This window comes from Mesoplodon mirus (assembly GCF_964341445.2).
Source record: "Mesoplodon mirus genome assembly, chromosome: 3".
Classification (NCBI taxonomy): Eukaryota; Metazoa; Chordata; class Mammalia; order Artiodactyla; family Ziphiidae; genus Mesoplodon; species Mesoplodon mirus.
Window position 1 is genome coordinate 6,787,138 of NC_138978.1, and position 143,580 is coordinate 6,930,717.

Here is a 143,580-nt window from a genome sequence, read left to right on the forward strand (position 1 = left end):
GTACTGTCATTGCGGGTAGAATCGTGGTGGTCTCCAGGGTCCTCTCCAATGAATTCCTGGGCTGGATGAGCCACGTGCTCTCTGCAGCCTCCCTGGGCCACCAGCAGATTCAGACATTGCTCTGGGGAGACACACAACTCCAAGTACAAGGTGTGAGGCTGGTGGAGGCTTTGGGATGAGCTAGGCAGGAATCGGACTCAGCACTGACCCAGCTTCTAGGGACATTTTAATTACATAAAATTAAAACTCACTCACATTTATGTTGTGCTTCAAAAATTACCAAAAGTGGGGCTTACCTGGTGGCGCAGTGGTTGAGAATCTGCCTGCTAATGCAGGGAACACAGGTTCGAGCCCTGGTCTGGGAAGATCCCACATGCCACGGAGCAACTAGGCCCGTGAGCCACAACTACTGAGCCTGCGCGTCTGGAGCCTGTGCTCCACAACAAGAGAGGCCGTGATAGTGAGAGGCCCGCGCACCGCAATGAAGAGTGGCCCCCGCTTGCCACAACTGGAGAAAGCCTTCGCACAGAAATGAAGACCCAACACAGCCAAAAATAAATAAATAAATAAATAAATAATAAATAAGCCAAGCATTTGGGGAAAAAAAAAAAATCCTTATTGCACCTCTTTAAAAAAAAAAAAAAAAAATTACCAAAAGTTCCCACAGACCTTATTGAAAGGCTGAAAAGGAAAGTTTTTATAACTTTTATAGAAACTATAAATACTACTGTTTAATTGTATGATTACTTACTGTTAATTTATGATGCTAACTTTTCATTATTACAAATGACACAAGTAGGAATTTGACTGAATTTGGTTTAAAAACTAAAAAACACAACTAAAACAACAAAAACAACAAACCCCCCCAAAACACCAAACACCCAAAAGGAAAAAGAACAAAATGGCTTCAGGTGGTATTAATTTGGGGCTCATGTTATTTCTCTAGATTGTCATTGTGAACACTTTTTTTTTTTTTTTAATAAATTTTATTTATTTATTTATTCATTTATTTATGGCTGTGTTGGCTCCTCGTTTCCGTGTGAGGGCCTTCTCTAGTTACGGCAAGCGGGGGCCACTCCTCATCGCGGTACGCGGGCCTCTCACTATCGCGGCCTCCTGTTGCGGAGCACAGGCTCCAGACGCGCAGGCTCAGTATTTGTGGCTCACGGGGCCAGCTGCTCCGCGGCATGCGGGATCTTCCCAGACCAGGGCTCGAACCCCTGTCCCCTGCATCGGCAGGCAGACTCTCAACCACTGCGCCACCAGGGAAGCCCCTGAACACTTTTTAAACTAAATTGCTGTCAACTTTGTTTTCCAAAAGTTTTCTCCTGGGAGCCGCTGAGGATGGAGGGCACATCCTCTCTCAGTGAAAGAAGAATCCGCTCTTTAAACAGCCTTAAAAACAGCTGCTGGTTGTCAGTGGGAAGAAAGTCACCTGGCCGACTGCTCCCCTCAAGGGAAAGGCTGGGTCCCCCAGGAGCAGAAGCTGGGAAGACCACCCCCCTGAGCAGGCCCTGGGATTTCAGAATTCCAAAACTGGTTTCGGTGAGTTTGTGGTTCTCGAGAAAAGTTTTGAGAAACAAAATATCCCTTAGAAACAGCCCCTTAGCTGTTCCATGGTGTTCTCAGCTGATGTTCCTCTCTCACCAGTGCCAGAAATTTCCCCAAATGCCTTCTGTGTTGGTGCCATTTTGTGAAAAACTAAAGCAAAGGTGTTTGCTTGTGGAGGACGGGTTAGAGGGCTGAGAGGACGGGCTGCGTTTGCAGGGAAGCTGCTGCCCTCCAGTGGCCATTCTGAGTATGGCGAGGTCCGTGCCCAGGGGACCTTGGCTATCCCGTCCACCCCTCCCATCTTTCTTATTGGTAAACTGGGATACACAGGACCCTTAAAGGTCTCCTGTAAGTTACAGGCATATCAGGGACAAACAACACAATGCGTGTTCCTGAACTGCCATCCTTTCTCACACAATAAGACATAGGATTGCACTGGGCTATGGTCCCTCTTGCCTCTATGTCCTGCTTTTAGAATTTCAAAGCACTGTCACCCTGGATGACAGATACCCAACCGTTCCCACCTACCCTCTTGTCACCTGAGAGGCCGCCTCCCCTGCCCCCCGCTGAATGGACAAGGCTGGCCACTCAGATGCCCCCTCTCAGGCCTGAGTTAGCAACTTGAGGCCCAGCTGACATGAGGCCGTGCAGAGGGGCCCAGGACTGGCACCTGGTAACCCCACACCTCACATAAGTGGATGTTGGAGGAGCAGACACCCTGCCCTCCCAGGGGCAGCTGTGTCCAGAGAGGAGGAGGCAGGTGCTGGAGAGCAGCAGAGAAGGACCTCCAGGCCTCAGAGAGGGGGTCAGTGTGGCTGAGGTGGGGGGTGATGATGACCTGCTGGTGACCACTGGTATGGGCTGTACTTCCTGCCCTTGGAAATCCCACACCCCCTCCCCCCAGGTCTTGACTGAGCAGGTATGATTGCATTTTTCCTCCACAAACACACAATCCCCAACTAAGACACAACACGTCTTATTTTGTTGGAGCCTCAGAAGCAACCAGGGATGCCAGAGGGCCTGGTTTGATCATCTCCAGTTGAAGAAACTGGGACAAGAGAGTGTGCTCTGACACACAGCCTCAGGGAAGCGGGAACTTGAAGTCCTGGGCTGCAATAAATTTCTCGTTGGCCCGTTGGACTGTTGGAACTGACTTAGGGAACAAGTCAGGAAGAGGCATGGTGTTCATTTTCCGGGGTGCAGCTCAGCAGCCTCAGCTCCACCAAGGAAGACCCCTAGGCTGAGTTTTAGGGTGTCAGGACCCCAGCATCTCCCAGAAACATAGTAAATGTCCCTTTGGCCCCTGCTCCAGAGTTCCCCACCCCATCACTGATAGCATAACAGGCTCCTGGGGGTGGAAGCTGAGAGAGAGAGAGGCCCCCCCACTGCTCCAGGGTGAGCTGCTCAAGCACTGGCCCCTCTTTCAGGGGGGACGTGGGAAAAACCTGCTGATCACATCTTTCTTAGAGGCAGACACACATGGGCAAACAGAGCCACCATTAGGTCCTGGATCAAAAATACCAGATGGGACCACTAGCCTTTGTCAAGAATGAAAGGACCCATCATCCATGGAAGGGTCCCCTGAGGCAGTGCCCCCTCCTCACGTACAACAAGGACGTGTCATATGTGCTTCTCACTCTGTCACCCCCTCTCCACCTGGTGAGCTCCACTTCACCCTTCAGGATGCAGTATCCTTACCCACGAGATAGGGCACCCATATCATGCACGTTTAAGAGCAAGGAACAGAGGTGAGGAGGTTAAGCAATTTGCTCCATGTGCCTCGGGTACCAAATGGCAGAGATAGATCTAGAACCAGGTCTCCTGTTTCTTAGGTTAGTTATCTTTCTACTCATTTCCCATTTGAGGAGAACCACAGGGCTCCTGTCAGAAGTTTATACCATAAGAGATTAAAAATCCTTTGTCGTCAACATGCTTCTCTTTGAATCCCAAAATGTGCTATTGAGCACTTGAAATGTGGCTAGTGCAAACTGAGATGTCCTGGGATTTCACTGACTTAGCATAAAAAATGTCAAATATCTCATTAATAATTATTTTTATGTTGGTTACATGTTGAAATAATGTTTTAGATATGTTGGATTAAACCTAGAATATCATTAAGACTAAAAAAAAACCCACAAGCTTCTCTTTGAAAATGAAAACGCTACAAGGAGTTCATAGATCAGGCTGTTACCAGTTATTTAAATCTCAGTGTGAATTAAATGGCACAGCTCAAGCCCAGGAAATATTTGCAAGGTGAAGGACGGTGATACTTTTCCTTTGGGTTTAGAATGGTGGTTTTGATGAGGAGGAAGAGGTAGGAGTAATTTGGAGTGTCACAGGCTGCTGGAGGGCTAGGATTGATTGCTGAGGGCCTGAGGGTGTTGGCTTGAGGGTTCATGGATACAGTGATGAAAGAGGGTCTGGAAGGTGAGAAGGCGCTGGAAACTATTTTCTCTGTGGTGACCCATGGTCTATTGGCCAAGCCAAGGGTTTAGAGGGCTTCAGAACTGAGCCAAAGGAAACTCCACCTGAGCCTGGTGGGCCGTGAGGCCACCGTACTGAGCCTCATCTCCTTACTGGGCTCTGGGTCTGAATCTAGGAACCTCTGGGGCCACAGAAGAAGGTTTACTAGGGCATCAGTGGGGCTGTTCCTGGAAGGATGGTGGCGGTAGGGGAGGTACAGAGTGAAATGGATATGAAGACACAGCCAAGGTCAGACAATTCAGGGGCCAGGCTCTGTGGGCAGAGGCAGGGCTGCCTGTGGCTGAGGGGGCATGGCCTGGGACCTCTGAGAGCCCTGAGTGCATGGATAAACCTGTGGATCCCACCCTCCATCACAGGAAGAAGGAACCACACCTGGGCTTTTGAGCACCTATATGGGCCTCAGGGGCTCTGTGGGCATTGTTAGTAAAATAAAATTATGATGTAAGTCTTCCAAATGTGTATATAAAAATAAGCAAAGTTAATCAATATAGCAAAAGAATAGAAATTGAAAAAAGAAAATAGCAAGAACGTATAAGAAGCAAAATATAAAATAAGATGCCAAAGAGCAAAACGTTGATTATAACAAATATAAATGGATTAAACTCTGATATTCAAGGGCAAAGACTCTCAGATTAGATCAAAGAACAAAAAAATCTAGAGCATGTCTAAAACATAAGACACAGAGAGGTTAAAAATACAAGGGTGAGCGCTTACATACCAGGCAAATGCAAACAAAAAGCAAGTCTTGGTTGCTTGAATGTAGAATTCAAGACTAAAAAGTATGAAATATAAGTTGAAAGAGTAGCTATAGCATATATTTGAGATGTTGTGGTGTGGTCAAGTTGGTGTTTCAATAGCACTGTCTTCCAAGAAGACAATTTCAAGAGGTTTATTGTACTCACCATTTTTTCAATTCCTGGCCAGGAATACCCAATCCTGACCCAGAGCCCCCTTCCTTAGAGGTCTCTGTGAGGAGCAGCTAATTCTCTTCTTCCTCCCCAACAATCAGTCCATGTGCTTTGGGTGGGGTGGTCAGTCAGTGTGCTCCATCCTGCTGGCCACAAGGATTGTTTTCAGGGATACAGTGTTCCAAGTGGTCCAATCAAAGCCAATCCCAGAATTTGGGGGAACTCAACCACAACATGCACAAAACTAAACTCAGGGTTTTCCTCCATAAAACCCAGTATTCTTCTTGTGACCCCAAAGTCTAAATGGTAGCACAATCCATCCAATGAACGATGTAAAACAAAACCAAAACAAAACAGCAAACCATTTAAACATCTCCCTCTTCCTCACCCACCATCCAATCCACTCCTAAGTCCCATTGATCTTATCTCCTAAATATCTCTTAACTCTCTCCGGTTACCTCTATTTTCCATTGACCCCTCTCAAGTCCATCATCCCTTCCCTGGGCTACTAAAGGAGCCTTCTCATTAGTCTCCTTGTTTCCACACTTGGTTGCTCAATTCCAATCCAGCTGCTGTCAAAACAACCTTTCTAAAATGGAACTCTGACAGGGTCCCAGGGTGAGACTTGAGTGAGGGCCTTGTGTTAGGTTAGGATCATCGGGAAGACTTGTTAAAACACAGATTCCTGGGCTCCACTCCAGAGTTTCTGATTCAGGGGGTCTGGGGGTGGGGGGTAGAATCTGTATTTGTAACAGGCTCCCAGGTCATGCTGACGTAGCACTTGAGAATTGCTAGCGTCGCTTACCTAGTTTACCAGAAGTCTGCACTGGGGTGTGGGTCTAAATCTCCAGTGACCCGTGAAGAATTTCTCTGACTTGCTTTGTTCCTTAAGAAGCTATTTCATTCAGGACTTTTGTTTTCAGAGACAGAAAACCCAAATCGAGCAGGTTTCAGCAACAAAGGAAATCTATTGGTTCACTGAACTGAAAAATTCAGGTGAAGCACAAAAAAATTCGAGCTCAGTGGGATCCCAGCTCACACCATGTCGTCAGAGCTAAGTTCATCCTCCCTCAGCCCTGCCCTCCTCCCTCTGGCCTTGCTCTCACCTAAGTGGTCCCTCACAGGGGGCGCCAGAAGCTCCAGGACTCTGTCCTCGGGGCTCAGCAACCAAGATGGAGAAGTTCCCAAGATGGAGAACTGGAATAGGGACCCCTATCTAAAGTGGGACCCTGGGGAGAATACCTTCAGCAAAAGGGAGAGCGGGACAGGAGTCCACCCAATAAAGGGAGACAGCGTCCAGGTCTCAGATCTAGGCGGAGGGTGAGAAGGTGGGCCTTGAGCAAATAAGCATAAGCACCAGCTGGCCCTTCCCTGGCTTTAGGGTTCAAATTCATATTATCTGTTTGTTAAAAGGACTCAAAAATAAAAACAATAGAAAAACACATACACCCACCTAAACAAACAAACAAACAAAAAACTAGAAACTTCTGATGCCTGACAGGACCACACACAGAAATGTTTTCGGGACAATTGCAGATATTTGAACATGGCAGAAATATTAAATGATATGAAGGGCTTACTGATATCTAAAATTTTTTTATGTGAAATAAAAGTATTTAATAAAAATATGACCTTTTTGTTTTCGGTACGCGGGCCTCTCACTGTTGTGGCCTCTCCCGTTGCGGAGCACAGGCTCCAGATGTGCAGGCTCAGCGGCCATGGCTCACGGGCCCAGCCGCTTCGCGGCACGTGGGATCCTCCCGGACTGGGGCACGAACCTGCGTCCCCTGCATCGGCAGGCGGACTCCCAACCACTGCGCCACCAGGGAAGCCCGATGACTTTATTTTTAAAAGATCCGTAATGAGGTATTTAGGGATGAAATTCATAATGTCTGTAATTTACTTTAAAATATATCCACAAAGAAGGAGGAGAGGAAATATGGCAAATGTATAAGTGTTTTTTTAAAAAAATCATTACTGGGACGTATCTAGGGGTTTGAGGAGACTGGAGCCTTTCAAGACCTGACAATGAGGACTAGGGGATTGTGACAGGCAGAGCGGGGAATAAGGACTGGAGTCTGGGACCCTCTTAGTTGGTCACATTCTGTGCCCTCACAGGGAAGCAAAGACTCTAATTGCCAAGTCAGGAAAATCAACAGGAGCCCTGACCCCTGTCCACTCCTGTTTCCAACCTTGGCCAATGGTGTTGACCCGTGCCTCTCAGAAACCAAAGCACACAGATCCTCCCCCAGCTGGTGACCTAAGCACAGGACCAGGGCACCAGCACCCACCAGTCCGTGCACGTACAGACTGCCAGCAGGAAAAGTCTTTCAGCTCAAAGGCCTGGACCACTCTGAAGCTCCCATCAGGATGACGGGAATGATGGGGAAAATGTTCTTGATCAGCGGGGCTCCCTTTCTGGAGCAACGGCATGACCTAGGGTCAGACTCTGGGGACAGAAGGTGGTTGAGATGGTGGTATCTCTCTCTCTCTTTTTTTTTTTTTTTTCGGTACGCAGGCCTCTCACTGTCATGGCCTCTCCCGTTGCGGAGCACAGGCTCCGGACGTGCATGCCCAGCGGCCATGGCTCATGGGCCCAGTCGCTCCGCAGCATGTGGGATCTTCCCGGACCGGGGCACGAACCCGTGTCCCCTGCATCGGCAGGCGGACTCTCAACCACTGCGCCATGAGGGAAGCCCCTCTCTTTTTTATAAATGTATATATATATATATATATATATATATATATATATATATATATATGTATATATATATATATATATATATATATAATTTATTTATTTATTTAATGGCTGCACAGGGTCTTAGTTGCAGCATGCAGACTCTTAGCTGCGGCATGCATGCGGGATCTAGCTCCCCGACCAGGGATCGAACCTGGGCCCCCTGCATTGTAAGTGTGGAGTCTTACCCACTGGGCCACCAGGGAAGTCCCAGAGACGGTGGTATCTAACTTTGACATAAAAACATAACAAACTGAATGACAAGGGGGAATGTAATGGGTGAGCATCCTTACAGAGATGCCAGGAAGGTGTCTATGACAGGACAATGGACGGGACAAACACAGAAGTGAGGACCATGGGGCCCACCTGCAAGGAGGAAGGTTTGGGATCAATGTAGGAAGAGTGTTTTATGGCATAAAGCTGCTGACTTCAGTTGCTAACATGAATATGCACGCACTTCATACCGGCCACTATGCAAAGTGCTTTCAACATTGGGTTAGTTTGGGTTCCCCAGAAGCAGAGCCTGAGTCAAGGGCAAGTAGTTCATTTGGAAAGTGGAAGAAAACACGGCAAGGGAGTGGAGAAATGATCCTGGAAAGAGCAAGGAGCCCATGAAGGGTGTGTTATGGGGACGGCTACCAACAGGCATCTGTTGCTTTAATCCCAGAAGGTACATGAGGAAACATGTAGAACACACTCGGATTCACCTGGTGGGGGTTGTGGAAACCGGAGCATCTATACACCACCTCCATCAGCCAGCGGTGCAGGGCACCCACCACCCAGCTCTTCGGGCTCACCTGGGCTCAGAAAAATGCCTTCAGGTGAAGAGAAGGAAGGCAGACACGGACATACAGTGTCGGCCAGAGCACGCGGAGGGTGTCTGCCCCCCACACGCTGACACATATAATCCTCTCAACAATCCTACAAGGCAGGTGCGAATACTATTATTATTATTTTTTTTTTTTTAAAGAAGATGTTGGGGGTAGGAGTTTATTAATTAATTTATTTATTTTTGCTGTGTTGGCTCTTCGTTTCTATGCGAGGGCTTTCTCTAGTTGCGGCAAGCAGGGGCCACTCTTCATCGCGGTGCGCGGGCCTCTCACTATCGCAGCCTCTCTTGCTGCGGAGCACAGGCTCCAGACACGCAGGCTAAGTAGTTGTGGCTCACGGGCCTAGTTGCTCCGTGGCATGTGGGATCCTCCCAGACCAGGACTCGAACCCGCGTCCCCTGCACTAGCAGGCAGACTATCAACCACTGCGCCACCAGGAAAGCCCTGTGAATACTATTATCATCCCCATTTTTCTGATGGGAAAATGAGACAGAGAAGTAAAGTAACTTACCCAAGTGCAGAGCCCGGCAGTCTGCCTCCAGAGTCCATGCTGGAATGGGCTGTCTTTGGAGGTGGTGAACTGCCTGTCAATGAAGGCATTCAAGAAGAGGCCTGATAACAACTGCAGGGATGTTGAACGAGGGATTCCTACTGGGGACAGGGACTAAGAGACAGCTAAGGCCCCTTTCAGTGTTGAAATCCAAGATTTTATCAAGAGGCAGGGGGAGTACCTGAAAATCTGGTCCAGGCAGACAGCCTAGGAGGCTCTGATGCCAGAAGATGGGAGTAGGTGGGGGCGGCCTAGAAGAAATCTCTGCTGAGTGGGTTTTCTAGTGGCCACCTGGCTCCACATCTTGAGGAGAGAACCCGAGGGGACTGCTGGAGCCCAAACCTTGATAGCCATGCAAACAGCCGGCTCTTTCTGATGACCAGGAGCCGTGTTCGCCTCAGGCAAACTCCTATCCCACTAGCACAAGGTTGGCTCCACCCCCACCTCCTGGGCTCAGGGTCCACATCTGCAAAATGATGGAGGTGATGGGACCCATCTCTGGTTCCTCTACCACCGAAGTTCTGTGATTCTGGGTTCAGACAAGGAAGTGGAGGCCAAGCTTCTAGAACAGTCCAGGCACTCTTGGTATAGCTGAGAACAGCACAGTGTGAATTACAAAAAAGCCTGGATTATGGCATAATTGCAATATAGTGAATGTTTCCTTCATTCAAGTATACAAAGAATGGGAAATTAATTGTAATCAAGTATCTATAAGAAGAGGTCCTATGAGTCCTCCTTTAATACATAATTAATTTTCAATTGCCAATATTTTCTTTGTTTTTTTGTTTGTTTGTTTGGCTGAGCCTTGCCATTTGTGGGGTCTCAGTTCCCTGACCAGGGGTTGAACCCCGGCTCTCGGCAATGAGAGCTCAGGGTCCTAACCATTGGACCACCAGGGAATTCCCCAGTATTTTCCTTTATGCATGAAAACTGAACTGGTATGGTTCTTTTTTTTTTTTTTTCGGTACACGGGCCTCTCACTGTTGTGGCCTCTCCCGTTGCGGAGCACAGGCTCTGGACACGCAGGCTCAGCAGCCATGGCTCATGGGCCCAGCCGCTCCGTGGCATGTGGGATCTTCCTGGACCGGGGCACGAACCCATGTCTCCTGCATCGGCAGGCGGACTCTCAGCCACTACGCCACCAGGGAAGCCCCGGTATGGTTCTTTAAGAGCTAGTTTCCTTTAGAGGACTTCCCACTCCTCCCTACAAACTGCCGACCACGGCACATCAAGTCCAAGTGTAACTGTGGATTCCAAAGAGTAAGATCCGGCCAAATGGAATTCCGTGGGGCCTCACTCTGAGAACCTGGCTCACTCCCTTCCTTCCTGGGAGCCTTGACCTGGACGTCCATCCTTATCTGCAGAGTCACGTCTTGGCAGCAACTGGGCTTACGTGTAAAGATTAGTGAGTCTGTGTAAACCAAGCAAAGTACAAGAACTATTCTTCATTCTCAAACAACACACAAGTCAGGGGCACACGGACTGACTCAGTCTGAACCCCAAAGCTCAGAACGACGCGGGTGAGGCTGCACGGGGAGAGGCTGCAGCTGTTACAACTTGGAGCCATGGGTCTCCTGACCTCGAATTAAACCCAGTCAACAAGCATTTATTGAACACCTGCTAGGAGTGCTGAGTATGGTCAAGACTTTGCTCTCAAAGGCTGATCCATCTCCACGGGGTGGACAACAGAGGGGCTGCTGTTCCCATGCAGCTGACAAGGGGAAGAAATCCCAAGGAATTCAAGGACTTGCTTTAGCGTCAGGATGTCTATGGCAAAGTGGACTTTAGACCTCCTGATTTTCAAGGTTGCACAACTCCCCATCACATGCACAATCTCCAAGAGATAGCATGGTTTACTAACGTGAATTTTGAAAATGTTTTTATTAGCCATTTTATTTCTTATTTTAAATGCACAATTTGATGTTTTGACATCTGTACACATCCATGATATTATTGCCACAATGAAGATAGTGAGCATTTCCATCATTCCAAAATTTCTCCCAAGCAACCACTGATCTGTTTTGTCACTATAGATTAGTTTGCATTTCCTACAATTTTACATAATTGAAATAATATATACTTTTTTTGTCTGGCTTCTTTCATTCAGCAGAATTACTTTGAGATTCATGCATACTGTAGCATGTGTCCACAGTCATATCTTTTTATTGCTGCATAGTATTCGATTGTGTGGATATACCACAGTTTGTTTATCCATTCACCTAGGGATGCACTTTGATACTGTGTCCAGTTTTGGGCCATTACAAATAAACCTGCTATGCACATTTGTGTACAAGCCTTTGTATGGACATATGGACATATGCTTTAATTTCTTTGGGTAAATACCTAGGAGGGAATGCTGGATCATATGGTAGATGTATGTTTAACTTTGGAAGAGACTGGCAAACTGTCTTTGAAAGTACCTGTATCATTTGCATTCCTAACAGCAGTGTACCAGCAAGAGTTTCTCCACATCCCTGTGAATATTTGATGTAGTTGGTTGTTTTTTTTTTTTTTTTTTTTTTTTTTTGCGGTACGCGGGCCTCTCACTGTTGTGGCCTCTTCCATTGCAGAGCACAGGCTCCGGACGTGCAGGCTCAGCGGCCATGGCTCAGGGCCCAGCCGCTTCGTGGCATGTGGGATCTTCCCGGACCGGGGCACAAACCCGTGTCCCCTGCATCGGCAGGCGGACTCTCAACCACTGCGCCACCAGGGAAGCCCGATGTAGTCGGTCTTTTTAATTTTAGGCATTCTAAGAGGTAGGTGGAGGTATCTCATTGTGGTTTTAATTTGCATTTCCCTAATTACTAATAATTTAAGCATCTTTTCATGTGCTCACTTACCGTCACATGTCTTCTTTGGGAAAGTATTTATTCAAATCTTCTGCCCATTTAAAAAATGGAGTTGTTTGTTTTCTTCTTATTGAGTTTTGAGAGTTCTTTATACATTATACTTCTAGATACAAGTCTTTCTCAGAGATATGATTTGCAAATACTTTGTGCCAGTCTGTGGCTTGTCTCTTCATTTTCATAACAGTGCCTTACAAATAGCAGAAATTCTTAATTTTGTCCAAGTCCAATTTATCAACATTTTCTTGTATGGATTGTGCTTTGGGTGTTGTTTTGTGCAACTCAAGCTCACAAATATTTATCTCTTATGTTCTATTCTAGAAGTTTAATTTAGGCCTATCATCCATTTTGAGTTAATTTTTATATATGATGTGAAGTATGGATAAAAGTTCTTCTTCTTCTTCTTTTTTATTTTTTGCATGTGGATGTAGTTGCACCAGAACATTTGTTAGAAATACTATCCTGTCACCATTCAATTGCTTTGGTCAAAAATCAGTTGTCTATACCTAAATCTGTTTTGATTACTGTAGCTTTATAATAATTTTTTTTTTTTCTTTTTGCGGTATGCGGGCCTCTCACTGTTGTGGCCTCTCCCGTTGCGGAGCACAGGCTCCGGATGCGCAGGCCCAGCGGCCATGGCTCACGGGCTCAGCCGCTCCGCGGCATATGGGATCCTCCCAGACCGGGGCACGAACCCGTATCCCCTGCATCGGCAGGCGGACTCTCAACCACTGCGCCACCAGGGAGGCCCGCTTTATAATAATTTTGACATCAGGTAATATTAGTCCTCCAACTTCATCTTTCTCAAAGTTGTTTTGGTAATTCTAGCTTCTTTGCATTTCCACATAAACTGTAGAATCAGCTTGTCAGTTTCTATGCCCCCAAGACGTCCTGCTGGGATTTTGATTGGAATTGTGTTGAATCTATAGATCAACTTGGGGAGGATTAAGCCAACCTTGCATTCCTAAAATAAACTCCACCTGGACAGGATATATTATTGTCCTTATGACACTTTATTGTAGTCTATTTAAAGTTGGTTAATAATTTTCCTATCTATGTTTATGAGGGTGTTGGTCTATAGTTTTCTGTCTCTAGTTTGGTTTTGGTATCAGAGTATTGATAGTTCCTATAGTGATTTAAGAAGTATTCCTTCCTCTTAATTTTCTGGAAGAGTTTGTGTCACACTGGTATTATTTCTTCCTTAAAAGTTCGGTACAATTCACCAGTAAGTCCATCTGGGCCTGGAGTTTCCTTTGTGGGGAGGTTTTTAACTACGAGTTCAATTTCTTTAGTTGATGGAGGACTATACACGTTATCTGTTTCTTATTGCATGGTCTTTGGCACTTAGTAGCTTTTTTTTTTTTTTTTTGCTGTATGCGGGCCTCTCACTGTTGTGGCCTCTCCTGTTGCAGAGCACAGGCTCCGGACGCGCAGGCTCAGCGGCCATGGCTCACGGGCCCAGCCGCACCGCGGCATGTGGGATCTTCCCGGACTGGGGCACGAACCCGTGTCCCCTGAGTCGGCAGGTGGACTCTCAACCACTGTGCCACCAGGGAAGCCCAGCACTTAGTGTCTTTTGAGGAGCTTGTCTATTTCATCTAAGTTGCCAAATTATTGACATAAAACTGTTCATAATATTCCCTTCTTATCCCATCACCTTGCTGTATTCTATTGGGTAGAAGCGAGTCAGGTTTATCCAGGCTCAGACTATACGTCCACTCCCACCAATGACAAATGCACCAGACCGTCTTCTATTTTACTCCAGAGGCAGCTAATGTGTTTGGATGACCCTGGGCTCACTCGGCCAACGTTGTGGTGGGTGTCTCCTTTATTGTTTTGCTCTTGCACCACCAACTGGGCCCAGCACCATGAGACCTGGGCTTCCGCTTCAGGACAGGTTTATCTGTGGCTCATGGGAAAGGCTGGAGGAGAAGACCTCTAGATGGGGTATGTGATCTAGGAGGGAGGAATCATCATTCTGGGGGAGAATCCTGGTGAGCTCCTGGAATTCCTGTATGAAATACCCAGGTTGGATGAGCCACAGGACCTGCTGGGGCCACATCTTGAACCTCCTGAAGATTCAGTCACTGCCACAGGGCATTGGACACATCCTTGTAAAGAGAATGAGGCCTGCGGGGGGGGGGGTGCGTTCTGGGATGAGTGTGCTGCGGGGCTCAGCTATCAGATAGGTTATAACAGTAATCATAAAAATAACCCCTGACATTTGTAAAATGCTTCTTAACTTACCAAGCGTTTCCACCTGGTTTATATGAGGCAAGAATGATCAGCCTTAACTCAGGGATGCAGAAACTGAAGCTAAACAAGATTAACTTACTTGACGAAGGACCAGAATAGGCAAAAATGTTGGGGCTCCAAAAAAGATCTTAAGATGGTTTTAAACGAGTTCTGTAAATTTTTTGACATGCCTCTGTTCAAAAGTTGCAGTCTGATTCCACCCACCCTCAGTGTGGGCTGGAATTAGTGACTAGTTTCTAAAGAACAGAATGTGGCAGAACTGATGCTATCTATGTGATGCTCAAAGCTAGGGGTGTGAGTGTGTATACCATTTTGTTTCTCTCTCTCCTTCCCCCACACGCAGGAATCCAGCTACCAAGGTATGAGGAAGCCCAGATCATGCGTCAGTTTCAGCCAGCATCAACCATCAGAAATGCGAGTGAACAACTCCTGCAATCTGTAAACACTGACCAGGATTAGCCCTGCAACCTACAGCCACAGAGAGAGAGGAAGCCACCCCAGGAAGGCAATGGAATCCAGAGCCTTGGTTTCTAGTTCTTCGATTCTCTGACACTTTGATCAGGATTCAGCCTCCGTATCAAGTGCTGAACTTGAAAAATTTTACTTTAAAAAAGTGTGTCCATCCACCATTTGAGTTTTGATGCTGATGTAGAATCGGAGGATCTATTCTTGCCAATCAATACCCACGTGCCTTCCCGTCCTCCTAGGTCATTCCTCCCAGGGTTAGCGTTGGAAGCTAACTGCTTCTTAATTAAATCAGGGACCAAACTGATTTAGTTTGGCCACCGGGGGCACAGAAATCTCACAGCAGTCACCCTCCCTCGAGGCCTGGGGCAGGGAGACCCTTCCTCAGAGAAGGAAGCCTTAAATGTGCCACCTGGGGGATGTGTTGAGCCACTAAAAGGAAGTCTCCCTGGCAGGCAGAGACGGTATGTGAGGCCCAGCATCTGTGATTTCTTCTTTCTTCTCCAGAAACTCCACTCTGTTTCTCTGGGCAAAAATTCGCTTTATCTCCACAAATGTTCGGCCCTTGGTCACAAGAATGACCACGTAGATGTAAACAGCAGTGAGGAGGCAGATTCTGGCAAAGATAATGAAGCTGTAGGCACCACTGACCTCCTAGGCCAAGAGACAAGAAAACAGGGGGGGGGGACAGAGGAAGAAAGGAATGCCAGGGACAGCTCTGGGTGCGGCCTTTGTGAGTCACACAGGAGTTTCTCAGTGGCCAGTTCTACTTTACACCCAGAGGAGTGGAATAGCTAGACAATTGGGTCCTGCCCTCACATCAAAAAGGACTCAGCCTTTTAACAACAGGGACGGAATGTCCTCTAGACTTGATGGCACACCTTCAGAAACAGAGGAAGGAGGTGGACGTGGGGGAATCGTTCCCTCACCCTGGCTCTAGCTTGCTTTGCACTTGGCCGACCAGACCCCCTACATAATGAACGCGTCACCGCCCGAGTGCGGGACGTCCCTTCAGTGGTGGGAAACTGGCGTAGTTACAGTTTGGCTGAAGTGGCGCCACGTGTGTTTTATGGACCTTGGAGTGTCGCCCCCCCCTTGTCGAATTAGCAGATGTTCTGAGCAGAAGAGGCACCCCTGCCTATTTCCCGGAGCCCCTTCTGCTTGGGGCGGGGCGGGGGAGGCAAGGTGGAGCAGGAACTGGGGGCAAGGGGCCGCCCACCCACCCCACGCCGTGCTCCCCACCGCATGTCCCCACTCACCTGGATGGACGGGAACACGAAGCCCACGATGACGCCCCCGTCCCCTGCGAAGGCGGCCGGCCGCGAGGACTGCAGGAAGATCTCGGTCCTCACCACGGAGGGCACGGGACCTGGGGGCAGAGAGCGCAGGACCAGGGGAGGGGAGAGGGGCGCGGAGGGCCCTTTAGGGGCACAGTCTGTTCCGGATGGCCGAGGGAGGAAGCTCACATCTCTCCTCCTGGGTGCGCCCATAGCTGAGCTTCGAGCTGAGCCTCTGAGGGCCTCAAGGTCACACCAAGGCCGCTGTACCCCGTGGTGGTGTCATTTTGAAATTCGCAGACAAGAGGAGGGGGAGCAATGCTGAATGAGCGCTTGAGCCTGGGACGTGCTGCCCCCTGTGGTAGATCTGGGGAATGGCAGGCACCTTGCCTTGGGGCTGTTTCTCAACCTTTTTTCATTCAGGAGTCTTGTCTAAAATGTCTAAGGCCATTTTCCCCACTTAATCACCATCCCTCATGAAATTATAATACAACAGATATACTGTATATCCGTTTATATACAGTAGGTCTATCTATGACTTTATATATTAACATATTATCTATATTCTTTATTACAAAAATAAGATTCTGTCTCTCTCCTCCCAGTTAATTTCCGACCCTTGAAGATGGAGAGGAATTCAGAGCCCCGGAATGAGCTGCCCTTGGGACGTCAAATGGGAAACGCCTAGAACTGGCGAGGAGGGGGCCCCTTCCTCAGGGCTCTGTGCCCCAAAGGGGTAGCAGTGAGGAAGTTATCCACGCTGCCCTCCCTGGCCTCCTCCCTCCTGCCCCCTGGGGCCGGGCAGCCAAGCAGCCCTTTAGGAGTCGGCTCACATGTCAAATCAGTCCACCATCTGACCCCGCATCTGCTGGCACAGCTGATTACTCCTGGTCTTCCCGGAGGAGCCGGAGACCCAGAGAAGCACAGTGGTTTGCTTCGGGGACCGCACAGGCAGTAGGGGGCGGAATGGCCCGGAGCCCAGGTCTCCCGACACAAGCACCAGCAGTATCCCCACCAGGCCCTCCTGCCTCCGTATTGGAGGTGTGCCGGGGAGGCTTCCTGTCGAAAATCCCACTTACATATCCTTCAACACGACCGTGCCGGTCTGATTCACAGCTGCACCCCAGTGCCTGGCACAGCAGGTGTCCCATCAGCGTGTGTTCAGTGGACCAATACCTTTATTTTGGCTTATGGACAGCTCTTTCAAAACCAAGATTCTGCAGGGAATAGTCTAGTCTTAGGAGCCAGAGGGGTCTCTCCCCATGCAGTGGGAACTGCGTTAGATTCTCAGGAGGACACACAGGGGAGGGGAAGCCTGGAGTCTGGAGGCTGCCCCCAAGGAAGGTGGAAGTGAAGGGCCCAAGGTTGCCAGCACATGGACACGGGGATAAAGCAACACAGGACTGTAGCTGGAAGCCAGGGGACCAAAGACAATTGAGCCTCGGGTGGGCTGTGGGTTTGGAGGCTAAAGTGGGCTTGTAGAGGGTTTGGATGTGAACTGTGGGGCCCCCAGTGGGGTCTGGCTGGCAAGAGCTCCCTCTTTGCGGAGGCTCGTCTCCTTCTTGGGCACTGGAACTGAAGCTGGGCAACTCTGGGATCCACAGGAGATTGGGGGGCCCCAGCCTGGCCGTGGCACTGCTTGGCACTTAGTAAATGTTTGTTGAATGAATGAATGAATGAATGAATGTGAGCTGGAATGGCCTTTCAAGAAAAAGGTAAACTGAACTGAGAATTCCAGTGTGGGTGGGGCTTGTGTAGGAACAGGGGAAAAGGTGGAGAGAACATCCTGAGAATCACCAGTCAAGGGCATCCATTCATTCAGCAAATACCAGGTACCTCCTATGTGCTAGGCCCTGGAAGGCAGTGGGGCGTGCATGTACTCACTGGGCTCCATGGAATGTCCTGCGATGTAGGCGAAGACACAGGTGATGCCCAGGTAAGACAGCTCAGGGACCGTGCTCTGTGGGAAGAGGCAGGGCTGTCCGTGCCTGAGAGGCCCAGGCCTGGGACCTCTAAGAGCCTGAGGCCAAGAGCCCCACATGCAGACAAGCCCACATGCGGGCCTCACCTTCCTGCCACAGGAAGGAGCCACACCTGGATTTCTGAGCGCCTGCATGGGCCTCCAGGGCTCTGAGGGCAAGAGAGGGAAGATGAGACCAGGAGTGAACCTAGCATTCTAGTCAACGGGGGCCTCCAGGAGCCGTACCTGATTGAGAGAAACGAAACAGGAGGAATGCCGACCACTTATTTATTTTCTGCCCTTCACAGATGCTAACCCACCGAATCTTCTTGACACCCCTCTGAGGGAGGATGTTATTGTTTCAATCCTACAAATGTGGAATCAGAGCACAGAGAGCCTGAACACAGACAAAGAGGACACTGGGTCCCTCAGGCGTCAAGCAATGGCCCAAGTCAAATGATCAGGAGCGGTTGGAGCTGAGACCTGGATTCTGCACTCTGCTAGAATCCTTCTAGAAGGCATCAGACCAGGAGAGCTGGCACACCCCTATCTCTGCTCCCCACTACCAGGGCAACAGATGACACAAACTCAGGGTGAACAGACCTCAACCAAACTAAGTATGCAGGTAACTATTTCACTACAGTTATGAAAAACGCTGCGAAGGTGGGGTTCGTGCAGGGCTGGCGGTGGAGGTGGACCAAGAACGACTCCTTCAATGAAGTTGTCTCCAAGGGACAAGGTGAGAGATGAGCTGGGGGAGGGGCAGCCTCCTAGAATGGATGACTTGGGGATGAAGAGCCAGCCAGGCTGCTGAGCAGAGGCGTGACAAGCTCTGATTCACGCAGGCAGGCAGGGTGGGGTCCATTTCAATATTTGAAGCAAAAGAGGAGTTGGCTGCAGCTGGAAGGGATATCCTGGGTCTGGTGCCACCTGCGCAGCTGCTGGTTACGTTTTCAGGCAGAGCCAACAAGACTGGCCAATGGGTTGGAAGGAGAGAGTGAGAGAAAAAAAGTTGCCGGGGATGCCACCAAGGTCTCCAAAAGGCAACTGGCAACTATCTCTCTAGATAATGTCCAGTTTTATTTACTTCTTTTCACCTAAGTCCGTAAATGTTCTAAGAACTTAGATTATTTTCAAATGAGAAAATAAGGTCTTTAAAAAGGAAACTTTGATTAAACCAAAACAGGACTGTAACTAGCTTTTTAAAAAAAATCACTTCCTTTTTTTTTTGGTAAAGATTTATTTATCATTTATCTATTTATTTCGTTTATTTAATTAATTAATTTTTTTTTGCGGTACGCGGGCCTCTCACTGTTGTGGCCTCTCCCGTTGTGGAGCACAGGCTCCGGACGCGCAGGCTCAGTGGCCATGACTCACGGGCCCAGCCACTCTGCGGCATGTGGGATCTTCCCGGACTGGGGCACAAACCCGCGTCCCCTGCATCGGCGGGAGGACTCGCAACCACTGCGCCACCAGGGAAGCCCAATTTATTTAATTTATTTTTGACTCCGTCGAGTCTTAGTTGTAGCACACGGGATATTCGTTGTGGTGCACGAGCTTCCCTCTATCTGTGGCACGCGGATTCCAGAGCATGTGGGCTCTGTAGTTTGTGGCACCCTGGCTCTAGTCGAGGTGTGCGGGCTCAGTAGCCCCGCAGCATGTGGGATCTTAGTTCCCTGACCAGGGATCGAACCTGCATCCCCTGCATTGTAAGGCAGATTGTTTACCACTGGACCACCAGGGAAGTCCCTATAACTAGCATTTTCCTCGATAGCTGCATCATCACCCTCCACCTCGCCTGTTCCTCCACAGGCTCCCCTGCCCTGCTGTTCCCTGAACACAGCCACCTTCGTCCCCCTGAAGGTCCTTGCACTCACCCAGGAATTAAAAAGAAAGTCATGGGGCTTCCCTGGTGGCGCAGTGGTTGAGAGTCCGCCTGCTGATGCAGGGGACACGGCTTCGTGCCCAGGTCCAGGAAGATCCCACATGCCGCGGAGTGGCTGGGCCCGTGAGCCATGGCCGCTGAGCCTGCGCGTCCAGAGCCTGTGCTCTGCAACGGGAGAGGCCACAACAGTGAGAGGCCCGCATACCGCAAAATAAATAAATAAATAAATAAAATAAAATAAAATGAAAATAAAAGGAAGTCATGATGGAGAGGACAGCTTGGCAAAAAAGGCAAAGAATGAAGACATTGTCTCTGAATTATAAGAATAATCTCTTCGCACATTCTCATCCTCACATACGATTGTGTTTTCAACTACGGACGGTCCCCTGACTTAAGAAGGTCCAAAATTTTCAACTTTACCATGGTAGGAAAGTGATACACAGTCACTAGAAACTATACTTCAGGGACTTTCCTGGTGGTGCAGTCGTTAAGAATCTGCCTGCTAACGTAGGGGATGCAGGTTTGATCCCTGGTCCAGGAAGATCCCACAGGCCATGAATCGCCACAACTACTGAGCCTGCGCGCCTAGAGCTCGTACCCGAGCGTAGCAATGAAGACCCAACGCAGCCAAAAACAAATAAATTTATAAAAAAAAAAAAGAAACTGTACTTTGAATTTTGATCTTTTCCCCGGGCTATCAATAGGCAGTATGATCCTCTCTTGTGATGCCAGGCAGCTCCCCATCAGCCACGTGATCGTGAAGGTCAGTGACAATCACGCTGTTTTTCACTTTCTGTACAGTATTCAATAACTTACATGAGACGTTCAACACTTCATTATAAAATAGGCTTTGTGTTAAATGATTTTGCCCAACTGTAGACGAATGCACGTTTTCTAACCACATTAAAGGTAGGTTGGGCTAAGTGCTGATGTTTAGTAGGTTAGATGTATTAAATGCATTTTTTTTTTTTTTTGCGGTACGCGGGCCTCTCACTGTTGTGGCCTCTCCCGTTGCGGAGCACAGGCTCCGGACGCGCAGGCTCAGTGGCCATGGCTCACGGGCCCAGCCGCTCCGTGGCATGTGGATCTTCCCAGACTGGGGCACGAACCCGTGTCCCCTGCATCGGTAGGCGGACTTTCAACCACTGCGCCACCAGGGAAGCCCTAAATGCATTTTTGATTTACAATATTCCAGCTTACGATGGGTTTATTGGGGATGTAACCCCATTGTAAGTCAAGGAAGATCTGTATATAGTTTTTTTTTTAAAACAGGAGAAAATCAAACAAAGTTTAATAACATGAATATAAGGCAGAGACCCAGGAAAACTAACTATCTGTGTATAGTTTTTTTTTTTTTGGCCGTTCCACGTGGCATGTGGGATCTTAGTTTCCTAACCAGGGATCGAACCTGGCCCTCCTGCAGTGGAAGCACAGAGTCCTAACCACTGGACTGCTAGGGAAGTCCCACCTGTGTATAGTTTTAACTGTAAAGGCACAGTTACTGCAAAAGCAACAACAGGGCAGAAACAGCTGAGGATATACAAAATGCTGTCTGCTTTCAGAATATTTCATACTATGGCCATCCTATGTATTTTCAAAATTTTTGTAGAACACGTATAACAAAAATATGCTAAGAAAATGACAAATTAAAGTGATGTATTTCTTGCTTGGGCGGCCTTTTGTGTTTTAATCTTACTCTGATACTATTCCCAGTTACTCCATAGCCTCTCATTGCTTCTTTTCCTACTTCTTTCTGATCTGGGTTCCAAGGTATTTTTAATAGTAGAGACCGACATGCTTGTTGACACGTGTTAGGATTTCAAGATGAGAGCTCTACCCCATTTTATACTTGGGGCACGCATCAATCAGACCAAGCTCACCTGCCAGCACCTCACCTTCCTTCTTCACGTCCTCCATCCTAACCTTCTGATTGGCCTGTGAGTGGTGTTCCTACTTCAGTTAAGGTATCTTCCTCTTTGTCTTACCATATACGAATATGTTTGGTCCCTGGTCGTCACTTATCCTCACACTAGTGTAGTCTGCCGTCCACACGGACCTCTGTTCTCGTTTTCTTCTGCTTGTTGAATGGAATGACGTCCGATCTTCCGTCTCTTTATTCTACTCTAGATCATTATTGGTGGACATCTTCTAGTGCAGTGCGCTTAAGCATTTGCATATTGAAATATATGTTTTATGGAACTTCTTGTTTCTCCTTTACTTCATGGTTAGGGCATTCGATTTAATTATTTATTTGCATGTACATGGGTAGGTAATTGAAGTCACCCACGAACTCTACTTCAGGACGGGGCATTACATTGCACACGAAGGGGGCGTGGAGTTTGACACGCGGAGTTTGAGATCACTGGCTCTAGCGGTGTGCGTTCTATTACAGGGACCTCCCACCCCCCTGATCGTCCTCCTCTGCGTGCCCCGCCCCCAGTCCCACCCCTCTGCGTGCCCCCGCCCCGTCCCAACCGGGCAGGAGAGCGAGGTCCGACCTGGAAGCGCAGCGCCGAGACGCGGATGCCGTAGCCGACCAGCAGGAGGCGCCGCCTACCCAGCCGCTCGACGACGCCTGCCTGGAGGGGAAGGGCGGGCGGTGAGGAGCCTCGACGGCACCAGGCGGGGCACGCCCGGAATTCTTGGGCCTGGGCCCCCCACTACCTCCTCAGCCCCTCCTTAAGTGCCCGCTCGCCCCTGCTGCCTGCTCCGTGGAACTTAGGCCCTTATCCCGACGGGAACTTGACGTTTGTGCCGCAGACCCTGCACCACTACTCCTCCCTGTCTCAGGCATCTACAGACCCCGGGTCTCGGCTCCTTGACCACCTCCCCCCCCGTCCCCCCCCCCCGCACTGTAATAACTCCGTTTTCTAGTTTCTGCGTCTGATGCTTTGACATCTGGGGGCCTTCCTGACGCTGGAGGGACTGTCCCCCACACACCGTTAGCCGGTTTCTAGAGATAGCAGACAGCTCAGCTGTGCGTGCGCCTTTCGCATGGAACCCGCCCGGAGCCGCCCCCACCCCACCCCCTGCTCCATCAGGCTCTCACCTGCCCCCGCCGCCCCCAGCCAGCGTCCCCCTGCCTTATCGCCCAGGGCAGGTACCAGACAGCCAGGAACAGCCCGGCATCAGGGCCCCGGAACCGCCTGAAATCTTTCAAACTAGGCAGTCCTAAACCTGCTTACCTTGCCTTGCCTGTACCTTCCCACGGAAACCACGAGAAAGGCTCTTGCCCACGTACTGCTGCCCGCCCCTCCTCCCCCGAGATGCTTCTCTATGTGGCCTTGTGTGCACCTCTCTCCCTTGGGAACCGTGAGCAACGCTGTCTTTTCAGTGACAATCATCTCACACCCCCGAGATAATAATAATACCTACATTTTCACATAGCCCCCTCCCATTACCTGCTGCTTCAATTCACGTCGAGGCCGCCCAGAATCTGGCCTCACATCACTAGGGTCCCTTTCACCCCCAGGTACTTGCTTTTCCACTGCCAGGACACACACCTCCTGATCAGCTTTCTCGAATATTTCAAGCTTGGACAATGCTTCGTCCGACCAGCACGCCTGCCTGCCTTCTTGTTCTAACGCCCTTTTCATTCGACTCCATCCTCACCTGCAGCATCCACAACAGTGCCATCAGCAAGGCATCACCGTCACTCCATGCCAGGCCCTGGACGGTCCCTCTACACATGTCCCCTCCGTCCTCCCAACAACCCTACAGACGGGGATTATCACTGCCGTTCAGTGAGGGTCCAACAGGAGCAAAACGGCAATCCCAGGATTGTATAAACAAGGTAGAGGTAAGACCAACGTCTCCTTCTGTGCTTAATACCCAGACACGGCTCCTCAGGGAGAGGGAGGGAGGTGCCCCTGTCTCTCTGGCTTGGGTTTCTCCAGGTAGGATGACGGGGAAGAGGGTCCTAGTTATGACGATGTACCCTAGAGGAGGAGGGCTCTGAGGACAGAGGGTGGACCCTGCCGTAGGGGAAGGCGAGGGGCTACAGGAATCCGCTGGAGGAAGGGGTGCACAGACTCCACGGAGGGTGGAGAATTGGGCCTGGGGGCCTCCTAGCTCCTCCCATTTCCGGCTTGTTTCCGTCACTCGGCCCTCCCCACCATGCTGAATCCTCTGAAGTTTGATTGGGGCTTAAACTGTCTCTGGGGAAAATACAGATAAGTAATAAATAATTTCCTAAAACACCTTTAACCTCCAAGGTAACTCAAGAAACAGGAACCAGGGCTTCCCTGGTGGCGCAGTGGTTGAGAGTCCGCCTGCCGACGCAGGGGACACGGGTTCATGCCCCGGTCTGGGAGGATCCCACATGCCGCGGAGTGGCTGGGCCCGTGAGCCATGGCCGCAGAGCCTGAATGTCCGGAGCCTGTGCTCCACAACGAGAGACGCCACAACAGTGAGAGGCCCGCGTACCGCAAAAAAAAAAAAAAAAAAAAGAAACAGGAACCAAAATAATAGTGAGATAACTTGGAAAAGTTCTAGAGAAAGGACCATCATGGTCACTTGACCTTGTAAATGAGCACACCTCTGTCTATTCACTTTTTTTTTTTTTTTTTTTGTGGTACGCGGGCCTCTCACTGCTGTGGCCTCTCCCGCTGCGGAGCACAGGCTCCGGACACGCAGGCTCAGCGGCCATGGCTCACGGGCCCAGCCGCTCCGTGGCATGTGGGATATTCCCGGACCGGGGCACGAACCCGTGTCCCCTGCGTCGGCAGACGGACTCTCAACCACTGCGCCACCAGGGAAGCCCCCGTCTATTCACTTTTTTAACACAGGCATAAGTGGTTCAGGTTTTAAATATAAAACTCTGAAATAATAATTTTATGCCAACAGTAACAACATGTGCATCAGTATACTGGGTATTACAAGCACCATAACCATTGTACAAAGGAAGAAACTTGAATTTGAAGGTGTTTAAGTGGCCCGGTTAAGGTCACACAGTGGTAAGTATGGGCACATCCGAAAGTCTGTGTCCCTCCAGTCACCCCAGGACCAGTGCCACCAGCAGTGGACCCTGGGGGGCTCTTGTCTGCCTGCGGGGCACCGACTCAGAGATGCCCAATGGGAAGGACACTTTTGGGTGGCTCACCGAGATGACGGTCATCACTGTGTTGACCACGCTGGCACCCACTGTTACTGGGAATGAGCCGCCTCCATGCCAGCCGAGGGAGGTGTAGATCATGTCCGCATAGTAGTTGACCTAAAACAAAAGCACAAGGGCTGTGAGGAGAGGCCTGAAAGCCCAGGCCGCTGACAGCCTTCCTGACTCTATAACACACAGTCCTGAAAGCCTAGGGGACCCCTTGGACAGGAAGGAGGCAGTAGGTGGGAGAAAAGAGCCGTGACCTGAAGACTTGAGCCCTGGGATGGAGGCTGGCTCTGCCGGAGCCCGGGTTACAGCTCTTCCCCTCTCGGGGCCTTGAGTTCTGCATCTGTAAAATGGGACCCCGAGATGTTTCCCTCTGTCGCTTTGTTAGTCTATGATCTCAGGCCCCACAGAATGACCCCTCGCCTCTCATTCCAGGCCTAGGCAACCCCAAGCTCAGCTTCTCTCCTGGCCCAGCCCCAAGGATGTGGGCAATGCAGCACTTCCGAAAGCCACCATGCGCCCTGGCTCCTGCCTGGGCTGGGTACCACTCGACGTCTCCTGCTGAGCAACCGTGAGTCCCCGAGGGCCTGATGCCACCACTTCCTGACACTTTCCTTAAGCACCATATGGGTTACGCATCCAATCTCTGATGTTTCTGGAAGCAGCCTCCTAGCCCTGTTTTTGCAGATCTTCACCCTTCGCCTACACCATCAATAGATACAATCATAGGGCTTCCCTGGTGGTGCAGTGGTTGAGAGTCCGCCTGCCAATGCAGGGGACACGGGTTCATGCCCCGGTCCAGGAAGATCCTACATGTCGTGGAGCGGCTGGGCCCGTGAGCCATGGCCGCTGAGCCTGCGCGTCTAGAGGCTGTGCTCCGCAACGGGAGAGGCCACAACAGTGAGAGGCCCGCGCACTGCAAAAAAAATAGATACAATTATAGCAAAAGAACCGCGCATACCGCGCTGACCCTGGAGAGCTGCTGGCCGGCCATGGGCAAGACGATGGAGACCAGCTGCCAGCGGACAGGCGGAAACGTGAAGAGGCTGGGCACAGACAGGCGGCCCTCTGCCCTCTCGGCCTGGTCCTCCACACGGCACCTCTGTCCCGTCCCACTGGTGCCTGCGTCGTGGAGTGCATTTCCCCACCCTGCCCCCTGCCCGTTCTCTGCTTCGGGCACTAGGGAGGGATGTTTGACCGGCACGGGGAAGCGGCTGGGAAGTGAACATGGTGGGAGCGTCTTGACGGAGCAGCCTGTATCTCCAGTACCTTGTTGAACGTCTTCTTCATCTCTTTTCTGAGCCAGGGTGGACCTCGGGCTCTCGGGGAAGAAGGGCAGAGAGGGGAGCCAAAACAGTGCGGGGACCCCCATGAGCGCCAAGAGCACAGGCCAGCCTGGAGGGACCCGACACTGAGAACATGGACACCCAACACTGGGGAATCCCTGCCCTCCAGCCGACCTTCCGCATGTCCTGACTCTGTCCTGACTCTCTCCTCTTGCAAACTCACTCACCCACATTGTTCCAGCCCTCCTAGGTCCTGGTGAGAGCCAAGGACAGCAGGGACCGAGTCCTTGCCAAGATGTGACTGCCCAGAACCCACCCACAGCAGGGTTCCACATTTTAAAATAGAGAAAATAATTACAGTTTTCAAAAGATCTGCTGTTAACTCTTTCTGCAGGAAGAGTATTGCTTTTCTTAGGAACAGCAGATGATTTAAAAGTGTGAGCCTTGGAAAAAGTGAACCCATGTCTTGTTCCTAACTTTATGGCTGGAAATGGCATAATCTCTGCCTTGCTGGAGGCTGGGGTCGATGAGGGTGCTGGAACCAGCACTGTGGCTGTGTGAGCTCCTTCTGGAAGGTCTGGGTTAAGGAGGCGGCATTGAGATTCATCTAAGCCTTACTAGCTATGATGGAAACTGGAAGAGGTATTTTACTTCTCTAAGCCTCAGTTTTCTCATCAGTAAAATAAAGATGATGATGACGATGATGGTGATAAAGTGCCCCCTGAAGAGTGGTGAGGGGTGACAGGCATCGCACACTAGGCATCAGTACAAGGCAGCTGTTGGCAGCAACGGGCCCAGCCTGGCTTCCCCTTCAGCTGCACTGGGGTAGTTTGGGAATCGTTAAAACTAATGACCTTTCACTGAGCACGACTGGGTCCTGTGTCTCTTCAAGGTACTCTGGGGAATACAAAGTCATAAATCCACCCATTAAGGAATTCCTGTGGAATTTAGGTAATTTGAAAATGTTTACGAGGAAAAAATAAATAAATAAAGAAATCCCACTGTGTTCTTGTGGGCCTTTAATGCTGGCCTGCATTCAAGCCACACTCTTGGGGCCATTCTCTCGCCCACTCCCCCAGAGGACCATTTCCCCCTTTCTCCTCTGTCCTAGAGCTTCCCTCTCGCTTCCCCAACCTGCCCTCTCAGGCAATGGCCTGGCCACCTTTCACTTGGAAAGTAGAAGCAACCAGAAGAAAACGTCTAGTGGAGCCACATCCACCCACGTGACAGTGACCGTGGCTGTGTGCCTGCCCCTCCTGCATCGATTGCCCTCGCTGCAGGACCATTCGCACAGCGTCCCAGCTGAAAAAACAAAGCAAAACAAAAAACCCTTCTCTCCAGCCTGCTTCCCCTCCCAGCTACCCCCAACTTCTCTCCTTCCTTTACAGCAAAACTCCCGAGTCGTGTGTGCCCCTGGTCTCCGATCTCCTCCCGTCCCCATGCACAATTTGTCTCCACCGCTCACCCAAACTGCTCAAGGTCACCCGTCTCCAAACAAGCCACACATTGCCCAACCCAAAGGGCACCTCTTGGCCTCACCTGACTTGATCCGCCAGACACATGGGCACAGCCGAGCCCCATGTGTCCAGACCCCGCTCCCTCGGCCCCCCCATAGCTCCCACGCTCCCTCTCACCCTCCCCCCACCCCCCCGGACCTCGGTGAGCCACAGGTACCTGTAGGGTTGCCCAGGATGGCTTGCAGGCCGAAGATCTGTGCTAGGAAGATTCCCATGATGACAAACACCTCCGTCATTGTTCCCAGAGCACCTCTAAGTTTCGTGGGAGCTAACTCTTCCAGGTACACGGGAAGGGCACTGTAGGAGATGCCTGGATCTAGCAAAACAAAAACCAGGGGAGGAGAAAAGAAACAGTCCCAACCTCCTGGGGCCTGGAAACTTGAGATTTAATTCATCTCATAGTCCCCGAGTTTCTCTGTGGTGTCAGCACCACTGACAGGCAGCCTGTACCACCCCCACCACTCCCCGCCCCGCTTCCCCTCCATGGAGATGGAAATTGGCCACGTGGACTGTTTAGTTCGCACTAAGAAGGAAACCTTTCCAGAATCCTCAGACTCCCAGGGGACACGGCAGGATATCCTCTCCTTCCTAGCTGCGGAGCTGGGGCCACTTGTTACAGGCGAGGACTGTGTTCCTGGGATGTGGGACTGAAAGATAGGTCTTTGGCTTGGGATTATTTTCTGATTCTTCTGAAGCACAGGTTACTTGTATCATTTTTGTTTTTTTTAATAGAAAAAAACACCACAGTTAAGAAACCTCAGTCCCCTGCTGACAGAGTCCCCAAATCCTGTACTGTTTTGCTTGAATCTTCTCATCCTCAGTGTGAACTATACACCTTCCTTGGAAGATACCTTGTAAAGCCTTATCAGTTGTACTTCAAGGTAAAAGTGTGTTTTTAAAGATCTTCCCCTGATACATTTTGTTAAATAAGGGGAAGGGGAGAGAGAACATGAGGTTTTCGAGAGTCCGGGGATGGAGACAAGAGGATGCCCCCAAAGGGAAAAGAGCCATTCAGAACCAGGTGTGTCTGACTCAGACCCTTCCCCCCACTGCTGACCCTCAGCATGGGCTTGGGGCTTCAGACTCCCAGTGCCACTCGAGAAAAGATGATCAGCTCAGAAGCTTTGGTCACTTTGCTGACTCCCTTCGGGATGGCAGGGATGGCGAAGACATGGTTGATCAGCAGTGTTGCCTTTCTGCAAGGACAGCAGAGCCCAGACGGCATGGGGGGCTGAGGCCGCAGAAGCTCTCCTGACACCAACTCCTATTCTCCAGGGCAGCCGTTATAGAAGTGCCGGGAACGTGCCTGAGAAAGGCTGATGGCTGGGAAGCACAGAAAGCAAGGACCAAGGGGCAGAGGCCCCAGGAAAGGAGGTTTGGAGTCAGCAGGGGGGCGGTGAGGAGTGGGAGCGTGCTAACCATTGGAGCTGACTGAAGACAGTAGGGAAGGAGAAAGCAATGGGCCTGCCTCTGCAAGTAGGGAGCTTCCTGTCACTGGTGGTATTCAAGCAGAGAGTAGGCCGGATGAAGACTGTCAAGAATGGTGAACAGGGGAACGCCACAACAGGTGGGAGACAGAGCCGGATTAGATGATCACTAAGATTCCTCCCAAGGCTGAAAAACCATGAGACTATGAAGAGGAGGGAGGGAGTGTCTGAAAAAGAGAACTACGCTGGATGCCCCTGCCTGTCCCCCAGGATCCATACCTACCTTCCAGACTGTGTTCTGTGCCCCATGCTGACTGGCATCAGTGGCTCCCTTGCCCCCTCATCCCCACATGTGGCTTGGATTTTGCCAAAGGAGAAAACAGCAGCGGATCAGGAAGGAAGATGGTGACCCAGCTATAGGGTGGCTGCTGGCTGCACCACCCTTGGTGATCTCTCCACACGCTGCCCACATTCGAGGACCATCAGGACCCTGACTGACACAGGTGCATCATCTCTGATGCCAGGAGTGGAGGAGGGGGGATCTCTAAACAGACACCCAGACACCCCTCCTGGGGGGATAGTCCTAAGAGTTCTACAAAAGTCCCCTGCTAGGCAACACTGAGGACTCATCAGATACACAGACTGGTTTTCTCAGGCCACTTTTCTCTTCCTGGGGTGGTCATAGTTCTGAGAGAACTGCCATCAAAGCCCAAACTCAGAGCAGAGGATCAGCCAGCCCAGAGGCTGCAGGTCTGGAGAGAACAAACAGCCCACACGAGCCCCTTCCTGATGACCAGGAAGCCTTAGCTTAGCTCAGGGCTGGTCCCGACCCCACTAGGGCAAGGCCAGCTCCACCGCACCAGCTGGTCTCAGGGTCCTCATGTGCAAAATGAGGGCAATGATGAAACCACCTCTGAGGTCCCAAGTTCTGTGACTCTGGGTTCAGACAAGGAGGTGGGGGCCAAGCTTCTAGAACAGTCCAATCACTCTTGGTGTAGCTGAGAACAGCACAATCTGAATTACATAAAAGCCTGGATTATGGCATAATTGCAATATAGTGAACGTTTCCTTCATTCAAGTATACAACGAATGGCCAATTAAATGTTAATCAAGTATCTATGAGGAGAGGTCCTATGAGTCCTGCTGTAATACATAATTAATTTTCAATTGCCAATATTTTCTTTATTTTTTTGTTTGTTTTTGTTTGTATGTTTGGCTGAGCCTTGCCATTTGTGGGATCTTAGTTCCCTGACCAGGATTGAACCCCGGCTCTCAGCAATGAGAGCTCGGGGTCCTAACCACTGGACCACCAGGGAATGCCCCAGTATTTTCTTTTATGCATGAAAAGTGAACTGGTATGGTGCTTTAAGAGCTAGTTTCCTTTAGTGGACTTCCCACTCCTCCCTACAAACTGCCGACCACGGCACATCAAGTCCGAGTGTAACTGTGAATTCCAAAGAGTGAGATCCGGCCAAATGGAGTTCCGTGGGGCCTCACCCTGAGAACCTGGCTCACTCCCTTCCCTCCTGGGAGCCTTGACCTGGACGTCCGTCCTTATCTGCAGAGTCACGTCTTGGCAGCAACTGGGCTTACGTGTAAAGATTAGTGAGTCTGTGTAAACCAAGCAAAGTACAAGAACTATTCTTCATTCTCAAACAACACACAAGTCAGGGGCACACGGACTGACTCAGTCTGAACCCCAAAGCTCAGAACGACGCGGGTGAGGCTGCACGGGGAGAGGCTGCAGCTGTTACAACTTGGAGCCATGGGTCTCCTGACCTCGAATTAAACCCAGTCAACAAGCATTTATTGAACACCTGCTAGGAGTGCTGAGTATGGTCAAGACTTTGCTCTCAAAGGCTGATCCATCTCCACGGGGTGGACAACAGAGGGGCTGCTGTTCCCATGCAGCTGACAAGGGGAAGAAATCCCAAGGAATTCAAGGACTTGCTTTAGGGTCAGGATGTCTATGGCAAAGTGGACTTTAGACCTCCTGATTTTCAGGGTTGCACAACTCCCCATCACATGCACAATCTCCAAGAGACAGCATGGCTTACTAATGTGAATTTTGAAAATGTTTTTATTAGCCATTTTATTTCTTATTTAAAATGCACAGTTTGATGTTGTGACATCTGCACACATCCATGATATCATTGCCACAATGAAGACAGTGAGCATTTCCATCATTCCAAAATTTCTCCCAAGCAACCACTGATCTGTTTTCTGTCACTATAGATTAGTTTGCATTTCCTACAATTTTACATAATTGAAATAATATACTATATGCTTTTTTGTCTGGCTTCTTTCATTCAGCAGAATTGCTTTGAGATTCATGCATACTGTAGCTTGTGTCACAGTCATATCTTTTTATTGCTGCATAGTATTCGATTGTATGGATACACCACAGTTTGTTTATCCATTCAACTAGGGATGCACTTTGATACTGTGTCCAGTTTTGGGTCATTACAAATAAACCTGCTATACACATTTGTGTACAAGACTTTGTATGGACATATGCTTTAATTTCTTTGCTCTCAAAGGCTGATCCATCTCCATGGGGTGGACAACAGTGGGGCTGTTGTTCCCGTGCAGCTGACAAGAGGAAGAAATCCCAAGAAATTCAAGGACTTGCTTTAAGGTCATGATGTCTATGGCAAAGTGGGGGCTGGACTTCAGGCCTCCTGATTTTCACGGTTGCACGACTCCCCGCCACATGCACAAATGCCAAGAGACAACATGCTTTACTAATATGAATTTTGAGTGACAACAGCACCCTTCTTCTTTACCTGCCACATTTGTCAACCAGCAGGCCAATAAGCAGGGGCCCCACCAAGACGCCCAGAGGAGACACGGACATAGTGCAGGACCACAGCAGCAGCATGACTTTCTCGTCCATGAAGGCTCCGTGTCGCTCAAAGTAGGTTTCATTATAAAAGGACTTCAAGACCTGGAAGACATTGACCCATCCATTGACAATCAGGCAACTCATGAGAGACCAAGAGGTAATGTTCTCAGTTGCCTCAGGTCATTGTCATGAAGGATGTGTCTACCAACACCCTCAGGACACAATTGATTCTCTGTTGTTACCTGGAGATAAAAAAAAAAAGCCTACTGTATGATGGGGTGAGATGAGGAACTAGACTGCTCAAAATGTTAAAAATTCACTGTTGGGAGTTCCCTGGTGGTCCAGCAGTTAGGACTCCAAGCTTCTATGCCAGGGGGTGCAGGTTTGATCCCTGGTTGGGGAACTGAGAACCCACATGCCGAACGACATGGCAAAAAAAAAAAAAAATCACTTTGCAGAACCTTGCTGTGCAAGAGGCAACATAAGAAATATTGTTACTTCAAGACAGTATGGGGCTTCCCTGGTGGCGCAGTGGTTGGGAGTCCGTCTGCCGATGTAGGGTACATGGGTTCCTGCCCCAGTCCGGGAAGATCCCACATGCCATGGAGCGGCTGGGCCCATGAGCCATGGCCGTTGAGCCTGCGCGTCCGGAGCCTGTGCTCCGCAAGGGGAGAGGACACAACAGTGAGAGGCCCACATACCGCAAAAAAAAAAAAAAAAAAAAAAAAAAAGACAGTATGGTACTGGCACAAAAACAGAAATATAGATCAGTGGAACAGGATAGAAAGCCCAGAGATAATCCCACACACACATGATCACCTTATTTTTTTTTTTTTTTTTTTTTTTTTTTGCGGTACGCGGGCCTCTCAGTGTTGTGGCCTCTCCCGTTGTGGAGCACAGGCTCCGGACGCACAGGCTCAGAGGCCATGGCTCACGGGCCTAGCCACTCCGCGGCATGTGGGATCTTCCCAGACCGGGGCACGAACCCGTGTCCCCTGCATTGGCAGGCAGACTCTCAACCACTGCGCCACCAGGGAAGCCCATGATCACCTTATTTTTGATAAAGGAGTCAAGAATATACAATGGAGAAAAGACAGCCTCTTCAATAAGTGGTGCTGGGAAAACTGGACAGCTACATATAAAAGAATGAAATTAGAATATTCCCTAACACCATACACAAAAATAAACTCAAAATGGATTAAAGACCTAAATGTAAGGCCAGACACTATACAACTTTTAGAGGAAAACATAGGCACAACACCCTATGACATAAATCACAGCAAGATCCTTTTTGACCCACCTCCTACAGTAATGGAAATAAAAACAAAAATAAACAAGTGGGAGCTAATGAAATTTAAAAGCTTTTGCACAGCAAAGGAAACCATAAACAAGATGAAAAGACAACCCTCAGAATGGGAGAAAATATTTGCAAACGAAGCAACTGACAAAGGATTAATCTCCAAAATTTACAAGCAGCTCTTGCAGCTCAATATCAAAAAAGCAAACAACCCCATCCCAAAACGGGCAGAAGACCTACACAGACATTTCTCCACAGAAGATATACAGACTGCCAACAAACACATGAAAAGATGCTCAACGTCACTAATCATTAGAGAAATGCAAATCAAAACTACAATGAGGTATCCCTCACACCGGTCATAATGGCCAGCATCAAAAAGTCTACAAACAATAAATGCTGGAGAAGGAATGGAGAAAAGGGAACCCTCTTACACTGTTGGTGGGAATGTAAATTGATACAGCCACTATGGAGAACAGTATGGAGGTTCCTTAAAAAAAACTAAAAACAGAACAACCATACGACCCAGCAATCCCACTACTGGGCATATACCCTGAGAAAACCATAATTCAAAAAGAGTCATGTACCACAATGTTCATTGCAGCTCTATTTACAATAGCCAGGACATGGAAGCAACCTAAGTGTCCATTGACAGATGAATGGATAAAGAAGATATGGCACATATATACAATGGAATATTACTCAGCTATAAAAAAAAACCAAAATTGAGTTACTTGTAGTGAGGTGGATGGACCTAGAGTCTGTCATACAGAGTGAAGTAAGTCAGAAAGAGAAAAACAAATACTGTATGCTAACACATATATATGGAATCTAAAAAAAAAAAAGGTTCTGAAGAACCTTGGGGCAGGACAAGAATAAAGACGCAGATGTAGAGAATGGACTTGAGGACACGGAGAGGGGGAAGGGTAAGCTGGGACAAAGTGAGAGAGTGGCACTGACATATACATACTACCAAATGTAAAATAGATAGCTAGTAGGAAGCAGCCGCATAGCACAGGGAGATCAGCTCGGTGCTTTGTGTCCACCTAGATGGGTGGGATAGGGAGGGTGGGAGGGAGAAGCAAGAGGGAGGAGATATGGGGATATATGTATATGTATAGCTGATTCACTTTGTTATACAGCAGAAACTAACACACCATTGTAAAACAATTATACTCCAATAAAGATGCTAAATATATATATATATATAGTTACTAATTGTATGACTTTGGGCAAGCTACCTTACAGAGGTAGCTCTGTAAGTCTTAGTTTCCTCCTTGGTTATAGAAATAATATATATCCAGTAGAGAATTTAAGAGCTTCACTGTGATATATTGATGGTACATTGCTTGACTGAGAAAAAAATGTTCCTTCAATGGTAATAATGAGAAGTATATTAATATAAGCCATGAGCAACTACTGCAGTACCTCCTATAAAGCAGAATAAAGTGTAGCTATAAAGTAATGACAGTGATTTTTAAAAGTAGAGCAGGACTCGTACACCCAAATGAATGGGAACAGACACTGGGACCTGTCCTTGCCCTTTCAGGGACCTTCTTCCTGTAACTATTCCCTGTCTCTCCTGCATCACTGGTTCTTTTTTTTTTTTTTTTTTTTTTTGGTCACGCGGCATGGCTTGTGGGATTGAAGCTTGTGGACCCAGGTTCAATCCCTGACCTGGGCCCTTCACAGTGAAAGCACCAAGTCCTAACCACTGGACCACCAGAGAATTCCCAATACATCTTTCTTTATTGCATCCTTCTCCTCACAACACAAATATGACTCTTGCCCTATAAAACCCCAACACAACCCCCCTTCTCCCTTCACTAAGCTTCATTTTTTGTTCTCCTGTGCAGCAAAACTCCTTAAAAAGTTGTCTCTCCTCCACCCCTCCCATTCTCCCCAAACCCACTCCAATCAAGCTTTTGTCTCAACTCAGCTGGTCTTGTCAAGGTCACGCATGCACTCCATGAGGTCAAAGCTCTGCCTCCTAAGCCCCTCCCTCCTGACTCACGTGCTTTACTAGGCCTTTGGGATATTCTTTTTCCTTTGCTTCTCCTCCCCCCAATCCCAACCCCTAAGGGTTTAGTCCTTGACCCCATTCTCTTTGTCATCTGCAAGTGGCCTTCCCAGGGGGAAAGGCAGTGGGACTAAGGCCCAAAGCGACTGGGCAGGGAATCCAAGCCCATCCCCTCCCACCCCCTTCCCAGTGTGCCTGGAAAGGATGACATTGCGGGGCGGGGGGTGGGGGGGAGGGGGAGGGGAATAGCCCACAACCCTAGTCATTCCCTGGTCTGCAGAGGCCGGCCTCCCAAGAGTACTAGAGGAAGGCAGCTGCTTCCGGAAAAAAGCCGGTGGCTTCTGGAAGAAAGATGGCGGCCTCTACAGAGCAAGATGGCAGCCCTCTCCTGCCCACCCAGCTTGTGCGGTGTGTTAACCACAGCGATGTTGCAGCCGTATTGGAAGGCCGAGCCAAAGGCTGTGTTCAGCGTGGCCAGCAGCAGCGTGGGTTGGAGGCGCTGTGGGAGCGGAGGTTTACGGTCAGGGACTGGGAGGTTAGTCCTGGGAACTTCCGGAAGTGGGGCCGAGGCTGGGCTGGAAGTGGGGGTGGAGGACCCCAGGCCATGCCCAGGGGAGTGGGGAAGGTGCCGGAGGCTGGGGGGAGTGGATGGCATCATTTCCTGTTCCTTGAACGCATCCCCCTCCTTAAAGATATATCTGTGCGTCTCCTCTGGGCCTGGCCCTGGATGAAGTAGGGGAAGCTTCAGGAAAAAGGTCCAGCGTACTGTGCCCTTGAGGAGCTTACGTTCTAGTGAGGGGAGGCCAACAAAACAAAACAAAAACACAGACAAGTACGAGACCTCCAAATAACGATAATGCTGTGAGGACAATAAAACAGGTAATGGGATAGAAGCCAATGGGGGAGAGAGAAGGGGGCTCTCCGAGCAGGTGCTTTTAAGCTGAAACGTGAAAGGATGAGGGGGGCCTGTGAGCTGCTGGGGGAGGAGTTTTCAGACAGAGGAAGCAGCAAACAGAGGCATGGCTTGCCTTTTACTCCTGGACAGGCCCTGGGGAAAACCAAGGCAATCACGTTTCCATGGCTACCGCAGCACCCAGGGTAGCTCCCGGGAACTGGCCCCCGGGCCAAAGTCTGAGGAGGGGCCATCAGAACTGGGGCAGGGTCTGTGGCTGCCTGAGTCGGTGCCACCCAGGGCTCCGAGAAGCCAGCTGGTGCAGAACCATGGCCCCAGACCGTCCCCCGACCCCTCTGCTTGCCTGTTACCTGTACCTCTGACCCCCACCCCCACTATCTGCCTGACTGCCGACAGTCTCAGCCCTGTGCAGCCAGCAAACCAGCCAGGCAGACAAAAGCAGGATTTGGGCAACTTCAGAGGCTGGGGGAACAGGACGGGGACAGGGGTCTCCCACACTTCCCCAGAGCTGGACTCAACCCCTCCTCTCTCGTGTCTGAGCTGGGATGTGTGGGGAAGCGGCTTCTCCTCCACTGCTCTCCCAGGGCTGGCGGCTCCCCTGGAAAGCCAGGGGCAGTGTTGTCCTCTCCTTGCTAGAAGCATTTCAGGGGTCTTCCCCTCCCTCCACAGTCCCCTCACCTGGTGGCAAAGGGACAGTGGCCGTGACAGTTTCCTAGACTTGGCACGTACCCCTTCCCTGGGGGGGGAGGGGGGGTAGTGGAGTCCCCGCCTCTTTTGTTCTCGTCCTTGTTCAGCTGAGAAACAGGCGTGCCCTGCCTTCCAAGTGACACCTGGGTCCTGCTCTGTGTTGACAGCCTGGGGCCTGTGAGGCTTTATTACCCTTTTGGTCTCTGGACCCTGCTGACTTTCCCCAGGAGACTATTTTCCTTGGACGTGTTGATAAGATAAAGATTCAAACTCAGCGTGAATTTTGTCTTTGTCTCCATCAAGCTTCAAACCAGAAACTCTCTGGTTGCACCAAGGAGAAGAAAAACACCACCTGCCCTGGGTCCCTAGAAATAAGGTGTCTTGGAAACCAAGTCGGGCCTGATTGCCTGGATCCTTTATGCGTCTCCTGTGTTATCTCTCCATCTGTGCTTCCTCTTACGAATTTGGACTAATTGTCCATTTGGGGGAAAGAGCAAACTAAATACTTTTCAAGAGATACAACTTAGTTATTTCTACTTACACTTATTAGTATTAAATAAGTCAATAAAATATTGAACAAAAAAGTGCTTGTTTCAGAATTATCACTGTTAGAAAGAGAAATATCATATGATATCACTTATATGTGGAATCCAAAAAGAAAAGATACAAATGAACTTATTTACAAAAAAGAAACAGACTCAGAGACTTAGAGAATGAACTTATGGCTACCAGGGGGGAAGGGTGGGGGAAAGGGATATTTAGGGAGTTTGGGATTGACATGTACACACTATTATATTTAAAATGGATAACTGCTGATCTATATTTCTATTTTTGTGCCAATACCATACTGCCTTGATGAGCTTTGTAGTATAGTCTGAAGTCAGGGACAGATGAATGGATAAAGAAGATGTGGTATATGTATATAATGGAATATTACTCAGCCATAAAAAATGAAATTGGTCATTTGTAGAGATGTGGATGGACCTAGAGTCTGTCATATAGAGTGAAGTAAGTCAGAAAGAGAAACAAATTTCGTATATTAACACATATATGTGGAATCTAGAAAAATGGTGCAGATGAAGTTATTTGCAGGACAGGAATAGAAAGGCAGATGTAGAGAACGGATGAGTGGACATGGGGGAAGGGGAGGGTGGGATGAATTGGGAGATTAGGTTTGACATAAATCCACTACCATGTGGAAAACAGTTAGCTAGTGGGAACCTGCAGTATAGCACAGGGAGCTCAGCTCGGTGCTCTGTGATGGCCTAGTTGGATGGTACGGGGGGGAGGGAGGTCCAAGAGGGAGGGGATGTGTGTATGCATATGGCTGATTCACTTCGCTGTATGGCAGAAACAAACACAATATTGTAAAGCAATTATACTCCAATAATAAAAATAAAAATAAAATAAAATGGATAACCAACAAGGACCTACTGTATAGCACAGGGAACTCTGCTCAATGATACGTGGCAGACTGGATGGGAGGGGAGTTTGGGGGAAATGGATACATGTCCATGTATGGCTGAGTCCCTCTGCTATGTACCTGAAACTATCACAATATTGTTAATCGGCTATACTCCAATATAGAATAAAAAGTTAAAATAAAGTAAAAAAAAAAAGGAATTATCTATATTAGCAAAACAAAAAAGTAGGCAATAACTGGATAAATTATGACAAATCAACTGGAATGCCAGGCTGCCATTTCAAGGGATAATTATGAAAATTATGTAGGGACATGGAGACATGTTATGAACGTCATGTTAGGTGACTAAAGCAAAATACACTTGTGTGCCTGGGTAAAAACCTGTTGGCACATGGACAGCAGCATGACGACCACCGGGATAAGAGAACATGGGGGCCTTATTTCTCCTAACGGTCTGCTCATGACAAGTTAGGTACTCTCCCAAGTGCTACATGTTTTGTCTGCTGTGCCCCTCATCCCTTCTGAGGCCTTGCTAGCAGAGTGTTAACTCTTGGGAAAGGCCTGGGCCTGGGACACTTCCCTACCAAGACATGAAGAGCCCTCACAGCCTGTGCTGGGCTTTTCACCCTGGGAGGGACTATCTTTCCGTCTCAGGCTCTGTGTGCGCTCCAGGGTTCTGCTTAAAGCACATTCAGCAGTGGCCAAAGGCAGGCCCCCAGCTTCTGTATTTCAGCCCTCACGGGGTGTGTTGAGGGGAGACGGTGGGGTCCTCCCACGCAGCACAAAGTGGGGCATGTGCAGCCTCCAGGGCTGCGGATCCACTGGCTGTGGGGGACGCTTTGCCTGGAGCTGGATCTGGCACGTGCTCTCCTCTCCTGCAGTAAGTAGACGCTGTACCACTTGAGCATGGTGTGTGAGTGGTCTCTCCTCAGCAACCTTGAATCATGCACTCATCTCTCACTTCCCTGCCTTTTAACCTTGGCTGCACAGGCTGGTCCGCAGTGAGCAGTGAAATCTTAACATTTCTATTTCTACCACGTCTGTCCAAGGTCATCTAGGCTGTTTCTATCATGTCCCTGAAAGTTCTTCCAGCCTCTTCCCACTGCCAAAGCCACATCCATATTTTTAGGTATTTGTTACATCTTCCCCTGCTTCTCAGCACCAAGATCTGTATGAGTTTCCTGTGGCCACTGTAACAAATTACTACACATTTAGTGGATTAAAACCACACAGATGCGTTACCTGACAGTTCTGGAGGTCATAAGTCTGACAAGGGTCTCAGTGGGCTTAAATCAAGGTGTTGCCTTTCTAGAGGCTGTAAGGAAAGGCCATTTCTCTGCCTTTTCCAGCTTCTAGAAGGCTTCCTCCATCTTCAAGGCCAACAATATCAGACTGAGTCTTTCTGGTTCTTCCTGCCCCCTGTGATTACATTAGTCCCACTTGAATAATCCACAGCAGTCTCCCATCTCAGGGTTAGCAGACCACAGTTATCTCTCAGTTTGTTCCTAAAGACTCTCGAATGCTAGTCCACTCCATCTTCCCACTTTATCAGCCGAATTCAGTATCCTTTTGGCAGAAATCACAATACCTAGTCACAATGCTTACAGTCTAATAACATTGATTCAACATTGTAGGCCTCCCCTCCCTTCTCTGAGTCAAGGGCAGCAACAAAGTCAAGCTGATGGCAAAACCAAGCTCCTTCCTGCTGTTCCTTCTGCTTGAGACATTCCTCCCCCAGGTCTCAGGTCAAATGTCTCCTCCCTGGGGAGGTCCTCACTAGCACCACCCTTTTGGAAGTAACCCACACCCCTCACCCGGCACTCTCCACCGCTTTCCCCTGAGCACTATCTGAAATGACCTCCAGTATTTGCTTACTTGTATTTTTGTTTTGTTTTGTTTTGTTTTGTGGTACATGGGCCTCTCACTGTTGTGGCCTCTCCCGTTGTGGAGCACAGGCTCCGGACGTGCAGGCTCAGCGGCCATGGCTCACGGGCCCAGCCGCTCCGCGACATGTGGGATCTTCCCGGACTGGGGCACAAACCCGTGTCCCCTGCATCGGCAGGCGGACTGTCAACCACCGCACCACCAAGGAAGCCCCTACTTGTATTTTTGACCATTGGATCCATTACATCCACTGGCTGGCACATAGTAGGTGCTCAACAAATATCTGTTGAATGAATGAATGTCCTTGATGCATGATGCTCCCTCTCCCACTACCCTCCAAACACCTTATCCTCCCTTGCTATACAAATCTCACCCATTCTTAGAGGCTCAGCTCACCCCATTTTCCTTGAAGATGACTCCAGGTCACGTCCATTCAGTCAACGTTTACTAAGTGCCAACAAGCATCAAGCTCCCTGTCAGGCATTGGAGCTGCTCGGATGGTTAAGACAATGCTCACAGCAGACTCAAAACTAGATACAAGTCTTCTGTCAATTCTTATTGCCCCATAATTCCTTTTTGCATGTGGTTTGCCTCTTCCTGCCTAGACTGTAAATTCCTTGAAGACAGCAGATGCCATATAGGCAACTCTGCCGTGTCCCCGTGCTGAGCTGAATGTTGGGTGACTGGAGAGCCCTCAGCAGCACTTGATCAGCTGGTTAAGGAATAACGGGGGAGGGGAGGAAGAGGAACTATCCACGGGTAAGAGAACCAAATCACCACGCACTTTTACGACGAAACCCATGCAAGTGAGGGTCAGAATGGCAGCCACCTGCCGCCTCATTCTTCCTCTGGGAACTGAGGAACCAGCCCTCGAGGAAGCTGATTGCAGATGGCAAGACTCTGTGTCACTTTCATTCCAAAGTGGGACTTCAGACTCTGCCCTCCAGGCTCTTCCATAACAAACATCGCCAGGGTTGCTGCCCTCCCATTCCTGAAGTCTGTCTTCTGCTGGTTAAGTGACATCAGGACAGAGGGCAATGTAGTGAGGTTTCCATGAAGAAAAATCTATTCAATTTAAAGGACTGAAATTTGTTCTGTGGTCACATCCTCCCTATATAGTAAAATGCCCTTTTTTTTTTTTTTTTTTTTCTGTACGCGGGCCTCTCACTGTTGTGGCCTCTCCCGTCGCGGAGCACAGGCTCCGGACGCGCAGGCTCAGCGGCCATGGCTCACGGGCCCAGCCGCTCCGCGGCATGTGGGATCCCCCCGGACCGGGACACGAACCCGCGTCCCCTGCATTGGCAGGTGGACTCTCAACCACTGCACCACCAGGGAAGCCCGCCCTTTCTTTTAAGTAACCTACTTCTCATTATGATAGTAGTTGAGAGTTATTATTATTATTTTAGGTTTTGTTTTGTTTTGTTTTGGCCACACCACACAGTGTGGGATTTTAGTTCCCTGACCAGGGATTGAACCCACGCCCTCAGTAATGAAAGCACGGAGTCCTAACCACTGGACCACCAGGGAAGTCCCTATTTTAGGTTTTTACTTACAAGATAAAAAGTAGGCAGCCCAACGCTAGTTCACCCAGTTTTGGTCTGTGAAATCCAGAAGTGTGGAAACCACTGGTGAAAGCTACCTGCCTTGTCGGGTTATGAAAGTGTTGCCTTGGGGCTGGTAACTCCTCCAGTTATGCTCTCCCTACGTCAGCTCAGCCTCACGCTGCTCTGCTCTCGCTCTTAAAATCCTCCCGGCCAAGACTCATCGATTCAAAACAACACCCAGTGAGCCCTGCTGCGTGCTCTTGGCACTGTGGACACACAGCAGCGAACAAACAGGGTCTGTAGCCCCTCACCGCCATCTCTCTCACTTGCTAACTGCCCTGACCTTGACTGACCTTGATCAGCATCCACGGACCTCCCATCTCCTGACATTTTCTAATGGAGGGACTCTTTAAATTGCAAATCAGATCAGAATTGTCTGACTCACGTCAGCCAGTGACTTGCCCTCACGTTCAGAATAAAATCCCCAGTCCTCCCAGTGGCCGGCTGAGTCTCTGCCAGCTACCTCCTTCCTTTCCCTTTCTGCTCCAGCCGTTCCACCCACCTCGCGTCACTCCCGAGCTGCGGCCAGCCCTCCCTCACTTCAGGACGTTTGCACCAGGCCGGTGCTTGTGCAGATTCTCTCGTGGCTGCCCCCTCCCTCCCTCAGGGATGCCTTCCTCCCTCTCCCTGGAAAACAGCCGTTCTCCACCTGTCACCCTCCTGCTACCTGATCTTTCTTTATCTCACCTCTCGTTCAGTGACATGGTTTTCTTCACTGTTGCAGCCCCAGTGCCTGGAACACAGTAGATGCTTGATAAGTCCGTGTGTTTCCCCCAAATCTACATCCTTGCTCTTCTGGCTTCAGAGCCATACGGTCAACTTCCTTCTAGATGTCTGCCGTGTGTTCTGTGAGCTCCCCCATCTCACCAGGTCCAGAACTGTTAGTCTTCTCCCAAAACCTGCCACGCAGCTCCCCAAACCATTCGCCGTTGGCCCCTGTTAGAAACCTGGCACGTATGCCAGATGCCTCACCTACAGTGGCTGAGTGCCCCTAAATCCCACCAGGCTCTCTGACTTCCCCCTCACTTCTCGGCCTCACCACTGCTGGCTTTGCAGGGCCCTCGTTCTTGCTCCCCAATCGGTCTCCCTCCCCACGTCCTGCTTGGTCTTGGTACTGCGACCGCAGTCTCTGAAACTCAATGGTCACGGACCTCCAGGTTTCTCTTGTTTTTTTTTGGGCTGTGTTGGGTCTTCGTGGCTGCGCACGGGCTTTCTCTAGTTGCGGTGAGCGAGCAGGGAATACTCTTCGTTATTGTGCATGGGCTTCTCATTGTGGTGGCTTCTCTTGATACGGAGCATGGGCTCTAGGCGGGTGGGGTTCAGTAGTTGTGGCACATGGGCTCAGTAGTTGTGGCGCACGGGCTTAGTTGCTCCACCATGTAGGATCTTCCCGGACCTGGGATCGAACCTGTGTCCCCTGCATTGGCAGGCGGATTCTTTTTTTTTTTTTTTTTTTTGCGGTACGCCGTCCTCTCACTGCTGTGGCCTCTCCCGTTGCAGAGCACAGGCTCCAGACACGCAGGCTCAGAGGCCATGGCTCATGGGCCCAGCCGCTCCACGGCATGTGGGATCTTCCCGGACCGGGGCACGAACCCGTGTCCCCTGCATCGGCAGGCGGACTCTCAACCACTGTGCCACCAGGGAAGTCCCGCCACCTTTATCTTGAGGCCAAGGTTCAGGCTCAGTGTGGCTCACAGGGACCCACAGACAGGATCTAGTTTGGGCTTTCTGGCTTCACGTTCACACCAAGCTACCTGGCGTTCCCCCCAAACCCTCTCATCTCTCTGTGCTGTTCCTCGCCTGGAATGACCATTCTTCTCTTTCCTACTGCATTTTCTCCTGGAGAAATCCTTTTTGTGTTTCCTAATTCCCCATCTTCCTTCTGGGCAACCATAGCACCAGGCCCATCTCTTTCTCCTCCTGTTGTATTTTACCAACCCATGTAAATCCACATATCTATAAATATTTCTATGTGTAGCCACCTGTGTCTATATTCAGCTGAACAATATCTCCAACTGTAGTCTATTACCACATGGATTATTCTAGACTCTCTCTCTTGGCTTATCTGTAATTTCTCACTGCAACAGTGAGATGGTTCCCAGCATCTGCCATCCACTTACTTGTTTAATACCAGTATTCATGTATAGTGGGGTCTCTCACTGTATCTTACCTGTGTGTTTTTGTCTACAAGATCAACATTCACTCCCAAGCACTTAAAAATAACTAAGTGCTTAATACACACCAGGCACTGATCTAAAAGCTACAAGCATAGAATTTAATTCTCATAACCAACCATGTGAGGCATTTACTATGAGCTCAACCAAAAAGGAAACTGAGGTACAGAAAAACCAGATAAGTTGCCCATGTCACCCAATTACTAAGTAGCAGAACCATGGCTGGCCCCAGAGGATAGACCCACAGAATCATGAACTCCAGAGCCTCCCCTGGGTTAGGGGTGCTGCCCGCAACATGAGCTGAATTAATAATGCCACAGTCCCTTAATTCTGACATTCTGGCCTTACTGTTTCTCAGCACTGCACGCTGCCATCTATGGTTGTTTTCTGAGCCCCCTCACACCGTAGGTCCCTGTGGCAGAAGGTAAGGATGGTTCAACCACAGGATTGTGCTCTTTAATTTGTCTGGGCCTTCACTACATTTGTAAGTCATGGAATTCACCACCTGGGGAATCCCCATTCCACCCCCACGAAAGCCGCTCCCAACCCCACCACTGTCCCACCCCGCCCCTGGTCTCTGCCTCCCTAACTCCCAGGAGAAGATTTTACATCCTGTCAGAAGCCTTTCAGCAGGTGGTCCCTCCACTTCCTTTCCTACGCCTCAGTTTTCTCCACCTTTTTGTACACACCCTCTTCACACACACACACACACACACACACACACCTCTACGAAAGCCTCTAGCTCTGCTGTGTGTGTGTAGGGGGCCCCGCCTCCTTCTCCCGACACCCTTTCCTGTCCACCTTCAGGGCCCCTCAGTGTTTGCTATGCACCTGAACACATGCAGAGGCTTCCCCAACCTTAAATCTTAAAAATCACAACTTTGCGACCACCTCATCTCTCACTCCTCCCCTTCTTTCAGCAAATATCATCTGAGCGGCCTCCTCCATGACAGGTTCTTTTAGGCAGTGGGGATTCCGGGACTAACAAAACTGGCCAAACCCCTGCCCTTAAGGGGCTGACACTCCAGTGCAACCAAGCTGCTTGAAGGAGCAGGGAATGTGCCCCGCCCTCCACCGGCTCACAGAAAAGCAGCACATCTTGGTGAAAAGTGATCATATGTGTTTTATTGAGTATACAGAGGCAATTCTACTGTCCTCTAATAATATAATTTGGGAACAATAATCTCTGACTTGGTTAAAGTCTCCATAGGGACCTGCTTCCCAGATTCCTAGACATCGTTACTTGTGACATCATACTTTTCAAAACTCGTGTTTCTGGAGGTGGATCTCACAAGAGGACGGATTCCACCCTGAACATGTGCCCGTGGCCCCCGGAAGACTACGGGATTGGAGAAGAATTCGTTTTTTTGGCCACATTTGATTCCTTCCATCTCGACACCACGGTAATGGTTTTCATCATAAGAGCCGGTGTTGCCGGGAGCCACACAATGGCTGACCCAGCATGGTTGAGGGACAGCTGCCCGGCATGCCTTGGGGTTGGTGATGGGTCAACCTGGAAAGAGACAGCCTGGCTTTAAGAACTGCACAGAAGCCCTTACGACAGTCCCATCAGGGCCTGCCTTCCACACCGGACTTGTCCTAGTGGATTCATAGCCCAGGAGGGAAGCTCCACGCAGACCTGATTACCAGGCTCCTCCTCTCGAGTTACTGCCCCGCAGTAGAGGGCGGAAAGTCCTTTAGCTCCTCCTTTTCCAGGTGCACCTCTGACACTTTGTTCATCTTGGTGAAGATCTGATTGATTTCTATGAAGGTCTTGGACTTGGTCTCGGGGACAACCAGGAAGATGTAGGTGGTGGTGAGAAGACATATCACAGCAAAAATGATAAAGCTGTAAGCTCCGAGGCCCACCTGTGGGAGGGGAGAGGGTTCACGTGCTTGAAAATGTTCTCGATTTACTACTTGAGTATTTTGTGCCTCTGGGGCCCCTGGGTCGCACTTACTTGAATGAATGGGAAGATCAAGCCCACAGTGAAGTTGGAGAGCCAGTGGACGCTGCCCCCCACCATGTAGGCGGCCGGCCGGGAGGACTGCAGGAAGATCTCGGTGATGAGCAGTGCGGGGATAGGACCTGGGGAAGAAGAGGAAGAGCTGTCTTCCCTGCCGGCCGAGCAAGCCCACAAAGGGTCCTGGAGCCCCTGCCCGTGGAAGGTTCCAGAGGCATCCGGCCCAAGGCGGAGCAGTGTGTCTCCAGGACTCCTGGTCTCGTGGAGAAGCAGTGTGAGAAGGCACCTAGCAAGAGTCGGGCACAACAGGCGACCTCCTGTGATGTCCCTAAAGGGGGCCCATGACCACCTGTAAGACTCTCTGTGCCAACCACATGGGCACCACGGTCCAGCCTACACAGGCTGCTTTACTGTCCTCGCTCTAGTCGTGCTCCGCCCAAACCCCTCTGCCACAAGAACACAGGCAGAGAAGCCATTTGGGCCGAATTCGCCCCTTCCTGGAGCCTCTCTAAGGAGCTCAGGCCAGAAGTTTCTAGGGCTGGTGGTATAGGAGGGGGCAGTGAAACCACAGAACCAGCTCTGGGGTACATACTGGGCCCAAGGGCATGTCCTGTGACATAGGAGATGACGCAGGCGATGCTGACGTAGGGCATCCAGGATATTGTGTCCTGTGGGGAGAAAACAGAGTTGGATCACACGTGGCAAAGCGGAGACAACCAGGGACGGGAGCGTCAGGACTCTCGGGTGCCAGAGGGCCAGTAGCTCTGCCTGGGTTGGGAAGGCGGGCGCCTGGCACCTCCTTCCACAAGCAGCGCCACCTGGATGCCCCTGGAATACCGGCTGGAAGTGGGTAATGCGCTGCTGGGGTGGGGATCGGGGCTGCACGTGATCCCCAGGCAGCGGACTCGCGCATGCGCACGAGGGCTCAAGGCACCCCCGGCCCCACCTTCCTCACCTGCAGAGCCAGGGCGGCCGTCAGCACGCAGCAGGCGGTGAAGCAGATGGAGAAGCCCAGGAGGAGCAGGACTCTCCTCCCCAGGAGCTCCACCACGAAAACCTGGAGGGAAAGGGTGAGGAAAAGTGGGAGGCTCAGCAGGCCCTGGCTGCCCCCCTGCCCAGCAGGCCCACTGCCCCTGTGCGCCCACCTGCCCGTGTGTGTGTGTGTGTGTGTGTGTGTGTGTGTGTCCTTGAATGGCCAGCGGGCCTCCTCACTGTGCAGTCCAGGGGCCCCTTTTGCCACGTGGTGGCCCTGGCACAGGTAGTGGTCCCCAGTGTGAGACGTTGGAGAAGAGCCACCTCTCATGGCGGCAGCTTCCGGAGTGGACGGTGGGGACGGGTCTCCATCTTTGAGGCCCCAGGCTGCCGCCCCCCCCCGCCCCCAAGAGACAGGCTGTCATCTGAGGACAGCCCAGAGGCTAGAGAGGAGGGGATCTAGGGGCACGTCGCCACCGAGATCCGGGCTCCTTCCTGGGCCAAGACTCCCCACTCTCAAGGTGCCCTCCATCTTTGGTGGCAGGCAGGGACTCGGCTCCCGGGGGCACTCACGGCGCAGACGGTCATCAGCACGTTGACCGCGCCTGTGCCCGCCGTCACATACTGGACATCCTGTGCTCTCACCCCAGCGCTCAGGTAGATCTGGTCTGCGTAGTAGTAGATCTGGAAGGCCACCCCCGAGGCTGGTGAGGCCGGCCGGGCCCCCTCGGCGAATCCCTCCCCGCCCCCGCCCCCGCCCCCGTGCCTTCCCGCTGCCCCGGCCCCGGCTGCCCTGGTACCGCGTTCACTCCCGACAGCTGCTGGCCGCCCATGAGGACGACGATGGAGATGACCTGCCACCGCAGGGACCTCATTCTGAGCAGCTTCAGCACGGAGATGAAGCCCGCAGCCTTCTCGGCCTTGTCCTCCTCCCGGATCTCCTGTATCTCGGCGTCCACGTCGTCCCAGCCGCGCAGCACCCTCAGCGCTGGGGGAGGGAGCAGAGGGGGCGCTGGGGGAGGAATCACGCAACCCACCGCCGCCCCCCCCCCCCGCGAAGATGCCGCAACCTGCGTCGTTGCTCCTGGTCTCCTGGGAAAGCCTTACCGCTTTTGGCAGCCGCTTCATCCTTCCTCTGAACGAGCAGGTACCTGGGGCTCTCCGGGAAGAAGGGCAACAGGAGCAGCTGCAGAGCCGCGGGGATCCCGGTCACCCCGAGGAGGACGGGCCAGCCTGCAAGGAAACCAGCCTTCCGTGAGAGCCGGCGCCCCAGCCTCCTCTCCTGCTGCTCTCCGCCTCCAGCCCCACGGAGCCGCTCTGGCCCACTATCCTGGCTGGTTTTCTTTGGAGCCGGAACACAGGCTGGGGGCCGGGGGTGGGGGCGGGGCCTTTATCTTTCTCACTCTTCTGTCCGCAGCGCCTAGGATGGTGCCTTACCAAGAGCGGACACTCTAACTACTTAGAGAATGGATGCTGATGAAGAGCCACTATCCACCTGTCAGATGACCAAAGTGAAAAATTCTGACAACACCAAGCACTGACGAGAATGTGGGCAGATGGGACGTGTCCACAGCGCTGTGTGGACACGTGGCATCTTTAGGGGACAGTCTGGCAGGAGCTAGTGCTGCTGGACACCCACATGCTCTAACCCAGCAGTCCCGCTCGGGAACGCATGCTGGGCCCCCGGGACACCGGAAGGACGAGGACAGAGCAGCACTGATTGTAGAAACAAAACCCAGAAACAAGGCGAATGTCCACACGGTAGAACGGATGCATAAATCATGGTTCATTCATAAGATGGAATTTTTTTTTTTTTTTTTTTTTGCCGTACGCGGGCCTCTCACTGTTATGGCCTCTCCCGTTGCGGAGCACAGGCTCCGGATGCACAGGCTCAGCGGCCATGGCTCACGGGCCCAGCCGCTCCGCGGCATGTGGGATCTTCCCAGACCGGGGCACGAACCCGTGTCCCTGCATCGGTAGGCAGACTCTCAACCACTGCACCACCAGGGAGGCCCCAATAAGATGGAGTTTTATACTGTGGTGAAAATGAAGCAAGTCAGGACAGGAGCCAATCCCACCAATGTGATGTTGGCTGCAGTGTAATTCCACACAATGTGGTTCCATTGTATTAAGTCCGGAAACAGGGAAAATTCACTCTATCTTCTAGAAAAGTGGTGAAACTCTTCTAGGGAAGAGCAAGGATGCGATGATCATAAATGTTGGCACAGTGGCTCCCTTTGGGGGCGGGAAGGCCGTGATTGAGGGGCGCGCAGGGGGCCGGCGTGGCTCTACTTCTGGACCCTTATATATGTTACATCACTCAATAAAAATGGTTGAATAAGTGAATGAGTGGTTCAGGCTCCTTCTAGGAGCTGTGAATGCCCGACTCACCCCCTTTTCTCCTATGCAGGAGGTGATAACTGCAGACATCTGTGTGCCAGGCACTAGAGTCTCATGGCTTTTCACATGTAGCCCACTTCCCCATCATAGCCATGTCAGGAGGCAGGTACCAGCATCAACCCCATGTTACACGTGCAAACACTGAGGCATGGAGGGCATGTAGCTCCCTTGCCCGAGATCAGTCATTTAGGAGCAAAGCTGAGATTCGAACTCAGACACATTGAACCTTGAATCCCCATCCTCCCAACCTTCTCCCACCTCTTGGCTCTGAAGCCAGGGCCTAGCTGATCCGGGTCCCGCTTCTAGCACCCTTGCACAGACTACAGCGAGTATGGACGTGCCATCTGCACGTGCCATTGCCATCTGCCCTCTGGCCCCCACCCCACCCCCTACACTGAAACTTTTCCCATGAGAGCTCAGTGACCCCTAACTGCCAATTCCAGACACCCTGTTCCGATCTTGACCCCCATGACTTCTGTGCAGCCTTTATGCTGTGACTGCCCACTCACTTCCAAGGACTCTGACACTCTTCTCTCTGGCCTTCCTTCCTTCCTTCTTCACTGAGCACCTAGTATGTGCCATGAATTTTGCTGGAGATTCAAAGATGAGGAAGGCCAAGCCCTGCCCTCCACACTCTTGTCTAGAGGAGGGTACCGATGGCTGAATAGTCACCATAAAGGATGGAGGGACAAAGTGAGAGTCCACCACAACACCTGCAGCTCCCTGCATGCACAAGGAACTTTATGCTTCCATCCCCTATGCCCACATCTGGAATGCTGGTCCTACCCACCCCCCCAAGCCCAGGCTGTCTCTGAGACCCCCTCCCTGGGTGGAACCAGGGCTCCCTCCCACACACCACAGAGCACCTCGCAGGTGCCAGGGATCCGTGGCTGTTTCTGGGTGCAGCTGGTTGGTTACGTGCCATCAGCGGGGGATAGGCACCTAGCTCCTCCACTCCTGGTCCCAGATCTTTACAAGGGCGATTGAAAGGTGGGACAGATGGTAGTTAAGCTCGGACTCAGGCCTGCACTGCCTGCATTTGTGTCCTAAGGAGACATTGGACATGTGATCCAACTTCTCTATGCCTCAGGTTCTGCACCTGTAAAATGGCTATAGTAACAGTACATGCTTCATAGGTTGTTTGGAGGATTAAATGGATTATATAAAAGACTTCGTGTCTGGCCCATACGTTTTGACTGGTGCTTTGTTAGCGGTGATTTCCCTTTCAGAGGTTCGAGACCCAAGACAAAAAAAAGGGAGGTCATGCAAGAACACTGACAGTTATGAGTTGCTGTGCACCTACTATGTGCCAGGCCCCTGGCTCTGGGGTGTGGGGGGGTGCGGCTCCGAAGTCTGGGTCTGGTGTGGATACTGGCCCTGAGACTCACCACCTCACCCACGGAGGCTGGGTCTTGTGACCCTCTTTCCTGGTCTGTGATGGGATGATCACGGGCCCCTGGGCAGCTGCATTGCTGGGAGGCTCCAGGGCAATGGTGCCGGAGGCCTTAAGCACAGAGCCTGGCACCCTGGTGGCCATCATTACCATGCCCCGGGTGCCTGTGTGACAGCCACCAAGCAACCAAGAGAAAGATAGCAGCACCTCCTGCGCCCTCACAACTCCCTCATCCGTGTCCCAAGAGGGACTAGAGAACGTCAGTCTGTCTGTCCCCACCAACTTGTTCAGGCCCGCTCTGGGCAACCTCCAGCTCAGCACTGTGGGGTCAGGGCTATGCGGGGGCCCCGTCGTTTAGAGAGAAAAGACCAGCTCATAGGAACGGGCTGGGGGTCTGAGGTGTCCTGAGCTCACCTTCTTCGTTTGCGAGGAGACTCCGAAGACCCAAGATCTGGGCCGCAAGGATGCCGACGGTGATGAAGAGCTGGGGCACCACGCCCAGGGCCCCCCTCAGGTTCTTAGGGGCCAGCTCCCCTAAGTACATAGGGACGACATTGGAAGACAGACCTGGGAGAGAGGGTGAAATAAAGACACCATCAGGAAACATTAATCTGGCAGGGATGAGCTGTCTTCAAACACATTTATTCTTCCTCAGCAATCGCATTCATTGGGCTGAAACTGTCTCAAAACTGCAGGAGTAAGCAAACAACCCCTCTTGCAATTCTTAGGCCTTTTAACTTTAAGAGAAAATAGTCTGACCAAAGAAGTTATGGACAGTACGTTTGCTTCCAGACTGGTGTCACGTGGGGACACAGGCCACCGGACCTCAGGTCTTCCCTCCTGATTGGCTTGGTCTCGGGGAGGAAAAGCCCAGGTGTGGTTAGACTCTCTCTCCTCTCTTGCTCCTTGTGGGGGAAACCTGTTAATAAAAGTCCAAGGACCCCTGCCCACCAGCTTTACCTTCTGAGACTGTATATTACATAATAAGCTGATGCATAGACATTGAAGCACAAGCTTTATTTGTCAGTAAGCTTTGAAAAATTAAATATATATTGTAGACTAACTGCATTCTGGGATTTGTGTAATGACTGAACTACTTCTGAATCCTCAATATTTGAACTTGTTGGTTTTCCCGTTTTACTGACATCTGACCCCCTTATGAATAGGTGAAACTTAATTTTATAGGCTCTAAAGTATTTTCACAGATATTATCCCATTTAGTTCTCCTAAGAGTCCAGTGAGAGGTTGGGGGTCTGGGAGGAAGGTCAGATGGGTTGTTACTGGTCCAAGTATCGCACATGGAGCCAGAGGCAAGCTGATGCTCAGAAAGACGTGGGGTCTGAGAGGGAGGCTGTGGCCAAGGGCAGACCAAGGGAGACAGTGTGGGGTGAGGGGAGGCTGGAGCTGCTGGTGATGGGAGGGTATTTTATAGCACTGAGATAAGAGGAAACTGATGGCCAAGTTTTCAAGCTCTGAAATTCTGCCCAAGGACATCCCTGCTTAGTATTTTATTATTATTATTTTTTGGCTTTTTTTTTTGACATCTTTATTGGAGTATGATTGCTTTACAATGTTGTGTTAGTTTCTGCTGTAAACAAAGTGAATCAGCTATACATATACATATATCCCTATATCTCCTCCCTCTTGCATCTCCCTCCCACCCTCCCTATCCCACCCCTCTAGGTGGTTGAAAAGCACCAAGCTGATCTCCCTGTGCTATGTGACTGCTTCCCACTAGCTATTTTACATTTGGTAGTGTATATATGTCCATGCCACTCTCTCACTTCGTCCCAGCTTACCCTTCCCCCTCCCCGTGTCCTCAAGTCCATTCTCTACGTCTGCATCTTTATTCCTGTCCTGCCCCTAGGTTCTTCAGAACCTTTTTTTTTCTTTTTTTTTTAGATTCCATATATATGTGTTAGCATACGGTATTTGTTTTTCTCTTTCTGACTTACTTCACTCTGTATGACAGACTCTAGGTCCATCCACCTCACTACAAATAACTCAATTTTGTTTCTTTCTATGGCTGAGTAATATTCCATTGAATATATGTGCCACATCTTCTTTATCGATTCATCTGTCAATGGACACTTAGGCTGCTTCCATGTCCTGGCTATTGCAAATAGAGCTGCAGTGAACATTGCGGTACATGGCTCTTTTTGAATTATGGTTTTCTCAGGGTATATGCCCAGTAGTGGGATTCTGCTTAATATTTTAAAAGGGGCATCACAGTTCATTAATTAATACCAATTCTTTCTGATTTTCAGACAAAGAGGGACAGTATTTAGAGCAGCTCTTAGGTGTCTTGTGTGGTGGATGGGGGGGACCCTGCAGGCCCAGTGCCCAAAGGGCTATGGAGAAAGCGAGGCCCTCGTGTTGCCTGGTCACCATTCAGGCCCTGGGGGCCGCTTCTCAAGGCCAAGTGCTTCTGAACTTAGGTAAGAGCAACACTGGAGAGACAAACACCAGGAGGTTTGTGAAGAGATGGGATTCCCTTCATGTTGGTGAACAGTCTCATTCTGTCTTAAAAACAACTCCACGGGGCAACCCCCGGCCAGCCTGTTCTGACACCAAAATCAGAGAAGCAGCTTTTTTTTTTTTTTTTTTTTTTGCGGTACACGGGCCTCTCACTGCCATGGCCTCTCCCGCTGCGGAGCACAAGTTCCGGACACGCAGGCTCAGCGGCCATGGCTCATGGGCCCAGCCGCTCCGCGGCATGTGGGATCCTCCCAGACCCGGGCACGAACCTGCGTCCCCTGCATCAGCAGGCGGACTCTCAACCACTGCGCCACCAGGGAAGCCCGGAGAAGCAGCTTTTAAAGTTTAAATTCCATTAGTGAAAGTCTGAAGTGTTCTTATCAAAGATGTTGACTAACAGCAAACCAGCAAACTGAGCATCTGGGGGTCCAAGCTGCATTGACCCTGAACCCCCTTGGTCAGAGTGGCCGTTTACTTCGTTTTTAGGGTGTCTAAGTACCACGGGGCTTGATGACACCCTTTCCTGACTTTTCAGGAAATATGTGAAGGAATGAGCAGGAAATAGATTAGGCTTCTGCTGGAGTTCTTCAAGTATGACCTGAAGACACAGGGGATTCCTGATACCTTTCAGGGGGTCTGTGAGATCAAAACTGTTTTCAGAACCGTCCTGAGATGTTACTTGTCCTTTTCATTCTCGTTCCCCGACCAGTTTTCCAGAGATCACATGCCCTCTGACATCACACCAACATCACACATCAACCAAGCAGGTTTGAGAGTCTGGCTGTCTTCTGTTAAGCCAGACATTCAAGAGATTTGCAAAAATGTAAAGCAATACCACTAAATTTTTTTGTTTTAGAAAATAGAATTATTTTCATAAAGACATGTAATGGGCTTATTATTGCTATCTTAAAATGAATTAATACATTTCTTGGTTGCAATTTCTAACATGGTAAATATTGATCAGTATAACGCATACGAGCTCCTTAGAACCCTCAACAATTTTAAGAGTGTAAAGGGGTCCTGAGGCCAAAAAGTTTGAGAACTGTTGACCAGAAGTCATGCTTATTTAAAAGCAAAGGTAGGTTGGGAATTCCCTGGCGGTCCAGTGGTTAGGACTCCGTGCTTTCACTGCTGAGGGCCTGGGTTCAATCCCTGGTTGGGGAATTAAGATCCGGAAAGCTGTGTGGCATGGCCAAAAAAAAAAAAAAAAAAAACAAAGGTTGGGATGTTAAACTGTGATTTTTCTATTGGAGCCTAACATTTCTTTCTTGGAACCAACTCTGAATTGTTGGCTGTCAGTAGAAACATGACAGCACCTGCCCACTGCAGACAACTTCCAGGAATCGTCCATTTTTCATAAAGCTGAGCCTGGCTGCAGGGAAAAACTGCAGGAGCAGGGCCAGGCACCTCGGGACTCCTGGCCAGACGGTAGATAAATGTCCAGGTGCTCTCAGGGAAAGCTAGAATGAATGAAGTTTGCCAGGGGGCCCATCAGTCCCTCCTTGAGGTGACCTCTTCTGTCTTCGGGAATCTTGTTTTCCTCTTCATCTCCCCAGCCCTGCAATCCCTCGCCACTTTCCCCAATACCAGGCTCCTTGCTGTCTCCTCTGCTGTCAGTAAACTCCAGGGAAGGGGTTTGCTGACATCCGGCCAAATTATCCCTTCTTCATCCCCATCCCTGTGTTTGGAAGGAGAACGAGTCACTTGACAATGCCACAGCCTGGTGGGGGGCGAGTGAAGCGCCCAGGGTGCAGCATTTCCAGGGGCGCTTACCCTTGGGGGCCCACCCTGCAGTGCACGGCCCCAAGAGTGGGCACCTCGCTTGCCTCAATGGCCCTGGCCCTTCTGCCTACAGAGGAAGCCAACCTGGAGGAAGGCCACAGCATGGCTGAACCACGTCTCTTCAGTCTGAAGCCATCATGGGGGAATTTTCTATAACCAGGGAAACTCAGCCTGGGCAGAATGGCTTTGGAGAGGTTACTACCGTTAACTCTTTTCTGGGAGAGGGATTCATGCATTTGATAATTTCTCAAGCTTTTTTGACCACAACTCACGGTGCAAAATACAGAAATACATTTTACATCCAACTTGGTTCTCACATATGTATAAAGATGAAGAACTGAAACAACGTTTCAAAAGACAATCCTTATCTTTACTACATGTGACACAGTCTACCCTAGTTAAAAACAACAAAAAAGAAAATACTGTTTGCTAAACAGATGTCACTACCCACCAACTGATCCTGAGACAGGCTGGGATCTGGGACACTTTGCTGTAGTGTTTGCACCTGGACAAACATCTCCTTGAGCAACAAGCTACAGAGAAACTATAAGGGACTAAAAATAACTGTGTGCATGTGCAGTTGGGGCAAATAATGGACAAAAAGATACAAAAAGACCAAAGAAAACCCAACTGTCACCTCTGAAGAGCCAGGAGAAAACACTAGATGTCTTGAGCAAAAGCAGTGTACTGCGCATGCCCCCTGCACTCAACAGCATAAAGGGGTGGGCAAAACACCTAAGCCACCCCTCTGGCCTGATACCTGGACACACCTCTTCCCTCACCCCATCTAAGGAACGAGCTCGCCCCCCCCCCCACTCTGGGAGTGAGCAAGGGAACCTGTTACTTGTTTTTGCTCCCTCCTGCGGCCACAGGGGCCCCAACAAATCCTTGCCTGAATTTCTTGTCTGGCCTCTAGTCAATTTCTGTTGATTGGGGAAGGCCAAGAACCCTGGTCAGTATCAGTCCCGACCTGCAGTTTAGAAAATATTGAGATTAAGGACTGGTTGGAAGGACCAGTCCCGTCCTAAGATTCTGTATCTCAGTCTTTCAAAGAACAGCTTTCTTCACAGGAAACTCCACAGTGAAGATCTGCCCGCCGTCCACACACATCCCTATAACGCAGGGGCTTAAGCGTCTACCCATAGCAGAGGTGTAGGAACAGCTTGAACCTATATGCTTCAGAGACCCCAAATTGGTTCAGACCCCAGGTGCCTGTTCTCCCCCCTCTGACCATCCCGAATCACAGAATGGTTTACCTGCACATATTCCCACCAAAAGTCTGGCCACAATTATCATCTCAAATGACCTGGCAACTTCACTGCATCCCATTAAGATCGCAGGCACGATGGAAAAGATGTTGTTGAACAGCAAGGTTCCTTTTCTGCAGAGGACAAAATACCAGTTGGTTTGGTTTAAGGATTTGCCACTCCTTTAACAAATGTTTGCTGAGCATCTACTCAGTTACAGCAGTTGCTGTTGTGTTGTTTGATTTGCTGTTGACCTAAGATGGATACAGGTCCAGTGCATGGCCTGGTGTGGGAATATTCTCTGTGGGAGCAGATATAAATGACCCCAATGCAGAGGGCATCAGTAGTGGGGAACAGAGGGAAAGGCTCGCATATTACAATACAGTAAAGGGTTCTGCAACCATAAACTAACATGATTTTAGTGTAATCTTGAAACCCAGACTGGATGAGGACATTAAAGGAAAGGTTTAGGCCAATCTCACCTATCAACATAGATGTGAAAATCCTAAATGAAATATTAGCCAATTGAATTCAACAGCATATATAAGAATCTTTCAAGGTTAAAAACACCATATTAAAGATTGTACTGGGGAAAAATATAGGATTATCAATTGAAGTAGCAAAACAAGTCAATAAAATTTGATATCCATCATGATTTTAAAAAAAACCTTAACAGGGCTTCCCTGGTGGCGCAGTGGTTGAGAGTCCGTCTGCCGATGCAGGGGACATGGGTTCGTGCTCCGGTCCGGGAAAATCCCACATGCCGTGGAGTGGCTGGGCCCGTGAGCCATGGCTGCTGAGCCTGCGCATCTGGGGCCTGTGCTCCGCAATGGGAGAGGCCACAACAGTGAGAGGCCCGTGTACCGCAAAACAAACAAAAAAACAAAAAAAACCTTAACAAACTATAAAAATGAGGGAACTTATGTAAGCTGATAAAGGGTATCTCCTGAAAACCTATTAAAAAATCAAACTTAGTAAAACTTACAAAGCAGTCCAATTTAAGTCAAGACTGGAGTTGGATTTGGGCCCTGGAGAGCCAGACAAAGGCAAAGGGAAAGTTTCTCTGGAGAAGCCCCTCCCATTGGGCTCCCCAGGAGTCTACCAGCCAGGGACCCCCACCCCATGAGATGAAGCATCACCATTACAGGACACACAAGACAATCCACCACCTGCAAGAGGCTGCACATACAAACAGCACAGCTTCAGACAACAGGATTAGATAGAAGCCATAAAATATGTTTTAAATGAGTAGTGTCATAAAATAAGGAATCAAAAGGGTACTATAGAAAGAACAAGAACATACATAAAACAGAACTATCCAAAACAATAGCAAAAAAGATAGATTTTTTTTTTTTTTTTTTTTTTTTTTTGCAGTACGTGGGCCTCTCACTGTTGTGGCCTCTCCCCTTGCAGAGCACAGGCTCCGGACGTGCAGGCTCAGCGGCCATGGCTCACGGGCCCAGCCGCTCCGCGGCATGTGGGATCTTCCCGGACCGGGGCACGAACCCGTGTCCCCTGCATCAGCAGGCGGACTCTCAACCACTGCGCCACCAGGGAAGCCCAAAAAAGATAGATTTTAAAAGCAAATGAATAAAACTTAGAAATGAAAAATATAGTCATTGAAATAAAAATGTAGTAGGTGAATTGCAGCTAAGGAAAGAATTAATGAATAGGAAGGCATACCTGAGGAAGTTACATGGAAAGCAACACAGAGAGAGAGAGAGAAGATGGGAAGTATGACAGATTAAGTTAGGGAGGATTGTAACAGCACTAGTCACAGTGGCCAGACGGTGGAAGCGACCCAGACGTCCATCGACAGATGACTGGATAAGCTGAATGCAGTGCATGCATACAACAGAGTATTATTCAGCCTGAAAAAGGACAGAGATTCGGACATGTGCTACAATATGAATGCACCTTGAGGGCATTAGGCTAAGGGAGATAACCCAGTCACAAAAGGACAAATCTTGTAGGATTCATTCATATAAGGTCCTTAGAGTAGTCAAATGCACAGAGACAGAAAGTTGATTGGTGAGTTACAGGAAGACAAGAAAGGGGAGCTATTGTTTAATGGGTACATGGTGTCTGTTTTTTTTTTTTTTTTTTTTTGCGGTACACAGGCCTCTCACCGTTGTGGCCTCTCCCATTGCGGAGCACAGGCTCCGGACGCACAGGCTCAGCGGCCATGGCTCACAGGCCCAGCCGCTCCGCAGCATGTGGGATCCTCCCAGACCGGGGCATGGACCCTTGTCCCCTGCATCGGCAGGTGGACTGTCAACTGCTGCGCCACCAGGGAAGCCCCGGTGTCCGTTTATATGAGATGAAAAGTTATAGAGATGGGTGGTGGTGATGGTTGCACAACAGTGTGAATGTACTTAATGCCAAAAACCTGTACACTGGACTTCCCTGGTGGTGCAGTGGTTAAGAAGCCACCTGCCAATGCAGGGGACACGGGTTCGAGCCCTGGTCCGGGAAGATCCCACATGCCGCGGAGCAACTAAGCCCCTGCGCCACAACTTCTGAGCCTGCGCTTTAGAGCCCGTGAGCCACAACTACTGAGCCCGCATGCCACAACTACTGAAGCCCAGGTGCCTAGAGCCCGTGCTCCACAACAAGAGAAGCCACTACAGTGAGAAGCCCGCGCACCACAGCGAAGAGTAGCCCTCGCTCACCGCAACTAGAGAAAAGCCTGCACGCAGCAACAAAGACCCAATACAGCCAAATAAATAAATAAATAAATAAATAAATTAAAAAAAAAACCTGTACACTTAAAAGTTGGTTAAAATTGTAAATTTTATGTTATGTATGTTTACCACACTTTTATTTATTTATTTATTTATTTATTTTTAATTTTTTTTTTTTTTTGCGGTACGCGGGCCTCTTACTGTTGTGGCCTCTCCCGTTGCAGAGCACAGGCTCCGGACGCGCAGGCTCAGCAGCCATGGCTCACGGGCCCAGCCGCTCCGCAGCATGTGGGATCTTCCCGGACTGGGGCACGAACCCGTGTCCCCTGCATCGGCAGGCGGACTCTCAACCACTGCGCCACCAGGGAAGCCCCCACACTTTTATTTTTTGACGCACCGTGCCACTTGTGGGATCTTAGTTCCCTGACCACGGATCAAACCCGGGCCCTGGCAGTGAAAGCGTGGAGTCCTAACCACTGGACCGCCAGGGAATTCCCACCACAACTTTTGAAAAATAGCTTTTTAAAGAAGTCTTTTTACAGACAACAACAACAAGAACAAAGGCACGGAGGAACTTCCAGAAGAATATAGAAAATGGAGGAGAGAAAATATCTGTAGAAATGATGGCTGAAAACTTTCCAGAACTGATGACAAAGACATGAAACCTCAGACAAGGAACTGCCATGAGTTCTGGGATAAATAAATCAGCCATAGCTTGCTCACAAAAGGGAAGATTCAACAGTGTAAGGATGTTTAGTTTTTCCTCCAATTAAATGATAAATCCAAATCAATTCCAAGCAGAATCCTTTTTCAGGGATTTCGATAAGCTGATTTTTAAATTAACACAGAAGACTAAAGGAACATGAATAACTAAGATAAATTTGAAAGCAAGTGATTTTTTACATGGAAAAAAATTAAAATAAAATTGGCCTTCCCTCTCCACTCACCTACTAAATACAAAATAAAATTCCAGATCTATTTGGGAAAGACAAAATTGAAAAATTATTTTTTTAATTATAGAAGATTATCCTTATGACGCCTGGTAGGGAAGACTCTCTTAAGACACAAAAAGCAAAAATCATAGATGAGTTAAATGTGACCAGTTGAACATTTAAAGATTTTGTATCAAAAAGATACTACATGTACAATTAAAAATAAAGCAACAGGGCTTCCCTGGTGGCGCAGTGGTTAAGAATCCGCCTGCCAATTCAGGGGACACGGGTTCGATTCCTGGTCTGGGCAGATCCCACATGCCGTGGAGCAACTAAGCTCATGTGCCACAACTACTGAGCCTGCGCTCTAGAGCCTGCAGGCCACAACTACCGAACCCACGTGCCACAACTACTGAGCTCGCATGCCTAGAGCCCATGCTCCACAACAAGAGAAGCCACAGCAATGAGAAGCCTGCGCACCGCAACAAGAGTAGCCCCCACTCGCCGCAACTAGAGAAAGCCCGCGTGCAGTAATGAAGACCCAACAAGCCAAAAAAATAAATAAAATAAATAAATTTAAAATAATAAATAAATAAAGCAACGGATTGAGAAGACATGTGCCGGATACAACAGAGTACAGTGTGGACGTTACTTGGCACGATGTGCTCAGAAGTGAAATTTCCTCCCAGCACCGTCTGTGCCTCTTTTTCCCATGTGTGAAAAGGGAATGGGGCTTTTGTAAGGATTAGTGCAATTAATATCCCCTAAAAGCACTTCGGATAGAGCCCGGCAAGTAGGAACCCATCAATTAATTGTTAGCTGCTACTGATATTTAAAGAACATTGATAAATCTTTAAGAAAACCACAAACAACTGAATAGCATTTATCACATTTTCAGGTGGACTAGCAACTGTCAGCTCCATCTTCAGACCAGACGGCTAGTCCTTCACTCAAGGAGAAGCATCCTGCAGATCTGTGACTTGACTGATGTTCTGCCCACCGGTGGCCCACAGGGAGAACTGTGCGTTCAACACCAACCTCCCAGCAAGACTTCAGGCGCAGCTTGTATGTTTCTATTCTCAGATTCTTTTTGAAAAAGACTGGAGAAGGAACCAAGGTCTGGGGTCTGGCCTTGAGCTCACTAGATTTGTGGCTGAGAACGGGCACTTTACCTCAACCCGCCTCCGTGTGCCCATCCTCGAAGGGAGGGGGTTGGAGGGGAAGAACTCTTAAATACTGTTCATAACAAGGCTGCTGGCTCTCCCATGCCCATGGAATTTACCAGGGGGGTGGGAGGGCTTAAGGACCTTTCTTGGAATCAAATACAGAATCTCTAATGCTTCTAGAATTAGGGGCAAAGATTTAAGCTCTGCTTTTGCCATTGATGACACTCACAGTGAGGGTCTCCCTGGGACCACGCGGTCTCACACTGAAGGGCTTGACATTAATCTCAGCCATTTCAGAGTTTTACAGGAATTTAATTTGGGCTACGTTTTGCATATAACTGGATTCCAAGGTAAAAGAACAGAGCAGTTAGCTTGTGTTCATTTAGGAAGCAGAGTTCAGGAACATCAGTCTATGGTCTACATTGGGCCTGATGTCTTGGCCATGCCATCTGGCATTTGACTCTTCTAAAGGCCAAAAGGACGTTCTGGAAAGGACGATTTCAAGGCAAGAGAGGGTGAGAGCGGGAGTGAGTCCTGATCTCTGAAGCACTCTCTGCTCTCTCCATGGCCACCCCAGACCCTGAGACCCATCACCCCCACCCAACTCCAGCCCTGAGACCTTCGTTGCCTAAGTCCCCAAACACTTGGTCAATGTCTGATCTTCTTAACCACATTAGGAAACAAAAATCATCACAGCAATCATTACCTGGTTTTAGGATAATGATTTCTGCTTTAGGCCCAGGTTTTAAACTCTGATGGGGTCTATGAGTTTCAGGGAGTTGAACATTCACCTTCCCTTACCTGCCTAATTTATTCACCAAGGGGCCGACCATGAGGGAGCCGAGGAAGCCTCCGAAGGGAAACATGGACACAGAAACCGACCACAGCAAGGTCAAGGAAAATTCGCTTATGTATTCACTGATTCTGTCATAGTAGGTCTCGTTATAAAATGCTTTCATGAGCTGGAGAGCAAAGCAAAACAGAACACCAAAATAATTTGAGCTGGTTTTGCAGAAAGAACAGTGTACGTTGTTGGGCCACCCAATGGGATGATCTGGGCACATGAACATCAACCCGATTAAGTGGAGGAGAGTGAGTGAAGATTAACAGCAATTAGCAGGGGGCACCCACGCCGGGGTAGGCGGCTGGGAGGCCTCTGATGGGCAAGCTGCCAGGGATGTTTCTTTTTTTTTTCTTTAAAGAATTTGGTTGGTTCTCTTTATTGTTTATTTATTTATTTGGCCACGCCCCGCAGCATGTGGGATCTTAGTTTCCCGACAAGGGATCGAACCTGTGCCCCCTGCAGTGGACGCTTGGAGTCTTAACCACTGGACCACCAGGGGAGTCCCTGCCCAGGATGTTTCTAACCCCAGAAAGGAATGACTCCAGGCTTCCAATCATGGAATCAATGTTGGATGATCCTGGCCCCTCCAGACTCTGCTATGGATTACAAGGCTGCAGAAGATCAGAGTGCCCCCAAACTTACCCCCCACCCCTGGAGGCCAGCCCACCATGTGTCCAGCCAGGCCTGGCTCTCCACGAGAACCTGGTGTGTCCCCATGACCCTGTGCCTGCAAGTCCCTTGGGCTTGTGCTGTTTATTTCTTGGGTTCCCCCACCCTTCACTTGAGGTCCCACTGTGTGCCCTCAGCGTCTGTACAGTCCCACCCTAGTGGCCACCCGGGCACGGACTGCTCCAAACCCCCCTCCCTGTTCCTGGGGGGCTGCATCTCGCCCACCATAGCGACCTACCTTGGCAGGGGAGTTAATAGCAGCCACGTTGTACCCATACTGGAAGGATGACCCAAAGGCAGCTATCAGCGTCGCCAAAGCAAGCACTGGCGTCAGCCTCTGCAGGAGGAGAGATCACGGCTTTAGGTAAGGAAGCAACCCGGGGTTCCAGGGAGCTCCTGATTTACTCAGAGTCTTGCAGAAAGATGGATGTAATGGGATCTGAAGATCCGTGGTCTTTCAACCACTCCATGTCTGGAAACCTACCCTCCATGCACCTTGGGTGGAGCAGGTTTCGTTAACGGTAGCACTTAAGCCTGGATAATCCTTTGTTGGGGGAGGCTGTCCTGTGTGCACCGTAGAGACACCTCTCACCCCATCTGTGACAACCTAAATGTCTCCAGACATTGCTAAATGTCCCTGGGGGCAGGTGGGGAATCGCCCCTGGGTGAGAATCACTGGGTCTCAACAAAACCGAAGGGTCACCCCCTCCAACCCTCCACCTAATGTCTGAGCTGCTTCTGTGACATTCCTGCCGCGGGACTGCCTCTGCTGATTGCAGCAAATGCACTCAGGCACTGCCTCAAACACAAACCCCCCAAAAAATCAGAGAGAAAATGTGAAAATTTTTAATTATTTAGGGCCACTGACTAACTTCCTTTAGCCTCTGGACTGCTGCTCTAAGAGGCAGAAGGCACAGTGAAAGAAATATTTAAATATAGATTTCTGGGGACTCTTACACACATTCTGTGACGATATCCCCCTTGACACCTGGGTAACTGAACACTGATTTAAGACCATCTTTAATGACACGTGGGAATTCATTAGTAAAAGAATGAAAATTGGGAGAAAAATAAAAGTGGAAAGAGCTTTGCTCTTAGAATCTATGGATCTCAGTTTGAATTTGCTCACAGCCACTTTGTGGCTTAATTTCTGTGATCTTCAGTTTCCTCATCTTTAGGGTTAGGATAATAACACCTCTCGGAGTTATTGCAAGGATTAATTATGGAAGCGTCTAGCTGTGGAGGTGAATCCACTGACTGGAGTGGGCCTGGGCTCTCTGAACCCACCATTGACACCCTTCACCCTGTACTACAACCGAGGTCCCCATCACATGAGACTCAGCCCCTCTGGTGGCGAGCTGAGGTCCTCATGTCTCCCCTGGGCAGCATCCCTCCAATCTAAGGGGGAACCTCTTGAGAGAGGCAAGTAGGAGCAGGACAGGCAGAGAAACAGTGGGCACCTGGGCCTTGCCTCATGCCGGGGGGGACCGCTGAGCTAGTGACCCCCTCCCCGACCCCACAGAGCAGGTGCAGGACCCGCAGGAGTCCTGGTCAAGAGCAGAACCGCAAGTGAAACTTTGCCCGTCTCCTCTTCCACTAAATAACTAACAAATGCTTAATTCACAGGAAGTTTCTGGTAAAGATGATAAGAGCCACAGACAAGGCAGCCTATCAAGGAGCAGCGGGCTCTGGTTTCCAGTCTCTCCTCAGGCCCCACCACCCCCGCGGGCCAGGGGGGCAGCAGGTGACGGAAGTTGGGGGAGCAGGGGATGGTGCCCAGGAGGGGAGGCGGGTTCCAGGGCTGTTGCTACACCGTGTTTTCTAAAGTCAGGGGGTACGCAAGTAAGCATACCCACCCCACCCCCAAAACCCCACCCAGGAGGTAGCATAGGGCCAACCATGTCACACTTCACCTCCTGAAGCGCTCTGGGTGTTCATTCATTCATTCACACATTGAGCACCCACTGTGAGCCAGCCAAGGCTCTAGGTTCTAGCTACTAGGGATATAGTGGAGAAGAAAACAAAGATCCCTGCCCTGTAGCTGTCCTATTGCTTGATTCGGTGGAAGGAAAGAAGGAAGGAGGAGAGAGAGGGAGGGAGGGAGGGAGGAAGGAAAAAAAGGTTGATTAAGGGCTTCCCTGGCGGCGCAGTGGTTGAGAGTCCGCCTGCCGATGCAGGGGACACGGGTTCGTGCCCTGGTCAGGGAAGATCCCACATGCCGCGGAGCGGCTGGGCCCATGAGCCATGGCTGCTGAGCCTGCGCATCCGGAGCCTGTGCTCCGCAACGGGAGAGGCCACAACAGTGAGAGGCCCGCGTACCGCAAAAAAAAAAAAAAAGTTGATTAAAATTTCTCCGCTTCTAATTCCCTTCCCAGTAAATGATAAACTATAAATGCACCAGGCTTCATTCATACTGCAGGTGGAACTCCAACATTCTGCTTTGATGGGTCCTAAGGTTTGAAGTCCTTAGCAAAGCTCAGTGGGGGAGCTGGCTGGTGCCCCGGGGCTCATGACCCAGACGGGGGGCATCCTGCCAGGTACGTGGATAGACAGCTCTCTGACTGCTTTTATGGGATCCTAGCAAAAATTATCAGAGACCTCACGCTGTAGAGTGTCTAAGCCTAGAGCACATAATTCAACTTCTATTCCTTGGCTTTCTCCTTGAATTCGAGCCATAGGTACATTCTAAGGACCCGTAGGAATTAGGGCTCACACTTTGTGGAAATAGCAAAGACATTCTGGGTAAGTTCTCAAGTTCTCACCAACCTTGCTGGTCCAAATGCCTTCATTCTGATGAAACAAAATTATTTTTAAGGCAGGAAAAGAAAAATTTAACATAAAATTTTCTCTGCCATTTGAGCCACTAACCCCTCCCCTTTAGTGTGCCTTAAGCATATGCATTACACATTAACTAGATCCCCTTAGAAGACGCAGGAATGCCTACTCACAAAAAAAAAGAAAAGAAAAACAACAACAATAAACAATATCCTCCTGGCACCAGCAAGCTAAATCCTTAGGAGATAACATTCCTTTCCCAATCCTGTAAGGGGTCGCAATAACTCACTACTCACCTTGTTAGACTATGTAAACTGTCAATATGTTACTTTGATGTATAACACTTCGTCTCAAAAATTATATAACTGTGCTCTGACTTCTAACAGGAAGAACAGTCCTCAGAGCTTTCTGAAAGACTGTCTGCCACGTTATAATCCTCAGGTTGGCTCGAATAAAAATTTCATTTCTTTCTTAGATTGACTGTTGATTAATTTTTTTCATGGATGATGCAATAAACATTGCATTGCATATTTACTGACAGCTGTCTATGATCTGTGTACCATGCTATAGTCCAGTGAGCAAAACAGCTGCCCTCAAGAAGACTGTGGTCCAATGGGAAAGACAGACATTTTTTTAAAACTTCATAATAATTTAATAATGAAACTAGAACTGGAGTAAGTTTTATGAAGAAAATCCACAGAAGTGGTTAAAGACGGGAGTCAGGAAAGTGACTGAGAGAGGATGGGGGCCTGGGTAGGGGAGTGGCTGAGGCAGGGGAGCAAGAGGTACCAGCTTTGAGGACTATTTAGGAAGTAAAATCAAGGGATTTGGTACCCCTTGAGAAAAATGGAAATCAAAACCACAACGTGATACCACTTCTCACTCATTAGGATGGTTAAAACCAACAGGACAGGTAAATGTGTTTATGAGGATGCTGAGAAAATTGGAACCCTCTCACATTGCTTATGGGATTGTAAAATGGTGCAGCCACTTTGGAAAACAGTCTGGCCGTTCCTCAAAAAGTTAAACACAGAGTAAACATAGGACCCAGCAATTCCACTCCTAGGTATATAACCAAGAGAATGAAAACACATATTCATGCAAACTTGATCACAAATATTCATAGCAGCCTTTTCATCATAACCCAAAAGTGGAAACAACCCAAATGTCTATGAGCTGATGAACTGATAAGCAAAATGTGGGATATTCGTGCAATGGAATATTATTTGGTCATGAAAAGGAATGAAGCACTGATAACTCGCTACAAAGTGGATGAACCTTGAAAACAAGCTACGTGAAAGAAGCCAGTCACAGAAGACCACCTGGTTCCATCTATGTGAAATGTCCAGACTAGGCAGATCCACAGAGACAGAGATAAATCAGTGATTGCCCAGGGCTGGGGGAGAAGAGGAAGAGATGGGGGGAAATGCGGAGTGACTGTCCGTGGGTAGGGGGTTTCTTTTAGGGGTGATGAAAATGTTCTAAAGTGGATTGTGGTGATGCATATACAACTCTGTGAATATATATGGAATTATATACTTTAAAGGGGTGAATTGTATGGTCTGGGAGTTATATTCTCAATAAAGTTACTATATAAAAAAGGCATGTAAGAGAAATTCAGGGCTTAAGCTTTCTTTTTCTTTTCTCTTTCTTTCTCTTTTCCTTTTCTTTCCTTTCCAAGAGGGGAAAAAAGAGAATTTGGTACTGGGCTGGATTAGGGCATGAGGGAGAGGAAGAGGCTGAAGAGGATGTCCAGGTCTCCGAGCATCTTATTGAAAATGACAAATGGCTCAGTGGCCTCAAGACACGAGAGGGGACCCTCCTCAGAGGCCAAGGGAAGCCGGGACTATGAGCTGTGCTTTTGAGAAAAACTAGGAACCAAATCCCTCACGCCCACAGTAAACTGGCTTCCTGTTTTTCAAAATGCTGAGAACATTCTGAGACTTCAGTGAAACAACCACCTTCAGGGCTAGCCCTCTGAAAGGGTGTGATTCAAGCTCTCTGGGAAGAAAGCCCCACCCAAACCATTTCTCTCTTAGGAATTTGTCTCCAATTTCTCTTTCTACCACCAGAGAGACACTCTCAGTCTCAGACTTTTCTTTGTCAGGCGTCTCCAGTCAGAATGCAAATATGCCTGGAAAAGGGAGTCCCTATGAATTATTAACACCGTAAGTCACTTTATCACTCTATGGAATGAACCCAAAGTTTCACAAACATTCCTTGAGGTCCGAGTGACGAGGGGAGAGAGGGGAGACAAACGTCATAACATTTTAGAGCTGGAGGTGCCCGGTGTTGTCTCTGCGGGGGGTTTACAGCGTGGCCATTGCAGCCCAAGAGCAAGGGGTTGAAACTGCCTCTCCTGCTGCTGGCTGTGTGGCCTAGGGCTAGCTATTAACTTCTCTCTGTCTTGGCTACTTCATCTGTACAATGGGGACAATGATACTGCCTTCCTCGCAAGACTGATATGGGGAATTAATGAGTTCATATATGTGAAACAGGCCCCCAGCTGGCTCGTGGTGGTACACACTCCAAGCATTACACATTATATCACGGTTTGCTATCAATATTAATTATTAACAATGAGGACCCAGAGGGGAAGTTAGTAGCTCAACGACACTCAACTAGTTGGTGGTGGAGACACTCCACTAAAAATTCTGTTTTCACTTTCCAAAGCATTTTGGCATTTGTTTCTAATCATCTTATTTGTTTCTTTCAGGCCAAAAGTCCTTTTTCCTGGCGGAAAGTCCTTGATGCACACCAGATTCATGTCTTTTCTCTCTCTTTTTTTTTTTTTTTTTTGTGGTACGTGGCCCTCTCACTGCTGTGGCCTCTCCCGTTGCGGAGCACAGGCTCCGGACGCGCAGGCTCAGTAGCCATGGCTCACGGGCCCAGCCGCTCCGCATGTGGGATCCTCCCGGACCGGGGCACGAACCCGCGTCCCCTGCATCGGCAGGCAGACTCCCAACCACTGCGCCACCAGGGAAGCCCTCATGTCTTTTCTGAGGAACCCAAAGGCCAGTGATGCCGTGGTCACACAGCCACCAGGGGACAGACAACCAGGCCCTCCCCACCAGCCCTGAGCGGCCCCTGGCAGCCCAGCCTCTGTGGCCTGAGCTGGCCCCCCACTTCCACTCAGCTCCTAAATCCCTCATTGGCTTCACTTTGTGATTTGAAGGTTCTCACAGTCACCACTGGCATAGTTCTGTTTTGATGTCTCCTGGGACACCTAGCGCATATGTACCCAAAGGGCCAGGTCTGCCCTCAGGCACCTGGGAAGGGGCAGCCTGCATCCCCCTGGATGGATCCCTGGAGGAGGCCCCCTTCCTTGGGGGACTGCAGGAGCAGGTGGCTGTGATCAGCCCATATCTTTTGCATGTGACCGTTTAATCGTCTCCTTTCAAAATGTATCGTTCATTTTCAGGGACCACCACGCAGGGTGTTTCTGTTCTTTTGCAGCCCCACCTGGGGGCACAGCTGGGCGGTGCACTTCTTTTGAAGAGAAGGCACAGACCAGACCAGGGCCCCCCTGACCCCCAAATCCCTGAGTTCTTATTACCTCACAGCTCCTTTTCTATAAAATAGAGGCGATAACATTTGACCTAACACGTTCTTGTTGTCATGAAGTCGACAAGACAGTCCCTGTGAAATGACGCAGTAATCTCTAAAGCAGGCAATCTTGTGGGCGAGAGTGCTACTGGCATCTAGTGAACAGACACCAGGGATGCTGCTCAACATCCTACAACACCCAGGCCAGCCCCCCATGGCAAAGAACTATCCGGCCCCAATGTCAGTAGCGCTCTGCTCTGAAGGATGATCACAAAACAATAACACTTACGGGGGATCCACTCTGTGCCAGGTAATTTACACACATGATCTCATTTACTTGTTCCAGCATCCCTCTGAGGTGGTATGGTTATTATTCCCATTTTATAGGTGAGAAAACCAAGGCACAGAGCAGTTAAATAACTTGCCCAAGTTCCCACAGCTTGAATAGGATGGAGCAGGAATGAATCCCAGGTACTTCTACCTCTCAGACCTGTCCTTAATCTGTGAGCTACAGAGCATGGACCCAATCTGTCTATGGCAAGGCTCTCCTGTCCACGACTGAATAAATAATAATTTGCACAAATAAGTACCTCCCCCATCAATATAAACAGATGCTGTTTTGATGAATAAAATGCAAATTTCTTAAAAGTGTTAATAAATTTATGTTACCTTTCTGTCCTTATGCATTTTCCTCAATCAAAAGACTCTAGCACTTCCCTGGTGGTGCAGTGGTTAAGAATCCGCCTGCCAATTCAGGGGACGTGGGTTCGTGCCCTGGTCCGGGAAGATCCCACATGCCGCAGAGCTACTAAGCCCGTGTGCCACAACTACTGAGCCTGCATGCTGCAACTACTGAAGCCCACGTGCCTAGAGTCCGTGCTCTGCAACAAGAGAAGCCACCGCAATGAGAAGCCCGCGCACCACAACGAAGAGTAGCCCCCGCTCGCCGCAACTAGAGAAAGCCGGTGCGCAGCAACGAAGACCCAATGCAGCAAAAAAAAAAAAAAAAAAAAAAAATTAAAAATTTTATAAAAAAAAAAAAGGACCCTAAAAGTACAACGGCAATTATATGGAGGGCAAGGGTGGGTGGGAAGAGGTTCAGAAAAATCTTTCATCTCTAAAAGAAAAGGATTCTGATTATCTAAAAGGGAGGAAACCTCTGCTGCAGATCTGAGTTCAATTCAAATCCCGCAACATCTTTTCTACCTTCTCTTCGTGCTGGCTTAGCTCTTCACCTGCTGAAAAGGTTAGTGAAAATGCCCTGAAGCGAAAATCAAACAAAGCAAAAAACTCTCACAGGCCATGTGTAAGGATTTTGTTGCTGGTTTCCGAAGCCCTTCCCCTCAAGTTCTTACGGTGAGGGAAGTTGTGACAAACTCATCCTTTGAGTCTCATCATTTCGGTTCCAGCCCAAAGAACCTCTGAATCTCAATGTGTCTAAATGTCTCCTCTCTCTAGTCCCTGTAAAAGTCCAGCTGCTGGGTGAGCTCTGAGGGGCAGGTGCCCCAGTGGTCCTCGCCGTGCACAGAGCTCCGAAGAGCATCCCCAGCAATGCCGAACAGGCCCTGCCGTGGGGCTGCTGCTTGCTGTCTCGACAGCAAACTTACCCCTTCCCTCCTGACTGCATCCTGTTGCTCCATCTTTTCTCTGGAAACGCAGGGTTCTGCTTACTTCCTTTCAGCCAAAATAACAAATGCACTGAATGGCGAGAGAAGACATTCTGGCTGTACTTTGGCCAAGCCAGGTAACAGCCAATAGCATTTTTATAGGCGGGCTAAGGCAGAATAACCCTTTCGGGAACCCAGAGGTTTGTCTTGTTTTCGCTTCTTCTTTTAAGGGAGATGTCTGGGGTCTAGCTCAGCAAGTAGGCACCCCCCAGGGACTGCAGGCACAGTGCCTTCCAGATTGGGACAGTCTGCGGTATTTCCTTACTGCGAAAGTCAGGCTCGTGGTGAGTGACTGGAAGGGTTATTTCCGTCACAAGCACATGGAAAGCAGCAGGTGCCGGTGACCCTACAACACACCAGGTAACACGGGGGCCGGAGATGGGGTCATTAGAGGCTTCTCAGGAGTGGTCCCTGCCAGGAAGCCTGCAGCCAAATCTCTCCACTAGGAAGTCGGCTTTTGTCCAAAGAACCACGGAACACTTTTCTCAGAAAGTTTCTTATTTTCCTTTTTAAGGAACTCAGAGTCGCCTAGAGATGAGATTTTCTGTGTAATCATCACTATTGCAAAAGCAGTAACTATTTCAAGTCCCTTTATCTGCAGGGCAGGGAAAGTGAGTCACAGATGCTTGTCTGGGTCCTCCATGCGTGGCCAGGCCCCTGTCGGCCCCCTGTGCTCAGCGCGTGTTCGGCTGCCATGTGGCCACCACACCAGGTCAAGTGGCCAAAATCCAGGGCAGGCTCTCAAAGCCGATGGGCTTTCATCGTTACAGGGCATGTTCCCTGTTTTATTTGTTGTGGCACAAATCCAGTTAATGTAGTCACATCTTCCCCTGTTCACCTTCAAATGACAGTTAACTGGGGGTCCACTGTGTGTCGGGCAGTGGTCTTGGCATGAGTGGCAAACTCGGGAATTGTCATCAGGTGCCTCTGTGTGGGAGGCTGAGAGGAAGGTGACAGCGTGTGTGTGTGCGTGTTGGTCCCTGCTTCCCCATTCACGTGGGGGGTTTGGGGGGATAGGGAGGTGCTGGGAGCAGTGGGGGTCGGACTGACCATTTCCTTTCTCTAACTTCATTTCCTGTCCTTTTAATCCTGGGTCACAGCCCTAATACCATGATTTCCCGCTGAGGTTTGGCAAGACCAGAGGTTCCCAATTATTTCAGAGTTTTGAAAAATTCTCCAAAGAAAATGCACTTTAGTTGCGGGGCGGTGGGTGGGGGAGGGGTGGGGGGGGTGAAGGGGAGGGGACAGGCTGGGAAAGCAAAAAGAGCTGTCAGAAGTTTGCCACCATGGGTCATTGCCAGGCCCAGAGGAAATCAGGAGAGCCACTTCTAGGCCCAGAGCTTCCACTTCGCTCCCTGGGGAGCTGAAAGCTGAGAGATGGGGTGGTGTCGGGCGATGCAGACCCCCCCCCCCCCCCCCCCCCCCGCCTTGAACTCCCACCTGGAGTGGAGGTGGTGGGAGGAGCCGGCGGCCCGGCCTGGGCGGGAGGGGGCTCTCCTGGTGGGGGGAGGGGGAAGGGAGGGGGGGAGCCGCAGTACCTGGCTCGGCGGCGGCCCCGGGGCAGCGCAGGTACAGCCTTGGCGTCACCAACGCCTCAGCGGCGGGATCGAAGCGCAAGTGGAGAGAACGCGGCGGAGAGGCCGCCGGGATGCTGGGCCGTGGGGCGCTGTCCCCTCGCCCCTGCCCCGGGTTCCCCTCAGCCCTGCCCGCGGCCTCCTCAGCCCGGGACCCTCGAGCCCCGCGGCGGCCAGGAGACACCGAGGGAGGGCACCTGGGGGCCCCGGAGGGCCGGGAACGGTCGGGAGTGGGCCCAGAGCTCGGGGACTGTCCCCGCCCAGGTCCTCTGTGTCCCTTGCCCGGTCCTTCCAGGCCCCGGGACCTGGGCACAGCAGCCTCGGGGTCTCAGGCCGCCTTTAGGCCCTTGGGGGAAGGGGGTCCTCTGGGCGCCCAGGGATCTGGGGTCTCAGAATAGGGAGTGGCCCACTGGTCCGAGGCAGGGACTGTCCCTGCTGGGGTCTTGCAGGACCCTAGCGTCAGGGCGACCTGAGGTGTGTGGGCCGGGCTCGCCCACTGCAAGTGTCTTTTTGGTTTTGGGAACTTTCCATGTTTATTTATTACCTGCGGGAGCTGAAAACGGGGGCGGGGAGGAAGAGAGTGTCCCATCTCTGGCCCTCGCCCTCCCCACCCTGCCCTTGTCTCTGTCCTGCCTGCGCTAGGAAGGGGACCTGCCAGTTGAAACCTATTTTTGCCTTGGGGTTTAAAATGACAATAATAAACAACACTGATTAACCCAAGGATATTTTGGCTAATTGCACATAGCAGGCCAAGGTGTGTCACAGGAACACGTACTAATGTTTCCAAGAAACGGACCTGTGCTTGAAACTACCTCTGTTGAGAGACAAAGAATCACTTTTAAAGTAATAGGAAAGTGACCAGACCCGGGTTCTGCCAGGGCCTTCCTGACTTTCTCTTTCCCACCTTCCATATAGTTTGGTTCATTACAGGGAAATTATATTAGGATTTTATCATTGAGGGAGAAAAGGACCCAAAGCAAATTTTCCTCTTTCTTAGAGGGCTGTGTGTTAGGTCCACTCTAACCTGTCACAATGGGGAAAGTGCTTGCTAAGAATCCTTGCTTGTCAAGGATTCTGACATGAAGATTTGGGTCCCAGATCTCAATTCCCAAATCATTATTATTAACATATATTATTACTATTAAACGTTATTATTAACATAAAATATAAATATGTTAGCACAGGATTTTAGAAGACTTATCAGAATCTGAAAACAGTGGTTATTCTGGGATGTGAGATTAGGAATGATTTCAATCCTAGCATATATTTACATTTATATGTACTGAGTCTACTAGTGTCCTAGAGGGGGGTTACAACAGGGTGCAAAAAAAAAAAAAAAAGCCTTGTCCTCAAGCAGCTTAGACTCCAGTTAAGCAGAATTTAGTCAGATAAATACACTGATGAATTTATAACTATAAAAGGACTCTAAAGAAGGGGGTTGGGGGGCTGGTCAGCGAAGGCCTCCCTAAAAAAGTGAACTTGAGCTGAGATGGGAAGGAAGCATGAATAGAGCTTACCTAAGCAGAGGGGGGTGGGGTGGGGATGGGGTGGTGGAGAGAGCCTTCCAGGTAGGGAATAGTATGTGCCAAGGCCCTGTGGTACAAGAGAAATTGCAATCCGTGTAGCTGAAGAGCACAAAGTGGAAAGGAAGGCTGGATGGAGAAGGAGGCTGGGGAGGTAGGCAGGGCCAGACTATATTTAGCACTTATAGACCATGTGAAGGAGCTTCATTTTTGTTCTAGGAGCAGAAAGAAGGCATTAGAGGGTGGAGGGTGACCAGATTTGTGTTTTGAAAAGTTTACTGTGGCTGCCTAGAGGAGAACTGATGAGGGGACAAGAGACCAGTGGATTTGGGGAAGAGGAGAGGGAGCTGTTCTTTGCTGCAGAGCAAGTGAAATATGCCAGTGACTTGGACCTGCGTAGTGGCAGAGATTAGAGAAGCAAATGCATCTGAGAGATATTTAGGTTGTAAAACTGACAAAACTAGGTGATTGACACCAAGGGGAATTAAGAGGATTTTTGTATTACTTTTAAAATAAAACAAAAAATAAAAATGGTCTATCTGAAAATGAAGCTTTTCAGAATTAGAAAAAAAAGTTTGTATAGGAAAATTTAACCAGGATGTAAGCTGTTGAATTAGCATCACAAAGCAGGTCGGCAAATCCCCGGGCTGTTCTTGAAACCAAGCAGGACCCTGTGGTGCTCTTGGGCACGGAAGCCTTTCTGTGTCCCCCTTTTCTTGTTTGTAGGGAACAGACTCCAGCCTCCATGACCGTCCCTCAGTTCCAAAGGGCAGATTTGAACAGTTGCCAATCAGGGACTGGAGGGAATGCAGAGACAAGGGAGGAACAGCCAAGAAACAACAGTGCGGCCTTGGGGCAGGGTCCTGGTTTGCCTCGAGGGATACACATGACAATATCTTTAAGCTCTTTATGGAACTAAAACCCCCAACAAATGGAAGATGTCAGCATTCTTCAGTCCAGAGAAGCTTTTCAAGAAGACCACATGAGGCCAGATTAAAGGAACCACAGAAGCTCATCAGATTACCTGAGGCCAGATTAAAGGAGTACAGGCCCTGCACACACCCTAATCTTATCAGCACCCCCATCCTTGAACTATAGCTATAAAACTCCTCACCAAATCCTCCCGGGTTGGGACATATAGTTTGTGAGGGGCATGAGCCCACTGTGTCCCCCTTTGCCTGGCAAAGCAATAAAGCCATTCTTTTCTACTTCATCCAAAACTCTGTCTCCGAGATTTGGCACTGGCGCACACATACCGAGTTTTCGGCATCATTCTGAGACCAGACGATACCAGGACTTTAAGTCACTCTTGGTCTCATCTCTACTAGGAATGTTCTGGAATTTTAAAGTTTTGCCGTGGGCCTCTATTGTACAGACTGCTGTGGCTCCCCCAACCCACCCCCAAATCCATTTGCCCAGTCCTTCTAGTACTAGAATTTGGGGCAGGACCTGAGGTTGCCCAAAGGAAAGACTAGGTTTCCCATCACCCTTGTGGTTGGCAGGGACACATGACAAGTTCTCTCTAAAGCAACACATGCGAAGGTGTCATGTACTGGCTTGTGAGAACCTTTCTCTCTTCTTTGTTCCTTTTGCCACCCTGCTGCCTGGAATACGGGTGCCACCAGCTTGGACCACAGGTTGAGGCCACACAGGACAGAGCAAGAAGATGGAAGGAGCTTGGGTCCCTTCCCCTTTGAAGTGCTGCTCCAGCCCAGACCACTGCCTGGACTTTCCATGAAAGAAAAACACTCCTCTTTTTCATTTTCTGTCACTTGCGGCCAAACCCATTTCTTACTGATATAACCATCAAACATTTGCCTGAAAGTCTGTTAGGACAGAAAACGGGAAGGGACTCTTACCCTTGAAGAAGCTGTGAAGACATGTCTCTCTCTCTCTCTCTCTCTCTCTCTCTCTCTCTCTCTCTCTATATATATATATATATATATATATATATGTATGTATTTGTTTGTTTTGACTACAGCCTAAATCAGATTTTAAAATGTGATGACATGGGCTTCCCTGGTGGCGCAGTGGTTGAGAGTCTGCCTGCCGATGCAGGGGACGCGGGTTTGTGCCCTGGTCTGGGAAGATCCCACATGCCGCAGGGCGGCTGGGCCCGTGAGCCATGGCCGCTGAGCCTGTGCGTCCGGAGCCTGTGCTCCGCAACGGGAGAGGCCACAACAGTGAGAGGCCCGCATACCGCAAAAAAAAAAAAGTGATGACATGGCTCTCAACTGGAAGCGAATGGCCTAAGAACACTAATTTTAAAGGAGAAAGTGAGAACCCCCTAGCTGCTGGGTGCAAATGTCAGTGGAGATTTACCCAGGCTGCTGTTTTCATTAGGGCTGTATTTGTTTTTGCTTGTGTTCAGATTTTAAAATTGTGTGGTGGTCTGCCCCAACCCTATTTCCCCCTTAAATCCTGTTATTTATTTATGTGCCGTATGACAGAAAGTGGGGTCCTTTAAGAACATGTGCATTGCATTATAGCAGAAGTGCCTGCACGGGCCTCGGAGGGCACAAAACGAGGCTGCTACCAAGGTGCAGAGTGTGTGTGGATTGCTTGATTGGAGGGAGGGGTGGGAAGGCAGGAGACAGCCCTGGGTCATCCCCATTCCAGGTGTAGATAAGGAAGAAGTAATTAGCAGGTCCCGGCATGCATCCAGCTCTCTACACAGGCAGCACTCCTGTTGCAGGGGGCCGGGTAGGATAACACAAGACTTCCCAAGCCCGGTGCCCAGTGGGGCCAGCTACACCTCACCCAGGCCTGCCTGGATTCTGGCCATCAGAACCCAACTCTGCAACGTGGGTGGAAGGAAGAGGGAGAAATGCCTGATCCAAACTGTCTGGCTCCACAGTCCAAGATTTTATCAGATGCCCCCAAGGCAGAAAGGCTGTGGATCATGTTGACACACCTGGTGAGTAAACTTCAGAGACGATACAAGGTTCCTAAGTTTTCTTTCCAAGAATAGAATTTGACCTCACCTATCAGAGTGCCCATGCACTAAAGAGTGACCTTTGGGAATCATGGACAGAATGCATGAAAGCCAGGGGGTCACAAGGCTTCTCAGGGACCCGAGTGGCTTCATTGGTTACACATTACCTTGGGTAGACCACTCTTTTTTTTTTTCAAACTGTGGTAAAAATCTTATAACAAAAATTTGCTTTTTTAGGTGTACGGTTCAGTAGTGCTAAGTATATTCACTGTTGTACAACCAGTCTCCAGAAGTTTTTCATCTTGCTAAACTAAGGCTCTATATCCATTAAACAATAATTCCCCCCAGCTCTGGCAACCTCTGTTTTACTTTTTGTTTCTATGAACCTGACTACTTTAGTTGTTTCATATAAGTGGAATCGTCGAGTATTTGTCCTTTTGACTGTCTTATTTCACTTAGCATAATGTCATCCAGGCTCATCCATGTCATGAGCAAGGATGTGGAGAAACTGGAACCATTGTATGTTGCCAGTGGGAATGTAAAATGGTGCAACTGCTGTGCAAAGCAGTTTGGTGATTCCTTAAGAAGTTAAACAGAATTACCATATGATCAGCAATTCTACTCCTAGATATATTTTAATTCCAAAAGAATAAAAAAAGAAACTGGCACTCAAGCAAATATATGTATATGCATATTCATAACAACGCTATTCACAATAGCCAAAAGGTGGAAACAGCCCACACGTCCACCAATGGATGATTGGATAAACATTATTGTGATATATACACACAACAGATTACACAGCTCTAAAAAGAAATTAAGTCCTGACACAAGCTACATGAACCTCGAAAATATTATGCTAGGTGAAAGAAACCAGGCACAAAAAGGTCACATACTGTATGATTCTATTTATATGAGAAATCCAGAAAAGGTAAATCCATAGAGACTGAAAGCAAATTGGTGGTTGCCAGGGGCTGGGGGGAGAGGGGAATGGGGAGTGACTACTTAATGGGTGTGGGGTTTCCTTTGCAGGTGATGCAGATGTTTTGGAACTAGATAGAGTGGTGATTATATAACACTGTGAAGGTACTAAAGGCCACCGAACTGTACACTTTAAAAAGGTTAATTTTATGTGAATTTCTCCCTAGTAAAAGCAAGGGAATAAATGCTGGAATACTCTAGAATAGTATGCTACTTTGCCCATCTCTTTCTGACTCTGGGGTTAGTGACCTTACGTTAATAGTGTTAAAGGATAATTTTCAAGATAAAAGGTGAAAATTATGACTTTTTTCCTTCCAGTTTTATTGAGATGTAATTGACAACATTGTTTGAATTTAAGGTGTACAGCATAATGGTTTGACTCTCGTACATCATGAAATGATTTAGTGAACATCCATCATCTCCTATAGATACAAAATAAAAGAAAAAAATTTTCCTTGTGATAAGGATGCTTAGGATTTACTCTTTTTTTTTTTTTTTTTTGCGGTACGCGGGCCTCTCACTGCTGTCGCCTCTCCCGTTGCGGAGCACAGGCTCCGGACGCGCAGGCTCAGCAGCCATGACTCACGGGCCCAGCCGCTCCGCGGCATGTGGGATCTTCCCGGACCGGGACACGAACCCGTGTCTCCTGCATCGGCAGGTGGACTCTCAACCATTGCGCCACCAGGGAAGCCCTAGGATTTACTCTCTTAACTTTCATATATAACAGGGTTCCCCAACCCCCAGTACCGGTACCAGTCCAGGTCTGTTAGAAACCGGGCTGCACAGGAGGAGGTGAGCGGCGGGCGAGAGAGTGAAGCTTCACCTGCTGCTCCCCATCGCTCCCTATCGCTGACATTACTGCCTGAACCATCCCCGCCTGCCCCCAGCCCCGTCCGTGGAAAAATTGTCTCCCACCAAACCGGTCCCTGGTTCCACAAATTTTGGAGACCGCTGATATATAACGTACAGTGGTATTAATTATATTTATCATGTGGTACTTTACATCCCTAACACTTATTTATCTTATAACTGGAAGTTTGTACCTTTGGACCACCTTCCTCCAATTCCCTTCCCCCTGCCTCTGGCAGCCACTAATCTGACCTCTTTTTCTATGAGTTTGTTTGTTGTTTTTGGAGTATAATTGACCTACAGCACTATGTTAGTTCCTAGTGCACAACACAGTTATTCTATATTTCTGTCCTTTTCAAAGTGATCACCACGATAAGTCTAGTTACATGAAATAGGTCACCATACAAAGATACTACATAGTTATTGACTATATTCCCCACACTGTACATTTCATGCCTGTGACTCATTTATTTTGTAACTGGAAGTTTGTACTCTTACTCTCCCTCATCTATTTCTCTCCTCCTCCCTGCTCCCTCCCCTCTGGCAACTGCCTGTTTGTTCTCTGTAACTATGACTCTGAATCTCTTTTGTTATGTTTGTTCATTTGTTTTGTCTTTTAGATTCCACATATAAGTGAAATTGTAGAGTATTTGTTGTTCTCTGTCTGACCTGTTTCACTTAGCATAATACCCTCTAGTTCCACTGGCAAGATCTCATTCTTTTTTATGGCTGAGTAGTATTCCATTGTGTGTGTGTGTGTGTGTGTGTGTGTGTGTGTGTGTCCCCTGCATCGGCAGGCAGACTCTCAACCACTGTGCCACCAGGGAAGCCCCTGGGTTTTTTTGATGTTGAGTTGTGTGAGTTCCAGCATCAGTTACCTACAACTTGCAGAATTGTAGGTTCAAAGGTAGTACAAGGGGGCTTCCCTGGTGGCGCGGTGGTTGGGAGTCCGCCTGCCGATGCAGGGGACACGGGTTCGTGCCCCGGTCCGGGAAGATCCCACATGCCGCGGAGCGGCTGGGCTCGTGAGCCATGGCTGCTGAGCCTGCGCGTCCGGAGCCTGTGCTTCGCAACGGGAGAGGCCACAGCAGGGAGAGGCCCACGTACCGCAAAAAAAAAAAAAAAAAAAGGTAGTACAAGGGCAGAGCGCTGTGCCAGGGGGAAGTGTGCTGTAAACAATGAGCGACTTTCCCCTGAAGCGCACACTTTTCCCTACAGTCAGTTGACAAGATCCTCAGTGGGAGCATCACCGATATCAGCACCGGCTGTAAACCAAGGCCCCCGCCGCCTCCAGTTGGTCGGTTGTTGAACGGTTACAGCATCCCACAGGATCTAGTGCTACGTGACGCCCCAGGACCAGAGAATACATTTTACGTGTCCAGCCTGGGGTCTTAAGGAACATATTACGGAAGCCAGAAGCCCAGTGGGTATTGCCGGGCCACGCAAGTTCTCCTTGAAGCCAAGCCCTGCAAGCATCCGCCCCTGCTTTTGAAGCCCCCGGAACCAGAGTTCCTCTAGGTCTCCTAGGTCTGCAGCAGCCGCCTTACCTGGGAGCTTGTGAAAAATACAGACTCACAGACTCTCAGACTCCACCCCAGACCCACTCAATCAGAACGTGCATTTTTTTTTTTTTTTTTTTTGCGGTACGCGGGCCTCTCACTGTTGTGGCCTCTCCCGTTGTGGAGCACAGGCTCCGGACGCGCAGGCTCAGCGGCCACGGCTCACGGGCCCAGCCGCTCCACGGCATGTGGGATCTTCCCGGACCGGGGCACAAACCCGTGTCCCCTGCATCGGCAGGCGGACTCTCAACCACTGCGCCACCAGGGGAGCCCCAGAACCTGCATTTTAACCAGAACCCCGGGTGGTCCTGGCTCTCAAGAAACTCAGAAGCACTGCTCTGCGCTTTTCCTGAACGTGGCATCGGCGACTCCCCGTGGACACCCAGCCCCGAGGTCTCCCGGATCTGTGCCCAGCCAGGGCGGACTCACCCCCAGGGCTGACACAGTGTCCCCAGTGCTCTCCTCGTCACTCATGTCACTCATCATGGCGCTGGCTGGTTAACTTCAGACAGCACCTGCCCTCCGATGCCCGAGGCTCCCCGTCTGCTTTTCCTCCTGGGGTGGTGGTGCCGAGACAGGGAAGAGACAAACGCTGTCTGCTGGTATTTGAGAGAAGCTCTCCCAGATGCAACGGGTCCAGGCAAATCCAGCGATTCGCTGGGTGCCGGGGAGAAGAGAAGCTGCAGAAAATGTTAGCGAAAGGGAGAGCCTGCTCCCATCTCTGACTTAGTGGTCATGGGAAATTCCCCAGATGCTTGTCAAATAGGGACTGCCCGACAAGAGTAGGTGTGAGATTGTTCCGTCTGGAGCTGGGCCTGGGGCACTGGAAACAGAGGGGAGGATCCAGCTGTGGGGGAGGGGCAGGAAGTAGTCGACCCTTCAGGGGGTCTTAGGTAACACAAGAAAAGCTAATGGAGAATAATGACAGCTGCGTCTTGTAGAGCTTTCCTCTGGCTCAGTCCTTGTACTAAGCACTGGGTCTCATGTTAGTTTCATTAATATCTCCTTTTTAGATGAAATCAAGACTAAGAGAGATCACAATTCTTTGCCCAGAGTGACACCATTAGGAATGGCAGAGGCCTGGTTGACCCAGTTTCTCTCCTTCCAGACCCTCTTTGTTCACACACCTGTCTCTCCTGACCCCCTTTCTTGGACCATGGTTTGTCTGCCAAGACATGGCTGGGTGAAGATGTGGCTGCCCTCATCAGCATCACTTTACTACTCCCAGGAGACTGGCCCAGAAAGATATAAGTTGCAAGTGTCATCTGGAAAAAAATAAGAGCTCAACGTAAGAGCTGTGAGTTGAGTTTTATTCAGTATCTTACTGATGACTATGGCCCAGGATACAGCCTCTCAGAGAGCTCTGAGAAACTGCTCTGAAAGAGGTATTGGAGGAGCATATATATGAAATTTTTTGACTGGGAAATACATGTAGCCAAGCCTACATCTTGTTAAAAGATTAATGCTAATCACAGAAGACAGATATCTCCAGTTAATGATTTTAGTGCTTTGCTATGCATGGGAAGGTGCATAGAATCTGGGGTCATCAAAATTCTTTCTTAGACATGCATCTTAACTATCTAGGGCCCCATGTGCCCAAAACACAGAGTACTTCATCCTGAATTCCTTTCAGGGTATGCTATAGGTCAGGGGCTAATGACTTCTTCCTTGTAGAACTGGAATTGTGGGCAACATTTTTTTGTTTCCACAAGTAACTTCTACTTCCCTCCAAGAACTTTTAAGAAATGATGCATTCTTTAACAGAAAGCATCGTGACAGTTTACACCCAAAACTCTTTAAATTCTTCACCTCCAGATGCTTACCCCACTATGCCCACGGATGCAAAACTGGGATGTCATGACCCTTGCCCAATCCCCAGCACGTTAAAAGGCCCACCTTAAACCACACTTCAAAAATGCCACTAAAGGGAACTTCCTGGTGGTCCAGGTGTTAGGAGTCCATGCTTCCATCGCAGGGGGCACAGGTCTGATCCCTGGTTGGGGAACTAAGATCCTGCCAGCTGTGCTGTGCGGCAAAAAAAAAAAAAATCGCTAACTATCCCACTAAATGTCCCTCCCACTCTGAGACCCTATTAAGGCCCTGTTGGGAGTGCTTTTCCTTATCCCGCAAGCAGTGCACGGCTTAGTCTTATCGACAGGCTGGGCCGACTCGATGGGAGGCCTGCAACCTGTGCGATCACTAGGGCCTCTGCTGAGAAGGGTGACCTCATTTGGCCCCACATGTAATGAGCTCAGTAAACATTAGCTGTTAGCTACTATCAATGTCCTGACCCCATAACACCAGGCAAACCTTTTCTTCATGGAGCCTGGATTCTGCTCCAATAAGTGATTCTGAGTTTTGGGGGGTTTTTTGGTGGGGGAACCCACATGCTTCATTCAGAAAGTCATCTAGGGACTTCCCTGGTGGTGCAGAGGTTAAGAATCCTCCTGCCAATGCAGGGGAGATGGGTTCGAGCCCTGGTCTGGGAAGATCACACGTTGCGGAGCAACTGAGCCCGTGCGCCACAACTACCGAGCCTGTGCTCTAGAGCCCACGAGCCACAACTACTGAAGCCCGCGTGCCTAGAGCCTGTGCTCCACAACAAGAGAAGCCACCACAATGAGAAGCCCGTGCACCGCAACGAAGAGTAGCCCCTGCTTGCCGCAACTGGAGAAAAGCCTGTGTGCAGCAACGAAGACCCAACGCAGCCAAAACCAACCAACCAAATAAATAAATAAATATACTTAAAAAAAAAAAGTCATTTACCTCTTCCCCCCAAACTTCTAACTTTTTGGATGTGAAAGGCTTAAGCCCCACGTGCATGCTGGGCTGACCCTAGCATCTCACTCTGTGCCCAGAACCGGGCAGGCTCTGGGGAAACAGGCCAGGTAGAGTGGTCCCTGCAACTTCTGGTCTCTATGGACACCATGGCATCTCAGAGGTCTGCTTAGAAGGCCATGGAGCAGAGGGAGGTGGTCTTCAGGGTGTCTGCTGGCTAAGGGCAGAAGCAGGGAGCCAAGCAAGAAGGGAAAAGAAGGGCTTTCCAGGGAGAGGGAACAGCATGGGACAGTATGGAGCAGCACTGTGATACTGTGATTTATAATCAGAGATATATATTTGGTCTTCATCCCATCCTGGCACATAGATCCTAAAATCTTGGAATTTCCTCAGCATCGAAAGTGTCTTTTTTTTTTTTTTTTTTTTTGCGGTACGCGGTCCTCTCAATGCTGTGGCCTCTCCCGTTGCGGAGCACAGGCTCCGGACGCGCAGGCTCAGCGACCATGGCTCACGGGCCCAGCCGCTCCGCGGCATGCGGGATCCTCCCGGACTGGGGCACGAACCCGTGTCCCCTGCATCGGCAGGCGGACTCTCAACCACTGCGCCACCAGGGAAGCCCCGAGAGTGTCTTTGTTATGTCAACGAGGTGACTTTTGGAAAAGCCCCTAGGTAAGCAAAGAATGGGGCTGGTTGCCAGGGGAACAAATCCTGTGATTAGGGAGTTGGAAATTTCAGTCCTACGCCACCAGCCTCCTGGGAGGAGAGAGGGGCTGGAGGTTGAATAAACCACCAATAGCCAGTGATTTAATCAGTCATATAATGAAGCCTCCATAAAAACCCAAAAGGACAGGAAAACACAGAGGTTTGGGGAGAGTAGGACTTGGAGGACATGGAAGCTCCGTGTCCTTTCCGCATACCTTGTCCTGTGCATCTCTGCCATCGGGCTGTTCTTGAATTATGTCCATGGTAATAACCAGTGATCTAATAAGTAAAATGTTGCTCTGACTTTTGTGAGTTAATCTAGCAAATTAATCGAACCCAAAGAGGGGGTCTCCAGTGGGAATCTCCAGTCTACGGTGGTTGGTCAGAAGCACAGGTGAGAACTTGGACTTTCAGTTGGTACCTGAAGTGGGGAGACAGTCTGTAGGACTGAGACCTTCACCTGAGGGTGTGGTGCTGTCTCCAGGTAGACAGTGTCAGAGCTGAACTGCAGGACAGCGAGCTGGTCCTATAGCTGGTGTCAGACGATTGCTTGCTGGGGTTGGGAAAAACCACAAGCATCACCAGCATGGAAGTGTGTGCTGTTTGCTGGGGTGAGGAAGGCGGAGGTGACTCCAGAGAGGGGGACAGGTACAGGTCAGAGGAGGCCTGAGAGCTTGGACTGTTCGCTGCCTCCCCTGGAGTCCCTCAGGCCAGGTCGCCTGGCCAGACTGTGCCTTGGGTGGTGCTCAGAGCCTCCCTAAGCAGGACGAGGGGGCTGGTGGGAAGGTCAGGGAAGAGGTGATGGAGGGTCACCGAGGGGAGATGGGGTGGATGGGGAGAGGAACACAGCACCTAATGAGGAGTGGAGAGTCTCAGGAAGGTCTCTCAGCGCCAGCCGGGAAAGGCTTCTTCCATTTTCTCACAGATAAGCATGTAGCACCTGGTTCAAGGTATGGAGATCAAGGCAAGAGAGAGTAGCTAAAACACCCTCCCAAGTGGTTGCCCGGAAGAAACAGGACAGGACGCTGCTAATTTTGTATTGTTTAAGTTTGTGTGTGCTGTATCTTTTTGTGTGTGATAATTTTATTATTTTATTATTTTAAATTTCTTTTTAATTTTCATTTTATACTGGAGCATAATTAATTAACAATGTTGTTTAGTTTCAGGTGTACAACAAAGTGATTCAGTTATACATATACATGTATCTATTCTTTTTCAAATTCTTTCCCATTCAGGTTATTAGAGAGTATTGAGCAGAGTTCCCTGCTCTATAGTAGATGCTTGTTGGTTATCTATTTTAAATACAGCAGTGTGTACATGTCAATCCCAGACTCCCGATCTATCCCTCCCTGCCAAGTTGCATCTTAATAACAAAACTAATATTAAAAAGATGCAAGCCATTTCTAGGGGCTAGTCAATGTATTTTTAAATTAATTAATTATATTAAGACTTTATTTTCGTAGAGCAGTTTTAGGTTTATAGCAAAATTGAAGGGAAGATACAGATTTCCCATGTGCCCCCAGCTCCTACACCTGCACAGCCCTCCCCAGCATCAACACCTCCCACCAGTGGTACCCTGGTCACCTGAGATGAACCTGCACTGACACTTCATTATCACCCGGAGTCCAGAGTTTACATTAGGGCTCACTCTTGGTGTTGGACATGGTGTGTTTGGACAAATGTGTATTGACAAGTATCCATCATCATAGGGTCATACAGAGTGGTTTCACTGCCCTAAAAATCCCCTGTGCTCCACCTCCCTCCCCCCAACCCCTGGCAACCACTGATCTTTTTACTGTCTCCATAGTTCTGCCTTTTCCAGAATGTCCTATAGTTGGAATTGTACAGCATGCAGCCTTTTCAGATCGAATTCTTTCACTCAGTAATGCATTTATGTTTCCTCCGTGTCTTTTCATGGCTTGATGGCTCCTTTCTCTTTAGTGCTGAATAATATTCCTTTGTCTGGATGCACCACAGTTTATTTATCCATTCATCTGCTGAAGGACATCTTAACTACTTCCAAGTTTTGGGCAGTTATGGATAAAGCTGCTATGAACATCTGTGTGTAGGTTTTTGTGTGGACGTAAGTTTTCCACTCATTTTGGTAAATACCAAGGGGCGTGACTGCTGGTAAGAGTATGTTTAGTTTTGTAAAAAACTACCCAACTTCATTCCAAAGTGGCTGCACCATTTTGCATTCTCACCAGCAATGAATGAGAGTTCCTGTTCCTCCACATCCTCATCAGCATTTGGTGTTGTTGATGTTCCGGATCTTGGCCATTCTAATAAGTGGGTAGTGGTATCTCGCTGTTTCAATTTGTGTTAACTGGTGACACATGATGTGGAGCATCTTTTCACATGCTTCTTTGCTATCTGTGTATCTTATTTGGTGAGGCAGCTGTTAAGGTCTTTGGCCCATTTCTTAATCGGGTTGTTTGTTTTCTTTTTTTTTTTTTTTTTTTTTGGGTTGTTTGTTTTCTTATTGCTGTGTATTAAAAGTCCACTGTAGGGCTTCCCTGGTGGCGCAGTGGTTAAGAATCCGCCTGCCAATGCAGGCGACACGGGCTCGAGCCCTGGTCCGGGAAGATCCCACATGCCGTGGAGCAGCTAAGCCCGTGCACCACAACTACTGAGCCTGCACTCTGGAGCCTATGAGCCGCAACTACTGAGCCTGCGTGCCTAGAGCCCGTGCTCCGCAACAAGAGAGGCCACTGGAATGAGAAGCCTGTGCCCTGCAACAAAGAGTGGCCCCCACTCGCCACAACTAGAGAAAGCCCACGTGTAGCAACGAAGACCCAACGCAGCCAAAAATAAATAAATAAAAATTTGAAAAAAAAAAGAGTCCGCTGTATATTTTGGTAACAGTCCTTTATCAGATGTGCATTCCCCCCAATCCCCAGTTTCACTGAAAAATAATAGACACACCTCACTGTATAAGTTCAAGGTGTACAGCGTGATGGCAATTCACATACATTGTGAAATGATGACAGTAGGTTAGCATCCATCATCTTGTATAGATACACAGATGTGTCTTTTGCAAATATTTTCTTCCAGTCTGTGGCTTGTCCTCTCATTCTCTTGATAGTTGATGTATTTTTAGCTTTACAAAATCCAGGAAGTAGAACAAATAAACAAGGAACGCTTTTGGGAGCAAAGTTCCCGAGATGTAGCAGTTAAAAAAAAAAAAAAAAAAAGACTTGAAGGCAGGGCTGCAGGGCTGCGAAGTTCTGCACTGAACGAGGCAGCCGGCTCCGATGGCTGGTTTTGGAAGGCTGCTTCCTTCAGAGAAGAGCCCTTGTGCCCCAGCAGTTCCCGGCCACCTGGGAGCCTTAGTTGCCACTGCAGAGGGTCACCGGGTGTCGGGATAGAATCATGCAAGAAGGGAGACATGGTTGGTGGCTCAGTATCTGGAGTGTCACACTCATGAGAGTTTAGCCCTAAGCTGTGGGTCCTTGGAACTTGGCTTTGTTGATCCCCATATGGGACGGGGCCTTGGAATCTGTATTCTAAACACCACCACCCCTGCTCCCCAACCCAGACCAGGCAAACTCAGGAGAAGCTGGCTATACCAACCAGTGGCCACCTACCCGACTGCATTTGCCCACAGAGAAGGACAAAGACGTGGTCTCCAGGGCCCAACCGTGTGGAAAGCTCTGGACCTGCCCCACAGCACAGGCCCGTCTGAGCCTCACTGCCGACCCGCACCCACATCAACGGCAGTCGGTTTACCAAATACACAAAAGAAATATAGTTTATTTAATTAAAAATAGCAAGACTTTGGCCTTGATCCAGGCGGTCAGGGTTTGCATTACAATTTTGCATGTGCACAAAACCTCCCGCGATGCCATCATGCCAAGACGGGAAGCCTGCAAAAGTGTTCTTTTCTTGCTGTGGACACAGGCGGAGCTCTCTCTGCATCCTCAACCCCGGGCCAAAGCATAATCTTTATTAAAAAACAAACACAGACAGACACAACTCTGAAGCGCAAAGAGGCAGAAACTGTTCAGTAAACCTGAGGAAAAGACCAAGGTTCAGCAAGTGCCTGAGCAGAGAGGGGCTGGGGGCTGAGACGCAGCCCCTGTTCAGGCCGAGGTCACACAGCTGTGCCCGGGGGGTGAGGGTGGATAAACATTAACTACACTGGCCGAGAGAGAGACCCCAAGGGCGCCCAGCCACGTGTAAAAGGAACGCACTTTTGTCTGGCTCTGATCCGAGGCAGGAGACCCTCCTGGGCTTCACGATGGTGCTGTTTGCAACGCTCCGGGCACCAGGACGAGCCCCTCCCCTGCCCGCACGTGTCCGCCACTTGCAGTAACATGTTCACCCGTCTGCAGAGACGGGGTGGGGAGCAGAGGGAGGGACATGGAAATACTCAGCAGCGGCAACTCACAGGTGGAATGAGAACGTGAGGGAGGCCTGGGCACACGGAGATGCTCTTCTCTGAGACCCGACTCCCTCTGCAGGTGTTTTCCGGCTGCAGCCGGTCTGGGGAAACCCAGGTCTCAGGCCAGTCCTTAGAGGCCATGCCCAGCGGGCATCGATGTTGCACCATCTGAGCCGAGGCCTCTGAGGACCCCTTCAGAACAAGAGGTATTCGAGCGTCATTCCCCCAGGGCCCATACTAACTCAGCCGTGAGTCATCTCCTCTTTTGCAGCAAGCAACTTCCTGAATTTCTGCTCCGTTCTAGAAGCTAACGTGAGGCTCTTTACCAGCTAGGCACCCATGATGAGCTGTAATGCCTTTAGGGGACCCCCAGACTCCCCTCACGTGGGCCATTTCTGTAAGGAGACCGCCTTACTGACAAGTAGCTTTCTGTAGGGCAGCCCAGAGCTTTCTCTGAATCCTAAAGGGATGTTCACCTCTTGCTGATTTTCATAAAAACTTCTTTTAAAAAGGGAACCCAAAAGGAGCGTTTTGGACCTAGTTCTGTGGAGGACTATTCCTTTCAGAGTCTCTTCCTGTTACAGATTTTGCTTTTGAGAGTAAAAGAGGAATCAACAGTAGGGTGTGGCTTTGGTTTTAATCCAGAACCCTCTTACAGGTTCAGAAAATCAGTTTTGCAGAGTTCTCATGGGACCCAAGGGAGGGGCACCTATCGGGTTAGTTGTACTTTTCTTCCCCAAGGCCCCACACGCACGGTGACAGTTACACCTCCCATTCTTAGCCAGTGGCTTCTGTGACTGAACAGAGAAATTGTTTTCTGACCTAAGACGAAAGGGTTGGTGGAAGAGTCATAGGTTATAGAGATACGGATGCTTCTTTTAAATCCTTTTTCTTTTAAATCACCCCACGATGCATGCGTCACTCTCCCCAACCAATCCCCCAAACCTTCACCTTCAGAGAAGAATCAGTATTTGGGTGTTCCCTAACCCTCTGGTCGCCTTTCCTATACAAAATTAACCTAGGAAATGAATGAGCCAGATCCTTCCCTGACTCACCCGTTTCCGTCTTTACAAGAACAGACCCAAGTGACAGTGGGGCGTCTGCGGGGACTTCTGCAGTGGCCTCTTCCTGTCCTGTTCCAGCCCTTGCGTTGGAGGAGGGACCTGCATTTTAAGTGCCTGGGGGAGACAGGAGTCTGGATCCTGGCCTCTGCTTGAAACTCAAACACAATCCATACACCAAGGGCTGGCAGCCCGTGGAGAGACTTCTGGAGGCCCCAGGAGACCAGCTGTCCTGCGCAGCTGTGTGCGGCTGCGCTCATGCTGGTCACCAGGGGGGAACCGCCTGGTTCAAGGTAACTGGCCCTTTCGTTGACCAGCAAAGCCATCCGGGAAAAGCCAGGCTCTCAGGGGAATCTCAACGCCCTGACACACCAGGAGTCTGCTCCGTGATACCTCAGTGGGGGCCACGTCGCTGGTACCCCCTGACATTTTCTTGAGGATGGGTGCCCAGGGTATATATATCTCTGTGTGCTTTTCCCACGGGTGTGGGTCCCTCCAGCTGTAAGCACTGCTGTGTGGTCACGAGGCCGATGACGCCCGGACCGCAAGGCAACCTGGCAGTGATCGGGTTTCCCTGAATCTCAGTGCAGCCCTCGTGCCGACGAATTCCCCTGCGTGCAGAAGGATGCGGTGTGAGGGGACGTGCTTGAGGGTCGAGGAGGTAGACAAGCTGAGTTTGCGCTGCTCCCCACGGGGCTCAAGAGCTTCGGCAGCCCAAGGCGGACAGCGCAGCTGACGCCCCGCTCCCTGCAGAGGGGACTCGGCGCCGCCCGCCCCAGGTCGGCAGCACCCAAGCACAGAACTAGGAGCGCAGCAGCTCAGGTGCTGGAGAGTTCATCCGCGGCCCGCCCGGGCCCCTGAGGCTCGCCCGTCGTGGAGGGCGCGGAGGCCCTGGGGGGCCCACCGGGCTCTCGGCGGCAGCGGAAGGCTGAGGGCAGCAGCCGGAGCAGAGAGCGAGGAGACGAGTCCGGACGGTGCGGGTGCAGAGGACGAACGTGATGCAGTTGGCGCCCCCCTGAAAGGTGTTCCCGATGCCCTGGCAGGGAGAAAGGGAGAGGCGTGAGTGCCAGGGCCGGGGCGGGCCTGAGCAGCACACGCAGGGAGGCCGGGAAGTGCTGGGGACCCAGGACCCGGTCCTCCACCCCTTGAGGCTGGTCTGCGGGGGACCCTGGCCACGTGGGCCTTGGGCTGAGCACCGGGCAGGCCTGGACTTGCAGGCGTGTCCCCGGGTCTTCTGGGCTGGGGAGGACTCAGGGTCAGTCAACTCTCCCGGGGCTACTCCTAGGCCACTGGACAGCAACTCAACACCCCCGGGCTGCCCCCGAGCCACGCTGACCTTCCACCTTCACTCTTCAAGGCTCCCTGTGGGGTAGCGAGCAAGCCGAGGTGGGGCACAGCCCCCCGCCTGCCTGCCTGCCTGCCTGCCGGGGACAGGGATCTGACCCTGCTGACCCCGCAGTCTGGCCGGGAGCCGCGAGGGCGGGGCGGGGCGGTGGCGGGGCAGACCTACGTGCAGAACCACGAGCACCGGGGTCCGCACTGCCGGGGAGCCGCAGAGGGTCAGGACGAACCGCACGGTGCTCCAGACCCGGAGGCAGACGAAGATGAGCGGGATGAGGACCAGCTTCTTATCGGCCGTGGAGGTGCGGCGCTGGAGCTGGTGCGCCCGGGACACGAGGGGCCGGTACTCGGAGAGAGCCTCATGCTGCACAAGGAACACACAAAGCAGACATGAGGCCCTCCCGCCCCCTCCAGCCCCACCACAGGCTGCCCTCCCCCCCGGGACGCGGAGGTCGTGAGCCGCGCAGTGCCTGAGGCCGGCAGCCCAGGTTCCCACCTCTGCCCCGTCTCCTCCATCCACTGTCTGCTCCACACCCCACGAGGGTGGCTAAAGCACGTTGGAAACTTCTCAGGTCCGAAACACATGCCTGCTCTCGACCCCCAGCCTGCTGCACGCTTCCCCATCTCAGCTAACGGGACCTCCGTCCTTCCAGCCGTCCAGGCCCCAAACTTGGGAATGGCCTTTGGTCCCTCTCTCTGTGCGACAGCTCACGTCCGATCCATAGGCAAGCCCTGCAGGCCCTGCCTTCAAAACAGACCCAGACCTGGATGTCCACTACCACTGCCACCAGTCCGGTCCAAGCACCACCACCCCTTCTCTGGTGAGCTGCCACTGCTTCTTCACAGGTCTCCCTCTATCGCCCTGACCACCCCACCCCGTCCCCACTGCAGTCTTACTCTCAACACAGAAGCAGCGTGGCTCGTTGAAAACCTAAGTCGGATCAAGCCAGTCTTCCACTCAAAGCTCTTGGTGTCTCCCCATTTCACACGTTCCTTACGATGTCCCCAACCCTAGTCTAGCTCTGACCTCATTCCTGCTACGTACCCCCTTTACTCTTCTCCAGACACACGGGCCTCCTAATGCTCCAAACATGCCAGGCACACCCCACCCCAGGGCCTTTGCACAGGCTGCTCCCTCGAGCTGGAATGCTCTTCCCCAACCGTCTACGTGGCTCACTCCCTCACCCTCTTCAAGTCTTTGCTCCAGTGTCGCCTTCTGGATAAGGGCTATCCTGACAACCTATTTAAACTGCAAAGGCATTTCCCAGGTGATCCTGTCCCCACCTCCAGCTCTTTATCCTTGTCTGCTTTTCATAGCTCTTATCATCTTCCTTCCTGGACGCCATTCACCCTCGTTTATCAGGCCCATTGCTCATGGTCATCCTCCTCCTCCAGAAGGCAAGCCCCCCTCACCCCCCAACCCTGCTGCGTCCCCCCACCCTGCCAGCCTGCCCCACAGCAGGGGCTCTGCCCAAAGCTGGGACAGGAAGAAAAGGTGAGCAGCCGCCAGCTTTGGTTTCCCCGCTCCTTGGAATGCCCTTCAGTGACAGGAAAGGCAGTTCCAGATCACGACCGAATTTCTAAAAATAGATGGAAAAAACACTGCTCCATAACAAAGATGTGTTTTTGAGCCTGGTCCTCTGTGGGGGACACTGACGGCGCAGGTGAGGAGAAGAACCACACCCTTTGGCATCTCTGAGCACCCAAGCTGCTGCAGCTCACCTGCTCAGAGCACATGCTTCCTCCCCAGGGCCTTCAGCACCCAGAGAACGGCACCACCCACCCCCTCCAGGACCACACGGGTGGGCGGGGGAGCCGGGCACTAGCCAGGCACTAGCCGGGCGCTAGCCAGGGCTGCTAGTCCACTCTTCCTCAGGGCAAAGCTCACCCAGTTCATTTATTTTTAGCTCTCCCTCCTAGCTAGAGGCAGGGAACGACCGGCACATACTCACCTCCCTGCTCACTAGTATTTGTTTTCTCTGGAAACACCTGCAGAGCTGTAGGAGAGGACCATTCTCACATGGGGGGGGTGGTCAGCCTCACAGGCAGGGCCCCAGGCTTCCTGCCCCCGCTACAGGAAGGGTAGGGAGGAAGACAGACACACGAGGGACTCCCCTGGCGCTCCAGTGGTTAAGAGTCTGGGCAGGAGGGAGAGCTGGCGGTGCCAATTTAAAATCTGGTGGTCAGGGGGACTTCCCTGGCCGTCCAGTGGTTAGGACTCTGTGCTTCCACTGCAGGGGGCACGGGTTCGTTCCCTGGTCAGGGAGCTAAGATCCCGCATGCCCCGCAGCATGGCCAAAAAAAAAAAAAAAAAAGAAAAAAACCACATGAAAAGGCAGCTGGGGGAGGGCATGGGGAGGTCCTGGGCAGAGCCTGGTAGGGCTCCTGGGAGCTTTCATCGGGGAGTCCGGAACCTTCCCAGGGCAACGGAAAAGAGGAGGTGAGCAGGGCAGCCCTGGCCCAGGCAGGAGACCAACTAAAAAACCCTAAGTAGACAAAGAGGATCTCAGACCCATCGGTGAGCCCTGCCAGCATCTTTGTCAACGACTCCAAGCTGAGCCAGAAGAGGGCGGCAGGGAGGGGTGAGAATCAGGTAAATTTTGGAGTAAAAAGAGAACCCAAAGTGTGCATCCCACATACAGGGTGGCGATCAGGTGTCAGACAGCTGCGAGGAGCACCCTACACACTTGGAAATGACCGCTGAGTCAGCAGCACACCCGAAAGTCAAAAGCTGGGGACGTTCTCGCCTACAATTACAGCCTTGAAAACTCAGAGCAAAAAAGAAACACAGGTACCACACCAGCAGAATGAGCTTGGAAGTCTATCCCCAGAGTTTTCACGATGTTACTGCTCCAGCCCCGTTTCATCTTCCATCGTAATTACACGTCTGCCTCCTCCTAGGAGGGCAGGATCCATGCCTGAGCTCTCCTTAGCATTCCCACCGACACACAGAGCTTTTGTGCATAGTAGATGCTCAATAAAAACACACTGAATGAATGGTTGAGTGGACCAACGGATGGGCTAATCTGAGGCTTTTTGGGGTAGCAGTTTGCTTGTGGCTAGGAGAAAGCCCATACTTTACATGTGCGGAACCGGTAGTCCAGAGCAAGGAACAATTTGGCCACATCATCAGAGGGAAACCATTCTTTCCTAGAATTTCTGGCCAGAAGTCTAGGAGACTTCAGAGCAGCCCAGGCTATTGATTTATGAATTCCTGACAGCCTGAAAAGTCTACCACTTATAATATTTTAATCACCAAGGAGAAAGAAGTGAGTTACTTGTATCGCTGATTGTGAAAGTCTGTGGTCTCCTCTCCCCAGGGGCGTGCCAGTTCAATTCTTATTGGGCTACTGGTCATCTTTCATCCAAATTCGTCTCCAGGTTAAGCGACCGTGGTGATCTGTCCAGGAGGGGGCAGTAGAGAGCTGCGGCCCAGAACACAGGCTGAGCCCGCAGCCTCCTTGGCTTCACAGCAGCTCAGTCAGAGTTGGGCGAGTCTGGGGAGCCCCTTAACTTCGGTGAGCCCCCGTTTCCTCATCCACAAATGGAGGGTAACAGGACCCGCTCCCGATAGGGCTGCATAACTAGCAAACCAGACAACCCACGATGCTTATTAATTCAGCGCGCGTCACGGTGCCTGAGGCACAGCAAACGCTCCGTCACTCTGGTCGGTCACCAGTCCTGTCCCCTACGGCAGCCAACCCCGATGCCGGGACACAGCGGCCACACAGAGCTCTGGGCCGGGGCCCCGTGGGGCACGTACCGCTCTGTTGATGTGCTTCCGGATGCGGAGGTAGAGCATGGGCAGCGTGACGTAGGCGAGCATCTCCCACGCCTTCCCAGTCAGCAGCATCCACAGCACGCGGTCCTCCGCCTCCAGGTCGATCCAGCACCAGCCCACGGACACGTCCGAGGCATCGTAGCCGATCTTCTTTAGAGTGACAGCCGCCACGGTGATGGCCAGCGGAACCCCCCAGCTGAGGAATAAGGAGCAAACGGGAGGCGGTGAGGTCAGACCCGGCTCCCGGCAAAGCCAGCGAGGGCGAAGGGACCGGGATGCTGTGTACGCAAGAAGCACGGTGCTCTCCCAAGCGCGCAGCAGTGTCCCTGCAGAGAGGAGGGGCGGGAGTGCTCAAATCCCCCAACCCAGCCCTGCTCTAACCAAGCCCTGCCAAGCCCGGGATGCCCTGGCCTCCCACCTGGACAAACCCTCCCGAGCCCTTGGAGGCCGGGTTCTATTTCAGAATTGCCAGGCTCCTCGGAGACTGGCGCTGGGATGCTGTGGCATCGGGACGGCCGGCTCCTTCCCACACCGAGGGGCCTGTGCACTGGCCCGCAAACACCAGCCCATGTGGACAAGCCTCATCCACACACCCCGCCAACAGTCAGGCCCCCTTGGCCAGCCTGGGCCCAGGGGTGCACACACTGGTGGCTTGGGGTTGTCTGGGTCCCGTGCACCCACAGGAGGAACTAGAAGACGGGCCCTGGGCTCCGGGCGGACACATCTCCTCGGTCCTGAGCCCTCCATGCTCTATGGGAAGGGGCGGGCACTGCCAAGGGTCCAAGGGGGCCCACTAAAGCACAAAGCCTGGGGCGGGGGCCCCCTCTCAGTGCAGTGTTGGGCTGACTTTTCTAGAGTTTACTGCAATGGCAACACACCTGGGATTAGGGCTGAGCCCCAGGGCCCCTCCCCAGTGGTCCCCGCACGAGTCTCCTCGCCAAGCCTTTTAAATCAGCCAGGGGGACCTGTGGTGGCCCGGCAGAATGGTTAAGAGCTTGGACCACGATGCAGCAGGCTGGGTCCGAGTCTCGGCCCTGCCCCACGTGGCTGCAACACATCCGTGTTTTTCTCCAAAAAGTGGGGATGATCACGGTGCCTGGAGCAGGGCATCGTTGTTGGTTGTCACGAGAATAAACTCATCAGCGTTACATCCAGCATGCGGGACAGGGTACGCGTGTCCGCAGTTACGACCAATGTTGTCAGTGAGGCTTGTCCCCAGGTCCCAGGATCCGGGCCTGCGGTGTAGCCACCAGGGATGCATGAGGCCTGCGCGGTCTCTGCCCCCAGGAGGACACACGGGCCTACGTGGTAGGTCGGCCGCCCAGAGAACAAGCAGTAAGTAAATAGGACAGTGTCATCAGGAAAACGTTTAGTTCAGAAACTGGTTCTGTCTTGAGGGCTCTGTGTAAGGAATATCGGCACTTTCTGAAAGACGGTCATAGAACAAGGATGAGGCCACAGTTGCACTTAGTCTGTTACCAAAACGAGGCTAGAAGGGCTGTGATTTTATAAGGTCCTCCAAACGCCGCAGGGCTGGGGACAAGGCAGGGCAGGGATGGCGAGGAAAGGGAGAAAGTCCGCTTCCTGGGCCCAGGAAAGACTTGGTACCTCCTCCCCTCACTGGCCTCTGCAGGAGGGACCAGAGCCTGGGGCGGGCCACTGGGTGCCACCCTCAGCTCTGCTGCCCCGACAGCCCAGCAGAGGCAGAAGCAGCACATCCTCCTTGAAGTCACAAGAGCACGGAAGGGGGCAAAACCCCGTAGAAAGTAAAGGATGGTGGGGACTTGCCTGGTGGCACAGGGGTTAAGAATCTGCCTGCTAAGGCAGCGGACACGGGTTCAAGCCCCGGTCCGGGAAGATCCCACATGCCGCGGAGCAACTAAGCCTGTGCGCCACAACTACTGAGCCTGCGAGCCACAACTACTGAGCCCATGTGCCGCAACTACTGAAGCCCCCGTGCCTAGAGCCCATGCTCTGCAACAAGAGGAAGCCACCAAAGTGAGAAGCCCGTGCACCGCAATGAAGAGTGGCCCCCGCTCGCCGCAACTAGAAAAAGCCCGCGCGCAGCAAAGAAGACCCAATGCAGCCAAAAATAAATACATAAAATAAATAAATTTATTTTTTAAAAAAAGGATTATGAGAAAGGTACCAAGTTACACTTTAAATGGATGGAGTGTGTCTATTTTAAATGTTTGTGCTATGCAAAGTTATTGATCTGGTGAGTTAATATATATTAGTGTCAAACCAAAGGGTTACCGTTTTAAAACTCACGCCATCCTGGGATTTTAGGACAACACATGTCAGCTATGAGCTCCATGAGGCGAGGGCCATGTGGGTTCACTGCTCTATCCTGGCATCTACACCAGTGCCTGGCACATGATAGGGGCAAAACTAGGACCTGCTGAATGAATGAACGAATGAACGAGTGAAGTTTGAACCAAGTGACTGAGACAGCTTTTCCCAATTTACTCTTTAAATATTCACTGCAAGGACATTACTGAAAGGAGGTGAAAGGCTTTTAAAGGGCTGAACGGGAAATCCTGAAGTTAGAGATGGGAAAGCTGTGCTTAGGGACCAACACCCGGCAGGACTGGAGCCGAGGATTCCCACCCCAGCGGGAAAGGAGAGCACAGGCTTGGCGGGAGGAAGCAGCTTCTTTCCCTCCTCAGCATCCCTACAGCCCCTGGGGACCACAGGGTGACAGTCCCACATTTTACAACTTTAGGTTTGTTGTACAAAAGCTACCCAGTGATGTATTTCCTCTGTGTTACTGGGGTGTGCCTGGAGCTGAATCTGTGATGGAAAATAGCCAGAGGGAAGACCAAATAGACGGCTTTGAAAGGGGTGAGCATGTGGGTTGATCAATCAGAGTTGCTGTTTGAACTCAAGCACAAGACAGCAGCTCTGCTGAGGCTAGAAGCTGCCTGGGGAGGTACCTGAGGGGAGGTGGAAGAAAAGGTGACCTCAGAGAGCAGTGGGAATGGAGTGGGAGGGATGGTCTAATAGCCCCACCAAGCAGGCTCCACCAGACTCGTAACTTACAGGTACAGACAATGGTGTGCTGGTGATGTTTTAACATCAGAAAGACATCTACGCACGTGTGTGTGTGTGTATGTACACAAACGTAAGCTGATTATGAATTTTACAGACATAAAGGATGTGCGGCACACAATTTGTAAATAATAATAAAATACCCAGTACTCCTTATCGTACATTCCACACAGCCAATTGATTCTCACAGGAGGCTTCTGTTGAGTTTTGCGGAGCTCTGCTATCTGCAGCCAACCTGTGGTTGCAGTCAGCCAATGAGAGTAGTTCCGTGATGAGCAGGTGGCTGATGTTTCCATTTTCCTTAATGACTAAGATGGAAGTGAAATGAGGAAGACCTGGGGGACCAGACGAGAGCTGGGACTTCACTGGGTCGACTTGACATGAGTGACCTCTCTGTGGATCAGATAATACTTTTCTTTTTATTTTGGAGTACGCGGGCCTCTCACTGTTGTGGCCTCTCCTGTTGCGCAGCACAGGCTCCGGACGCGCAGGCTCAGCGGCCATGGCTCACGGGTCTAACCGCTCCGAGGCATGTGGGACCTTCCCGGACCGGGGCATGAACCCGTGTCCCCTGCATTGGCAGGCGGACTCAGGTAATACTTTTCCAACACTGGAAGAATGTTCCTTCTTTTTTCCTGCTCTGGGACATGGCCCCTTCTCATCACCGCCCCGTGAAATATGCGGCTTCCCACCTGCCCCGACGTGGCTGCCGCCAGGGCTTAAGTACAGAGACAAGAAACACTTTTGCATTTAATCTTTACTACTAACATTTTCTCTATCACTTTCTTAAATCTAGAACAGGGGTCCAGCAAACTAGGGCCCTCAGGCCAAATCCGGCCCAGTCTGTTTTTAATTTATTTATTTTATTTTTTAAATTGGAGTATAGTTGATTTAAAACGTTGTGTTAGTTTCAGGTGTACAGCAAAGTGAATCAGTTATACATATACATATATCCACTCTTTTTTAGGTTCTTTTCCCATATAGGTCATTACAGAGTATTGAGTAGAGTTCCCTGTGCTCTACAGTGGGTTCTTATTAGTTATCGGTCTTATACACAGCCATGCGTATGTGTCCATCCCAAGCTCCCGATTCAGTCTGTTTTTTAAAATAAAGTTTTACTGCATACAGCCACACTCACTGGTTATATATCATCCATGGGTGCTTCTAAGCTACCAGAGCTGAGCTGAGCAGTGGCATCGGAGATCGCATGGCCTGCAGACCTGAAAATACTATCTGGTCCTGTACAGGAAAAGTTTGCTGACATCTGCTCTACAAATCAACAAAAGTATAATTAGGGGACTTCCCTGGTGGCGCAGTGGTTAAGAATCTGCCTGCCAATGCAGGGGACACGGGTTCGAGCCCTGGTCTGGGAAGATCCCACATGCCACGGAGCAACTAAGCCCGTGCACCACAGCTACTGAGCCTGCGTTCTAGAGCTCACGAGCCACAACTACTGAAGCCCGCGCACCTAGAGCCCGTGCTCTGCAACAAGAGAAGCCACCGCAGTGAGAAGCCCATGCACCGCAACGAAGAATAGCCCCCGCTCGCCACAACCCAACTCAGCCAAAAATAAATAAATAAATAAAATAAATTTTTTAAAAAGTATAATTACGACTTAAGGAGTTTTGAGTATGTTACTTTTGTTTTTAATGCAATTTATTTAATTGTAAGTTTATATAATTTAATTTTTAACGATGTTCTATCTAACAATCAGCCCACAAAATGCCCTGAAATTTAACAATCGGGTCCCGCAAGCCGGCTCCAGGCCACCACTGGACAGAGGATGAAAAGGATAGGGGGCTGAAGGTGCCCTGCACCAGTCTCTCACCTATAGAGCCAGGAGAAAATCTGTTTGGCAACCGCAATAAGCCAAGCTGTTCTCTGGCCAAGTGGCCACCCTGAGTTGTAGGTGGTGTCCAACTCTGGGAGGAACTCTACAAAGACATGTGTGACCTAATTCTCACTTTCCAGAAATGTCTACTGCTAATTTCTGACATGTACCACCTAACAGTTTTTTATCCCTCCAAAAAAAAAAAAAAAGCAGCCATCAATCAAAAAACAAACAAAATCAGAACAAGTAAGATACGGCTTAACAACAGCACATGTGAAAGAGACCAAGGGCTGTAGCTGACTGGGACCCAGAAGGTGTGTGGTCGGAGGGGCTGCCGTGATGCCCAGACGTGGGTGATGGAGAACGGCCAGCAAACTGTCCTGCCTCCGTGTGGACACCTGGGACCCACATTCTAAACCTGAGACTGTGAAGCTGGCACCAGAGCGGGCATGTGAGGACATGCTGGGCCTGGAGCTGGGCCTCGAGTCTTGGAAGACTCTTGGGGACGTCCTGCTAGCAGAGCAGACTCAGGCGGCCGAAGGAAAGGGCAGGCATCCTGCTCAGTCCCAAAGCCAAGGGCTAAACTGGCAGCGTCCCCCATCAAGGGAAGGAAGCCATGTGACCACGTGCAGGGGATGGTATGAAAGGCACTGAGGAGGGACATGGTTAAAGCAGGTGACCAGTGAGGCTCCTTCTCTCCAAACCTGTGGTGCAGGCGGAGGAGAAGCGTGGCTGGGGTCACCTAGATGGAGGGGGCCTGCAGACCACTCTCTGAGCAGAATCCCCCACTTGGAGGGGCACCAAGAGCTGCTCCCAGAGGTGCCCAGGCCCCAGCTCTCACGTGTGTTTGCCTGGAAACCGAGGCCAGACTCCAAGTTGGCTTCCTCCCCCTTCGGAGGCAGTTATAGGCTGAGTATGTCCCCTCCTGCCCCCAAATTCCGGTGAAGTCCTAACCCCCAGTACGTCGGGACGGACCGTATCTGGAGACAGGGTCTTTAAAGAGGTGATTAGGTTAAAATGAGGTCATTGGGTGGGTCCTAATCCAGTAGGACAGGTGTCCTTGTAAGAAGAGGAGATTAGGATGCAGACACTCACTGAGGGACAACCATCTGAGGACACAGGGTGCAGACGGCCATCTGCAAGCCAAGGAGAGAGGCCTCAGCAGAAACCAACCCTGCCTACACTTGGATCTCCGATTTCCACCCTCCAGGACCGGGAGAGAAGGGATGTCTGTTGTTTAAGCGCCCCACCCAGTCTGCAGGCTTTGTTAGGGCAGCCGCAGCAGACGAAGGCAGATGCTCCCTACCAACTCTGGGGGAGAGACATGCCAGGGCAGGGGATGGCAGCCCAGCCCTGGGACACCCCCCGACACCCAAACCAGCAGAGCTGGGGGCCCTCAGCGGGCTTAGGGGAGGGGTAAACTGACAAATGCCCTGAAGACCGGTCATGAGCTTGGCTTTTGGAACTCGACATTCACTTTGTTCTTCAGTCGCCCCACGAGAAGCTGAAGCACCGCGGGATCAGGCGGTCGGTGAGCAGGCCGCGTCCCACACCTGGATTCCGTGGCATTTGTCAGACGACCATGAGAGGCGGCCGGTGCCCCCGAGAGCAAGGCTCTGGCTTTCCTTCAGAGTTTCCAGTCTGCCCAGCTGGGGATCTTCTGAAACCTGTCCCACCAGTCAGGGAGGGGGACACCTGTGGTGACAGAGCCGCTTTCACAGTCAGGGCTGGGAACACCCTTCCCCCTCCGCACCAAGGGCGCAAGGTCTGCTCAATCCACCATTGGATTCCTGTACTCCCCCCTCCCCCCAAACCTCACCCTTCCTACAGATCTCTGGTGCGGGGTGGCACCTGATGGGAAGGCTGCAAGAGGGTCTTCTCCCCCAAACAGCAGAGCCTGGTCCATGTGCCTGGGGCCTATGGAGGGCCTTGAATGTGACCATGACCCCAAGATGCTCTGAGAACGAAACTATCCGGCAACCATGTGCCAGTTTCTAAAGCTCTTGGGAGCAGGAGAGAGCCGGGCCTGGGCCCGGAGGGATGCAGCTGCAGGGGGCACAGCCTGGTGCAAGGAATCCAGGCCCGAGGAGGCCGCCTGGAGGTTTCTGCCCCAGCAATGGGCTCTTATTGTTAAGGGTCGGGCAGGGGGCAGGACGTGGGAGTTCAGGGTGTCAGCCACCGGCCAGGCCACCGCGAGGTCGGTCGCTCGGTAGCCCTGGCCGCAGAGGTGGGGAAAGGCGTCCAAGGGAACTTCTAAACACTCAGCCCCTGGCACAGGCCTCTGCAGCCCTGGCTCTGTGGGTGCCGAGGAGCACTGTGCAGTGCTCAGGGACGCTTTCCTGCCCACCTGGGCCCGGGGTAGACTCTGACTCCGCTCCGGCAGGGTCAAGGGGCAGCCTCTGGTGCCGCAGAGGGTGTCCCACGGACACGCAAATGCAGCGCAGAGAACTCAATGCAGCAGGACCCTCAGCAAACAAAGCCGGTTTAGCTCTTATCATTTTGGGGAGCACCATCTGATGTGGGGTGCTGTTCATGCAACCACTGGATTCACCCCCCATTCAGACACTGCCCACTTGGGGCCTTGTCACTGGGCCCTGCTGTGAGTGAGCCAGTGTCTGATTAGAGAGCTTGCAGGCTCTCCCCTTCGGGGCCCACGGGGCCCCTTTTCTCTGCGCTGGAACTTCCCAATCCCCACAGCAGGGGTTTTCATGGTGAACTTGGGGTGCCATAGACTTCTCTCTTCCTCCAGAGCCTCCAGCAAATGCCAGAGGGTGGGTGGGCACGTGGGCTGGGGGTCATGCCCACACCTATCCCCACTGCAGTGCAGCCAGAAGAAACCCAAAGGCTGCTCGAGGCTGCCAGCTTGGCCTGGGCTCCACTTCTGACGCGGCGAGACGAGGCGCCCCAGCCTGACCTCCCCCCACAATCACAGGACACACCTGGCCCAGTGGTGAGGGGACAGTCCATGACCCTGCTGTACTGGTTCAGAAGGAGCCGCCACCTTGCAGGGGAAGAGGGGCTGAAGACTGCTTTTGATAGGCAGGTCACCTTCTGCAGGGGGACAGAGATGGTTTCATGCTTATCTTATCTGAAAGGAAATGACCCCGCCCATAGCTGCTACAGGCTAAGCTGCCCAGCCCTTTCTTAGGTGAGAACTGCAAACACGGGGTCACAGATGCTTATCTACATGCATGTAAAATATGGGTACAGACTTAGAAAACAAACTTGTGGTTACCAAAGGGGAAAGGGGGGTGGACAAATTAGGAGTTTGGGATTAACATAAACACACACACTATATAAAAGAGATAAACAACAAGGACCTACTTACTGTATAGCACAGGGAACTATACTCAATATTTTGTAATAACCTATAAGGGAAAAGAATCTGAAAAACAATATAAATATATAACGGAATCACTGTGTTGTTCACCTGGAACTAACACGACATTGTAAATCAACTATACTGCAGTCAATCAATAAAATATGTGGTGTCGGTACCATGCCGCCTCCACAGCTAAGACACAGTAGAAAGGGACTTATCACAGGGCTTTCCCTGAACACAGAATATTCTCACACTTTAAAGATGAGGCAACATCCAGAAAAGTCACCACAGAATGCTGTCGGAATCAGGGGATGTGAAACCCTTGGGTGAGACTTCGAGGAGTTCCAGGAGGTTTATCTCGACAAGATCCTTATTAAGTACAAAAGGAACAAGAGTAACTGTGGTGGAGAACTGGCAGATAACACCCTGACCAAGCAATCAAAGTGAACATCACCGGGAACGGAACAAATCAAAGTCGCCAGCCACCACCAGGTAGGAAGCGAGAACAGGTTTCTGTGAGATTCCAGCCCAAGGTGCAGATCCTGAATCCACTCCCGAGGAAGCAACAGGCAACCCAGATGAGGGGGGACATCCTACACCATAACGGGCCTTTACTCTTCAAAAAGACCAGTTGTGAAACACCAAGGAACAAGGAAACACTGCTCCCGATTGAAGGAGGATGAAGAGACATGAAAACAAAGTCCCTTTGCTATCGGCGACCTTATTAGACAACTGGCAAAACCTCAATAGATCCACAATCAGATTTTTTTTTTTTACCAGACACACACACATATTTTTTTCTTTTTAGTTGCTTTGCCTTTTTCCTTCTTCACATGACACAATCAGATATTGGCACTGCTCCACGTTACTCTCTGCTTTGGGGAGGTATACGTGGTCACACAAGAGACTGTCCTTGTCTTTTGGAAATAAATGCACACTGAAGGATTTAGGAGTTGGGGGCATCAGGTCTGTAACTTACTCTTTTTTTTTTTTTAATTTTAGTTTTGGCTGTGTTGGGTCTTCATTGCTGCACACGAGCTTTCTCTAGTTGTGGCAAGCAGGGGCTACTCTTTGCTGCGGTGCGCAGGCTTCTCATTGCAGTGGCTTCTCTTGTTGCAGAGCACAGGCTCTAGGCATGCAGGCTTCAGGAGTTGCAGCACATGGGCTCAGTAGTTGTGGCTCACGGACTCTATAGAGTGCAGGCTCAGTAGTTGTGGCACACGGGCTTAGTTGCTTCCCGGACCAGGGATCAAACCGTGTCTCCTGCATTGGCAGGTGGTTTCTTAACCACTGCACCACCTGGGAAGTCCCTGTAACTTATTCTTACATGGTTCCAGAAAAAAAATAATTGGAGAGGATAAGAAAAGCTAACATGGTAAAGTGTTAATAATGGGGGAAATCTGGAAAGTTAAAAATAAACGATTGTCGAATTATCTCTCAGTTTAAAAAATTATTATCAAGGCCAAGAGACAAGATGGAATCCTAAAAGGGGCACTGACCTTGAAGTTCTAACCCTGAGCCTCCTGCTAACAGCTCTGTGGCCTTGGGAAAGTCTCATCGGCTGTGGCTGGAGGGTGGTCATCTCTGGGTGAGTCCCCTGGGTTATGGAGGATCAAAGCGTGATCCTTGCAAGACCTCAGGAGCCTGATGCAGCTTGTGATGACAGGCAATTTCTCTGAGGATAAAGTCTAAGCTGCCCTCCTTCCCCAATGAGATAAAGTCTTTCTGTAAAGGAAACTATGTCAGGCATTATGATGGGGTCCCAGGGGCCACGCAGGTGCTTTGTGGGAACTTGCCTGCGACTCTCTCCAGCCTCCTGTGGTGCATGGCTGCATTTAGTTTTATAGATGGCTTTTCCCACTTAACGTTGTATCATACCGTTTAAAAAGTATATGACTTATAGAGTTCATGGCCAGTTTTTTTTTTTTTTTTTTTTTTGCGGTACGTGGGCCTCTCACTGTCGTGGCCTCTCCCGTTGCAGAGCACAGGCTCCGGACGTGCAGGCTCAGCGGCCATGGCTCACGGGCCCAGCCGCTCCGTGACATGTGGGATCTTTCCGGACCGGGACACGAACCCATGTCCCCTGCATCGGCAGGCGGACTCTCAACCACTGCACCACCAGGGAAGCCCCATGGCCGGTATTTAATGGCAGCATAACAGTTCTGGGTGGGGTATAGTCTGTAACTTACTGATCCCCGATTTTTTGAACATTTCGGTTGCTTTCAAATTCTCATCACTGTTCTGGCTAACAGTGCCACGCAAACTCCTTCGTACATCCCACTTTGCATGTAATTTGGTTTATCCCCTTAGACTAGATGCCTACAAATAGGATTGCTGGGGTCAAGGGGTATGAACCAAATATTTTCTACATGGATTATTCCAACTTACATGGCCAATAATAATGTAGGAAAACACCAGTTTCATCTGCATTTATCACATTAGTATCCTGCCTTACTATTTTTTTCCCTCTAATTTAATGAGAAAATGGTACCTCATTGTTGTATTGTTTTGAGTATTCATGCTTTTACTATTTCGTCAGAATGTCCTTTGTCCGTTTCTCAAGATATTTGTCAGTTTTTTTTTTTTAAAAATCAACTCATAAGAATAGAGAGAGCAGCCCTTTGTGTTGTCATATTTTAAAATATTTTGCCGGGGGACTTCCCTGGTGGTCCAGTGGTTAAGAATCCGCCTTCCAATGCAGGGGATGCGGGTTTGATCCCTGGTCAGGGAACTAAGATCCCACATGCGCGGGGCAACTAAGCCTGTGTGCCACAACTACTGAGCCCGTGCGCCACTAGAAAGCCTGCATACCACAGCTAAGACCCGACACAGCCAAAAATAAATAAATATTAAAAAAAATAAATAAAAATAAAATATTTTCCAAGACTGGAAGGTCTGAAGAAGAGGACTGATTTGCAGTCATTTGAAATGGTTAGCGAGTGGGTGCCTGGGCAGCCAGAGTCTGAAGATGAGATTTCCCATGCCAAGAGGTCCTTCAGCAGCAGCAAACTAATCCTCCAAAGAAAGACACTGAAGAGTCCTTAGCAATACGGTCTGAGAGGATCTAGGTCAATACATGAACCCGTTGGACAGGTCTTATCAAGTCTCACACCAGCAACACGAGTGCTGACTTCTGACAGGGAATAAACGGTCAAAGTCCCTTTCTAGCTTGGATACAAGTAATTTTCTTTCTTTCTTCTTTTTTTTTTTCTTTTAAGAAGCAGGTGGGGCTTCCCTGGTGGCGCAGTGGTTGAGAGTCCGCCTGCCGATGCAGGGGACACAGGTTCGTGCCCCAGTCCGGGAAGATCCCACATGCTGCGGAGCGGCTGGGCCCGTGAGCCATGGCCGCTGAGCCTGTGCGTCCGGAGCCTGTGCTCCGCAACGGGAGAGGCCACGACAGTGAGAGGCCCGCGTACCGCAAAAAAAAAAAAAAAAAAAAAAAAAGAAGCAGGTGGATCACATTAAACAAAGAGGAACAATTTGCTTCCTTTTTACGGCCAGAGAAGGACACACGGGCTTTCTTAGGAGGCCTTCCCTAAGCATACAGAAAACATCCCTAGAAGTGAAAAGCAAGGTTTCTTAGGAAATGTCTTTTCTATAGGAGCTGTGCCAGGTTCTCTTTATCACTTGAAAAATACGTTGTATTCAGTATTTTTCAAAAGAGGGGGAAAAAGACAAGAGAATCTTGCAAAGAAAGTCTTGGGCTCCTTTTCAAGTACACGTGAGCTCTACGCTGCCCACAGCCAACCAGCCTGCCAAGGACGGGGTCTCCAAAATGGCTGGTGGGATCAGGTTGGATGCGGGAGGGGGGTAGGCAGCCCCGCTCTCTGTGGGTATCTGCAGCACCTGAGGCACATGTGAATGGCTCGCTACAAACATTTTGACTTGAACAGCCGAGAAGCAGGCCGTTTAGTTTCCCAGGGACCAGCTGGCCTCCATCCAACAGCTCCGAGACCTGGAGGTCAAGTGACTATTGCAGGCTTGTGACCTCACTGTTGTGACACCCAGGTGACCTGTCTCCACCAAAGTGCTGACTATCTTCAGTCCCTCGGAAAGAACTCAAGTATTTAACAGAGAGAACCTATAATTAGGGTAGCATTTGGTACTCTTATCTGGAGGAAGGAAAGGAGGAAAGAAGCTCTATAAAATTCCTGCCTTGGGTTCACCAGAGGACACCACCAGATGTTTGAATCTTGACATTACACCAGGAAGGGGCCAACCTTCTTCCATAGATGAGGGTTACTTGCATGAGACCCTTCAATGTCAGAGCAGGACAAGGCCTCGGTTTTCTCTACTCTCAGAGACTCCAGGCCGCTGGCTGCCCTCTTCCAGACCAGCCTCTGCCTCTGACCTCAATTTCAGAGTTGCTGAAATTGAGTAAGAAAGTAAGTTGCTGAAATTGAGTAAGAAAGATCATCTAGAACAGAGATAACAAGAGATTGGGGCCTGAGGTTTAGAGATGAGCAAAGATAAAATAAACAAGACTGTCCTTCCTAAATTTTACAGCTGAAGCACTGCATCTGGCAGAGGGCTAGGTGGAAGGCAGCCTGAAAGTGGCTGAATGCACCACACCTAACTCATCTCCCAGCCTGACCAGCTGCTTCCCCCCATCCCCATGGTCAGCACTGAAGCAGGAGGCCAAGGGCCCAGAGTGGCCTCGCCAGCTCTCCAGGTGCTTCCAAGTTACCAGGGCCATGCTCTGAGGGCGAGCTCTGGCCCCTCCCACCCTCCAGGGCCTGCGCTGAGGGGCCCACCTCACTGGGGGGCTAGGGCTGGGGCCGCCTCAAAGGGGCCCCCCCTGCGGCAATGTTCAGGACAAGTTCATCTCCCAGGCAAGCCTAGCATCATTCTGCTGGCCCAGGGCTGTCCCAGGACAGGAGCAGACACTGCCTGCTGGGCGCCTGACCAGGGGTCCAATCACGACGCAGGGCCCAGAGGGTGGCGAGGGCCACAGGGGCAGCAGACAGGATCCAGGCAGGGGTCACTGGACCTGAGGGAAAGCAGCGTCGCCGCCACCCACCTGACGACGTGGAAAGCCCAAAGCAGGCGGCCGTCTCCGGGGCCGCGCGAGGTGCGGACGATGCTAAGATACAGGTAGAGGGCGATGGCCACCGTCCAGAAGAAGGAGCTGGTGTTGGCGAAGGTGGAGAGCGCGCCCTGCAGCACGCAGTCCCACGAGGGGCCCTCGAAGTCCTGCAGCACCCCGTAGAAGTAGGAGGCGGCCGAGAGCAGGTCGGCCAGCGACAGGAAGAGCAGCAGGCGCCGCGCCCGGCTGCGCAGGTCGGGCCACAGGGCGTGCGTGGCCACCAGCAGGCACGAGCCTAGCGCGGAGAGCGCGCACGACAGCAGCACCACTGCGCGCTCCGACGGCACCAGCTCTGTGGGGGGCGCGGGAGGTGGCATGGTCAGGAGCGGAGGGGGCCGGGGCCGGGTCGCCGCTGCCGCCGCCGCCTTCTGGGCACATAACCAACGAGCGGCTCACAACCCGGTGCCCGCCCCGCCCGCGGCTCGGCCCCTCCCAGGCCCTCCAGGTCCGCCGCCCAGCGGCCCAGCGGCCCCGCCCCGCCCCTGTTCCTAGGCCCCGCCCCCGCCCCCACCACGCCCCCGCGCCCTCCACGCTCCACCCCGCGGCGCCCACGTCCCGACCCCGGCCGCGCCCCGCCCCCGCGCCCCACCCTCGCCCTCACACCGCGCCCCTGCGTCCTCCACGCTCCACCCGTGGCCCTCTCGTCCCGACTTCGGACCCGCGGCCGGCCCCAGAGCCCTTCCCGCGAGCACCACCGACGCCCCGGCGCCCCTGTGCCCGCGTCCCTAGGCGCTCCCCGCAACCCCCGGCCCCATCCCCAAGGCTCCGCCCCTGCCCTCCCACCACACCGCTGGCGCCCACGCTCCACCCTGCAGTCCCCACGTCTAGTCTGCAGCGCCGCACTCCTTCCCCCCCCTCCCCGCGCATCCTCCAGAGGCCCCTGCTCTTGCCAGCCGACTAGGACGTCCAGTCCTGGGGAGGGATGCGCTGACAGTTTTTTAGGGCTAATATTACCTTCTTTCTTTACGGCCAGCATGTGTGCGGGGGTGGAGGCAGTCTTTCCACTGGTAGCAACAGCAGCTGTCAAAGTGATCCTCTTTCCTTAAGCAGCCATACCGGAGGTGTTCGCTGGTTAGGGTGGCGGTGGTTACTTCCTGAACGGGGTGTTTCCAACTTTTCTTACAATGAGCACTCTATTTTTTTAAATAAAGCTTAATGTGTGAAATTGTTTTAAAGAAATTGAAACATTAATTTCCAATTTTACTGGGTTTTCTTTTTTGAGAATTTCATTTTTAAAAATTTGGGTTACCATTCACGTGCCGTAAAATTGGCCCTTTTAAATGTACAATCAGTTATTTATAGCATATACACAAGTTTGTGCAACCATCCTCATTATCTAATTCCACAACATTTTTATTGCCTCAAAAAGAAACACAGTCGTGTCAAAAGAGAGGTAACAGGTCCCAAGTGTTGTCACTTGTGCTACGCGTCACCAAACCAAGACTTCATACCTAACCTAACTGCGGTTTCAAGCTCTCCTACAAATGTAATCTTAACCAGTCAGTCTGGCATTTCCTGGTCAGCACTAGTGAAGTAAATCCTTCTGGTAGATCCCTGCCGTCCCCCAAAGGAAAGTGACCTTGCCTGAAATACTCAGCTCTTTGCTAGACTCATTTCCTTGTCCCATCTCTTTCTGCCTGTAAAAGTCTTCTCTTTTGTACGGCGCTTCAGAGCTCCTTTCTATTTGCTAGGTGGGACGCTGAGTGATTCATGATCGGTGAATAAAGCCAATAAGGTCTTTACAATTTACTCAGTTGATTTTGTTTTTTAACAGTAGTCACTGCCCCCCCGCCCCCCGAAACTACTAATCCACCTTCTGTGTCTATGGATTTGCCTCTTCTGGGCATTTCACAGAGATGGAATCCAATAGGTGGTCTTCTGTGACTGGCTTCTTTCACTTAGCTTGTTTTCAAGGTTCATCCACGTTGTGGCATACATAAGTGCTTCATTCCTTTCTATGGCTGAATAATGTTCCATTGTACGGATATCCCACATTTGTTTTTCCATTTATCAATTGATAGCCATATTTTGGCTATTATAAATAATGCTGCTATGAGCATTCATATACAAGTTTTTGTGTGGACATATATTTTCAGTTCTCTTGGGTATATAACTAGGAGTGGAATTGCTGGGTCATATGGTTACTCCATTTTTAACTTTTTGAGAAACTGCCAGACTTTCTTCCAAAGTGGCTGCACCATTTTATATTCCTACAGCAATGTATGAAGGCTCTAATTTCTCCACATTCTCCTAACACTATTTATCAACTGCTTTTTGATTCTAGCCATCGTAGTGGTGTGGTGTTTCATTGCGGTTTTGATTTACATTTCTCTAATTAATAGTGATGTGGAGCATCTTTTCCTATGCTTATTGTCCACCTGCATATCCTCTCTGGAGAAATGTCTGTTCAAATCCCTTGCCTATTTTTAAAATGAGTTGTATTTTTGTTATTGAGCGGTAAGAGTTCTTTGTATATTCTGGATACTAGACTTATCAGATACTTGATTTGCAAAACTTGTCTCCCATTCTGTGGGTTGTCTTTTCCTTTTGATAGTATACTAGGAAGCACAAAAATTTTATTTTGACTGTTTTCAATTTACCTCTTTCCACTCTGGTTGTTGTGCTTTTGATGTATTATCTTTGGTGTCAGATCTAAGAAGCCAGTGCCTAATCCAAGCTCATGAACATTTACACCTATGTTTTCTTTCTTCCCAGGAAGGCACAGCTTTGGTCACTGTAGCTTTTTGTAGTAAGTTTTGAAATGGGGAAGTGTGAGTCATCCTACGTTCTTTTCCTTTTTCAATATTATTTTAGCTGTTTGGTGCTCCTTGCAATTCAGTATCAATTTGAAAATCAGCTTTTCCATTTCTGAAAAAAAAAATCCAACTGGGATTTTGGTAGGGATTGCATTGAATCTGTATATAAACTTGGGGGAATAATGCTATCTTAATAATACTAAATGTTCTTATCTATGTCCGGGGGATGTCTTTCCATTTATTTAGGTCACCTTTAATTTCATTCAATGATGTTTTGTAGTTTTCAGTTTACATTAGATTTGATTTTGCATGTGATTCATAAAAGGCAAAGTTTATCATCTGCATAGATTATCTTTTTGCACCTAACTTTTAAAAACATTGTGTTATGAACTATGCATACTGACAAGTACCTAAAACACAAATGTACAATCTGATAAATAATTATAAAGCAAATACCCACTCAGAGCAAGAAATACATTACCAGCCCACCAGAAACCTCCCCCCAGCCTCTTTCTTCCCCCTAGTCATTTTCTTGCTTTTCAAAAACCATCCATGTGTGCATCCCTAAACAAAATAGTATAGTTTGACTGCCATTGAACTTCTTTTTTTTTTATGGCCACGCCGTGTGGCTTGCAGGATCTTAGTCCCCCATCCAGGGATTGAACATGGGCCCTCAGCAGCAAAAGCATGGACTGCCAGGGAACTCCCTGAGCTTTATATAAGTGGAATAACACCGTATGTTCCCTTTTGCATCTTCTTTTTTTTTTTTTTTTTTGTGGTACGCGGGCCTCTCACTATTGCGGCCTCTCTCGCCGCGGAGCACAAGCTCCGGACGCGCAGGCCCAGCGGCCATGGCCCACGGGCCCAGCCGCTCCATGGCATGTGGGATCTTCCCGGACCGGGGCACAAACCCGTGTCCCCCGCATCGGCAGGCGGACTCTCAACCACTGCGCCACCAGGGAAGCCTCTCTTCTATTTTTTTTACATGCATTTTTTAAAATTTTAATTGAAATAGTGTTGATTTACAATGTTGTGTCAGTTTCAGATGTACAGCAAAGTGATATATATATATATATATATATATATATATATCCTTTTTCTTACATTCCCTTCCATTATAGGTTTTTACAAGATATTGAGTATAGTTCCTGTGCTATGTAGTAGGTCCTTGTTGGTTATCTATTTTATATATAGTATTGCATATATTTTAATTCCAAACTCCTAATTTATCCCCCCCCCTACTTTCCCTTTGGTAACCATAAGTTTGTTTTCCATGTCTGTGAGTCTATTTCTGTTCTGTAAATAAGTTCATTTGTGTCATTGTGTCTCTTCTTTTTTTGCTCAACTTATTTTTGTGAGATTCATCCATGTTCTCACACGAAGCTGCAATTCTTTCGTTTTCATTGCCATATAGTATTCCATCATATAAATAAAATATTTATTCATTCTACTGTTTTTGGACATGTTGGGTTGTTGGACAAGCAATGCTAGAATGAGCATATATTCTCTTTTAATCAGGAAAAAAGTTACTAGCGACAATTCTCAGCAGCTGGAGCAAGCGTATTCGTGGACATTGCTCTGCAGAGGTCGAAGAGCAGCTGCTTTCCTTCGGAGTCACTTAGGAAGCCCCTGACCTCCTCCTGAGAGGACCCCAGACCGTGAACAGACCCGGGCTGTCAACGAAGCCTCTCAGCTTTTTACTGGCCTGAATAGTTCTAAGCTCGGATTGTGCAACCAGCCTCAGCTTTGGCACGTGGCCATGCAAGAGGCTGGAATGGACTCTTCCTGGAGCGGAGTCATTTAATCCTTAGGGTACTGTGGGGACAACAGGGCACAGGAGAGGTCTTTTCTCAAGTATCTCTGTCACAGATCAAGCCAGACTATATCTTTCCTGCTTTACTGAGATGAAAGCCCTTTGCCCACCTCCCCAGGTGAGCCGTTGGTTATTTTACAAACTAGTTTGATCAAGAGAATGCTTGGTTTTCTCTGCACTGGAAAGCAACATTCAAAGAATGGTCACACTTCCCACTATAGGGAAAGAATGGGAAAGACATTCAATGATACAGCTTCAGATCACTTAGATTTAAGCTTGATGCTAATTTTCCGTAGTCCGATTGCACCGATATTGCCCGGATGGGTGCAGGGACTAAGCAGGAGGTGAGAACCATGACTCCCAAGTTGCTGGGTGCCCTTAAGCCACATAGTGTGGTCTCCACCAAAGGGAGCCAGGGGTTCCGGATGCCCTGGCTCTCAACAGAGTTCCCGGGCTCTGCTTTTCCCATCCCAGGGCTGTTGGTCCTCCAGGGAGGCATGACCCAAACAGCAGACCCAGAAAAACCCCAGGCTCCAAGCTTCCGCCCATATGGAACGCGATGTCCTATGAGGCATATTTTAAATTTCTGGTATCTCAGTCCTCCCTCTCCCTCTCCTTCCTTGGAGGAATTGGTAAGAAACCCATATGGATTCTTCTTGTGACCCTGAGTCATCTCCCTAGTGTCTGGGCCAAGCCAGCCGGTCCTTGTCTGCTGCTCCATGTCCAATGTCCCAAGAGGCCATGTCTAAAGGTCCTGGCACATCATGACAGGCCCCCCTTGCCCTGCAGTAGCCCTGGCTACAGAACTAAGGGGCCCAGCTCCAGAGAGGCCCCATGGCCATGGCCAGCGGTTCAGGAGCAGATTGGCTTTGGTTTGCTTCTCCCCTGTCTTCCCACCCCAGTAACTGGCACAAGATTCTTCTCCTCTGACAACTGCAAAAGGGGTGGCAATTTGGAGTCTCTAAATTGGAGGGGCTGTAAATGATTTTCTGAGCTCAACTCCAACCTAAGTTACAAACCATGTATGTGATTTTTAACATTAGAACAGAAGAGGGACTTTTCCTCATGTCACTGGTAGAAATGTGGGCTGGTCACCTTTCTCATTTCCCTCTTTGAAGGTAAATATGGTTCATCTTGCCCTTTTCTACGCAGGTACCACAGAAAGCAATGGCCATGGAAGAGGAACCTGGTTCATGTGGGCCCCTCTCCATACTCCCCGCTCCAGCATCCCCAAAGGAGGTAGTGCAACCCCTGGCACGCTCATGTGACCATTGGGCCACACAGATGGAAGACCAGGACAACCTGTCCAGCCACGTTTGTGCAGTTGTTACCCATCAGTGTTCTTGGCCTCCTTAATCAATAGAAATTGATCAGAGGCCAGACAAGAAATTCAGGCAAAGCTTTACTGGGGCTCCTGCTGCAGCAGGGAGGTTGCAAGAATAAGCAACAGGTTCCCTTGCTCACTTGCTTCCTGGGGGCGGGGGACGAGCTGGTTCCTTATATGGGGTGAGGGGAGGGGCGCGTCCAGGGGTCTGGCCAGAGGGTGGTTTAGGTGGTCTGCCCATCCCTTTGGTGGTGGTGTGTGCAGGGGGCATGCGCAGTACCCTCTTTTTGCTCCCGGCTCTTCAGAAGTGGCAGTTGGATTTTCGGTCGTTTGTATCTTATTGTCCATAACAGCATGCACACAGCTATTTTTAGTCCCTTAGAGTTTCTCTGTATTTTGTAGCTCTAGGAGACATTTGTCCAGGCGCAAACACTGCAGCAAAGGGTCCCAGGACCCAGCCTGTTGCACAGTCAGGGGCCTCTTCTTCAAGGGGCACAGCTGGTGGGTGTATTTTCCTACAGATGAGACACTTAGGTCTCCGTGAGATATGTTTAAACCCTCCCCCCTCCCTCCCCATCACCTCGAGCCTTTCCTCTCCCTATCCCAAAGTCCGCAGCTTGCTGTGTACCCCGCCCTCCTGCCTGCAGAAACCCTGAAGACCCGGCTTCTGCCAGGCTCTTACATTGCACCAGCTCTCGGAGTAGCCACCACTGCAGTTCCAGCTGCCTGGGCCAAATTAAAGAATAGCCGAGCCACTAAAGGGAAAGTCTACTTTCCTCTGTACCTCTCTACTTGGGGACTCACTTTGCAGGTGGGACTGGCTGAAAGTACATTACTGGTACCAAGAGAGTGTGGAAGACCCAGGTTCTAGCCCTGCACCTCTGTCCTGGCCTCGTTGGTGGGCAGAATTCTAAAGATCTCCCCACTCAAGATTCCTGTGCCCTGGTCATTTCATCAAACACTAATCTAGATACTCCTGTGAAGGGATATTGAAGATGGAAGTAAAGGCTTGTTATGGTCTGAATGCTCTCACTCCCTGCCACCTCCACCCCTCACCAAATTCATATATTGAAACCCTAAACCTCCATGTGACGGTATTAGCAGGTGGAGTCTTTGGGAGGTAGTTAGGCATAGATGTGGTGTGAGGATGGAGCCCCCATGATGGGACTTGTGTCTCTGTAAGAAGAGGAAGAAACACCAGAGCTTCCTATCTCTGTCATGTCAGGATACAGCAAGAAGGCAGCCATCTACAAGCCAAGAAGCAGGCTCTCTCCAGGAACTGAATCTGCCAGCACCCTGATCTTGGACTTCCAGCCTCCAAAACCATGAGAAATAACTGTCTACTGTTTAAGCCACTCAGTCTGCGGTATTTTGTTACAGCAGCCTGAGCTAAGTCAGGTCCCATGTCAGTGGCCCCTTAAGATACAAAGATGATCCAGGTTAGCCTGAACCCTCTAACAGGCGGAAAGTTTTCTTTGGCCAGTAGCAGAAGAGGAAGTCAAAGAGTGCTGAAGCGTGAGGGAGATTCCATATGAGGGGGATTCTGTATGAGGACCCAGCTGCCAGCCGTGATGTTGTGAGAGGGCCTGTGAAATGCTGCTGGGGATGAGAGAGACCCAAACACCGCCAGCCACATGAACGAGCTAACACAGCCGCCAACGCTGGAGTGTGGGACCCTGAGCAGAAGACCCGTTGAGCCATGACAGACTTCTGACCTGCAGGGTCTGTGAGATAACAACTCAGTGCTGTTCTATAAGCAGCCAGGTTGGCGTAATTTGTTACAAAGAAATAGAAATCTAATACACCACATGACCTGAAGGGGCTCCTTAACTTTTCTAAGCCCCCATTGCCTCATCCAGAAAACAAGGACAGAAAATCCACAGGGTTGTGCTGAATAAGGGACTTTGGGGCTTGTAGACAGGGCCCTGGAGATGGGGCTAAAAGGCCCAAAGTTGCTAGATGTGTCACCTTGAGTGAGTTACTTAACTTCTCCTAGTCTCAGTTTCCACACCTCTAAAATGGAGCCAACAGCAGCTATTTCCTTAGTAACTGAGGGGTAGCTGGGCTCATGGCCATCCAGCCAGAGACTACATTTCCCAGAACCCCTTGCAAGGAGGTGTGGTCACCTGACCAAGGCCTCACCAATGAAAGGAGAGTGAGGCATGTGGGCTGCTTTGAGGGTGGACCTTAAAACATGGCACATGCCCTCCGGGTCCTGCCACCTCCTATGACTGGAACAGTGAGGTGCCAGCCACACAACTTCAACAAGCAGATGGGGAACATGACCTCCAGGATGGTGGAGAAAGAAGACAGAAAGAACCCAGGTCCCTGGGCGGGGGGGTTGCTGAGTCACCCACTGACCTCTCATGTGAGAGAGAAATAAACATGTGTTTCCTTGTAGCCTTGGGGGCCTCTTTGTTACAGCAGCCTGATCTCTGCCTTAACCAATTCAAGCAACTAATACAGTTAGTCCCCCACATACGAACCTTCAAGTTGCAAGCTTTCAAAGATGTGAATGTGCATTCAGGCGTGAGTGACATTGCAGCTTGCCCTCCGTCTCCTGTTGCTGACGATCCTTCAACTCTACCATCTCCCACCTCCTCTCCCTCCTCCAGTCAGTAACTCTTCTTGCCTGTTCACTCGATGCCAGCCCCTGTATGCCAGCTGTTGTACTGGACTACTGTATTTTTTAAGGTACTGTATTGTAAGATTGAAAACGTTTTATTTTTTGTGTTTGTTTTTTATGTATTATTTGTGTGAAAACTTATAAACCTATTAGAGTATAGTACTATATAGCCGACTGTGTTAGTTGGGTACCTAGGCTAACTTGCTGGACTTACGAACAAATTGGACTTACAAATGCGCTCTCGGAATGGAACTCGTTCGTATGTAGGGGACTTACTGTACAGGGAAAACAGGTCCAAGGGTGGCAGTGAAAACTTGGGGATGCCATGTAAGCGTTGATTAGCCCAGAGCCCCCTTTTCACCCAGGATTTTGTTTTGTAAGATGGAGCTATTATACAAACCCCAAGTGATTTGTCAGTGCTTCTAAATAAGTATTATTTAAAGAATATTCCAGCAGTTCAGTGAATCAAGGGATTCTAGTAATTTATTCATTCCACAAATATCTATTGAGCCCCTACTAATTGCCTGAAGATATAACATTGAACAAAACAAAACACCCGCCTTCAAGGAGTTTTCCTGCTGGTCAGGAGAGAGATGATAAACAACCAACAAATATATAATGTGTCAGATAGCAATCAGTGTGGGAGAGAAGAGTAAATAATGGGGCACGGGCATGCTGGTGGGGGTGATGAGGGTGCTCCGTACAGGTGTCCAGAGAAGATCTCCCTGATGGCATGGCACTTGAACAAGATCCTGAAGTGAGGGACTGAGTCCTGGGAGACCCAGGGGAGGAACATTCTAGGCAGAGGAAACAGCATGTGCAAAGGCCCTAGGGAGGACCATAGTCTACGCTGAGGGAACAGCAAGGAGCCTCTGGAGGGGGAGCAGAGGGCAGAGAGAGGCAGGGAGATCATGAGGGCCCCGAAGTCAACGTGAGGACTTCAGCATTTCACACTGAGCGACACGGGAGCTGAGCAGGGGCGTGCTGTGAGCTCCTTGTAAGGAATAAAGCCCGGCTTAGGGGCTACTGCATCATCGAGGTGAGGGATGATGGAGGCAGAGGTCATGGATATGTTCTAGATGCAGAGATGATAGGGTTTACAGAGGGGTCAGATGTGAGTGTGAGCAAATGAGGAGCCAAGGAAGATTCTAGACTTCCAAGTTGAAAGTCAGAGTTGCTCTTCCCTGGAGGGAGCAAACTTATGGGGAGCAACGGCAGGAGCTCGGTTCTGGATGTGTTCGATTCCCTCTGGATGAGCCAAGTGGTGGGGGTGGTCGGAGTTCGGAGAAGGTCCTACCTGGAGATAGAAATCTGGAAGCAGTCAGCATAAAGATCGTGTTTAAGCCATGAGACCTGAGAGCTCCCAGGGACCAAGTGCAGAAGAGACATCTGTGGAGGGAACCCCGGGCACTGCAAACTAGGGTGAGGGGGTGAGCCAGTGTGACCAGAAAGATGTCGTTAAGCAGGGACTCTTTTTATTGTGGCAAAATATATGTCATAAAAATTGCCATTTTAACAATGTTGAAGTAGACAATCCAGTGGCATTGATGAGCTTCACAAGACTGTGTAACCATCACCAGTATTTCCAAAACTTTTTCATCACCCCAAACAGAAACTTTGTACCCCTTAAGCAATAACTCCCCATTGCCTCTTCTCCCCAGCCCTGGCAACATCTACTTTCTGTCTCTCTGGATTTCCCTTTTCTGGACATTTCACATCAGTGGACTCAGACAATAGGTGTTCTTTTCTACATGGCTTCTTTCACTTACTATAACGTCTTCAAGGTTTATCCATGTTGTAGCATGTAATGGCACTTCATTTCCTTTTATGGTCAAATAACATCCCATTGGATGGATATTTTGCTTATCCATTCATCTGTTGATGAACACTTGGGTTGTTTCCACCTTTTGGCTATTGCTGCTATGAATAAGCAGTGACTCTTTTTTTTTTTTTGCGGTACGCGGGCCTCTCACTGTTGTGGCCTCTCCCGTTGTGGAGCACAGGCTCCGGACGCGCAGGCTCAGCGGCCATGACTCACGGGCCCAGCCGCTCCACGGCATGTGGGATCTTTCCAGACCGGGGCACGAACCCGTGTCCCCTGCATCGGCAGGCGGACTCTCAACCACTGCGCCACCAGGGAAGCCCCGCAGTGGCTCTTTTTCTTTTCTGCCATGCCACGCAGCTTGTGGGATCTTAGTTCCCCAACCAGGGATCGAACCCAGGACCCTGGCAGTGGAAGTGCGGAGTCCTAACCACTGAACTGCCAGGGGAGTCTCAAGCCGTGACTCTTAATATGGGTTTGGGTAGGAAATAAAAGGTATGAGCACCTCTCCTTCCCAGAAGTCCTTCAGAATCTTCCAGAGGATTTCTTTTGCTCTATAAAAAAAGAGTATGGGCTAACCTAGGTTGAGAACTTGGCTTTAAAGTGAACAGAATTAAAAGAAAACTTTCAGTAAGAAATATTATCTCAGTTAGGCGGGAAATCTTGTTCTATATTACATGTAGAGTCAACAGGAACATGTGACCTAAATGTTGAGCGCATACAAGCTGTGCTATGTCTTGTTCATCACCTGTCTCTGTAGAAAGCGCACTTGATAAAGGCAGGGACCTTTCTGCATAGAGCGTGGTGTCTGTCACACATCAGGTCCTCGGTCAGTGTTTGTGGGACAACTGATGGGTGTATGGAGCAGCCAGATGACAGTAGCTGGAGTCCTAGTGAGGGAAGCACAGCGGCCCTGACTGCCTTTCTAAGGCAGGGTTCTTACCTGTGGGCAGCAACCTAGAGGGTGACCTGTTTTCACCAACTTCACACAGGAATTAAGCAGTTCCTTTACTTACCAACCTGGAAAGCAAGTCCCAGGAGTTTGTGTTTTTCTTGTTTTTCTGTTTTTTGCTTTAGCAGTGCCTGTGATTCTGTGAACAATAGAAATCACACATATTGTCATATCATGTTGCAGGTTTCTCAAAATACCACTCATCCTCATCACTACTTTTAAACTACGATCGTTATTAGACCAGCTGCTGCTGGATCTTCTCTAATGTGCTACTAGGGGCACGTGTACCACTGTGACAAATTTGGCTTTATCAACTATTTTGATAATTATATTACACTATAATTATTCTGCTCTGTAATCCATGTATTTTTTTTGCCTTTGTCCTTTGGGTCTATAGGCATTGGTAGATGGGCAGAGGGGTCACGGTATAACCAAGGTCAAAAGCCTGCTCCGAGGGCTTGCCCCTCTTCCCCCTGTACGGTCATCCCTGGGACACACGTTCCTGGTTCCAGATTCACACCCAGACTCCCGGTCCTGACCCGGCTGTTACTGCCGCCTCTCGCCACCAGGAGGCGCTGCTTCCCCCCGTGTCAGATGAAGTCCAGGGGCAGATACAGGGTTTCCTCCTTCCATCTTTGTCCTAACCGGGGCTGGGAACGGAACCTCCTGGCAGTTTTTTTCCTATTCTCATTCTCTCCTCCCCGAGGTCCCTCTCTTTCCCTCCCCCATCCACTCTCTCTTTAAAAACACACAAACAACCAAACAAAAAACAAAAAAAATTTGTTATGGAAAATTTCAAAATGTTCAAAAGTATACGAACCCCCAGGGAGCTATGAGCCAACTTCAACAGTCTTGTTTCACTTACATCCTACCTGGGGAACTTTCTAAGTGTGCAGATGCTCAGGCCCCACCCAAGATGGGGGAAACAGAGCCTCAGGGCTTACAAAGCTCCCAGGCCGTTTGGGAACCACTGTTACAAACCTGGCCCCGCCTCTGGGATGCTCCCCAACTCCAACCTTGTGTGGGTCTCACAACCTCCTCGGCCTCCGACCCGTCCCCCCACAACCCTAGGTCTTTTCTCATCTCTGACCCAAATCATCTAGCTCACATCATTCCTCTTCCTCAAGCCCTGCAGGACTCGGACACAGCTGGCCCCTGTCCTCTGTACGGTCACTCTTCCTGTGTCTATCTGATAGCGAGGATTCAGTAACCAAGCCTCACACCCTTGAGCAATCTCCCAGAGCCCCATTCTTCTGGCTCCCGGGTCTTTCGATGCCTCTTCCTGTGGATAGAGAACAGACCGCAGGGTCGATCATGTCTCGGCTGGAAAGACATTAAGCTATTAAAACGATTTTGAAGTGTCCAGAAAAATCCCAGTGACAGGCTGAATGGTGTCACCCCCTCCTCCCCCCGCAAATCCATACTTGAAGTCCTAACCCCCAGGACCTCAGAATGTGACTGAATTTGGAGATAGGGTCTTTAAAGAGGTAGTTAGGTTAAAATGAGGTCATTAGGGTGGGTTCTAATCCAGTATGACTGGTGTCCTTATAAAAAGGGGAAACGTGGACACAGACAGGCATAGAAAGCAGAGCATGTGAGGACACAGGGAAAGGACGTCCATCTACGAGCCAAGGAGAGAGGCCTCAGGAGGAATCAGCTCTGCTGACATCTCGATCTCAGACTTCCAGCCTCCAGAACTGTGAGAAAACAAATTTTCTGCAGTACTTTGTTAGGGCAGCCCTAGCAGACTAACACAATCCCCAAGTGGATACAATTCACAAAACCAGCAAACCCCACCCCTACCCCCGACTTCTGATGAACCAGTTTCTGGCCAGCCCTAAGCACTGGACGCGGGTTCTTTATTTGTAGGTGTCCCCTGGGGGGCCCTGGGTTCAGTGGGAGGGAGTATTCTGGTCCCACCCAGCCCCACTCGCCCCGACCCTCTGGGTGGGTCGGTCCCCATCTTTTGCTGCAGCACCTGCTCTGTGCCAGGCCCTCTGGGGAAATGGACACCAAGTCCTGATTCCGCACTGGGTTAGGAGTTCGAAGTGGGATGACCAAATCCTCGTGACCTGCGGCCTGAAGCCCTGTGGAAGCTGTTAGGCAGAAGCGGCTACACAATTCATAGGCCTGGTGCAAAATGAAAATGCGGGCCCTTGTTCAAAAGTCGTTACTAATTTCAATTTGGCGACAGCCCAGATGCAGGCTCTGCTAAGCGCAGGGTCCTGGGTGGCTGTATAGGCTGCACTCCCACGAAGCCGGCTCTGCTGTTAGGGAACAGCAAAGGGAGGAGCGAGGCCAGTGCCCAGGGTGACAGTGATGTCACCAGGAGCCACTGACTTATCACAAGGGCTGCAAACCAGCTCCCTGCCCCTTGGATCTGAGGCTTGCGGAAGCTTCCAGACAATAACCTGAGGGAGGCGGCTTCTACGCTGCTTCTACATTAATAGTTACTAGTTTCATCTCTTCTCTCCTATCTGGGTTCCTTGTTTTAGGAGTGACTTCAAATAAAAAGAGACAGTCTTCAAAGTTTGTCATTTAGAGACAGGATAGTCTGTGATTGCCGTGGCCTGATGCTTTGTTGTAGAATGATGCCTCAAGGATCCTGGGGATGGGGAGAGGTGGGACCAGCCTGAACAATTACTACAGAAATACTTCAGGGGCACAGAGCACCTCTTGGCTAGGGTACAAGGGCCTTCGCGTTTGGTAGTTTACTTTAACGTTTCCAGCCCCAGTGAAGAAGGATGGAGGCATTTGTCCAAAGTGATCTCAGGTCATGTCCAGTGAGAGGCGCACAGGATGAAGAGTGAGGGTCCCCCGCTTCCTTCCTCCGTGTAGGCCTATCGGTTAGAGTTTGTGAGTTTCAAATAATAAATGGGACTCTGGTGCACCCATATCTATTGGAAAATAAGGCAGCTCCTAGGATGGCAGGAACACTAAGGCCCAGGATGGGGCCAGGGAGCTTGGGGGACCCAGGGGGCCACAGCGATGCCCCTTTGAAGGTGTGCAGTGGGACCAGTGAACTGCAAGCATGCCTCATCTGCACCCCAAGCTCACAAAGACTCACACTGGCCAGGGGAGCCCCCGGACTGCATCTAGTGGGGTGAGCGGTTTTCCCAAGGACCGGGCAGGTGCTGCTAGAAGAGGATGCTGGGCAGCAAAAACCCCCAATGCCCACTAGTCCTTGGGCATCCCTGGTAGTACCCTGCCAAGTGGAGGGCATGGACTAGGTGCTGAATTAATACTTTCATTTTGACTGGATTCCCCACCAATTTTAACCATGGATCCTTAGGAGAGCCCCAGAAAAGAATGGCAAAGGTCATTTTGGTTTTTTTCCCCGTTAAATGTATAACAGCTACAGTTCATAGATTATTTTGTGTGTGTGCGAGCACAAGCTTGGAAAGCAGAAAAGAATTTGGTTTTAAATATTCCAGGAAATCTCAATCAAAATTACATCAGTTCTCGTCCGTGCCTCAGTTTCTGATCCAGAAAATGGGACTGTATTACAATGAACTCTCCCTAATGTGTGACTCAGACACAGGAGAATTCAGGGTTCCTACTGGGTTTTAAGAGCTCTGTAGGGTCCCTCTGGCCATACAGACAAATTAGGGAACAAAATGATCCTGCAGTTCGTTTGTTGAAAGGGCCCTTAATTATCAACTCATCTCAGAGGCACCATCCGATGCCTCGTCTAAAGAAAGTGTATTTTTAAAGGCACTGGTTGCATAGATGTGTTTAAATATAAATGTAATACATATATATACACATTTTTGTTTTTAATAAACTTTTTATTTTGGAATAATTTTAGATTTACAGAAAAGTTACAAAGGATAGCACAGAGAATTCCCTCATACCCTTTACCCAGTTTCTTTAAAATGTTAACATTTTACACAACCATGGTAAGTTAAAACTAAGAAATTAACATTGGCAAATGTTAAAGATCTTTCTTGGGTTTTCCAGTTTTTCTACTCATGTCCTTCTTCTGTTCCAGGATCCAATCCAGGGTACCACACAGCATTTTGTCAAATATAAATATATATGTTGTAACTTTTTATTTTGAAATAATCATGGATTTACAGAAAATTGAAAAAAAAAAAAGAAAAGTACAGAGAGATCCTGTGTACCTTTCAACCAGTTTCTCCCAGAAGTAACACCTTGTGTAACTATAGGACAATACTGAAACCAGGAAATTGATATTGGTATGATCCACAGAGCTTATTAAATATATATGCATATATATTTTTAAATCAAATATATATTTTTAACCCTCACTTTGCCTCACAGTCAAGAAGATTAAATACTTTCCCCCAAAACATAAAATTTGCATCTAACTCCACCTGCCTCCAAACGCCAAGTCCAACCATGAAATTGTTGATCCCTCTCTCCGACCCACCAACTACAAACTAGAATCTGCCCATTTGTTCTCAAAAGCAGAAGTGCACTCTGCCCCGGGTCTGGATATCCTCAACTTACTGGACTTTGAACTCCCCAAATTCGAGGCCAGGGTGCACACGAATGTGTGTGTGTGTGTGTGTGTGTGTGTGTGTGTGTGTGTGTGAGAGAGAGAGAGAGAGACAGAGACAGAGAGAGAGAGAGAGACAGAGAGAGAGAGAGAGAGAGAAGTAGCTCTCTTTGTCCCAATATATTCTAAACTCACAACATCATCCTTCCTGTCTCTGCAGGAGTGGAGATAAAGAGCTAGATGTATATCCCACTACATTTCTTCTACTACTATCAAATAGAAAGACGACAGAAATATTCTATCCATCTGCTCTGAAGACTGCATAAGTGAATTCAATTGCCACAAAGACAGCAGTTTTATCCAAGACCCGCACGGAAGCAGAGACTGTCTGCTGTTTCTGTTTCCTGACTGATTATCCAGGAATGTCTACAGGTGACCTCTGCCTGTCAGAGAAGGATCATTTTTCTTGTTTCTGTATTGACATAACTAAAAGCAAAGCTAGGTGGGAAAAGAGGTTACTTTGCAAATGATTTTACCTGAACTCAAATTCATAGGCTAGTTAGATCATAATCCAAGGGTGTGGTCCCTTTGTTTTAGAAGTTCAAGCCCCTGAATCGGCTGGTGTTTGGAAAAGGCAGGCATTCTTTACTTCAGCCTAAAACTGGGGAAAAATGTAAAGACTTCAGCTCATAAGCGATCCCAAATGCTGCCTCGGTCAAAACTCCCGTGAGGGATCGGGGCCCGCTCTGTCACTGCAGCCGGCATCCCAGGCATTCGGTGGCCCCGCTGCAGCCCATGCACTGCTGGGTGGGGGTGGGGCGTGGCACAGCAGAGGGGGAGCTGTGGCCACGTGGCCGTGGGCGTGGCCAGTGCAATGTGCATGACAAAGGGACCATCTCTGAAGCCAGCCCTTGGAACAGAGGAGGAACAGAACAGTCCCCACAGGAACCCGCTTGGGCTGCTTGCTTTGCTCTCCAGCAGTAAGAGAAAGAGGACTGGCTTAGGCTGGAGGAGGCGCCTATCCGTCAGTGTGTCAAGACCAAGGGTCAATTCCAAATCCCAGAAAACCTCTCTAAGAGCCCTCTGGCTCTTATAAAGCGGTCAGAATGGAAATAGGCTCCTCTCTCCTCCAGTGTTTGGAAGCACTGAGAAAAGAAAGTCAGAGCCAAGGGATGGGGTCCAGGTGGGTGGGCACGAGCAGGGGAGGTGCCCTGGGCAGTGGCTGCGAGGGTAGCAGCAGGGGACATGCAGAGGCTGGGGGGGGGGGTCACAGCAAGCGCTGTCCTTGGTCTGCATGAAAGTTACCCATCGCTTCATGGACCTTGGCGGCTTTGTCCTAGTCATTGGGGTCAGAGGCGTCAGCCACTGGCACGTGGTTTCGCCTCTGGGACATGGGTGAATTCCTATAAGCACCAGATTGGAGAACAATGGAGAAAATCAGTGGGACAGAGAACCGGGGAACTCACAGCTCAATGTCAATGAGCACGGACACCAAAGGCAGAAAGGCAAGGACCCAAGGCTGGTTTAGCAGACTCTGGGGAAGTGCAGGGCCCCTTGATGGGTTATCCCGGGCTCGCTGGAGGCCATGGGCGTGCCTCGTGGTCCAAGACCTGGAAGAGCCACCACTGTGTCTTGGTTCTCCATCTTCTGGTGGCTTCGGTCAGGTTCCTGTGGCCATGGTAATCCAGCTGGCCTCACAGCTCACTGGACCCAAAGCTGTTGTCTCAGCTGAGCTCCCTTAGAGGAACCTTTCTCATCAGCCACCAGAGCAGAAAACACCACCAGCTTCTCATCCTCATCAACTTCCTGGGCCCGGCTTCCGCTGAAAAGGAAAACTCTCCCCAAGGCAGACACACCTCCTAATGCCCACAGAGGAACATTCTCCAAAGCGTATGACTGCATTTGAAATCTGACTCATGCAGAGAGAGAGTGGAGGGTATTCACGTTCAAATCATTTGGCAAAGCAGATCTGCAGGACAGTGACACCACCCTAGGCCCATCTCTAAGGACATGAGCCCGTGGTTAAGAGTTGAGTCTGGGGACTTCCCCGGCCGTCCAGTGGTTAAGATTCCGCCTTCCAATGCAGGGGGTGCAGGTTCGATCCCTGGTCAGGGAACTAAGGTCCCACATGCCGCAGGGTACAGCCAAAATACAAAAAAAAAAAAAAAAAGAGTACAGAGTCTGGAGCCAGACTGCTTGGGCCCTCTTTCTATCAACTGCATCCTTTGTTACTTTTTAAAAAAAATCTATTATTACTATTATATTTGGTCACGCTGTGCGCCTTGTGGGATCTTAGCTCCCCAACCAGGGATCGAACCTATGCTCCCTGTAGTGGAAGCATGGAGTCCTAACCACTGGACCACCGGGGAATTCCCATCCTTTGTTACTTCTGCTCTTTGTACTTCTGTTTCTTCTCTGCAAGACAGGAATAACAACAGACTCTTGCTCCTGAGATAATACATTTAGGATGCTTAGGACAGGGCTTCATACACAGTAAGTGCTCATAAACACTAGTGATTATCATTCCTATGTGCAAACTTCTCCCGGCCAGAAACCACCCATGACCCAGGCTGTGTGCCTTTTTCCGTCAACACCCGTGAGCAGGCCAGCTCCGGGGGCCGGAGAGCTCGCTTCCCCAGCAGCCCTTACCAGCCGACACGGCAGGGTAGAGCCTCTGACAACCTGTCCCGGCATCTCACGTGGCTCGAGTGTCTTGCCTGCTTCTTCCCTCTTGGGCACAACAACGTGCAGCACTTCTAGGGCAGTATACTTGCTGATTGCTTCCTTCATTATCACTCACAACAACCAGCTAAGACACTGCCAAAGAAACACTCACAGCTGGCCCTGCTGATGACGGCGTGCAGGCCTGTCCTGCCTCTAAGACCTGCGGGTAAAGAAATGTGGGGAGGAAAGAGAGACTGGAGGAGAAAGCTGAGACTGGCAACACATCCCAGCAGGGCAGGCCCTTGACCCACTGACCAGGAGAAAAAATCAAGTCAGCACTTCACTGGAAGAGAAGAAGTTTGAAAATGACGGTAGTTTAAAATCCGCATGTCTGGGCTTCCCTGGTGGCGCGGTGGTTGAGAACCCACCTGCCAATGCAGGGGACACGGGTTCCAGCCCTGGTCCGGGAGGATCCCACATGCCGCGGAGCAATCAAGCTCATGCACCACAACTACTGAGCCTGTGCTGTAGAGCCCGCAAGCCACAACTACTGAAGCCCGTGCATCTAGAGCCCATATTCCACAACAAGAGAAGCCACCACAATGAGAAGCCCGTGCACCACAACAAAGAGTAGCCCCCGCTCGCTGCAACTAGAGAAAGCCCGCACGCAGCAACGAAGACCCAAAGCAGCCAAAATAAATAAATAAATAAATTTAAAATAAAATAAAATAAAATAAAATAAAATCCGCATGTCTACATGAAAAGCAAGGAACAGAATAAAGCGACACTGGCTGCTCCCCGATCCCTGGCACTGGGTAGAGAGTGGATCAGTCAGAGTTCTGGAAGAGAAGGCATGGATTAAGAGATTTCTGTCAAGAAATGGGCTCATGTGATTGCAGGGGCTGGTAGCCCAGGCTGAAATCCACAGGCTGGAGACTCCTGGGCCGGAGCCGGTGCTGCTGTCCACACACGGAATTTCTTCTTTCTCGGGAACCCCAGCTGTGCTCTTAAGGCTTTCACCTGATTGGATGAGGCCCACCCAGCTCTCCGGGATGATCTTCACTCACAGTCAACTGATGGTCGGTGACAACCCTCACAGCAGCACCTACATTAGTGTTTGGTTGGGTTCCTGGGTCCTACAGCCTGGCCACCTGGATGCCTTGAGCTGACCATCACAGAGAGGCGGCCCAGAGATCTCATGACTCACAGCTTTGGATGCAGACTACCTATGGGACAGTTCCTCTCCTGTGTAGGTGGGGGGACATGTAGGGGGTGTTCTCAGTGTGACCTCTACCCCAGCACAGGAGGTTCCAGAAACCTGCATTCCAGGCAAGGGCATGCAGATGAAGGCAGCTCCTGAGCCAGCGCAATCTCTCTGCCTGAGAGGAGAAAGCCCCTGGGAGGGCATCCCACACACGCCGCAGGGGGAGGGTGCAGGCTTGTCCTTTCTTGGCTATGGAATGTCCGGTGGGGGCTGATGGGAGTGCCCTCTTACCTCAGTCCTCTGCGCCCAGACAGGTGAACGCATAATGCTATGTCCAAAAAGCAACCCAGGGAGGACCTTCCTGGCAGTCCAGTGGTTAAGACTCTGCGCTTCCATTGCAGGGGCGGGGTGCGGGTTCAAGCCCTGGTTGGGGAACTAAGATCCCACATGGTGTGCAGCGCAGCTTTTTAAAAATAAATGTATTTATTTATTTATTTTTGGCTGCGTTGGGTCTTCATTGCTACGCACGGGCTTTCTCTAGTTGCGGCGAGCGGGGGCTACTCTTCGTTGCAGTGCATGGGCTTCTCATTGCGGTGGCTTCTCTTGTTGCAGAGCATGGGGTCTAGGTGCGTGGGCTTTAGTAGTTGTGACTCACAGGCTCTAGAGCACAGGCTCAGTAGTTGTGGCACACGGGCTTAGCTGCTCTGTGGCATTTTGGGGCAGGGAAGCCCCCCAATTTTTTTTAATTAAAAAAATAAATAAAAAGCAAGCCAGGCAAGACCTTAATTGTTATCTTTCAGTGTGGAAAAAATGTTCCAAAATGTCCAATTTTACCCCAAAGGTAAGTTCAGGCAGAGGACATTTATCGGGTTAAAATATCGGTTCTCAGCTTTCCTATGCATAAAAGTCGCCTGGGGGCTTCCCTGGTGGCACGGTGGTTAAGAATCTGCCTGCCAATGCAGGGGACACGGGTTCGAGCCCTGGTCCAGGAAGATCCCACATGCAGTGTAGCAACTAAGCCCGTGCGCCACAACTACTGAGCCTGCGCTCTAGAGCCCGTGCTCCGCAGCAAGAGAAGCCACCGCAATGAAAAACCCGTGCACCGCGACGAAGAGTAGCCCCCGCTCGCCACAACTAGAGAGAAGCCCGCGCGCAGCAACGAAGACCCAACGCAGCCATAAATAAATAAATGAATAAATAAATCAAAAAAAAAAAAAAAAAAAAAGAGTTGCCTGGGACCTTGGGAAAGGGGCAGATTCCCAGCCCCACAGCGGAGTTTCCGATCCAGCAGGTCTGGGAAGGGGCCAAAGGCACTTTCTGCAGTGACCGTGTACTCCGGTAAATACAGGGACAAGAGGAGTCCAAGGCTCCCCCGACCCTTGACTCCCAGCCTAGGCCAGCCCAGGTGGAGGACCCTGGAAACTGGAAACAGAGGCAGGCTTCCCAAGTTAAAGACAGCTACGTGGAAACAAAGGGGTTGTGGCATGCCTGGCTGGTATGACCTCTCCGGCTGCAGACCTGCACGTGGTACTGCTGCTGAGGGTGGGAGGGCCAGTGAGTTTCCCTGGGGCGGGGCACGTCCTGTACCCAGCAGCGAGTGGTCTGGAGCAGGTGTCACAGAGTGTGGCAAGATGGAGACAAGGGACCTGCCACGTCCTGGTCCAGCCCACCCTCAGGCTCAGAAACAGTCTTGAAAGGAAAGGTGGCTCAGGGACTTCCCTGGCGGTCCAGCGGTTAGGACTCGGTGCTTTCACTGCCCAGACCCGGGTTCAGTCCCTGGTCGGGGAACGAAGATCCTGCAGGCTTCGTGGAGTGGCCAAAAAGCAAACAAAAAAACAAAACAGAACAAAATAACAACAACAAAAAAAATCGTGGCTCAGAAAAGCATGATGGGGAGCTGGGGGCATCCAAGCCAAACCAGATGCACCTTCTATGGCTAAGCAGACCCTGCCCCTGATTTCCACGCAGAACCCCATTTTCTGAATCTAGGCAGTTACCTGGATGAAGGGGTCTGCCTAGGGAGGCTGCCTCCTTCCACCCCCCAGCCCAGGCACCAGGGCTGATCAGCCAGGGCCCTCAGATGGAAAGGACAATCTTCCAGCCAGAGAGAGGAGGCAGGGGCTTCAGGAACAATCTTTTCAGTCAGAGAGAGGAGGCTAGCATGAATAATCAGTCAATGTCCCCAATTTCCTGTGTTCCGTGAAATACAAAACACACCAAGTCAGCAGTCTTTCACCAGATCAGACTTTCCTGGAAAGTCACAACCCAAGTGAACATGCCTTTTCAATGTACTTTCCTTTCTACTGAAAGGCCTTTGGTCCAGTTACCAGGCGAGCTTCTGCTGCATTAACACAAGATGTTTAAAAGGCCCGGAGTTCAGTTCAGAGCTGTGATGTTAAACAGACTTCACTTCTCTTCTTACAGGGGCCCTTTTGAGCCCCAAGCCTAACACATCTTGCTGCAAAAGCCAGTGCTGCTGGGCTGGGGAACCAGGAGGCATACAAGAAAACCAGAAGTCATCTTTACCAGGGGCGTTTTATGTTCCTAGCACTTAAGTTCTAAGCATTAAAGAAAAAGTGGATTCTGGTAATAAGGCTCTTGGATGTTACGATTCCTGGGAAAGCAGGACCCCCCTCTCCGTCCACGGAGATGTGGAAATTCACTCAGGAAGCCTTCCTAATTCCACAGCGCGTCTTTCAGAAAGCACAAATGTCCCCTTCATGCACCCACCCATCACATACGGGCTTGTGAGCCTGTGATGTACTGGGTGCTGAGGACTCCATGAGGAGGATGTCCTGGGCCTTGGGGGATCCATGGAGAGAGAGAGAGAGACAGGCAGGAAATCACGACATGCAAAATCACAACCGTGAGCGGATCTGAACCACAAGAACAAGTGCTTTGGCAGTGCCTGTCCTGGTGGAAGAAGCACGGTACTCAGAAAGACTCACAGTTTTGCATCGCACACACCTCCGCAAGGCTTTGAAAGGAATCCGTGATGTTTAATACCAGCCCTAATGTCCTCTTGCGTTTCACAGTGATGTCAAAAGCTGGAAGAAATTTTTCTGCCCTTGCATTGATTTCATCCAGAAAACCTGACCCCGTGGCAGGAAGGTGACGGCAGGTCAGAGATCCAGAGATCCTTCCAGATCTTCAGGTGATTTCTGTCCAGGTCAAAGTGGGGGCAGAGACAAACCTGCCTTAAGAGTGGGGTCTCAGGGTTGGGGCAAAAAAAGAAAAAAAAGACCTCAAAAATTACTGTCAGGTCTGTGTCCATCGGAACCAGCTTTCCCAGCATTGCAGCCACCACCTCCATTTTCCCTGAGGTTTGGGAGCTACCTGTGCCTGCCCTGGAGAAAAGAGAAAACTCCAGCAAGTCCCTGGGAGGTGAAGCTGGTGCAGGCCCATCCCTGGCAGACCCCACAGTGTTGTGGGCAAATGGCAGATGGCTCTGGGGACCTGCCAGCCAGAACCCTGTTGCTGCTGCCCTTTGCAGAGCTGGAGACGTGTTCACCTAACACCTCTGAATATTTAGAACTCCTACTGTTTCCTGTTCCGGTTCTTAGGGACGGAGCCTCGAGCAGCAGGTTCATCAAGAAGGAGAAAAGCTCAAACTCTTAAAAGCCACCAGCCCAGATGCTTAAGGAAGAGGGCCTCCTGGGAGGTGAAAGGCTAAGAGTGGACACCACAATTATCTGAAACTGCCCTTGCATTAAGGATCGAATATAAAAAAAAATACACATATTTTAGGAGCAAGAGTTGTTGTACTGCCCCCAAGTCAGTTACAAATCTGAATAAATGTACATTTCCAATGTAGCAGATATCGCCCCAAATCCACATCCTCTCTCCTCCTGCTCACAGACCCCGATTTGGTTCAGGTAACCCACCCTCCTCTCCCTGATGGGCCTCACAAATTCCATCACAATAACCCCCTCCCTTGCCACTAATTGGCTGGGGCTGGACACGAGGCATAATTCTGGCCAATGAGATGTGTGGGCAAGTCAGCGGGGGAGGGCCTTGGGAAGGGCTTCCTCACTTATAATGAGAGACCCCAGGAAGAGCCAGGCGGGAGGGGAGCTGGTGGGAGACAAGTCAGTATGTGGAGGATAGCAGAGCAGAAACAGGGACAGAGCCTAATCCCCTGACCTTGCTGAGCCCTGGATATAACCCATCACAAAGCTGCCCGACCTCTGCACTTAGGTTTTATAAAAATTTTAATGTTCTGATTATTTGTCATTTTGAGTAGAGTTTTCTCCTACTTGCAGAGGAAGGAATCCTAATCAATATATTGCATAATCTAAGCAATTCAGGCACCACAAATTACCTTGGAATAAAAATTTTTAAAAAAGCAAACCACTTAACAAAAAAGTCTCTGTCACAAAAGTTTCCACAGCAGAAACAGCTTTCCTGTCCTCTCCCTGTAAAGTGCAAGGGCAATTTGAGAGCATCACGGCATCTGCTCTGAGCATCCGGGTGATGTTCCGGGATGCTGGCAGATAGGGGAGGGCACGGATTGCAGAGAGGACGCGGTACCTACGGTTCAATGATGCCAAACAGGACAAAACCAGTTCCTGTTCGGGGTGGGTAGTCCTGGGTTTGTTCTTCAGACCTGTGCTCTTTCCTTTCCTGCCCTCAGGCCAGAAATGCCCCCGCAAAGACTAAGGGAACAGATCCCTGGCTAAATAAAATCTGGGTGAGAGTGCTGGAGACCGGCTGTCACAAGTCTAGTCTTCTGAGCAGGAGAGGTGATTTGAAACTTCAAACAATTTCAAAATAAAACCCAGCCCAAGGGCTGTAATATAAATTTTGAGTTTTGGGAGAAGCCCAGCACTCCCCGTGCTTCTCTGAGTAGGGACTGAGGGCAAGGCAGCCCCCGGCCCGAATCCTCCTTATGGAAAAGGAAAACAGCCCACCTAACCACAACAAAGTCTTCCACGGGCTCTCCGTTTGCAGTTACAAAAAAATCTCAGCGTTTCTGGACCTTGCCTTCCTCATTTGCCATTCAGCATCCAGGCTCCGTAAGAAATTTGCTTTTTAGAACCAAGGACCGGACAATTAGACCTGTTTTTCTAACGTCAAGGTCAAGTTTCCCACACACAGACAGAGCAAATCCTCTCCAAACACGCTCACGATTTCCCCCGAAAATCCCAAAGGCCTTTTACTCAAGTCATAAGTGTTGCCTGAAGTTGACAGTGAACTGAACCAGCAGAAAAGATAAGATGGTGGGTTACATGGTTTGTGCGCTGGGGGAGGACCCGGGATGAGACCCTCAGCTGTGGCCCTACAGCCGCAGGGCTGGCTCCACCTGTCCGACCTGCCGGGCTCTCCGCCACACCTCCAGGCCTGGGCTCACTGCCAGTGCCCGCACCCGCCGTAGGTGTGCGTTCACCTTTGGAGAAGTGCCGGCACACGGGTCTCCCCCACTCTGCTCCCACCCTGTGACCTGCCCCCCCAGCCAATCAGGCACTGGAACATCTCTCCTGAGTCATCTGGATTCTAAATCTAAAGCTGGTAGAGAAAAGAACAAAAGGGAAGAGGAAGGAGGGAGGGGAAGGGGGAAACACCCAGGCCCACACCCACCCAGCGTCTCAGTGATGGTCTAAGGTGAAGGCAGGTGGGACCATGAGCCTGGGCAGAGCCTTCACGGTGATGGTCAGGGTCAAATTCCAGGGCTGCCCTTTTCCTCCGGGTGGCTATTTTGGGAAAGCAGCTTTGCTCCAGCAGTCGATAGACTGGCTACTGCGGACGCTGGAATCCGGAAGACTCAGAGCTCTGCCAGCACCGGCACAGGTGAAGGCAGGGAGAACAGCCCCACAGAACAAAAGGCAAGTTCCGGGCGCCCCGGAAACTCCACTCTGAGCGCCCACAGGCCCACCCATGCCTCCTGGCTCCAACCCTTCAGTAAAGATCTCTGGGCACCTGGAGTAGGAACTGTCTGGTTTGTGAGAGGAGGTCCTGACTTGATGTGTTAACCCGGGGCTGATGGGCATGGCCGGTGGGGCTGGTGGCATCTGGTCCAGCAGCATCGCTGGCTATCACTGTCCTGCCAATCCAGGATGAAGTGCACTTGGTGGCCAGATCTAGCTTCTGTTCCCTTCTGTTCCCTTGCACTGTTCTCTGGCCCGTCCAGCGTAAGTTGACAGCAAGCACGGAACTCTGGGCACTGGCCGAGTGTGAGGCCACAGGCAGTGCCGGGCGGGAGGGGGGCCGGGGGGTGGGGTGTAGGCAGCGGGGATCGCGTGCTTCCGAGGCAGCCAATTAAGTCGAGCCTCTGGGCACACTGAGATCTTCCGATAACTAGAGTTTTCGAGTGCAAGGCAGGTTCTAAGATCTAAAGCCCCCACTAGGAAACCAGAACCCATTTCCCTAAGGAGTCGGTGAGGGACAGAGCTTAACTCCTTGACCTTGCTGAGCCCTGGATAGAACCCACCACAAAGCTGTCCGACCTCTGCACTTACGTTTTATAAAAATTTATAAAAATTGAGGCAGGAAAAGGAGCCCAAGAGAGGCCCAGTGGCGGAATTCAGACAGAACCCAGCCTCCTTCCTCCGGGTTACAGCCTCGATCAGCAAACGTGGGGAGGAGAAGGCGTGGCCTCCGACCTCAGGGTTACATTAGTCCTCGGGGCTACGCTGTGCTTTGTGAAGCCCCGTCTCAAAGCCAGCGGCTTTCTCTGGGGCCCCAAGAGGGGCCACAAACGGGCCAGGCCTTGCTCAAGGGTCCTGACGCACAGCAGTGAGGCATGACTCTGGGTGGGTCCAGCAGGGACCTGACCCTTCCTCCCCACCCTCCCTCTCCAACAGCCAGTCCTGGGTCAGAGGCCTCAAGAAAATCCCCCAAGCACTGGCCAACTTCAGACCGCCCTGACCCTTAGGTCATCTGCTAGTCACTGGGCTAAGACCTAAACTAATGGGAGAGAAATGCTTGGTGATTTCAGAAAACTGAACTGCAAGGGTGCTCAAGATAAAACTGTCGGCAGGAGCCCTGCTTGCCCTTGAATGCTGTGCCTCCAATCTGGTAGACAGGAATCTGTTACATTTACATACAAAGTCCCATGATAAGTCACTTGGGATCCCCCGAAGTAGGAAGGCTGCTTGTGGTTAGAGCTGGATGAGTCAACGAAACAAACAAATGAGCTCGATGAGGTCAGCTTCTTGGAAAAGGAACAAAGAAAACTGCACCCAAGCGAGAAGCAGCTTACGATGCCAAGGCAGTGGTCACTGAAAGCCCATTCTGAATCTTCGAGGCCGGTGGCTCTCAGTGGGGGCGATTTTGCCCCCTGGGGGAGACCTGGCAATGTCTGGAGACCTTACTCGTGGTCACGAGTGGAGGCGGGGATGCTCCTGGCAACTAGTGGGTACAGGCGTGCTGATAACATCTCACCGTGCACAGCACCGACCCACAGCAGAGAATGACCCGCCCCAAATGGCAACAGTACTGCGATTGGGAAACGGCTCTAATACCACGAGAAAGATTTTCCTCTCTTCTTTAAAAGTCCTGGACAAATGGTCACCTTTAATCACTGGCCATATCCCTCAGCCCATAGGGCCACCTGCTACCTGCCGAGCCAGGCGATCACAGGTCAGTATCTTTGCAGGGGTCTCTAGGAACAGACCCCAGCTTGGGCGAGCTGCTAGCTGCCCCCAGCCAAGGGTCCCAATCCTCAGAACTGACCCCCACCCCCCCACTGTTCAGCTGCGGAGACCTCCCAGTAAAGCCATGGAGAGAGAGTGGTGACAGTCCTCATCATCACAGCAGACGTCCTCACCTGTGGCAGGTGCTTCCCGGGCGTCAACCACCTTTCACTTACTTTGTCTCGCCCCAATAAATAAGAGCCTTGCCCATTAAAGCTGTCTTTCTGCGTTCCTGACCTGCCAGGCCAGTGGGACACGCCGGAGCCACACGTCCAAGCGCACAGGGGGATGGGACAGGGAGAGCATGTGCCCACCTTCACATCACATGAAGGCAGGACACTGAGGGAAGCTGGGAGCTGACCGAGACCCCTGAGCTGAGTCCAGCCAGACTCCCTCCCCTGCCTCCCCTGAGCGCGGGGGGCATCCGAGGAACAGGATTCGCAGAGTCACTCCTGCCGGGTGAGCCACCAGGGACCGGAGCTGGGCCGATGGCACAGCACCTGGGGGTCACCCTGGCTCTTAACTGCAGACTCTGCAGTCGAGGGTCTGGATGTGAGTCCCGCAGAGACGGGGGCTCCGGAAGGATACAGAGCACATCACGCTCCCGGGGGTTTTTCTGCCATTGGGCTCAGCCAACAGCCAACAGAAACCACCCCAAGAGCTGGGCGGATGGGAAGCACCCACGCCCAGGCTGACAATGGCCGCCTTTGTGGAGTTGGGACTAAGGGGAGAGGCGGGCCAGAAGGGGCCCCACCCATTAACTTCATCTACCTCTGAACTGTTTGACTTTTTTGAGCATTGCTACTCATTTTATAATTTTAAAAGAACATTAACAAAGCTGAAGAATGAGGGCAGGATATCTCACGTCCACGCCTTCTTGCCCGGGAGCACACTTTACCTGCTCGGGAATCTCTGCACTGCTATCTTGTTTTTTTTTTTTTGCGGTACATGGGCCTCCCACTGCTGTGGCCTCTCCCGTTGCGGAGCACAGGCTCCAGACGCACAGGCTCAGCGGCCACGGCTCATGGGCCCAGCCGCTCCGCGGCATGTGGGATCTTCCCGGACCGGGGCACGAACCCGTGTCCCCTGCATCGGCAGGCGGACTCCCAACCACTGCGCCACCAGGGAAGCCCTGCACTGCTATCTGGATCGGGCTGCTGATCCCGGGCGCCAGGCCCCAGAAAGCTGCCCCAAGGAGACTCTGCAAAGGCCAGAGAGAAAGGGATGAGACAGATCAGCTGTGTCCCGCTCACCTCAGGAAAGAAGAAGAGGCCAGGCCAGGCCAGCAGCCCGGGCGGGAGGGAGGCTGCCGGCCCGACACCCCTACAGCTCCCGCCAGCACTCCCTGAGCAGCTGGCTGTCACCATGATGGTGGAGGAAAGTCATGCACGGCTAAAACGTGTCTCCGCCTCAGCCCTCCACCACACCTTCAGGCTCAGCGCCTTCTCACCACCCAGTCTGCTCACGACTGGAACAAGGCCCAGCCTCCCTGAGCTGCCGCGCTGAACTCATGTACCTCACTTCGGACCCGCGGAACCCGAGATCTGGTTTTCCACGTACAATCAGCTTCTGGCCTGGGACCCAGCATTGTCACCAGGGCTCAACCACTCACTTCTCTCCACCCCTGGAGTTCTGGGCTCCCCTCCACTGACTCTGTTACCCACAGCCTGGTTGAATGACTCACACACATATGTCCCCGAGACCATTTGCCTTCCCAGGTTCCCCTGTCCTGCACGGGGGACCCAGACATCCAGAGACAGGGCTGGAGCTGGGGGGACAGGGGTGACCCAGTAGGACAGCTCACATGCTCTCACATTCTTCTGGGCGTCTACTTCACCACTAACATCAAAGGAAGATTAGAAATGCAACGTTTGGCCACAACAACATCACATTTTAACAGTATAGTATACATTGCAAAATGTTGTAAAGAAAAATGGATACGTTGATAAAAGAATATTCAAAATAAATGGTCTAAAGCTTTTGTGTGTGTGTGTGTGTGTGTGTGTGTGTGTGTGTGTCTTTAGCTTAAGGATATACAGGTACAGAGAAGAAAACTCAGGCAGAACAGTCTTTGACCGTAAATCAAAGCAGTATTTTTTTGGATCTGTCTCCTAAGGCAAAGGAAACAAAAGCAGAAATAAACAAATGGGACCTAATTAAACTTGAAAACCTTTGCACAGCAAACCATTGACAAAATGAAAAGACAACCTACTGAATGGGAGAAAATATTTGCAATTGATGTGACCAATAAAAGATGAATATCCAAACTATATAAACAGCTCATACAACTCAATATCAAAAAAACAACCCCCCCAAAAAAACCAAAAATCCCGATTAAAAAAATGGGCAGAAGACATGAATAGACATTTTTCCAAAGAAGACATATAGATGGCCAACAGGCACATGAAAAGATGCTCAACATCACTAATCATCAGGGAAATGCAAATCAAAATCACAATGAGATATCATCTCACACCTGTCAGAATGGCTATTATCAAAAAGACCACAAATAAATGTTGGCAAGGATGTGGAGAAAAAGAAAAAAACACACTACACTGTTGGTGGGAATGTAGACTGGTGCAGCCACTATGGAACACAGTATGGAGGTTCCTCAAAAAAATAAAATAAAAATAGAACTACCATAGATCAAGCAATTCCACTCCTGGGTATATATCCCCCCTCCCCTCAAAAAAACCCCCAAAACTCTAATTTGAAAAGATACATGCACCTCAATGCTCACAACAGCATTGTTTACAATTGCCAGGATATGGAAGCAACCTAAGTGTCCATCAACAGGTGAATGGATAAAGAAAACATGGTGTATATATAGACACAATGGAATACTACTCAGCCATAAAAAAGAATGAAATTTTTGCCATTTGCAACAACATGGATGGACCTGGAAGGTATTATGCTGAGTGAAATAAGTCAGACTGAGAAAGACAAATACCATATGTTATCACTTATATGTGGAATCTAAAAAATAAAACAAACGAATATAACAAAAAAGAAGCAGACTCACAGATTTAGAGAACAAACTAGTGGTTCCCAGTGGGGAGAGAGAAGGCGGAAGGGGCAAGATAGGGGGAGGGGAATAAAGGTACAAACTACTATGCAAAAAAAATAAGCTACAAAGATATATTGTACAGCACAGGGAATATAGCCAATATTTTAAAGTAACTTTAGATGGAGTATAATCTGTAAAAATTTTGAATCACCATATTGTCCACCAGAAACTAATATTATAAATCAACTATACCTCAATAAAACAATAATTTAGGGCTTCTCTGGTGGCGCAGTGGTTGAGAGTCCGCCTGCCGATGCAGGGGACACGGGTTCATGCCCCGGTCCGGGAGGATCCCACATGCCGTGGAGCAGCTGGGCCCGTAATCCATGGCCACTGAGCCTGCGCATCTGGAGCCTGTGCTCCGCAATGGGAGAGGCCACAACGGTGAGAGGCCCGCGTACAGCAAAGAACCCCAATAATTAAAAAAACTAAAAAAAAGAATATGCAGGTACAAAGGCAAACAAAACCAGTATTCCCAGTGGGCTTAACGGAAAAGTCACTTGGATACTACGGAGATGATGCCCCTCTGATTCCCACAAGAAGGGGGCAGCTCCCTGAAGCCCCAGTCTGGGGTCTGGACTCTGGAAGTTAACTGGGGGTCTGGAATGCACGGGTGGGAGAATGGAAGAGATACAGAAGCCAAGCAGACATGAACTCACTGCACTGAGCAGTAAATTAATGGGGGAACCTACCCTCTGCCCCACATAGGGAGGCTCGAGCATCTAGTCTAGTTCATGAGGCAGCGCAGGAGGACCCAATGTCCCTATGCGATCAGACAGCTCAAGGCTGGCCTGACAGGAATTGTAAAGGAGGGATGTTTGTGGACCCCAAGTGCCGTCCGCTCTGCTCTTGTCCCTACACACCGACGGCTCACTTTCCACCCACGCCCACAAGTACTCAGCGTCCTCAAACCCTGCCTGACCGCTGATCCACTGAGCAAAACCTGTCCTCAGAAGAACCAGACACCACAACCTGCAAACTGGCTGGCTGAGCAGGAGCCTTGGCCGGTTCAAGGGATTTTGCACCTGACTGTAGAGTGAATTTGCCTTCTGGCTTAAGCCAGAAGAATGAAGCTCTAATTTGTAAAACTGAGCCACAAACCAGCTCACTGAAGGAGGCTGGGTGGGGGTGGCAGCGGAAGGGGAGATTTCCTCGAGATCACAGCCCAGAACCTTCGGCTCACTCGGATGCCGGCTCTCCTGCCTCTGCACCTTGCGGGGCCGGCCTCTCTGTCTTGAGCACCCACTTTCCAGCTTCAACCAACAACCCTTACTTGTCCTTCAAGTCTCAGTCAGCCCTCCTCTCCTGGGGGAGGCACGGTACATGCCCTGGCCGTGGGCTCCCATGCCCACCCCAAGCATCACCCGTCAACGCCCCGGGCTGCTGTCAGAGTCAGGAAGCCCTGGTTCACACCCTCTGCTCGCTAATGACGAGGCTGAGCTGCAGGTGTATCGTCTGTACAAGAGGATGCACAGCACGGGTTGAGACATCGGGAAAGTAGTTCAGAAACTGTAAACGTGAGGAATTATGTTTACACGTTAGACTCTCTTGAGCACACCTAATTTCTAAGGGAACAGTGATTTGGACTCTTCAGAAGTTTGTTAGTTGCGTACCGGGAACCAGGAATGCCGCAGCCCAAAGGGACAACAGTGTCAGTGTGCAGGTGCGCTGACCCGGCCGGGGGGAGTCCACGTAGCTGAGCGCCTGTGCTCAGAGCCGACCTCAGGCATCTGGAAACACCTCTGCGACACTGGGAGAGTACATTTCTGTTGTTCTAAGCCACCCAGTTTGTGGTCATTTGTTACAGCTGCCATAAGACCCTCAAATACCCCTGGGGTCATCAGGGAACTCACTGCAGCGGGAAGAGGGAGGGGACAGGGGCTTGTGGGTGAGGAGTGAGCAGAGACCTCTGAGCAGCCTGAAACTCCCGCCCTTCCTCAGCACGTACTGTTACCCCCCATGCTGTGCTCTGTTAATAGTCTCACTTTCTGTTAATCAGTACTCTCCTTGGATAAGCCTAGTCACCCCAACTTTACAGTTAGATGAAATTCAAAATCAAGTAATCGACATGACTAACATGTAAAGCAACGAATCAAAGCTTTGTTTTCAAATGACACCCACTCCCTTATTCTGATACTGGGGCGGGCGCGATTGCCCTTGAGGTCCACGTATTAACTCGTACATTACACACAGTGCTAACCTGCTGTAGGGATGGGGGTTTCTAGCCCCGCAGTAATTTAGAAGCAGCCACTCAGAAGGGAGGAACAGGTTTGCTGCAATAGGATTCACTGACAAAACCAAGGAGAGACAGGTGAGGGTTGCAGAGCCAGAGAAGAAATGCGAATGCTACAGAACACACTTACTAACACGTACGACAGCCCGGTGCCCTGAGGCAGGGGCCTTCGCGTCATCGTTCCACACTACACAGCACAGCCGTGCATCTTCAGAGTGATCGTCCGGCTCAGCAGGAGAAGGTAAAACTGTGTTTATTCTGCTTTAAGAAGCATACTGTTCCCTTTGTCTGCCTGTCCCCCTGCCCACGGTCCTAGGCAGAAGGTGTCCCACCCTCTCCTCTTGTGAACTCTGCCCTGGATGCAGTGAGGGGACTGGCGCAGAGCTGGGACCACAGCCCAGAAGGGGCTCACCAAGCGTGCCAGCCGCGGGAACACATAAACGAATGGATAAAGGAACAATAAGAGATGGGTGACTTTAAAGTTTTGATGAAATGTCTGAACTCCTCACTGGGCTTGGCCTCTCTCTGCTGACTCTGCCTCAAGCTCCGTGGCTCTGTTTCTCTTTCATAAAATTCCTGGGACCATTTAACCATGGAAACAGCCATGACAATATTAACGAGGGCAGCCCTCAAAATCCAGGGGGATCAGGAAAAATTGTAAGAAATGCCGCCAGTGTCTCAACTTTTTTTAAAGTTGTAAATTGCTGGCAGGACAAGAAACTATGAGGAACAAAAGGTCCACAAATAGAATTAGAAATGGTGGTGGACAGACCCTTCAGGCCCCGTGACTGTGGCCTCCTAGTGCTCAGGCCCTTGTGCCATCCCCTCCCCTTGGGTGTGGATGGGACCCGGGACTTACTTCTGAACAAGAGAAGAGGGCTAAGGTGGCAGGATTGCGGATCTCAAAGTGCCTTCACACCATTCGGGTTCTGGGTGGCCCTGTAGTCTCCCACACGTCATGGGTGAAGCAGCAGAATGACCACGACTGCAGACTCTGAGCCATGTTACCTGCATTCAAGCCCAGCCTCAGCCATAACCATACTTGTGCCCAGCGATGTAAACCCCCTAAGCCTCAGTTTCCCCATATGTAAAATGGGTACAATAGTAGCTTCCTCACAGCCTTGTTACAAGGATTAAATAAGGGAATATTTGAAAAGTGCTTAGCACAGCGTGTGGCACACAGTAAGCACTCAATAAATGTTTGCTATTTATGCATTGCTTATTCACCTTCTGTTGTCCTGACTGGACGGCAAAGTCCGTGTGGGCAGCGATGGTCTGTCCTGCCCACTGTTGCACAGAGTCTTGAACATGGAGTGGATCACAGAATACTTGTGCATGATGCGATCCTCTGTGAGGCAGGCAGGACGGGAATTTTTTATTCCAGGAAGACGGATTGAGAGATGTTAAATTCTTACCCAACAGCACAGAGGAAATGAGGGGTAAAACGAGGACCATCTCACTACCAAACAATGTTCTTTCTATTTCTCCACTGCCTTCAACACGACTTCTAACGAAGTTAATCTGACACGTAGTTAAGGATAAGTGTTAGCCTCCAGTACGGTAATGAGGCTTAAATGGAAACAATTCACGTAACTGAACATAATTAGCACTTTGTGTACACAAGCTTGCATTTCTGGAAGCGTTCTAGAGAAGGTGTGATTCTCTGGGGAAGAGGAGGGAATGAGAGGCTGGGAAGGGTTTGCTTTTTTAAAAAAAATTCAGGGCTTCCCTGGTGGCGCAGTGGTTAAGAATCGCCTGCTAATGCAGGGGACACGGGTTTGGGCCCTGGTCCGGGAAGATCCCACGTGCCGCGGAGCAACTAAGCCCGTGCGCCACAACTACTGAGCCTGCGCTCTGGAGCCCGCGAGCCACAACTGCTGAGCCCACGTGCCACAACTACTGAAGCCCGCACGCCTAGAGCCCGTGCTCTGCAACAAGAGAAGCCACCGCAATGAGAAGCCCGAGCACCGCAACAAAGAGTAGCCCCCGCTCACCGCAACAAAGAGTAGCCCCCGCTCACCGCAACTAGAGAAAGCCCGCGCGCAGCAACGAAGACCCGACACAGCCAAAAATAAATAAGAAAATAAAATAAATAAATTTATTTAAAAAAAATTCAGTGTAGAATGATGTGGCTTAGCAGTGGCTTGCAGGGAAGGGAAGTTTTGAAGTACGTTGGGGTTAAACGGCTTTTGAGGGGATGGGACAGTCCTCAGTGGGTGCCGAGGTGGAAAGCTATCTGGCCCCACGGCGCAGGCTTGGTCTGAAATATTACTCTGGGCCCGTCCTCCCTTCTCTCCTGCTAAAAGGCCATCACAGCTGCCTGCTCACCCCCGCAGGGTCTCTCTACATCCCAGCCCACATCCCTCCCCTGGCTGTGCCCCATCAGGAAGGTGGGCTTTCAGGGCAGGGAGATGGCTGGGTGGTACCCAGGGTAAGTAAATTCAACACACAGGCCCCCAAGCAGCTGTTTCTCAGCAGGTTATCCAGAACAGTTTCTCTGAAGCTCCAGGTTGGAGGCAAGGGATCTGAACTTGCTTTGGGTTTTGGGTAGATAATTCTGAGAACCACCACCTGCCTTGCGGTGATCCTGGACGAGGAACTGTATCCATCAGTGGCCGATGACATGGTCCAGGAATTTAAACTTGCTTCACCCCGTCACTGGTGGTGAGTTTCATAATCAAAGGGGGTTATAATGGCAGTAGTTACCCACTTTCAAGTCTAGTTTAATTAATTTTGTAGTGAGATGATGTGACAGCCTCAGAATATGTTTAACGCCAAGTTTAGTAATCAGTTCAGCTCAAATCAACTAACACCCCTCCCCCAGTATGGACACCCCTCCCCCACTACTGTCAGGCCAGCTCTTTCTCCTCTGGATGGAACCTCCCTTTCCTCCACCCACTTTCCCCATAGGGAGCTGTGATGCACCCAGCCCGAGGCTGATCTGCCAGGAGGAGGATGGGCCCGTTCAGAGGAGGCGATGAGAATCAGGCAGGAGCTGCCCAGCCTGATGCTAAGTGAGGTGGGGAGGCTGGGAGCAGTGAGTCAGCACCCTTCTCAGGAAGGGACAAGACAAGCATCAGATGACAGTGCAGGAAGAGGTCACTTGGTACCATGGAGGTCAGGGTGGGGCCTCAGGACTAGACTGGTCAACCATGGGCGCCATGCATGAGAGCTGCCCGGGGTTGGTTACCACCTGCCCACAGCCAGGGATATGGGAACAGAGTGTACCCTTTTCGCATCCACCCAAGGCATTTTGCTCCACTTCAACATCTGCAACACTAGTTAACAACAAAAATGAAAGCATCAATCTTTAGGAAGGGGAAGAAAGGGATATTTGCAATGCAAAAATCCAACACAGAAAAGGAATTCCAAAACCTCACTACATTATATCCGTGTAAAGGAAGGTTCTTCTGATTTAGTGAAAGTATTAAATATCTGTGAAAGCAAAGCTGGTTATCACTGATGATACCTAATAGCCACCATAATGCCCTGCTGCATGGCTGATGTACATTACCTAATTTATTTTACACTGTGACTCTATGAAGTAGGTCCTAACATAAGCCCAATTTTACAGATGAGAAAATAAAATACAGGAAGGTTAAGTCATATTTCCAGATTCAAGCAGCCAGGGACAGAGATGGGCCTGGAAGGCAAGTCCTTGACTTGAAGCCATACGCTTCATGGACGTTAGGGAACTGAGATGCCTTTGAATGGAGAGAAAAGACCCATACCTGCTAATGGACCGCAGCATCCGGCAGCGTCTGCATGGCATCTACAGCCAGACCCACCCAGAATGGGAGGGGACGCCCAAGGTTGGCC

The 143,580-nt window shown here is 50.3% G+C and overlaps 3 protein-coding genes across 3 annotated transcripts; all 3 read right to left on the bottom strand.

Annotated features, from left to right (window-relative positions):
* Window positions 1-15,062: 15,062 nt before the first annotated feature.
* Window positions 15,063-39,176, bottom strand: SLC2A7 (solute carrier family 2 member 7; the record flags this gene model as incomplete). Its single annotated transcript, XM_082612091.1, is given in 15 exon segments — window positions 15,063-15,284; window positions 15,890-15,999; window positions 17,792-17,867; window positions 17,976-18,037; window positions 22,199-22,331; window positions 24,854-24,964; window positions 25,815-26,020; window positions 26,123-26,248; window positions 27,814-27,972; window positions 28,737-28,852; window positions 31,870-32,030; window positions 35,646-35,744; window positions 36,888-36,902; window positions 36,904-36,943; window positions 39,052-39,176. Coding segments are annotated over 15 exon segments (1,761 nt in total).
* Window positions 39,177-45,058: 5,882 nt separating this feature from the next.
* Window positions 45,059-80,353, bottom strand: SLC2A5 (solute carrier family 2 member 5; the record flags this gene model as incomplete). The annotated part of the gene is made up of 13 exons (XM_082616104.1): window positions 45,059-45,443; window positions 45,570-45,799; window positions 45,892-46,019; window positions 46,487-46,562; window positions 46,850-46,951; window positions 47,440-47,550; window positions 47,667-47,854; window positions 47,974-48,099; window positions 51,074-51,226; window positions 56,176-56,300; window positions 61,750-61,910; window positions 62,700-62,798; window positions 80,300-80,353. 12 exons carry the CDS (start codon window positions 80,351-80,353, stop codon window positions 45,596-45,598), a joined length of 1,527 nt encoding a protein of 508 aa, XP_082472230.1. The 3' UTR covers window positions 45,059-45,443; window positions 45,570-45,595.
* A 9,260-nt stretch (window positions 80,354-89,613) lies between these two features.
* On the bottom strand, window positions 89,614-107,538 carry GPR157 (G protein-coupled receptor 157; the record flags this gene model as incomplete). Its single annotated transcript, XM_082616106.1, is given in 5 exon segments — window positions 89,614-89,699; window positions 89,702-89,831; window positions 90,306-90,500; window positions 93,900-94,113; window positions 107,142-107,538. Coding segments are annotated over 5 exon segments (1,008 nt in total). The 5' UTR covers window positions 107,525-107,538.
* Between the last annotated feature and the right edge of the window lie 36,042 nt (window positions 107,539-143,580).